This window comes from Talpa europaea (genome assembly GCF_964194135.1).
Source record: "Talpa europaea genome assembly, chromosome: 5".
NCBI classification, from domain to species: domain Eukaryota; kingdom Metazoa; phylum Chordata; class Mammalia; order Eulipotyphla; family Talpidae; genus Talpa; species Talpa europaea.
In genome coordinates, this window is record NC_140071.1 from 42,731,267 (window position 1) to 42,875,445 (window position 144,179).

Consider the following 144,179-nt stretch of genomic DNA (forward strand, 5'->3'; position numbering starts at 1 on the left):
AATATTTGTTGAATGAATGAAAATATAGGTGCAAAGTGAATAAATTTGTGCTTTACATTTGTCGCTTAATCCTAAATAGATTTCCAAGGATTATGAAAACTTAGAGAACATTACTTCTATATTTTTCTGATACATTTTCCTTGAAAACAAAAATTGACTATTTTATTTAATTTCTATATTCACTTAGAAATTTGATGTATTCAGACACTTAGATAAACATTCTCAAGACGTGATAAATGAATGGTAGTGTCTACTATAAATGCTGTAATGTAGATTATATTTACAAACTGTATCCTATAATTTCTTGATCTCTGGGATCAAGTTAAATGGTTATGTAGATTTTATCCACATCTTGCTGGAAAGCAGTTTACAGTTCTGTTCTAATGACAAATATTTACTTTTGTTAAATACGCAAGAATGAAATTCTCAAAGTACTAACATCCAACATGAAACAACCCTGACTTTTATTATACTTTGCAGACTTGTAGAGACATAAATTGTACCTATATTTTTCTAAGCATTCATTTGTGGAATGTTCTAGAAATCTCAATAGCCCCTATACAGTCATATGTCACTTAAGGACTTTTTGGTCAAAGACTGCATAGGTGACATTGGTCCCATAGGCTATACCATATACAGCCTAGGTGTGTAGGAGGCTCTACCAGGTTGTATAGTTACACTCTATGATGTTCACACAATGTATGTGTCCCCATGAAGATGCATGACTGTAATTCTTCTCTGCTAAATCATTTAACCACTAATTGAGATGTCAGACAACTGTGAATAAGATATTTTTGGAACAAAAGAGTGGTGAGAGACAAATGGCTTCACCGTTTGTAGTTTTTGTCCTCAGCTTCTGATATTGCCAGTCAATAAAACTACTCAATGAATGTAACATAATGTTTGTGATAGCACCTGCAGTGGAGGAAGTCAGTCTTAGTTTCAGTTTGGTTATTAAGAACAGTATGTTATTAACATCATCCTACTGACCTTCATTTCAACAGGCTCCCCCTCTACCTAAGGAGTAATAACCAGATGTGTTAATGAGCTCCCGAGTGAGACCCTCTGTTTGTATATCCAAGCTCTACCGCTTAGGTACTAAGCCACTTTGGGCTGTCACTGTAATTTCTGTGCTTCTATTTCTCCAATGGTAAATAGGTAGGGCAATAAAATCAATGTGACTACTAAGAGAGATGATTTGCTCATTCATTTAACAAATATTTATTGAGTGCCTGCTGCATGGCAAGCCCTATTGCAGGTGTTAGGAGCATGGTGATGATCAGGACAGAGGAATCGCTGGGCTCATGAAAGTTATGTTCTTGTGAAAAGAAACAGATGGCAATACATTCAGGAGAGTGCTGGCACCCAATAAATAGTACCTTGCACACATAGTTACTGAACCCTCTTGGGGACCAGGTAGGTTAAAATTAGTGATTCCAAGCAAATATTTTCTTGAACATATATTGTCCCATATTTTCCAAAATACTTACAATGAACGGGTATTTCTTAGATAATAATTATCAACAGCAACAAAAGAACAATGGCATTACTTAATAAATACTAAAAGTGTTTTCATGGTGCCTAGTAAAGAGAGTTATGATTCAGGTCATAATTCAATAAACATTAATTGCCCATGCTGTTTTCAGTCTAGACACATATTTTCCAGAAGTTAGTAGAAAGGTCCATTCATTTTCAATTATTTCAGCATCTCTCATCCTTTGGTCTAGTCTCTATCCTGAACCTCCTCCTCTGTGGGTGGATAGAATCCTTATTTTTATGTTTTCAAACTCCTGTTTAATTAAAAATCATTCCAATATTTTTTCATCTTTATTCAATCAGACTCTCCCAAGCTGACATTTGCCTATTGCTAGTGAGCTTCAAACATTTCTTGGTTTCTGTGTAAACCATTTTTCTTTTTAGTGTGAATGCTTTGTAGTATTTCTGTTTTCCTAAACTCCATATGATAATGTTATAATTATTTTTCTTCTTTCCTCCTTTCAAATCCAAATGCCTGCTTTTAAGTGGCTTGTTTTGGCTCAACATAATTTAGTACAATCTCCAAAGTTCCAACAAGTCTCTTTCCTTCCCTAAACCCTTTTCCAAAACCATCATATTGTCATATGACTCTCATTCTTCTGGAATGACTTGGCTAATTTTCTTCTGTTATTTTTCTGGGTAACTTTTATTTTGCTCATGATACTAATTTTCAGATTCCAAATTACTCTTTATGCCATATAAACCCCTATACAAAATTAAAGCATATATTAATTTGCCTCACTTTTAACAGACTTGAAGTTCAAGTATTGCCACATATTAAACAACGCCAATATGATTATAAGAAAGTCCATATAATACAGATGTTCCCAAATATAGTTTTTAAGAAGTTGATGGGGGTGGCATGATAACATGTATCTAAGGAAGTATGAATTTATTTCCCTATGTGAAATCAAATATCTCCCTGCTTTAGTGCTGTTGCTAATATTTCTGATCAGACCATAAGCTCCACTGAGGACAAGGACTTGTCTGCCTTGTTTATAGCAGCATCCTCAATGTGTAGCACAGAGCCTGGTACATGGCAGTATTCTAAAGCAATATTACCTTGATGAATAAAAAAAGAAATTACACTCTGTTTTAGTATTAAAAACATTATTTCCAAGGCCACATTACTTGACAAAAAAAAATGTTAAAAAGTTTAGCAGACTCCTTTCTGCAGACACTCTTAGATCACTGGTTTGTTTCATAAATTCCACTTGAGTGTCATTCTGACTCCAGGCAGCCTCAGGGCTGTGACTTTAGTCCACATCACACCATTTATACCTGGCTCACGAAGACCATTGCTGATCTCTGTCTTTCCAATCCTCTCTAATGAGGGAATGGCCCATTTCTGAATCCTAAAAAGTTTGGTTAAGCCTTAACTTAACACAACATACAGCAGATTGAAGAAAGGCAAAGAATTATGGCATAGCAACCCTTAAACCTACGCACTTTAGTGGACAATCTCCAGAGTTTGTGGGCCCTTCTGCTAATCTTACTGGAGGGTTCTCTTAATTTTAGCATATCAACTACCATATTGCTGAACCAGCTTCCCTCTTCAGCACAGAAGAGGGAATAATTTGCCAATAATTTGCCAGTCCTTGGAATAAGACCCCAGAGAAAATAAACAGAATATTTCCTAATGTAAACATTTACTCTAAATACACAACATTTGTGAGGGAGAACATCTATATTGAATGCAGAGCACCTCTACATCTTCTTTCATGAATTCATTCCATAGTCAGAGCTTGGTCTTAAAGTTGTATAACCTAAAACCCCCCTGGAATTGTTCTACCAAAAACAATGGAATGAAAAAAAAAAAAAGGAAGAATGGGCTGGAAGCCTTAAAATAAAAAATTCTCTTCTTGTCCCACTTTCCCCAAATATTGTCATAATACTTCAGAAATAATGGGGTTTAGTTTAGAAACTTGTTGTGCACATGTGTACTTGACTCCTATTTGGCCTTTACTCCTCATTATAAAACAAGCATTGAAAATGGAACTTGATTGTTATCTCAAACTAAAAATTATACATTTTATTTTGGAAATTAATGCAAGTGAACATAGCCTTAGGATCAGCCAACTTGTAGAGTGGCTACATTTATGCATGGCTGAGGCAGAAAAATGATTGACGGTTGCAAAAATCATGTCTAGTTTTTAGAAATTATAAAAAAAGAACTAAAGATATAACCTCATAACAGCACAGAATAAGATGCTATGGAAGAAACCCAAAGGAACCAATGTGGGTGACTTGCAGATAGCAATGCAACATACACTCCCTATAATTGATAACTTGGGTCATTTACATAATTTTCCTGAAGATTCATCTTAATCACCATGACAGTGAGGAATCCAGAAGGAAGATAACATAATTGGTGGGTGTGGTGACCAACCACCTAAATGGGGTGACCATGTATCTCTAAACTATATAAAATGTCGTGAAATGATGTAATCTCAATAAAAAAATGCATAAGCTAAAGAGATTTTAACAAAGGGAAAATTCAAACCAACAACTTAAAACCACAGTTTATAGTGTGACACCCAGGGACCAACAACAGCAGAGAGTTCTAACTACTACAACCACAGTTTATAGTGTGACACCCAGGGACCAACAACAGCAGAGAGTTCTACTAACTCAGATGGGAGGGTCAATGTCAGAGTGCAGGAGTGGAACCAAGAGGTGGAGGGATGTGTGTAAAAGTGGGCTTGCTAGAAGCTAATGACTTAGCTGTGAGGATACAGGCAAACTCTGTCAATTCCAGATAGGGGGGAGTCAAGGGAACACACAAACTGACATCACTCTCTTGCTCTGACCTCTGAAGAGTCAGTCTCATGGGGCACAAAGCAGAAGGGTGGGGTCACATCTAGGGGAGCCATCTATGTCCCACTAAGTGAGATAGCATTTCTGGTTTTGACTTCTACCCTGCACACAACTGCTATTAGGGAATTTTGACTTTTGATTCAGAAACTGAACAGGAAGCCAAACTAAAATAACTAAAAGAAAAAAAAACTTAAATTTGATCGTTAATTTATCCAGGATTTCTGAATCAGTTCCTTCATTTTTAAAGCACATAATACTTAGAACAGAATAGGTATTTTCCCCAAAGTTTTTACTACACTTATAAAATGAGATATTATTTTGTAGGTGACAGTTTCTGAAGAATTCTGAACTTGAGAATCTGAGCTCATATTTGCACATTTGAAAGAATACTCTAGTTTAAAATATTATTTTGAAAGTGCAACTGGAGATGTTAATACAATATGAGATATTGAAGACAATTGGGCTAGAGAGAAGACAATGAGTGTAACTAAAGGAGAATCTGGTGACTGATTGAAGATAGGCATTGAATTAGGAACCCAGATTGACTCTTAGGCTCCTATTTATAAAAAGTACAGACGGAAATAGTTCAAAGCTATACCTATAAATGGAATTGGGTAAAGATGGAGAGCAGAACAAAAAGACAGTCAAAATGGGAGGTTTTAGCAACAAAAAAGTTATGTGAAATCAAATATCTCCCTGCTTTAGTGCTGTTGCTAATATTTCTGATCAGACCATAAGCTCCACTGAGGACAAGGACTTGTCTGCCTTGTTTATAGCAGCATCCTCAATGTGTAGCACAGAGCCTGGTACATGGCAAGCACTCAATATATATCATAGAATAAATGGTTTCTTCAGTCTGGCTAACAAGCATGGGAGAAGGTGATCTGACAGGAACTAGAGTTATTCAGAAGACAATTCACTCTCAAAGATTCTGCCACTATCCTCTTTTAGGGTTCACTATTGAATTTGAAGTTCTTTTTTTTTTTTTTGGCTGGTTGTTTCTGGGAATTACAATAAATCTTCTTTGTTTCTACTTCTCAATTTAAAAATTTGTCTTAATTTCTGTATTTCAAACTTTGTTTCAGATCTATCTTTAAGAAATCATTATTGTTGGGCCTCCCTGGTGGCGCAAGGGGTTAAGACACAACCTATGAAGAGCTATTCGCAGCAACTGAAGCACGAGTTCCATCCCCAGCCAGGGAGCTACCCACATGGCGCAGCAGAACTCTCCTGTCTTGCCCGCTGCTCCCCTCAGCAGTATATTTCAGTCAATCTGCCTGTTCTGCTCCCCACTCTGTCTCTGGTGAATCCTCTCACCCCCCACACTTCTGGCCTGTACCTCAGTTCTTGTATAAATAAATAAATAAATAATTTTTTTTAAGTTAAAAAAAAAAAGGAAATCATTATTGTTAATAAAGCTGCTTTATTCAATTTTCCCTGTAGAAAAAAAATTTTCTTGCAAAACCTGAGGGCCATTCAAAGTTTGAAAAGTAATCATCATCAGACTGAGAGAACACAAGCTCGTAAATATGGATAAATACTGTACTAAAAATCTGAAAGTACTCTAAGGACTGTACATCTCCTTAGAGCTACTTACACTGTAAGTACCCCAAGACTCTCCAAGGGGTACATGTGCACACAAATCGAAGCATTTTCCAGAACTTCTTTTATTTGGTCTCTTTCCGAAAAGGTGTCAGTGGTGGAGGCTGCTAGTGCTACATTTGCATCTTTTGCCAGTTAACCTACAGAATGCACCATAATCATTTGGAGGTGATTGTGAAAATCCAGGTTGCTATTCCCACTCCCCAAATTTTTAACCTAGTTGGGCAAGATCTATTACCAGTTTCTAGGTGATGTTAATGCTATTACTTCTGGGAACAAATTTTGAGAGCAAAATACTCTTCTTACTTTACAGAAATAAACACCCCATCGAGCATACCCCTCCACCATCCTCAGGCTTAAAATGGGATGTAACAACTATGAGCAGATAAAAGAATGAATCAAAATGAATGATTTTGATGACAGTGTACAAATGAAATCCTTCTCAAAATTGAGGGAGAGCTTCATTGAGATGCTAGAAGAAAGGTAAGGGAAAGTAATTGATAGATTACTATGCAATTTTTGGCATATAATTCAAAAAGATAAAAAATGAGTAACATTTCATAATAAAACTATCATTTCCACTTATTTATGTGAACAAGTTATTTCAGTGCTTAAATCTATAAAAACTAAGTAAAAATAGAACTGATGCTAAGTCACAATGCATCTATCGAGTTTTAAGTTATATTTATCCAAGGAAATGTAAATTGGGAAAAACACCCCTAGTCATCTCATTGAGGTAGGTGTCTGATAAAATTTTATAATTTGCATAAATTTTTACAATTTGAAAAAGAATTTTTTTGTGTAATATTGTGATCAATTTTATATCAGCAAAATCAGAATGCTAACTAAATACAGAAGATTTCAAACTTTTACACTTCTGTTCACAAGAAAAAATTTCAACATTAAAGTGCAAATTTTGATGGCTTAATCAATAAAAGACCTTCAAACATATAAGTGTAAAATTTTGGATAAAATTCCACAGGGGAAACAGAAATACAAAAATAAATCCAAATTTTTTTTTAAGAAATCTGACTATTAAAAGAGTATGTTTTTTTCAAGTATATTTTTAAATGGATGATAGTAGGTATCAAACCATTTTGCTACTTATAGATTCCACAGAATATATTTAGAGTGATGCTATATGTTTATTTTAGAATGGTAATATTTAAAATGTCAAAAATTATATCCTTTACAATCTAACTTCGTGATGGAATTTCTTTTTTGACAATTTAAAATGTGATGGACATCTAGTTAAACACTGAATTTTAGAATAAACACTATTGGCATCATTTAAGAGTTACTGCCTTAAAGTAGTAAACTTAAGCAGCAATCATTTGACAGACTCAGACAGAAATCTCAATTAAATTCCAATTAAAGCTCAAGCTTTGCTTATTCTGTAAACACTTCAAGTAAAAACCATTCTTGCTCTAGTTTGGCATTTGTTCGTTTTTGTCCAGCTGGGATCCAAACATACAGAAATGAGTAATAATGGGAAAAGATAATACAATCTTGAATGACTCAAACTTTCTATTTTGACTTGTTTTAGAAAAGAATCATTTGGGTGAATTCTGATTTGTTTAGCATATGGAAGTCACAGCACACATACAAAAAGATGTACAAATAGTACAAAACCATCACTGCAAGCCTTTTTTCTTCAAAAACAATTTCACTGAATGTACAAATTAGGAAACAGAAAATAATGCATCAAAAAAATGTTGAGATCATCAATGAGTCTTTAGCCATTTCATCATATCTTCTGCCTATGTCTAAAAAATATTTCTTTTGTGGATTCTTTTCTGGGGGGGGGGTCACTCAGGCATGGGTCATGCACAAAATCAATTCTAAATTTTTTTTTACAACCTATCATGTTATTCTATTCATTTCCTAGCTCCATACTTTTATTTTACATGATAAAATTTCTGGACAAATAACTCAAGGTTAATCCAGTTCCTACTCTTTTTATTGTATTGAAAATTCACTTAAAACACATCAAAGTAATGTATTATACAATCTCTTACCTCTTTTCCATCTCAAATACCCTGGCATGACCCTATGGTATGCCACATTCTTTCTCCTGATATGCAACCTGACCTTTGGGGTAGAAAACCACCTCAGGTAGTTCTGAGTAATAGTCTGAGTAGTATAAGTCTCCTTAAACTACTCATTCTTCCCAGTATTCAGGGCACCGAAACATTGGGCAGGCTCCGTTATTTACAACTAGACCAATGCAAATTTAGTTGATGGACTTAAAACATTTAATATATGCGTAAGTAGTGTAAATTTTTATATACTTCCTTGGCAAATTTCAGGCAATATATTAAAAAGACAAGCTAATCATTTAAATAAAATCTCTTCTGCATCTATTCATGCCTAATTTCTAATAGGTATTTAATTAATTATTTTTTGCATATCTATTTTTGGTTTTTTTCATTTTGTAAATTTATTTTTGTTATTGATGTAACATTGGTTTACAATGTTGAATATGACTTAGAGGATCCCCCCTCCTCCGCACCCCCCCCCCCGCCGGCTTCAGGCACTGTTACTGTGACAGCATATATTTTTGACATTCCAAAAAAGAAACCTCAAAATAATTTTCAACTCACCTTTGTCCTTAGGTATCTTCTATACAATTGCAGAACATGCAATGGGTTTGGTTTGTTCTCCCAAATTATCAATAAAGATTGAAATGAATGGATCATAAAACAATTCCCACGGATATAGTTAGTATAAAAAAATTTATATGGGCAGACTCCTGTCTAGCTCATTACTATACAGTGCCTGAAACATAGTAAGTACTTGGTAGGTAGTGAGTGAGTTAGTGAAAAATAAAGACATGGATGGAATCTGGATAGATGACAACCAACCATTATGATTTACATAGGATCTTCTAGCCAGCAAATTAATCTCCTAACTCTATACAGGTTTGGAATTTAGTATTTTACATTGTCTTTGAAACTATTATGCAGGTAGGTTTTAGAGATTATCTGCATCTACTTCACATTGATGGTATGATTTTGGTCAAATGACTTAGGTTCGCGATATTTGATCTGTCATTCATCGGTAACAGCGCCCTCTCGTGCTTATTGGGAGATGACACACATGAAACACTTGGTCTGCTACAGAAAGCATTCTCTAAATGTCAATTGTCGCTTGGCCTATTGCAAGTTTATTTCATATTTGAGATTAATGCATAAGGATGTAGATGTAAACATTATCAGAATTACTATCCCAATTTTTACAGGCACTAAATAATTCTCTCTCTGCTAAGCACCAAGTCATTTCATCTAAGTCAGCAGCTGTTCTCTGTAATTGAGCCAGAATGTAAAAATGTAAAAATGTGGTGTACATTAAAGGTGTACATTTAAGGTGTAAATAATCAGACCAGTCACAGCTGAGTAAAAGAAGGATTTTAGGTTTCTTTGGTGAAACAAAAGCAGGTATAAAAAGTTACAAAGGTTTTAGATTTTCATTCACAAAAAAAAAAGTCATTCACATTTTACACTATACACGTTATAATATAAATACAAGAATGTATTACTATGTGCATTGTATTGAAACAGGGAAAAAAACTGTTTTGTGATCTAAAGGTGGATGACATTAAATGCAGCAATCAAGGGAACTCTGTTAAAGACATTGTGTATGATTGTAGCTACTTGGTTCCTCCTAATTCGTTCCTTCTAAACCAAAGGATGTTTCGAGAAAAAGAACCATCAGGTGTGCTTCCTTTTCTATTTGCATTTTATTTATTTGCTACTCTTCTCAAGGTTTTTTGATCTGAAACTGGGGAAGGAGTCCTAAGTGACATCTTTCCATTGCAAGTGACATCTTTCCATTGCAAGTTTAAACATTAAATTAAGTGGATAGTGATTCAAGATTATCTTCTACAGTCAGTTTATTCAAATAAAGGGGAGAAAACAGAGTGGGAAGAGAGAAATTTCAACACATATAGTCCACCTAACAGGAAGAAATGTTCACACTATTTCTATATATATGCTCCTTGCTTAGAATGGGCAAACACCATTTGCTGAAAGCTACACACTTTTCCACTTTTTTCATAACAAACACTTTATGCATTCTATCCATCACATTATTTAATCAGGGACAACGTATCTAGATTATATGTTTCCAAATTGTATAAGGGAAGTATAAAGGCTAACACTGGAAAAAAAAAAAAACTAGTATACTATGTCAATTTTTAGGTTTTGGGGGAAAATAACATCCAATAAATTAAATCAGTATGGCTTACTTCATTTATTTATGTTTGCTTCATGGCTGCAGCATTCATACATGAACATTCAAATTTTATAAAAGATTAAAATGGTTATATATACAAAATTTCTTTGAATGTGTGTTGTTTTAACAATCCCCCACCCACCAGAGCCCTAGGTCTATATTCATTTGAAATATGTTGATCTGTAACCTTGCAAGTTAGTGTTAGGAAAGCATTAAAAAGTAGACCTGGTTGAGTTAATAATTAGCACTTTGACCCCTAAAAAATGTGCCTGGTCATAAAAAAGTCCTCCATTCAGGCCTTTCTTGTAAGTGAAGGAAGAAGGAATGCAGCAAAGAAGAGTTCGTTTTGCAGTCCTTAGTTCCATCGGGATTCCATTCATGAAGCTTCACCATTACAGGCAAGCAAACTGCATGGATGGCTGAGGTGGTGCATGACACACAAGATTCTGTTAGTTGTCCAGAAAAGTTGTCCTCAGTCTTGCTGACAGTCAATGGGCAAATGAACCATTTCCAGTCTAAACAAACTACAAAAAGCAGCGGAACCAATGATTAAAGACCTCTGAAGCTCCATAATCATCATTAAATATGCCTGAACTCAGTGTGACTTTTCATTTTATATACAGGATTAAAATCAACATTAAATCATCTTATTTACATTGCCATTGGTGCTGAAATTGAGCTTTTTAAATAGTACAGTAGGCTGGTATACATTATAAAATGGTCTGCACTGGAGGCAAATAGAAAACTAACGAAATTAGCTAGGCTGGAAATGGTTACATTCTGCCCTTATTTTCTTCCATTTGTTTGCTTTCTGTCTGAATGCCAATACTTTCATTTATAATGTTTTGGGAGCACAGCAACCCAAAATGACTGGACGGTGGTCCAAAAATCCAAACCAACTGATAATACTTTTCAAGGTGATAGGAAAGGCACAGGAAGTTAGGACTTTGGCTGAAATGATGAAAACACATGTTCGCCATTTTAGGGATCAGCGCCTCGACTCCTGCCACCTCCGGCTCCAACGATGATCGTGTTTTGATGTATTTATTGAATTGTCCTTTGCTGATGAGGAATTTTTAAAGTATTTCTTAGAATAAGTCCTTTGGTAGGCAGATGCTACATGGAAGAAAAGAAAGAAAGAAAGAAAACACAACAACATTACTTGCTCCATACCCTATACTGCTGATACCGTAGCCATAAAATGAGGGTGTCTAGTAGTTGTTATAGCACGGTTGTCCATTCTTTCTAAGGTACCACTTACGGTTCATGCAGGTAATTTTAGGCATAGCCCATCTTCCATTTCCTAAGCAACGGATAGTTGGAAGGTGGCGTTGAATGAAACCATCTTTGCAGTGATATCTAATCAGGGAGTTGATTTCATAACGAGGTTTCATCTTTCCAAAGGTCTTGGCATTTTCTACAACAGGGGGCTGGCCGCAAGCAACTAAAGAAAAAAATTGAGTTACTTTCAAATAATCTAAGTATTTCAATTACACTAAGAGTCTCTTTTTGTCTTTTTTCCTCTTTATGGTACCCAATCAAGCACCTTCACCAAATCGAATTTTTTCAAGGAGAAAATGAAACATTGGGGCTCTCTGCCAAGTGTAGATAACAGATTATGTCACCTAGAATTGCATTTTATTAAAGAAACATAGGGCTAAGTAATCATAATTCATCTAGCCATCTGGTAGGGTAACTCTTCTGAAAATAATTTCAAGGCAGAAAGTACCTGTCTCATTCCAACACGTGGCCTGTTGGTATTGTCTTATCACATTCCCAGAATATTTATATATTACCCACCTCCACTTGGAACAATAATGGATTTGTAAAAATTAACTATGACTGTAATTCCCTGAGAAAATAGCATCATAGTTGCAAATACGGACAGACACTCAAATACAAATATAATATCATCTACTGTCATTTACGTTTATTAGTTCTTTCCTACTATGGGTATGGTAGAATGACAACCACAAATTGGATACCTGTGCTTCTTTTATTGTAAAATGGAAAGCCTATACCAAGGTTTGAATACTAGCATCTATCAGACAGAATGATACCGAAGTGATATAGAAGGTGAAAAAATGATCAATGGGATAATTTGCTGTACATGAATCTGAGCTATGCTGACAAACTAGAAGTTGTTTTTGTAATTGTGAGGAAAGCAATGCACAGATTTCTTTCAAAACTATTTATATGTGATGACTTAGTATAAAGCTAAAATAATTTACTGAGTGTGGTATTGGCAAGGACAGACAAATAGACAAGAAATAAACCCAGACAAGTATGCTTAATATTTGACAGAGCAACATGGCAGAGCAGTAGGGAAAAGGGAGATTTTTCACTTGGACAATTGGGTGTCTGTATGGAAAAAAGTTTTCTTAGTTTCCTATCTCAGAGAATGCATGGGAAATCAACTCTAGATGGTTTAAATCTATAATTTAAAAGGTAAGACTAGAAAACAACATAGAATATCTTGACGACTTTAGAGATGGTAAGGATTTCTTTTTTCTTTCCTTTTTTTTTTTTTTGTGGGACCCTTGCTGGTGGCTGGGGATCGAACAGGCGCTGCAGAGGCTGCGGGCAGCCTCGCAACCCAGCGCTCAACTGCTGCGCCACCAGGGAAGGCCCGAGATGGTAAGGATTTGTTAAGCCACAAAATAATTTCAACATTAAAGGAAAATGAAACAAAATGAAGAAGCCTATTCATCCAAAAAATGCCATTAGGTAGGAGTGAAAAAGTACAAATTGGGAGAAAATATTGAATTGCCAAGGGATTCATAACCAGAATATAAAAAGAACTCCTACAAATCAATATAAGGAAGCGGCCAATTTTTAAAAAATAAACTAAAGACATGAATAGAAACATCACAAAAAAAGAACTATAAGTGACCTGTAAGTACATGAAAAGATATGAAGGAAAAGGATCCATGAAGATGCAAATTAAATAAGAGAAAACATTTTATACCCACCATACTGGCAAAATTTCAAAGTCCAATAACATCAAATGTTGGAGAAGATGTGGAGTAACAGGATCTCTCACACATTGCTGGTGGGAGTGCAAACTGATACAACCACTTTGGTAAATAATTTGGCATTTTCTAGAAAATGTGATGAGAATTATATCCTATGACTCAGCAACTTCACTCCTGAAAAAATAGCCTATGAAAACTCATAAAAGTCTACCAGGAACATGTTCAAGAATGTTCATAGACACATTGTTTATGACAGTAAAACACTGCCTATAACCCAAAGGTCCACTGATAGGAGAACTGACACATAAAACATTGTGGAGTCATACAACAAAATTGTATACAGCAGCAAAAATTAAGAAATACACTTACATGCATCAACACGGATAGATCTCACAAACATAATGCTGAACAAAAAAAGCAACACATGAAATACAAGCATTATAATCCCACTTACCTAATGTTCAAAAATGTGAAAAACTAAAGCAATCTTTATTTTTATGAATATAAGTATTTATGAAAATACTAAAGAGAATACTGAGTAAATGGATGGAATTGGCAGGAACCTGTTTCCAAATGTGTGTGGATAGTATGCATTGAAAAAAAAAATCCATTGTATATATTGTAATCCTTCTTTACAAGTAATTAATTAAAAGTAGAACTACTTAGGTCTTTGTGTTTACAGATATCTACAATATCTGAAAGGAAAAATGAGTCACTTTTGTAAAAGTCTGCAGACATTTATAAAATTCCTAAGTCCCAGAGTACTGATTAACAAAGGGCAAGTCTAAATAAAAATCAGACAGTAGGGAGATGAGGTACAAGAATTAGCTTGTAACTTTTTTTTTCTTCTTTAATGAGGTAGAGTCAAGGTTTATAACTCTCCTTCCCCACTGGGAAATGGAAACACTACAGAGCAGTGGGTCTCAACCTGGGGTACTTTCCTTCTTTCTCTCCCTTTCCAGGGACATTTGGCAATGTCTAGATATATTTATGGTTGTCAAAAAGCAGAGGAGGAGAATGTGGAATGGAAGAGAATATGGAGTGGAGGAGATTGTGGAATGGAGGAGAATATGGAGTGGAGGAGATTGTGGAATGAGGAGAATGTGGGGTGGAGGAGAATGCTCCTGGCTTTAAATAGACAGAGGAGCCAGGTGATATTAAACACTCTGCACCAGGCAGCTCCCCTACAACCAAGAGCGATCTGGCCCCAATGTCAGTGGTGCTGCTGTTGAGAAAACCTGCTTTAGAAAAAAAAAATAACAGGAAATAAATGATTGTTTGTATCATAAAATGAAAAACACAACTCCAGGGATTATTTGAAGATCTAAGAAGGCAAACATGACATTTGGATAAAGACAAACAGTTCATTAGACTTCTCACACTAGTGCAGGCAAAACAGCAAATACTTGATTTGTTGTTTTCACGAGTTTCATCACAGAAGTGCTGAAATAAGGCACATAGTCAGGAAAGCTGCTGATACAGAAAGGATATTCAGAGTAAACACTACTTCGGATAAGAGAGTGGTCAGGTAAAGTAGTATAGGGTAACAGTGGAGTTTCATCTGAGCTTTGTGTATCTTACTTTTCTCTTTCTTCTAATAGAATTTCTCATTATTGGTGTTTAAGTCTTTCCTGGAATATCTATAGAGTGTGTATTCTAGCTAGGTTATTTTTATGTTCAAAGACAAATAAATCAGATGGATTTTATATTTTGCATTTGTGCTTTGCAGTCTTGCTTGAGGTGGCTACAAGCCTATGTCTAGAGACTAATTCTTCATGCATTAATACTATTATCAATTGCAAGCCGGTTAGAAAATGTTTATGGAACTTTAGGAAGAAGTCTGTATACAGGGTGTCTTAGAATTTCAAACATATTGGTCAATGATAAACACAACATACTTAAAAAGCAGCTTTCTTAATGTTATCTATTTAAAGTCAACTGAGCAATTTTCATTATAGAAAGAGTTTCATTATAAACAGAGTTTTCTGTCCCATGGTTTATAAGCATACAATAAGCTTGTAAGGGGATGATTCACAAACCTCAAATACTTACAGAGGCCAGGTAGTTAAAAATGAGGGAAAAATTCAATGACCACAGTGCCCTGGAGCACAAAGCCCCCACCAAGGAAGGGCATTGGGCTTCAGCTTCAAATCGTGGACGAATCTGAACGTGTGTCAAATGCTACCAGGTATTCTTAGAACACCCAGATTATTTTATTATACATCCCAAGTTTTAAACATTGAGCCATCATTGCAAACAAACTTTTCAACTATCTACTGAAAGAGTGAAATATTCCAGAGCAATAGGAGATAACATATGACATATTTCATTTGTGTCTTAAAGAATGAGCTTAGTTTTCTGAAATTTACTTGATAATTGAAATGCAGATAAAGTGTACGTTAGTTATTAATGGGCTGATCATTACCTGTCCCTTTCTTGCAGGTGTAGGTGAGATGGTAATTGCAGGGAACGTCATTCCACTGGCCATTCTCATGCCAAATGATCACAACACAATCTTCTCCCGCAGAAAAGAAGCTATCTGGCTGGTTAGGTCTCCAGTTCTCATATTGCTGTAAAGATGGAGGAAGATCACAAATGAATTAGAACGGATTCAACAATTTCTGTTGAACCACCAAGCTAACTTGATTTTGGTGGTAAAGAAAAAGGCTTTTATACTCTGACTGGAAAAATAGGTCTCTCGAAGTTTCTCCTGAACGAATATGTATTCTTTCCTGTAGCAATGAGATATATCTGAGGAATTTTTTTCTAGTTATCTAAGATTTCTAAATATATAATCAATGCTCAATTTAAGAAATATAATTGTGCTGTTAGTATTAATTGTATTGGAAGCGGACTAGAGGGAAAAAAAAAAAACAATCTTGTGGCCCATTACGGAGCACATACATTTTTGTATAGCTGTGATATATAGTGCAATTGAATTTTTATTGTTTTTCTATCTTTATCAACATAAAATACCTTTCTTTGAGTTATTTAAGTGACTGTTTTATCAAATTAATTATTTATTTATTTAGAAATATTGTGGAAACATTTGCTCTATTTATTTTCCATTTTTTGTATAACCCAATATACCTATACCCCATCATTTTATATTCAGCTTTTAGGGGTTATTCTTTTTCAAATGTACCCAACTTACAGTTTACTTTTGCTTTATGATCTAATCTTGAATTTATTTTCTATAAATAAAAACATATATATGTATTGATATAAATGATAATTCTTTTAAATAAATAAACAAATAATCCCACAATTTACTCGCACCACCATGGCTATATTTATATCTCTTAAAAATGGGTAACAAATATGTTAGACAGTGTCTGTAATTTTCTTTCTTCTCAAAAAATGTGGCTTTAAAACTTTTAAATGTTGGTAAAAACCTAAGTCTCTGATAAAATAATTTATAAGAACCTAAGTTTGAAAACATCAAGATTATGATACTTTCTACTTTTCCTTCAATTTCTTGCTTAGCTTTTCTTTAAAGTCCTCCTCAATCATGTCACAACTAAGATATCAGAGGAGGTCAATGATATGAAAAAAAGTTTGAAGACTGTCAAAACTACAAAGAACCAAGGGAATCTTAATTAAGATATTATTTTATTCCAAGTCACAGAATGAGGGGTGTTTTTATTTCTATGGCAGAAAACCTAATCCAGATATTAGATGAATTTAAATTAAATTCTAGTAACCTGGGGATGGTTAAAATTTTTCACCACTGGGTACCACTTTTACCCAGTGACCCTAGGGAAGATGCTCAGAGGACCATACTCATCAAAGTCTGCTGACTAACTGGTATCCCTGCAGCCAGCCACTGTCATTTGCTATGACCTGGATTTCTACTTAATTCTCTATCTTCCTTTTCTTTGCTTACTTTCCTCCCCTTATCATCTCTCACCAGGACCCACCAAGTTTTCCCTCACCTCTGCTCCCCTTTAATAGGTAATAGGTAACAGAACAACAAAACAGAGCTATACAAGTCAAACTCAACCTGTTGTTATATAATTGTCTTTAACAGATGAATTAAAGTTGGATAATAATCCTAAGAATAGAAATTCATTTATTTCCTCTATTTGTTTGTTTTCTCCATACACCACACAGGAGTGAGATCATACAGTGTTTGTCTTTCTCCATCTGGCTTATTTCACTCAGCATAATTAGTGATTACCAGAAAGGAAGGGGGGAGGGGGTAAATCAGGACAAAGGGGGCAACTGTAGTAATGGATGAAATGGAAATTTTAGTGGGAAACTTGATGTTGTATATACACATACTGGCTCTCAATGAAGCGATTCCAGGGTTCCTCAAATACTTAATTTGGGTTTTGTAGCTTAATGCTTTCTAACTAATGTCTTGAAGGAGACCAGTAAATGTTCTCAAAGGGGGAAACTTTCCAACATCCCAATAATACATGTAAACTCTCCAATGTTCCCCCTTCTGAGTCCTACCCATGCAGTCATCTTCCTTCCATGCTTTATTTTTTTTTCATAACACGACTTTCTAATATCTTATATAAGTGACAAATATTTTTTCTCCCCAGTAGAACATAGCTCAGTAGGACAGGAATGTGGGGTTATTTTGTTTAATGCTATATCCACAGTGTCGGGAACTATGCTTGGCACACATTGGTATTGTTTTATAAATAATTTGATATTTATAAATTTGATATGAATATTTATAAATATTGTTTGATACCTCTATATATCAAATAATGTTACATATCATATATATTTAATATATTTGATATATTTATAAATATTATTTGATAAAAATATTTCTAAATTTGATATTTAGAAATAATTCAATATTTAGAAATAATGAACAGGGTGTTTTGCATTCTTTCCTGCCCACAACCACCCCTAATCACAGATGTAACTTGTTTCTAGCAAATGGCAGGTGAGAGAGGCAATCATATAGTCAGTGGAATAAATAACCATTCTGATATACCGCTGGCAATACATAACAAGAGTCTCAAAAGTTCCTACCCTTGGACCTCATAACTCTGCTTCTAAAATTATATGCTTAAAAAAATCAGAAAAAGGAAGAAGAGAAACAATCTATAGAGTGGGTATATAGTCAATGAATGATGGCATAGCCAGCAAATGGAATACCATATAACCATTATATTGCTCATCTTTAAAGAACATGTAAGGAAATGGGAAATAACAGAGATAAAAGCAAAAAGGAAAATACTGAAAATACACAATGACCTAAATTTAATATATACTCTTAGATGCAACCATAAATCTCTGTGTGTGTGTGTGTGTGTGTGTGTGTGTAAAAGACCAAAAGGAAATTCAGGAAAATATTGTAAAAGCTATCTCAGTGATATGAGACGACAGATATTTCATTCTAAATTCTTTTTTTTTTTTTTAATAGAGGCATGTTTTATTTATTTATTTATCTGTTTGTTCGTTTGTTTTGTTTATACATGCTCTGGGTACAGACAGAAGCGCAGGAGGGTGAGAGAATTCACCAGAGCCAGAGCGGGGAGCAGAGCAGGCAGAAGGACAGAAGCACACTGCTGAGGAGAGCAGCGGGCGGCAAGAGAGGTCTGCGCGCCATGTGGGTCCCTCCTCTGGTGGCCGGGGAGCAGCCGGGGATCGAACCGGCGCCGCAGAGGCTGCGGGCAGCTTCTCAACCCAGCGCTCAACCGCTGCGCCACCGGGGAGGCCCTCATTCTAAATTCTTAATGCCTTCCAGCTTGCCTAAGTGGGCACAAATTCTTGTTCTAAATAATAGAATGAAGTCTGTAAGAGGATGGATGTAAACAGTTATCAGAAAGGATTTAGTGATTTCTTGTCAAACCCTTTTTTGTTTGCTAGTTGTTTTTTTTTTTTTAATCAAGGTAATGTTGATTTACAACACGGTGTATGATTCAGAGGTACAGGTTCAACACCTCTTGATATGTTACCGATCACACCCATAATCCTCCACATAGTCCATTGTGTCACCATCCCACATTGTCCCTCACTCCCACCCTCCTCCTCTGGTATGAGCTAACTTCTTTCCATCTAACCTCAACAAGCACCACCTCAAATTACCAAAGTCACTTGACAGCTATGTACTTTACAACTGACATTTCCTCCTGATCTGAACAATCGCCATCTCATGTTCACACTGAAAGAGGGGTTGGATTCCACGCCACTGCAGTGATTCTCAAAGGCTTAAAGTGCCCAGACTGAAACCTCTGGTAAAAGATTTAATTGCTTTTTGGTGGGAATTAAATTTGGTTTGCAACAGAAATTTAAAATGTGTGTTCTGTGTTGCTGCTTGGCAGAGTTGTGGCTTAATGGTGCAGGACCGAATTTTAGGTCTGTAGTTTTTACAAGAATGTCTGATACCCACAGGCATGTCACACTATTACCTCATATCTGATAGTTTCATTGTGCAGATTTATTTTGGCTAGAATGCTTTGATTTTGCTCCACTTTATTGCCAGACTGACTTAGCAAAGGAAACCCCAGTTTTCTGAACAACTTTCTTTGTTTCCACTTGAATTCTGTACAGCTTTGCTAATATCACTTGTAGGGAGAAAGCGCACGAAAAATAAATCTTGATTTTAGGTTTAATAATGTACTTTCCCCCTAAAGTTGGATGTTAGGAAGAAAATTCTGGATGAATGCAAAGGAGCCTTTCTAACATTCATCTCATACCTACAGAATTTCATACCTACAAAAATCAGATAATTGGGATGAACAGAGAAAAACTCTTCACTCTTATCTGGATTCTCTTGTACTCATTTGGGATCATAAGCAAGCATCTGGTGTGACCAAGCCTAGATCAACTGTCTTCCAGAATCAGATGTGCAAACTAAGAATTATTCCAAAACGCCAGCATTGTTTGGGGAAAATTCATTTTAACACAGTTGATAAAAAAATAAATGTTAATGGTGCATCTACATCTTTGTGTTTCAGGAACTCCTTTTTCCCATCCCAAACCCCAAACTCTTGTTGTCCCAGCTCCCCAAGTCAAGAATTGGATCACTCCTACCCTTAAAAGGAAAATTCTAAATTACTTCATATGTTCATCCTTTTGGGATAAGAGGAAAAATAACGACATAAAGTACAAATAGTTTATGTAGAGGAAAGCCAAGTCAGATACAAAATCTGCGAGGCTTTACAACAAACTTGTATTTTATTGAGTAATTATTTTACACCTAATATTAAACTGCTTAATACTGTGCATTAAATGATACAAACTTTATTCTAGAGATTATTCAATGACTGCCTCTCTGTATCTGTTTTTAAAAAAGTGTCCCAGGGCGTCCCTGGTGGCACAAGGGGTTAAGACGCAACCTATGAAGCTGTCACAGCTACTGCAGCATGAGTTCGATCCTCGGCCAGGGAGCAACACACACGGAACAGCAGACCACTCCTGTCTCACCGGCTGTTCCCCTCAGCAGTGTATCTGCCTATACTGTTTCCAGTGTATCTGCCTGTACTGCCAATCTGCCTATACTGTTTCCCGCTCTGTCCCTGGTGAATCCTGTCACCCCTCCCCCCCACCTCTGGACTGCACCCCAATCTTGTATGCATAAATAAATAAATCTTTAAAAAAATTTTTTTAAGTGCCCAAAGACAACTATTTCAATTAAATTGGATTTAGTGACTTTTCAGTTATTGTTTTCTCTTTCTTTTTTCCTCAATTGCATTCAAGCAAGTCAGCTGCCAAAAGTATAAAATGATTTTAAAAATCCTGGCATATATCCAAAAGCCGTGTACATGAAAATTGTCTCCACAAACCAGAAAACTCATTTTGAACCAATTCTAATATTGAGAAAGGAAACTCAGAAAAATAAAGCTATTCATCAAAATCTATCAAACTTTATAAATACTAAGATTTTATTTTGTTCTAAATAATCTATATTTCATTGTAAAGAAAGTATCTCTGTGCCATATTAACATAAAAGGGGAAAATTATCCTGCAGTTCTGCTGGAAATCACAGGATTTCCCTGCTGCCAACATTCTTCACCCTCAGAGAGTGACCACAGTTCCACAGATCTGAGAGGAAATTGACTAATTTTCTTATTTGGGATGGCTGAAGTGCTATTCTTTCCTTCCCAGCTCTTTGTAAATCTCCAACTTGATTCAATCAACATACTGGGGGGCAAGTGTGTGAGTTTGGAGTAGGGAGGTGGGGACTCTGCTTTTGAGAGTTATCAGCAATCTCCTTAACTTAGACAAGGTTTATATCCTTTCAAGGTGAGTCTCTGACTATATAATGTCTAGTCCCAATTGCCATGCTGAAAGAGAAGACAAGCTTTCCTCTTTAAAATACACAACACACAGCCATGATAGATGGTTCGAAAATCTCAGCAGATAACTACCATCAGAAATATGAACAAAACAAACTGATAAAAATGCAATGTAACTAACTGATCTTTCCTTAAGCAAAGATGGATTAACTGGCTTTTCCCCTAAGGTAAGAGAAGCATTATTTCACAAACATCAAATATAGAAATAAACCAGAAGTTTTTGTCTTGCTTTTAAAAAAAGAATTTGGTTGGGTTCAGCTTTGAACATTGCCTTCAGTTAAAAGAAGGAAATAAGATTATCCAGCATTATTCAGTTATAACTGTGACAGTCACATCCCAGCTGGTGCTTCAGAGAATATATATGAGCAAATCAATTTATGAGGAAATACGTGAAAGCTGGGTGGTGAAAATGAAAGACTGGAGCAAGGAATGTCCTTGAACCACAGAATGATTACTCATCCCACCAGGCAACATTCAAAAATAATATTTATTTTTTCACATCAAGGTTTTTCCAAATGTCTTTAAGGAGAATGTCAATTCAAAAATCAAAACCTTGAATGAGGTCATGCTTCAGCCTCTCTTAAAGAAAGAATTTCCACAACATTAAAGATTTTTTAAAATCTGTTTATCATCATCTTAAAACTAAGAAATTTTTAAAGAAACCTGTCTTATCAAAACTTGATCAACAACCAGCCCTTCTCTATAATATTTGTGCTATTTCAAATTCTTTTCATTGGCATTTTATGATTTTTTAACCTGGTTAGCCAGAAAAAATAATCAATAGGTACTAACTAGTTTTCTTAGGAGTTAGATACTCTGTTGATACTCTTAGTTTCTTTTCTCGCCACTGAAAAGAAAAAAAGAATTTTCACAGGTACTAGATAAAAGTGAAGTTCATCTTTTTTTGACTCATACATTTTAGTTTTACAGAAAGAGAGAGAGAGAAGCAAATACAGCACTTCTTGGCACTAAGGATGCCCCTATTCACATACCATCTCCTACAATACAGAAGCATCAAAATGGTTAAATGGTCAGCAGAGGAGACCACAATAGATGCCTGGAAATGGGAAACTGAGCTGTCCAATACAGCCTTGGTAGTAGATAGAATAATGCTTACACACTAGCCAACCATTGGGCATAGTTCAAATGTGTGCTTGAGCAAAAAGTACAAATTATTTCATATTCTGGCTCTGCAGGGTCTTTCATGTATAATAGAAGCTGCAATTATTGGATCTGCAGCTGCCAAGCACCTACTCAAGCTAGTTACCTTTCTATCTTCTACCAATCCACATATTTAGATATAATTTCTCATTTAATGGACTCACCTTTTATTCAATTTAATAGGAAATTCACTATAAATTAGATCATCTTAAATGGCCAACTAAAGGCTCTGTTTTGGAACTATTAAAGATTTTGTCAAACACATTTAAACAATTACACACATTCCATTGATAAAAACCGTTTTGACATTTGTCCAGTGAAGCCATTCTATGACATAATATATTATTGTTATTGTTGAGAGAATTTACTAAAGCTTCAAGCTCTAATTGGAAATGTTTTTCCATGAACGGTTCACCGACTACTCTCCACCTACCTCTGCCTCCCCACAAATATTGCTAATTTAATCCTCTGTAAAACATTTTCATAAGAACACCAATAAACTCCTCTGCATTCACATACCATGGGAAGTAGCCAGGAAAACTTTCCACTGGCTTCTATTACTGTGCATAAAGTGAAAGTGAAGCTATAGGGAAACTGGTTTGCCTCAGCTAGGATATTAATAAGCGTATGACTTTTTGAGTCAGCTTCACACATGTGAGGTTGTGAAAAATCATCTTATTTCACATTTACCTTTCAGGTTCACAATGTAATGCATTCTACTAGAATTTTTAAACTTAAAGTTAGAGGAAATTAACTCACAGAGACTATTAATTTTGCGTAGATGTAAGTGGATTTCTGGGAATGTGAAGTTTTAAAATGCAAAACACAATACAGTCACTAGGTGGTGATATCCATCCATCATTACATTACGATTAACTAAGTTAACAAAACGGAATTAAGGATATAAAAAGAAAATCATGATTACTTATTCCATGTGGCAGAAGAAGATTAAAGGATTATCCGTGCTGTGTATTCTAACTTCTATGAGGAAAAATATGAGACACTTGGCTAGAAAGTGGACCTCAGCTAACCTCAGCTAACCAGTCCATTCTGCGCTGGTATAGGTCATTGTAGCTAAAATGAATTTTCTATCTGACTAAAATATTCATCTACAATAGTTTATTATTTTTCTCCATTTGGTCTTTTAAAATTATCAGATTGTTTACATCAATGGTAAAATTGCATGAAAAGCAAAGCCAGTCTCTACCTAAAATCCTTAGAACAGGGCAGATCATAAACACCTATGCACACACATGAACACCTGCAGTGTGATTCACATTTAGTTTGTTTTTAGGCCAATCTTATCTAGATTAACTATAAAAACATGACACCAGTACCAAAAACTAACTTTTCTGTGTGCAAACTCTTTTATCACCTCGGACTGGTAAGTGACACCGCTGTTCTCCACAGCTACAAATAAAATCCTCCAAATGCAATTGATTCCAAGAGTAAGTAAGATAACCACCAAAGCAAACTCCCAATAGAAAATACTTTCCCCAGAAGACAACTTACCCATTGGAAACACACACTTAAAAGAAAACACCTTTTCACCAAACGACGGGCTCGGAATAACCTCTCTGGGTTACCCCCAAGTCTGTCATAAACAGGTCAAGCGATTATCTGAAATGCTATAAGGACCACTTATTACAGAAATCAAAACATTTGGTACCTTTAATATGGCTTTTTGCCCCTAGATGGCCGTGGTACACAATAGGCATTTGTTTGCAGTCTGTGGGGGATACATTTTAACTTTTTTTTTTTTTTTTTAATTGTTCAGGGCAAAGGACCTCCCAGCAAGGTAGAGATATACTCACTTGTGATCCTTGAGCTTGCTTAAAGTTAATCTGGTCTGGGTCCTCATTTATTTATGTTTTAAGCGGGGGTAGAGTTTGCTGTTGTCTTTTAGTTGAACAGGGTCATTCGTTGACCGACTACCGAAAGGAAAAGAGCAGCTTTGTTTTAAAGGAGAAAGAGACGTTTGTTTTGGTGTCACTACCGAGGCTGGCAGCCTGGAGTCTGGATCCTACAAACATGAATATGCTGAAGGGAAGAAAAACTAACTTGGGGTCTCCTGATAGTTGTGAAAGTGGCAATATGCCCATTATTTTCATAGCTGGCAAATCTCCTTGCAGGACAGACAATCTGCCAGCTTTTGCATACAGCACTAATCTTGTGTAATAGCGTGAGCTCACTGCCCTACAAAGCAGTAATTATCAAGGGCATTTTCCGAAGGATGTGAGTTACTCCCACTGTGAGACCACTTGGAGACTGGGCCCCAGGCAGAGCCCCACAGAACCACTTGCATTTAATCCCTACCGTGAATGGTGCCAGTGGGTTCCTTTACCCGAGCTTGTTTGCACAAGTCTGCAGTCAGGAAGCGCTAAGGATCCAAATGCAAAGTGAAACTGCCAAACCCATTCAACATTTTTTTTTTTGGTCTTTCCATGCATTGCCTTAAACTAATTAGCAATTAGTTTTAAATATCTGTATGTTTTAAAGTTTCACAGCACGGTTGGAAAAGCATCTGTGAAAAGGAACTAATGTGTGGGTAAGTTTTCCTTTTTTTTTTTAATCTTATCAATTATCAGTTGATTCTCCAGTGATGGGTAAATGCTGTTTATACAGCTATTTGATCTGTCACTAGTTACCTGCACTCAAGTGAAGCAAGGTAGAGATGAGTATTTGTGCTCTAAAGTTATACCGTGACTCATTATATTTCACATGCAGAATCAGAAGAGCTAGTTCTTGGTTTCAAATCAAACTGAACTGCTACAAAAGTAAAAGTTTTCATTAAGGGCTCAGTGGTCTTTTGCAGGGGGAAAAAAAAAAAAAAACCTGAGAATTCTTCCACTCATGAGTAATGTGTTAAAAGATGAGGAAATAGCATATGTTTTTCTTGGCTTTTGGGCTCACATAATGAAGCCTGTGAGATTTAACCTAATTAAATTAATGTTGATATGCAGTGTGACTTGTTCACAGAGGAGTGGCATTCCACATGGAGCTAAAAGCACACCACAGCAGACACACATCCATCTGCAAATACTTCATAGAAGTTTTCTAAGATTTTCAGGTAGAAAAAGTAGAACCTAAGTTTTTAGGTGGAGGCTTTGTTTTGCATTTTGCTTTCTGCCAAATCACGTACAATGCTTTCAACTGAGCAGAAATCTACAAACTAGTTTGGAAAACACAAGGAATTAGTTAATAATCCTGATTCTCTTTTCAATGTCCAAGACATCTGGGAGAAGGAGGAGGATAGGAACCTTTGTGTTTATAAAGGGTAATAGTGACACATTGCTGCAGAAAAAAAGAATAAGGGTTTATGGCCTGCAATTTATTGTTCCTTTTCTCTACCCCTTTTAAGTGTCTCTTCCTGGGTTAAGAGCTATTTCTTTGTTGTTTCTACCTTTTCAACGCTGCTTTTTCTCACATACTTTGCTTGACAGACTGATGTGTATATTTATGAAAGAAGAAAAGCGGCCTCTGGATTTAAAGTCAAATCCACAACCAATCTGACTCTTCTCATTGAATTAGCTCTAAGGGTGTGTGTGTGGGGGGGGGGTTGGCTAGTGGTGTCCCAAATTCTAGCTGAGCCAGGTTGCCAATGCTGGACCATGCTCAGCAAAATGAAAAATAAAGCTCAACATTCACTTATCTTCTAGAAATATTTTTAAAGTAAGACTTTTTTTTTTTAAGTACACCAGGCTATTATTCTTTTATAATGTGTATCATACTATCAAGGTCAAGATGAGATGATTAGAGCTACAAAATAAGACATTTATGGATATGAGACTTAATAACTTGTTTGAAAACTTTCTGACTAGATTTAGACAAGTGCAGAGGAGACAATGTCTCTCTCTCTTCTCCAAAAAGTAGCCTGGAGTGTGAGAAGAAGGAGGCCATGACCTCTTCCCAGGAAGCTGACAAGCTTAGTAGCCTTGCAAGGGTTGACATAAATTGAGAACAAAGTAAGAGACAAGTGAGGTAAAAATGTGAAAGAGAAGTAGAAATGTTATTTAAAATGTATAAGAAAAAAATTGGTTTTTGTGGGTTGTTTTGCTAAACTCATCAAACTTTCTTAAAAACTCCTCAACACATTAAAAAGAGAACTAGATTTTCAATTCTGTTTAATCCTCAACCTCTAGACAATATTACTGAAGGTAATACTTTCCTTTGAGGTAACTGTGTTTGATCTACAGGAGCATCTGATTCCCAAAGGTGATGAGCAAATGGGGGAAATAAAAAGGGTATTAAAGTCTGCGGAGAATTCCTCTGATGAGAATTTATTCCTGGGGGGTCATAGAGAAGAGACCACCTCTCTGGTAACAGCTTTAAATCTCTCTTGTCCACAGATTGATTTTTTTTTTTAAAGATTGATTAATTTATGCACACAAGAACTGGGGTACAGACTAGAGGTGCAGGAGGATGAGAGGATTCACCAGAGACAGAGGCGAGCACAACAGGCAGACGGAACGAATACACTGCTGAGGGGAGCAGTGGGAGAGACAGGAGAGGTCTGCGCGCCATGTGGGACCCTCACCAGCAGCCGGGGATAGAACCGGTGCTGCAGAGGCTGCAGGCAGGTTCGCATCCCAGCGCTCAACCGCTGCACCACTGGGGAGGCCCTTGAATTTTTTTTAAGTCAATTTTCTTCAAGAAATATATTAATAGGGGCCTTCCCGGTGGCGCAGCGGTTGAGTGCTGGGTTGCGAAGCTGCCCGCAGCCTCTGCAGCGCTGGTTCAATTCCCAGCTGCTCCCCAACCACCGGAGGAGGGTCCCACATGGAGTGCAGACCTCTCCTGCCGCCCGCTGCTCCCTCCAGCAGTGTACTTCAGTCCTTCTGCCTGCTCTGCTACCCACTCTGGCTCTGGTGAATTCTCTCACCCTCCTGCGCTTCTGACTGTACCCAGTGCTTGCATAAGTAAATAAATAAATCTTAAAAAAAAAAGAGTATATTAAAAAAAAGAAATATATTAATAGAATATGTGTTTATTTTAAAAAATAATCCTCCTTCAGTTTTGAATAATTGTTGGTTTCCTAAATCTTCACGGAAATTCTGTCCTGATAAACTCAAACCTATGGGGGAAGGCAGAGGTTGACATTTGCTTTCCATGTTTTTTCCCTTAGTTTATCACTAATGTATTTTTGGCACAGCTATGGACTAAGTTTCATCATTTCTGGTAAAAAGCGCCTGTTTTCTTCTGGGTTAATAACTTATAAGATGCATTATGCACAGCTATATACTTCGGCTTCTGAATAACAATTTTATTCTTTTCACCATATTTGAAAATCCACCTATTACTTCTTTAATATTTTTCATTCTGGAACAACTTTAAATAAAATTTGAATGTAGGGCCTCCCCGGTGGTACAGCAGTTGAGCGCTGGGCTGCGAAGCTGCCCACAGCCTCTACAGTGCCAGTTCAATCCCTGGCAGGCGGCGGGGGTCCCACATGGCACGCAAACCTCTCCTGCCATACCCACTGCTCCCCTCAGCAGTGTACTTTCTCAGTCTGCCTGTTCTGCTCCCCGCTCTGGCTCTGGTGAATTCTCTCACCCTCCCACGCTTCTGACTATACCCAGTGCTTATATAAATAAATAAATAAATCTTTAAAAGAAATAATAAAATAAAATTTGAATGTAGATAAATAAAAGATTCAGCCAAAAGACTCAACTGGTCATTTCAGGATTCAAAAGATAAGAAACAAAGGGAGGTGTTTGAGCAACATGTGGATATTGATTACCATTCCAAAAAATGCTTATTATTTCTCAGTGTTTGTCAACCACTCTGAGAGGTGATGAAAAATTAGAGGGAACATTAATCCCTGCCCCAGAAAGTTCAGTGTCAGGAAATGAGCCCCATTAGGGTCTAAGGTAGGATGAGAGGAGGCCACAGAGGACTGTGGGAACTAAGAGGAAGTCCTCTTAGTCACCTCCAGCTAGGAAGACTTTCTGGAAGTAGACTCTTGGCTAAGCAAAGTATTTGAACAAATGTTAACTAAATAAAATTAAGGCAAGAAGTAAGAATATTCCAAGTGCTAAGGCAAGTATATACAAAGGTCCACAAGTGAGGTATCATGGCACAAAGAGTTAAGACGCAGCACTATGAAGCAACCCGCAGCCACTGCAGCATGAATTCAATTCCTGGGCAGGGAGCTACCCACATGGTGCAGCAGGCCTCTCCTGACTCACCTGCTTCTCCCATAAGCAGTGTATTTCTGTCAATCCACCTGTTCTATTCCCCACTCTGTCTCTGGTGAATCCTCTCACCCCCCACATCTTTGGCCTGTACCCCAGTTCTTGTATGCATAAATAAATAAATCTTAAAAAACAAAAAACACAAGTGAGATATCATGGCTTGTTCCAGAAACTGAAAATTTTGAGATGACATTGTTTGTTTGTTTTAAAGATTTATTTATTTATGCATACAAGAGCGGGTGCAGGCCAGAGATGCAGGGGGCAGAGACAGAGTGGGAAGAGAACAGGAGACTCACTGAAATACACTGCTGAGGGGAGCAACAGATGAGACAAGAGATGTCTACTTCGCCATGTGTGTTGCTCTCTGGCCAGCCGGGGATTGAACTCATGCTGCCCAGGCTGTGGATTGCTTCATAGTGAGGTGCTTTAACCCCTTGTAATACCAGAGAGGCCCACTGAGATGACATTGTTAAGGAAGAGACAAATGAAACTGCTGGACTTGTCAAACAACACTAATTATGAGAACTTTATAATAAAGGCAAAATGAAGTCATTGAAGAATGTTAAGAAGGGAGTAACAAGAGTACAAAGCAAAGGAGAGGAGGGTTGTGGGCACTGAAAAACAGACTGGATGGTTGACACTTCAGACTAGTCATTCATTTAACAATAGGTTAAAGAAAGAACTTAAAAGTCAGCTAATAGTAGAGAAGTTAGATAAGAAATGTTTGTTTAAGTTTGCTAGCTTTAGTGTGTGTTTAACTTGGATTGATTGTTTAACTTAGTGTCTTTGAAGACATTACCTGGTGACAAACAAAATAATTCATTATTGAAGTTATTTGTCAGGACTTCTAATAAAACACGTGGGGCATTTCAGTAGCAGAGATCAATAATCCCATTAAAGAATAACTGTTTAGTAGAAAACCAAGTGACAAAAGGAAATGTGACTAGTTAGAAAATCAAATGACAAAGCAAAAACTGAAATATGTTAAGAGAAAATAACCTTAATACAAATTGCGAGGGTAAGGCTAGAACCTTTTTTATTCATGGGTATACGCTTGTGAAATTTTTTAGGTAAGCACTCCATATAAGTAATATAAATATTTTACAATCTAATAGATATTTATTAATGATATCATTTTAGTAATGATATTATATGTATGTAGATCTATATATTTAGATATGTATAAATATATTTAGACATGGTGATATTGCAGAGTTCAATAACATGAAATGAACCAATCAGAATCTGAAGAACAAGAGCAATTTAGATAACTTGACCAAATAACATCATTTATTTAGCATAAGAACATTAATTGCATTAGTCCAGCTATAAAGCAATTGTCAAATATGATATAATTATAAGGCAAGTTTACTGGAAGCCAAGCTTAATCATTTCAATAAAATAAATTATTGAAATTGAGACCTGATATGAACATGTTTGTTTTACCAAATTGTAAGACTGAATAATGAAAGATAATATATGCTAAATATCAAAGGTTCTTTTTGCTTTAATATTGTCCTACCTCCCAAGAAGGATAATCTCTAATAAATCTTCCCAACACAAAATGGGGTGCAGGGGAAGGGCAAAGTCACTCTAAAACATAAACAAAGTCCTTCAAGTTGCAGGCTGTCAAGTTAACACCACTTCCAAGTGTAAGCAGATATCGTTTTCCCGCATGAAAAGTTTACTGTGAGGAATATTTTCAAAAGCAAGGCACTTGGAGTAAACAGTGAAACAAAGGAGAACTATTTTATTCACAAGCCTGAACACATATGGAACCTGTTAAGGGGATGATGCCTGTAGAAAGAACTACAAAGCCTTTAAGAGACACCTAGGCTGTCTTGGAAAGGAAGGATGGAGGAAAGAGTGGTTAGACAAGCAGGCAAATGGGCCAAAGATCAGTCGGGATTGAGACAGGCTGTTGGGCAGATGGTCTTTTCTGTTCCAAAATGTTCAAAGTTAAAGGCCACTCCTTAGCACACTTTATTTTATACAAAGAGTGAACTAAGAAACCAAGGGTCTGCCAGAGATCTTTTCTGGATTTACTTGTGTCATTTTTTTTTTTTTTTGCTTATTTATGTAATTCACTTGCCACCTCCTCAAGCTAAGGTCCTCACTTGATGCTCTTTTCCTAACACTAAGGTTCAGTTAAAAGTGTGGATTAATTAAGAGTAAGATTCTTTTTCATTGTGCAGTTAGTTATTTCTATCCCTCTGAGGAAGGTCAAGATTTCTTTTTTGGCCAAAGTGCAATGCTCACTTATTTATCTTGTTCAGGATAGTCTAGACTATGAAAATGGTGGGCCTCCCTGGTGGCGCAGGAGTTAAACAGCGCTATCAAGCTATCGCCAGCCACTGCAGCACAAATTTGATCCCCAGCAGGCCAGGGAGCAACCCACATGGCTCAGCAGACCTCTCCTGCCTCCCCCACTGCTCCCCTCAGCAGTGTATTTCAGTCAGTCTGCCTGTTCTGTTCCCCACTCTGTCTCTGGTGAATCCCCTCACCCCACCCCACCCCCACACACCTCTGGCTTTCACCCCAGTTCTTGTATGCATAAATAAATAAATATTTAAAAATAATAGTAATTAGGTTATTTTTTTTTTCATAGTACTTTTCACCCCCATTAAAAATTAATGGACACAAAATAAAAAGCAAAATTGTTGAGATGGCTTCCTTTGCATAGTGGAATAATGACATCTGATGAGTCAAGTTCACCTGAATAGCCCCTGACAGGGAGGATAAATTCCTTAAGATACTTTACAGACCCCTCATAACTACCACAGACAAGCCAATAATCTGTGTTATTAAGCAAGCTCACAGGGAGTATAGGGCCTTATTCTAGCCTCCGTGAGAAACAAAAAGCAGGCAATAGAAACACTCCTTGAAGAGTTGTACTGCTGCTAATGGAAAAACCAGGAGAAAAATCTAGTAACAGAGAAACACTATGAATCAATTCTACAGCAACCAAAGACAGACTGGAAACTGTCTGGGACGTGGTCCTGTCTACAAAAAAATGTCAGACTTTACATAAACCCCGCCCTGGTCAAATGCAGCTATTCCATGCTGGGTCCAGAGCACGCAAGCACCCAGCCAACAGGTATACCTTGAGATAAGCTGTGGTCAGGGTAAGGCACCAGGAAGTACCAACAGAAATAGGCCAACTCCTTAACATTCTAGCTCCTGTAATACAGTCCGGAGCTCACAGGTCTTGTACTTTTCACTGGGCCATTTTTATGGGTAAGTTTGTAGAGGGAAGACTTAATAGGGGCTATCCTAGCAACCCAATTTATCCCAAAGGAAGGAAGTATGCATTGAACAATGGAAAACTCATTAAATGGCTATCTATACTCTATAAAATACAAAATTTTTATAAGAAGTTTTAACTATCTATAATATAAAAAGTACTTTTAATGTTTATGTTCCCTTATAAATTAAATTAATAAAAACAAAAATGTCTTTCTTCAGTTACAATTAATATAAAAGGACTCTCAACACACCAGCACCTTTAATCTAACTGACCAAAATTATTCCCCAGAAATAACTGCACATTTCAGCAAAATGAAAACATATAAAGGCATAAATTGCAGATGCACCATCCAGCCAGGACATGTAGACAAAAAGACTAATCATACAATAGGTGCGATATATATATATATATGCCATAAAGATAATCATTTATGGACAATCCACTTTCCCTAGTATCCTGCATCTTGCCAAAGAAACTACTTTGTACACTCAAATGACAAATGATTATATATAAGGTGTAAGTAAAAAGAAAGGACAAACCAGGCTGTATTTTGAGGTTGCAAAATGAGGTTGCTGTATTTTGAGGTTGCAAAATACCTAAGGGATACTCTTCTTAAAATCATGGAGGTACCAGCTAGAAGAAAGTCTGTAGTTTTGGAGACAGGTCTCAGTTCAAATACTGATTCACCCCTCACTAGTATTGTGACTCTGGACAGGTAGCTTGGCCTAACTGACCTTCCCTTCCTTTACCTGTAAAATATCTAATGGTTCTCTAAAAGATTATTATGGGGAATAAGCAAATGCAAATGCTTAGTATAAAGACTGGCACAGAAAAGGAATTAGCTGTAGGTTGAGAAGAACACAGGAATGTTTCTTGAACACAGCAGAAGTTCCAAAGCCAGAGATTACATTGGCATCCATCTAGGATGAACTTTATATTTTGCCAAATTCATTAAATCTAGATGAGTGGCTGTTAGTTATAAAATTCAAGCACCTTGTAATTCACACTCAAAAAGAGCTTTAAAAAAAGTCCCATTTTTGCCCTTGTTTGTCTAGTTTAGAATTTAATTTACACTTAACATCTAGCCCAGTGGATCCCAAATTTGCACTTTAGAATCACCTAAGATACTTGGACATTTAGCTTTAATGACTCTGGCCTGAAGCCTAGGCACCAGTTGTTTAATTACACCCCTAGGAGACGCTAAAACACTGTCAGTGCCTAGAACCAGGAGAACAGCCAATTTCTAAAGAAATAGATGCATATATTTGCTAGTAGTAGTTCCAGTTTGACCTATCCTGACCAAAAAAAAAAAAGTTTTATCCAACCCACTCAAGTTGTGACCAGTATTCCAAGTCACTCCTTTCTATAGAAAAAGCTGAAAACTAGATAAGTATCAACAGAGTTTGAATGGTAGAAAGGCACAAGACCATAACTCAACAAACTTTTTCAGGTGGATAAAATGATCACTTTTACTTGGATAAAAATGAGCCATGTCTTAAATTTCCAGTGCAATTATATAAGGGAGTATGTTTCAAAGCAATTTTCTCTTATATTTCTTTTTTTCTTTGAAGCAATAAAAAACAAACATCATCATCTGAAAGACAAACCTGAGGTAATTCAATAGATTACGCACTCACTTTTCCATTTGAATGGAAATCTGATATCTTCCTCTTTTAAAGTGAGTCAAAGTTGCAGGAACACTGGTAGCTGGATTAGTTCTCATGGAAGTCTATTCTAACTTCCCTCTATTTCACTGAATGACCCTAACAAGTCACTTTCCTGGTCTCCAGTCTATGTGCCTCTGTAACATGCAGTCAGTACACAGTACCTAGTTCTTAGAATTGGTATCACTTTCCTTAGAAACTTACCAGGGAGCTGCCATCAGTCCAACGGAAGTCATGCTCAAACATCTTGTCATTGAGGCCTATCCACTGGTAATCATGGCCCACACCTAAGGGATGGGAAACAGCAAACATAGTTTTATTACCTTTCCCACTAAAATATAGTGTCAAAGAAAATTATTTTCAGAGTGAATCATACATCCTCTTTCCTGACTGGATTTTTGTTTAGTTGCTCATAAAAATCTTTCAAAGTCTAACTATCTTTGGTTCTTCTGACCAATGTGCTTTAAATTAAAATGCTTATTTGCAAATATTGTGAAATTTTATCAGACATAGACAAAAATTTCCTAGCAGTTCACCTAATTAAGTATTTTTTTCCATCTTCACTCATGATTGAAACTTTCCATTTGTTCTTTGATTATCTATGCTCTTGGCAAAAATTCAGTGGCCCAATAGAATGTGACAGATCTTACCCATGCTAGCCTCACATGCTGCTTCTCAAAGCATTTTAAGCAGTAAACACCTAGACCAAACTGTTCTGCAAAATATCACCCTCAAAATAATTACTATTACTATGAGATGAGTCACTGGCAAGGATACTGAGCAAAAAAAGTTAAATGAATATCCAGATTACAAGTTAATCAACAACTTCTAAAATAAAGCAGATATCATGAGAACCTATCTAATAAAGCATCAAGCAACGTTTCATGAGGAAAAATTTTTTACATAAAAGCTTGCTGTGTTCCCCTTTGGGATATAGTTTGAGTAATTACACCAGTTGAGGATTAAGTTTCATTGCTTTCAGTATCCAGTTATTCACGTCCCTAATAAAAATTCCACTTCCTATGGTTTAAAATAATTAGAAATTTGCAAGAGAATAATTCTGTACAGAGGATAAGCTTAGGGTACTCTTAACAATTAAATTTTAATTACCAGGACAAAAATAATTGAATGCAATTTCTTATTAAACAACACATGTCCATATTTAAAATAAAGATGAAGAAAGTAATCATGAGAACAATTAGATTGAAACATAAGAAGTAGTAACCATTTTGTAATTTGATCCAAGAAAAAAAAGATCAAATAGCAATTTCTTACAATTCAACCTATAGCAAGGTTTCACCTATTACTGCTGGCTTAGGTTCTAGCTGAAAGCTCCCCAAGTTGGGCGGGAACTCACACAGGAGGAATGATTCCAAGTAATGGACAGAAGAGGAATTTATAGCTGGAAAAGTTATTTCTTTGCAGTTAGATAGTGAGAAAATTAAGAAGGTGAGAAGGAATGAAACCTTCAAAAAACCATGTGTATTTGGTACATACGATTCACAAACATTTGTTCTTCATGAGACAGAATGCTGGTGAGATGGGCACCCTGCAGGCGGCATTCCCGTTCAGCTGCGTCCCAAGTACGGCGATGGGCAAAGTATTTGTAGCACTGCCCTTGGAATTTGTGCCAGCCATAGTCACAAGTCTCCGTGTCTGAGAAGAAACAAGAGATTCATTAAATTCATCAACGTTATTCAAATTTGGCTCACCAAATTGGAGTGTTAATAGAGACAATATCAATGCAGTGTCCCTGAAGTAACTGCTTCATAGAATTTGGTCACAATGACCAAGAGATTATGATAAAAAGAGCCCAACTGATTGCTGCAATGTGGGTGGCTATATATCTTTTGGGTTGAAAGGCAGTATCTAACTGTAAATTCCTTGATTAAAGCCAGCTTGAGTAGAAGAGAAAAATGGAAGAGAGGCCAGTCAAACCTCTAAGGTTTCAGTCAATCTCTTGACTTAATGTGGGAAGGCATTCAGGCTAATTCCTCATCATCACAAATTTTCTAAAGAGAATCATTCAAATGATAAGATAAGAATTCTGGCTAATAGGATCATGAATGTTCTGTTTGCACATAGACTTCAAAGGCTCTGGAAGGAGTCCTTTTCAACTTCCTGTGGAGATAGCTGAGTTGCCACAGGCTCTTGTCAGGTAAGATTTAAAAAGAGAGAAAAAATTCTACACTGGTAGACAGCTTCTGGTATACATCTTAGAAAGTGTGCCTTTTTCCCAAAGGAAAAGGAATATAGATAATTCCCAGTGCATGAGGATTTTAACTTTATTCATAATGAAATAACCAAAATTCCTTAATTTAGGATACCTCATTTCAGCAAACCATTTGCATATCTGTACATTTGTGTGAGGATACATATATCATGTACATTGCTCTTTCATAACAAGCACACTATAACTAGTATCCTACTAGGATGAAAATATCTTTCAACTCTATCTAAATTTACTCTGCCATCATATTCAGTTGATTCTTGATCTCCAGTTTATTGTACTTTTACAAGAAAGCAGTCTTGCCCCTAACGCTGTATTATAATTGGTCATTTTCTTTCAGACACACACACACACGGGGTGGGTTTAAACTATAGTATTAAATAATGGCCAATAGAAATAATTTTGACATTCATAAAATTAATCTCCCAAATAGATTGAGCTGATCACATCTAAAATCAGCTATTACACATAAAATCACTATTGAATGTTCTTAGAATTCTTTCCAGCTTAGCAAACAACTATTCCTGATTTTATTCCCTCCCATAATTTTATTTATCAGTGAAGAAAACAAAACTGTACTAGAAGAAATAGTACTTATGTACTGGATAAATGCAAATTTTTTTGAAGATTTATTTATTTATGCAAATAAGAGCTGGGGTACAGGCCAGAGATGGGGGTGGGGTGTGGTGAGAGGATACACCAGAGACAGAGTGGGGAACAGAACAGGTAGACTGACTGAAATGCACTGCTGAAGGGAGCAGCAGGCAAGACAGGAGAGGTCTGCTGCGCCATGTGGGTTTCTCCCTGGCTGGCCAGGGATCGAACTCATGCTGCAGAGGCTGTGGATTGCTTCATAGTGCGGTGCTAAACCCCCTGTGCCACCAGGGAGGCCCTAAATGCAAGTTTTATATCTCTGACATGATGGCTAAGTTGAAAGTCAAATTATCTCTTAACTCTCTCTCTCATCACTCCTTTTTCTATAATTGTGGGACAGCATGCATTCAGAGATTCCATTTTTTCCTGACTTTGGTGATTTAGCCCACAGTCATACAACAGACACAGCTTATCGCTAGAGCAGTCTTTATTTCAGTTTAGTCTATCAGGCTATTGTTTAGTTACAGCGAGATGACTAATTGGTTTTACTAATGTGCACTGGAAGTTTAGAGTTTTATTATCGTGTTGTTTGGAGATCACCAAATCTCAAAGGAAAGGACCCAAGACACAGCTAGATGATTTGGTATAAAACTAACACTCAGCACCCAAGAATGAATCATATTTCAGCTACTTGGATGTTGCAATTTTCTATTGGGAAGTTCACATGGCAAAATTTAGAGGTGAATTAGGGAGTCTGGGGAGGAAAAGAGCTTTATATATGAAGGCATTAGGTTATAGAGGGCGAGAATTGCAAAATTTTTTAACACACCCTCACTGTTAAAATCAGCAATGTGATATTATAACAACACAGCCCTCCTTAACCTTAGAAATTATCATTTACTTTAAGATACTCAGTTTAAAATCCTAGAGGATCTCTAACTTACTGAGTAATACTAGAAAAAATTCTTCCCTATACCTTTTTCTTCTATTATCACAAATGGGGTTTAGTTTGGTTTTCTTTTAAAACAGATTATCATTAAGAATTTTTCTTCTTACACAAAAATCCCAAGTGATCATAAATTTTAGATGTCATGATCACATCGTGCTACAGTGCCTAAGTCAGTTAGTGAGTGCATAGATTCCTAGCAGAATATGGGTCTAAAAACCTGGGGCAGGGTTTCTGTTAAAACCAAACAATGACAGGGCCTCCCTGGTGGCACAAGGGGTTAAGCACCACACTATGAAGCATTCCACAGCCTCTGCAGCATGAGTTCAATCCCTGGCCAGGGACCTATCCACATGGCACAGCAGACCTCTCCTGGCTCGCCCTCTGCTCCCCTCAGCATTGTATTTCGGGCAATCTGCCTGCTCTGTTCCCCACTCTGTCTCTGGTGAACCCTCTCACTCACCCGCATTTCTGGCCTATACCCCAGCTCTTGCATGCATAAATAAATAAATCTCAAAAAAAAAACAATGACAACTTACTATCTGTACAATTTACTATCCTCATTTTCTAAGCCATAGATTCCCAATGACTATTAATACATGTGCAAATAACAGAGTGACTTTAAATTTTAACAAAAAAGCCAAATTTCCATGCAGATTCACTTAATTTTCACTATTCATAAATTCCATAAACATATAATGAAAGATTATGCATCAAACAGCATCTTCTAGGATGTGTTCTGGTAAAAGATAGAAGAAGTCGTCTTTATTTTTCCAATCTTACCTAAAGATAATAACATAGCATTTCATTTATTTAAAGCTAACCTTTGGGATGATATTTTCTTAAAAATCATCTGATGTATGGAAATGTCTTATGTTTTAAAACCATGGTGCCTAGATTACATGACAAAATCCCAGATTTGGTTTTGCTGTTTGTGATGGCAGGCCCAGGCAGCTGTGTGTGTGTGTGTGTGTGTGTGGCTGGGGGGAGGTGGGGGGGGGCGGGGAGAGGGGCAGGAAGGAGGGTACAACTCCTATTCAAGACCAGAAAAGACTGAAAACTATTACTCTTAATCTCACAAAAAAATTCTACTCTTTTTATGCTAGATTAGCAATGTTTTCAACACTACTGACATACAATTGTCAAACTTTAGAAATAGTCTACACTCAGACACTTCTTGCTGGCAAGCTGTCTCAGGGACTGGGGGCAATGTGTGCATATAACTGTTTCTTCAGTGTTCTATGCCCCCATCTAGATGTTTTATCTGTTATCATTCCATCAAAATGTGTCCCTTGCTCCGGAGTTACTGGGAGTTGGGAAGTTAGAGAACAGAAAAGGTCAGCTGAAAAAACAATGACGCAGTCATCACTGAAATTTGGAGAGAAGGCTGTTTAGACAACAATGCTGCTGTTAATGAAGAAAACATTTGTTCTTAGGCAACCTGAAGAGAGGAGAAAAAAATCTTGCAATGTGCTGGCAATAAATCACAGGCGCACAGCTGCAACTGGTAAACAGACTGGGATATCCGTTTCTCGACAAATAATGTGGATGGAAGTTAAAAGTGCTTTAAGATAAAAATAAATGTACATGAAATTTTGATGGCACCAGAAATAAAAGAAAAAATTAAAATGTTTTCTTTTTAATAGTTTTTTGAAGAGAGAGAAAATGTAACTGGCCTTAAAGTCCCTTGCGATGATCTTTCACTAGTGAATCCATCAGTTATACATGTAAATAAAATGCCTATCTTTCAGAGTTATTCTAGAACTGATTTTGAAAAAATCCTGGGTTTTAAAAGGTCACATCGGTCCACTACTAGCTGTATCACTCTGAACCATCACTTTTCCTCTTTGAGTCCCAATTTCTTGACATATAGAAATATAATGCCAACCAATCACATGATGTACCTGTAAGCATTTGGTAAACTATAAAATATTCAACAAATATCTTTTTTTTCTTCCATGCCAAGGTTTGTGCTAAGTCACCGAGGCTGGGGACTTTGTTTTGTTCAGAGTTCTATCTCCAGTGCCCAACTCAGTCCTAGAGGACAGTAGGTACTCAATCAACGGTTGAACAAATGACTTTTGAATTGCATTTTAATGCTTTGCAAAGTTTCAAATGTCTCACCCCCTTGTTTTCTTCAACAAATGATAACTTTCTTACATTTTCCTTTGAGAGGAGGATCTCAATTGGATAATTTTCAGATTAAACTTTAAAAATTCTAAAAAAGACATTTTATATAATAAAGTGAAAAAAGCCATAAAAACTTAGCCATCACCCATCCCTTCACGTAATGGCAATTCAGTACATGCTTCTTTCAGCTTGCCTTAAACTGTGGTGACATCAGGATTAACGCTGCAAAGCAGAATGTACGCCCAGACCAATGTGCCTGAGTGTCTAATACATTTTCAATTTGTCTGGTGGAATGGAAGTTTGGCACTAAGCACTTTTGTCAAAGCCAAACCACTGCAGGACTTTAAGTAGAGGAAATTGATGTTCCAAAGCTTAGTGAGTGTGCTGGGCGTACAATCTGTTTCTGATTGATGGACTAAGCAACGTTACCATTAGCCACCTAAAATACGCTCTCAGGTTGGCCATAAAATGTAAATTACAGGGATCATGAGATTCCAGTCATCATGAACATAAGCCTTTCATTCAGAAAAAGTAGATACTTCTTCAATAGGAAAATTCTCTACTTAGCCGAATCACAGTATCTTTTACATAGTGTTTGCCAAACCAAAGCTCATGTATTCTAACAACTATATTAACGTATTTTCCAGAGACGATTGACTAGGAAAAATAGGCCAATGAATCTCTCAAGTACTTAGAGGGAGTGGAGAAGATAAGGCAACTAACTGAATTCAATATCCCTTGGTGAAAACCACTTATGTGGATTATGGTCTAGGCCTAGGTTGACCCTAGGAAAAATAATTACAACAGTGATCCTTTTGATAACTAGATGTCCTTAAATTCAGCTCAGTGTGTCATATTCAATTCTATCCTATCAGCAAAATAACAATATTCTAGTAAACACTATTGTTCAGATGTTGTGAGCTATGGACACATAAGGAAACCTAATGTATTTAGTTAACCTCTGAATTTCCCTCTGTAGGAAAAGGATGCAATAGGGTCAAACTTATTAAAACCATCCAAATCAGTATGACACAGACTATCTAGAAGTAACATTTGAAATGAAGTTTCAATAACGTTTGTTTCAATAGCTCTTACCTTGCTCACAAAGTGCACCAACATAGCTTGGAAGGCAGAGGCATCTGAAGGTATTAAAACCATCAACACAGGTGGCACCATTTCGACAGGGGTTAGAGTGACATTCATCAAAATCTGAAATAAAATCATCAAAGGTCGCAGAAATACTTTCAAAACAAGTCAAAAATGGGATTCTATTTTAGTGAAGTTCAGTTCCATTTGAATTTTAAATTAAAAAAAATTAAATAATATTTTTTTTTGTATGTCCCCTGCTATATATGGATCATAAGGCAACTAAGAAAAATATTTCTTTTTTTATCTGAAATTCAAATTGAACCGACCTTTCTAATGGTATTTTATTTGAAAGATCTGGCAACCCTAAGAAACTTTCAACAATAATTAGAGGAGGGTCATTTCCTTTTGTGCTTTTAGATGAGTACTGAAACTGATAAGGTCCCCAGCCCTCTCCCAACTGCAACCCTGGCTCAGCTGGGGTTACCTGTCTGTGGAATTCTGAAAACAATTAAATGGACTCACTGCCTCTGAGCCCATCCTTCACACTGATTGTCATGATAAGATTTTTCCTTGGCTTCTAATCATTCCATACATCCCAACTGCCCAGTCAGTGGCCCTGTCTCAGTAGCCTGGGCATCACAGGAGAATGTTAGAAATACATGTTCCCAGGCCCAATCCACGCCCACTGAAACAGATCCTGGAAGGATGCAAACAAATGCCCATATTTTACCAAGCCCTCCAAGCAATTCCAACATATGCAAAAATCTCAGAATCACTCCATTAGAGTATAAAGTAAAACTGCTCAGTACACTGGACTTAGGACCTTCTCAGGCCTACACCCATAGTATTCTCTCCTAATGTTTCTCTCCCATAAATCCAGAAGTAGGCATACCTGAAGCCCTGCAGTCACTCAGATGCATTTGTGCAATTGTGGTCTCTGTGCTTTTGTTTTGTCTAAATCTCCCATTCATACCATAATTTTAGGTTTTCAGGTCTACCACAATCTATCAAAATCCTCCCCAACTTTAAGATCTATATCAAATGCAAACTTTTTACAGATTTCCATGATCCCCTCTGATGAAAATTATGAAACACCTATCTTTATTTCCCAGATCCAACTTAAATTAGCCTATTATTTTTAAACTTCATTTAGCATTATAATTCACTTACAAATGGCTGCTTCTGAAGCTCTTTTATCGATTTAAGTAATGCAAAATTTTCCTCAATATACATCCTGAAATCTACCTTCTTTCAGCCAAGAAGATCTTACCAAGTTCACATTGATCACCACTGTATCCTGGCACACAGGTACATACATAGGAAGTCTCAGTTGGATAACAGGTGCCTCCATTAAGGCATGGATTCGTTTTGCAACGATCAGGTCCTACCATGTTCAGGGGAAAAAAAAAAAGTAATTAGGCTCATTGCTAAGTTTCAACACATTTTAGCATAAAATGCCACTTATTGCTACCATAATGCAAGCTTTACCATAGCAATTTAGAAAAACTACACATAAATTTTAACATTAATTTTGCTTTCTGGAGTGCTTCTTGGCATTATAACTAATTGTTATAATTCATTTCTTGGATTCATTTTTTTAAATGATTTTTTTGGTACAGTATCTGGCAACTAGTATATTCTAATGCAGATTTAGTTGGCATGATAATGGCAATTGATTTTAGTCAAAAATGATTACACATATGTGCACAGTGAATGGAAAATGTATTCTTTTAAACGAGGTTAGTTCATGTGAAATGGCTGGATACACAGAACATGCATTCTTTTTAGCAGATTGGCTTGTTACCATCATTTGAATTATTATTGCCTTTTACCACTTAATGCTCAGAAACTGTGTTTCTTCGAAAGTGTGCACTGAAGTCTCTTCTGCTACATTAATATGCTTTTTCCAAAAACACGTTCCAAATGTACTCCTTTAAACTATACTTGAAGAAAAGCAACACATGGATTAAATGCTACTGTATAAAAACAAATACAAACACCTATTCTAAAATGAAAACCCAATTTTTTATTACAGTTTTCTCATTAAAGCACAAATAGAATTGACACTCCAAGGAGATAAACAGAAAGGCAAGAAACACAGATTTATGAGAAGAAATAGTTTAAGTATTTTCTAAATGCACATACTTTAACATTTGAAGCACATATTTTACTCCATACTATTACTTGCATAATTGTATTTACATTAACAACATATCTATTATTTGAAAACTTTTTCAGAATTACAAAAGTTTTAAAATGTTCAAGAATCCAACAAGAGTTGAAATTTCACAAAATAATTGAATAAATAGGTTAGATATGAAACAAAAATCTTATCTTCAAAAATCTTAAGTCCCCAACCCTGAAATAATTACACACGAAAAAAAAAAAAGTAAGTTTACTTATGAAGTATGAACTAAAGGAATATTAAGATAAGCAAGGAACTGTTCTGGAAGATAATTGAGCCTATCACACACAGGAAAGTCAAACTCAAACTTTCTGAGTGTTAAGTAAATTCTGGACCACTAGAAAGATTTGACAGATACACATTTGCATGTGTTGGGTTCAACTGCATGAAGTTAATTCAGATGTTTGTATCTACTTCTTAAAAATTAGCCCAATTTTCCTAAGACTCTCATAGAGCTCTAAAAATATTTAGAATCTCCTTAGTAGTTTAGCTTTCTGTCTTTGAAAGTACTGCTTATATCACAAGACTACAGTTAACACATCCACATGCTGCCTTCAGAGCAAAATTGAAATGACCATATCTAAGCATGCTCAGTAAACTATGTGTCACACAAACGGGAAAGTATTACTAGAATTCCCACCACAGACACTAGGCACCACGCAGAGAGGGTATGATAAGTGCTTGGCAAGAACATGGTCTTTCTGTGAACTTAAAGTAGTTTAGATTAGGAGAAAAAGTTTTGTTTTTACGATTTTATTCTACTCTAAATCAGCTCGTTTTAATCTCTGAAAGTTGAATCTGTAAGAGAGAGACCAGGATATCCAATATGAGCTCCTGCTTACCAAATTAACCTAAAATGACAATTTATTTTGCAATGAAGTCGCAAGTTTTAATCTTGGTAAACTTGGTGGAGTGGCAACTGGTACACATTTCGCCTTCATTTGTCAAACCTAATTCTCCTGTATGTATATGATTATTACAATGATTTCCAGACCTTGCTTTTTACCATTCTTAAGTATATTTCAATTACAAAATAATAAATACTGGCCAGATAAATATAGAGTGAAAACAAACAAAAATCCATCAACCACCTTTGATCGATTTTATTCATAAAATACACTGCCTATATAACAATAGTTTAAACTGTTTATAATATTTGCTCTTAATAACTACTTTCTTTTCACAAGATGCTGCTGCTAAGATCAGAAGAAATAATTCTAAGTATAGCCATGCCATAAAACATATTTATGAAGATAAAACATATTTTCAACTAACATGGCTTTTTGAGTACTACTTTTTTTTCCTAGGAGGCAGCTAGGTGGTGATGAGCACTTGTGGATTCCACTCACATTACATTTAAATAATGTTCCTGGAAAACATCATTAAAGTGGACTTTTCAACATACCAGGCTAGATTAAACAAAAAGTGAATTCTACAAAGTAAGTATTCCAAGATTTCTGGTTTACATATCATTAAATATCAATGGTTAATTTTTACAATACGTTAATAGGAAACCAACAAGGGTCAGTAAAAAGATCATCTCCACTTTGTAGTGGAGATGACCAAGGTTCAGATCTCACTTTTGCCACAATATTGTGTCTCTCTGCAACCTCGGGCAAGTTACGGAAGCTCTCTGAATCCTCCAGCCTATCCTTTTAAACAGGGATAATATGTGTTTTATAACCCATTTGTGAAAATCTTATTAAATAGCCTATGTGAAGCATCATCGAATTCCTGCTTTCCGATCATTCAGTAAAGACATAGAAGTCCCTTCGCAACAGGCAGAGCATGAATATATACTGAATGAAACCAACTATAGCTAGGCACTGTTAAATAAAAATGCAGACTATCTCGAGAAAGGAAATTATATGAAAGTGTGAAATGATAACTGATATTGCGCAAACCATGTGAAATATTTATTAGAGCTATTAACTATTCTCGACTATTAAAGGCTTAACATATTTTTATATTGCCACCTTAATAGCACCTATCAATGAGAAATCAGATTTTTGTGTATTTTTAAAACGGAGATGCGTAAATACGAGACAGAGCAACGCTACAGTTGTGAGTGAAACCAAATTGAGTTTTTGCACCATTAATACTTTAATTTTTTGTATGTGGCAACTGTGTGTTGCTTCTAAAACCTAGAAAAATACAAAAAATATCTGTAAAGCCCATAAAAATAAACTGTACTTACTTTCTTTGTATCTCATTTTGGACTGTACTTACTTTCTTTGTATCTCAATACTGTGGCCTGTCCTGCCGTTATGTGAACAACATAAAAATCTCCATTGATTTAACATCACAATAAAAGGCACATACTTATATATGTTAGGACCAAGGGACTGTTTCCAAGTTGGGAAACAGATTTATCAATGTTGTGACCTTACCTGGTAAATAAACTGCTGTGCCTTCCACTGACTCTTCATTAATGCCAACCAGGAAACCGGTATCATTAGAAGTTTCCAGAAAGGAAAATGATGGTGTAAGCTCAGTATTTAACTCCACAGTATTTACTGTTGCCTGGTTATTGGAATCAAGAATTCTCACTGATACTTGCTGTTCTGGTGTTGCTACTGTGGAATCCTCCTCTCTACTCAAAACTCGGGTTTCAGGGTTTATGTCTAGAGAAGAAAGAATGGTGGGCTCCTCAGAAGTCTGTGGCCTGGGCTGAGGCACCACACTGGCCTCAACCTGGTAAACTGCAGAAGCAGATGTAGAAGGTGGCCACAGAGTAGCACCTTCTAACTTAATTTCCCTTGTAGCTGTGACAACACCTCCAGCCTTGGGTGTTCCATTACTGGGAAACACCTTGATTGTGTCCCCAGAAAGTTCAATACTGGTTTTGTTTTGGGGATCTGGGGCGATCTCAGTTCCCTCTTCAGCAATTAGTTCTGTGGGAGAAGCTTCCATTTGTTGGAATAACTTTGGTTTACTTTGATCTGAAGGTTCCAATTCTGTGTCAGGAGATGAGGATGGAGGTTCAGTTACAGGAAAGTACTTTTTACTTGAAGGGTTGAAAGTTGCTTCAATATTTGCAGGTTTTCCTGGGAACATGTGAGAAGTGCTGGCATCTGTAACTGGCAGAGCACTTGGCTGCGGACCCTCTGTATGTTCAGAGGCTTTGCTGCCTAAATGGACAGTGAACGGAGAAGATGGTGTCTGGGAGGGTAACTTTGCAAAACTGGAAACTGCTGATGTTGCCTCAGTGTAATCTGGGGGATTGGATCCTTCCAGTACATTAGGTGCCTCTGTTAAACTCTGAGTCATAAAATGGATAGGACTGATACTTACATAAGGTGTGGGATCTATCAGTGCCTCCTCAGCTCCTGAAGAGAATTCTGGCTGAAAGGAAGGACCGACAGATTTCTTTTCTTTATACTCATCTTGAGTCTTTTCTGAATGACCCAATGTTGATATTACTTCACTCTGGTCTGCAATTGCTTGCCCATCAGAAAAAGTGCTTGATTCAAAGATGTCTTCCATAACATTTTCTACAACTTTTGGTTCATGAATCTCGGGATTAACTGTGGCAGACTTATTAGGAACAGGCAGGGATGTTACTGTGGGAAGCAACATATCTAATTCCGTTTCTGTGCTAAGGATAGGGATCCCAGTTGTGAAAACAGAGGCCATGTGATCAAACTGGTTTCTGTCTTCAGAAGTCAGCAACTCGTGACGTGTTGCCTGAGTGTAAGTAGCCAGAAGAATATCACCAGAGCCTTCAAAGTTTTCCTCAATTAAAGAAAGATTAACAACTGCCTCATATTTCTCTTGAACTTGAGGGCTTTCTTCATTACTGTCATGTGGCCCTGACGGCAGCTCTGAATCTATGTCCGTCTGCATTCCAAGTATGTCCTCATACACAGGCTTAGTGTGATCAATATCTATGATAGTGTTTTTATCTGATGTCAGCTCAGGTAGAATTTCAAGGATTGTACTCTCTGTGATTGTCAATATTAAATCCTTGTCCTCTTTGTCCAGATCTATAATAATATTTTCAGTGGCTTTTCTTCTGTCAGGATTTAAAGTGGACTCCTCGAATCCCACGAGATGCTCTTGGAAACCACCTGCAGTGTCTTCTGTGGGCCTCTCATATGACATTGTATTTGACAGTGAGCCAGTTGGATCCGGGGAGCTTTCATTCTGTTCTGAATGAAGAGGCGGCATTGACACCGTCGGGAATCCGTCAACAGTAACAGCTTTGGCACTTGGAAGCTCAGGAAGTTTTTCCAAGGATCTATCAGAAACAAATGTGGTGCTTCCTTGTCTGGTTGCCTGAGTTGTTCCAATAGTGTGGACTAAATCAACCATATCCAATTCCCCAGATCCTTCCCCAGAATGTTCATAAAATAAGTGAGATGATTTTGGTGCTGATGTAACAGATCCTTTGGCCATCTCCAGACTGTATGTTCTGTCCAGGAAATCAGTGGAAAAGGTTGCTGTTTCTTTAGCTTCTGCCGTTAAAGAATTCTCATTGGAGACTTGTTCAGTCATAGGTTGTAGCCTACCAGATTGAATTTCTCCAGCCCAACTGTGGGTCTGACTTTGAGGCTGTTCAGTGTCTGTGGAGAAAGTAAAAGGTGCCGTTGTGGGTCCTTCTGCTCTGATGTCGCTTAAAATTTCAAGTAAAGTTGTATTGGCCACTGTCACGCTGTTTTTGGAGATGCTGTCTGTTTTGGAAATAAGTGGGCTTACTTCATTCTGTACATTTTTCGTTCCCTCATAGTCTTCATTTATATCACTGGCAATGCTTGTTTCAAAACTTTCCACTGGAGAAGTCTGGGGATCTAAAGTGTGAATGATTTTTTCCATTTCAGTAAAGCTCTCTGATTCAGCAGTAGGCAGAATTTCCCCTGATCCCAGTCCAGAGAATAAAAGATCAGTATCTGACTCTTTAATTATTGGTTTTGTAACTTTGGAGGATTTTATACTTCCTTCCTCTTTGATTGGTAAATCTGTAACTATAATTTCAGCTGGTATAGATTTAGTCACTGAGGTAGTAGCTAAGAAAAGATTAGCTTCAGGGAGTGTAGTGTATGGTTCCAAACCCTTTGGATCCAGATTTGGAGTAGAAATGTCAGCTAAAGAAGTGCCTTCCGCCTCCACTTCCTCATCATTAATGTCAATTTTCTTCATTGTTAGTGTAGAATAATCTGTGGTTCGAAGTCCAGTGTCAGTGAATGTTTGTGAATCAAAATTTGCTTGTTCCATAGTTTGGGGAAAGTCCAATGAAACTGTGCTAAAGACCTTCGCTTCTTCCTTATCTGCTGCAGCTTCAGTACCTTCAGCTTCCACTGTTGGTAAAATTGTTGATCTTTTATCAGCATCATTGATAGTACCCATTTCTTCCCATTGCTGGCCAGCAAATGGAGACTGTGTACCAGACATATTTCCCACAGCACTGGGAAACACTTGGTCAACAGAGCTGCCTCCTGAGGCCAATTGCTCACCTGAACCCTCAGCTGAGGCTGTGAACTCTTCCCAGGGAAATGCTGACACACTGGCCGTGGGATTACCAGGTCTTTCCAAGTTAGGTATGTGACTGATGGTATCTGAGGTGGGTATTGCAGATGGTGATGTCTGGGGATCCTTAAATGCTGCATCCCCAGAGCCCTCTGGCATTGCTATTTCTTCTTTTGCTATGGGATGAGAGACTGTTGAGTATTCTCTTAAGTCACCACTGAAATCTTCCTCCAAAGGAAAATCTGTAGTGAAATCCTTTACATCTGCCCCATGATGAGGCTCTCCTGAAACCCCTGAAGTCAGGTTGTCCTTGGATGTTTGGCTTATAATTTCAGCAACTTCTCCATCCATTACAGTGCTCAAAAGTCCTGTTGACTCAAAAGGGAATACGGTCTCCATCTGAGGAGACAAAGTGCCAGCTGCTTCCTTTCTGGTTTGAATTTTCGGCTCTAATTTTAACGAAAATGAAGAAACAGTTGTGGTTTCTGGGTCAGCAGCTGCTTCTCCAGAGCCCTGCTCCATAAAGGGGCTACCTGGGACAGTGGCCAGCCCTTGGTGAACCCCAGTTTGAACATTAGAGCTGGGTACAGTGCTCTGTGTCCCCAGATTATCTAAAATATTTGATTCTGTCAAGACAGGAGTAGAGTTTGTCACTTCCTTTTCCACCGGTGTCGGTGTTGCCAAGGATATAAAATTTTTCCTGGCAATAGATGCTAAATCACTAGGTGTAGCTTCATTTGAGCTTTCTAATTCAGAAGGTAATATTAATTGATCTGATCGCTGTGTAGGTGGAAGTACCTCAACTGTAGAAGCCATAACTGTAGTTTCATCCTCCTCGTCTTTCTTTACCTTTCCCTCAAGAGATGGGCTGAAAACCCACTCAGAAGTGTCTGTTTCCCTTTCAAATTTGGTAGGCACTACTGTAGGAGGTTGTTCAGAAGCTGAATAAATGGTAGCTGCAGGAACATCAAAAAGGTTTTCTGTGATCATTATATTGCCAGAACCAAAAGTAATGAGTGTATCTGTAGTATTTCTCTGTGACAAATCAGTTACCATGGTGGACATTTTAGCTTTATCATCTGCTGAATCCCCCGAGCCTTCTGGAATTGAAATTGAAGGACTTCCTGAATGCTCTACAGTTTGCCTAGGTGTTACTTCCACCCAGCCTTCTATGGTGGACAGTGGATCACCAGACTGTGGATTCCTGGTTAAGATAACTGATACTTCCTCTGAAACATTTGCCGACACAGAACTTGGGACTAAACTTGGAGTAATTGTGACAGACATGCTTTTTTCTGCCTTTTTACCAAGTGTTATTTCTGTAGCCCTTGAAAAGAACATTCTCTGAGATTCTTGATTAATGGAAGCATCTCCTGAATACTCTTCAGGAAACAGAGGTACAGACTTGGTATGTTCAGGCACCTGATTATCAAGTTCAAGACCTCCCTCTGTGACTGATTCTGGTCTTTCTGATGCTTCTCTCTCACGGAATGGAACTGTGGGGAAAGGATCAGGTTCACCACTTGAAAAATGTTCTGGAATTTCAGGGTGAATCTCAGGCATCCACGTGATTTCAAGTGATTCAGTTGTTTCTTTAGATTCACTAGGTTGTGAGTCAGTAGACAATCCAGTTTCAGTTATTACAAATTGATGAGTCTCACTTTCACTGCTATCTGAAAAGTTTTGAGAAGGTGCAACACTTTCAAACTGGCCACGCCTAGCTTCTGCCATTTCTGGGTCCTTGGGCACAGCAGCGACGAGATGCTTGCCATTTATGTACTGTACTGATGGGGTTGTCGTTACGTCAGTAGCATTTTCACATTCGTCACTTTCATCTACATCATCTTCACTGTGATATATATCTATTTCAATGAACTGAGGCAAAATTAGATCGTGTTCTGCATCAGTTTCTTCACTACAAGGTTCCTCTTCTTTAGATTCTGAATCTATTGGATGACCAAGCATACTCAAATCATTCATTCGACCTGAAAAAAACAAAGAGTTTTCACAATACTTAAATGGAAGATTTGGCAGTGTACAAAATCGATAGCAAGGTTGGCTGATCACACGCACACACAAAAAAGAGTCAAATATTTTCACAGTAAGTACAATCACCTTCTATGCATGGTTCTCAGTCTTCAAATTTGCTGTTTTATATTAACAACAGGAAAAAATAAACCCAAGTTAAGGTTAAAGGAAATAGGTCATGAGACATCAACATATTTAACAAACAATATCCTTAAAATGAAACAGGGAAACAAATATATACATTGTTATGACGAAATGTGGGGATTCATCTTTGTGTGAACTGAAAAAAAATTAAAAATTCAGACCATTTCACCAGATCATACAGAAAAAGTAACTGATTATTGTCCTTTACGTATGAGGATGCTTTAACACACTATTCAATAATGCAATGAGACGAGATTCCTTTTGAACTTTTGTCACAATCTGTTTAAGAGAAAGCTGTTTCTAGAAAAATAAAAAGAGAGGTTTCTTTCCAACTCTTTCACACTTTATTCCAACCCCTCCCCATCGCAACAGTGAGATAAGACAGTCATATATACTACAGCTGCATCCCAGACGCAAGAGCAGGAAGTCCTGGAGGAGGGGGTTCTGTGCAGGGATAGTTTACTCAAAGTACCAGAAAGAAGATTCCTCCTTTAACCCCCTTATCCTTTATGAGACATGATCTTTAACCCCTTATCCTTTATGAGACATGATCTGAATCATGTCAATTAAAGTTCTTTTTCTTAACAGTTTCTCCAAAGGCCATTCAGGATCCTATCTAAACATTTGAAGTATCATATTTTAAATAGCACATATTCGCAGAACATTCCCTAGGTTGTAAGTTGCCAAAGGATACCAACCACTATACCCAACTGACATTTATACCTCCAGCAAAGCTCCTTGTCTGGGCAGAGAACTTCACTCTCATCACAGTGAAATTCAGACACCCTGCCAGAAGGTCCTGCTAGGACTGCATGGCAGAGCACAAAGGTGCCCATGGGTGTGCTGACCCATGAAGAAGACAGAGAAGCAGAGAGGATGAACTGTTTTGTGCTCTCACCCCTAGGAATCTGTTGCAAAATTAGTTTTCAGTCTTGCCCCCATCCATGCCATACCTGCTTATGCTGAACCTGAGAAGTTGTAGGAACAATAATTATGACGGAGCCATCCTGTCCTTGAAAGATTGTTGCTGTTGTAAGAAGTAACTCCCTCCCATGTATGAAAGGATCCCATCTAACATTTACTGGTAAGTCATAAAAGAAAAAACTCTTGTGTTTGCTTATATTCTTTATGTGTTAACATAAATACGGAAGTATATGAACTATCAAAAAAATGCTATAGGAGCTCTTCCTGATTTTAACCACAGTTTAAAAAAGCAAACCAAAGGCCACAAGACTTTCACATAACTAAAAAAGGCCTATTCCACATTTACATTTATCCTTTTTATTCTTACAAAAGCAAAAGGGAAAACTCTTCTGTTTCCTATCACATCTTCAATGCACTGTTTCCATAAAATACTATTTGCATATTGCATAGGATTGGGCCTCTCTCTCTCTCTCGTCTGACTTTCACACATTACAGTTCATTTCTTACATATCCATCCTGTTACACTCCCTTCATGATATCTTTCAACTATAAATAAAGGTTTGTGGATATTCAAATAAATGAAAGATTTTTATCATAAAGAGAAGTGTGATCAATGGTATCTCTGGTATAATAAATTGCTAAACTTAAATACTAAATACCTAACCTTTTTCCAAAATAACATAATTAAAAACTAAGCTCATTCACTAAAGCTGTTACTATGAATTTACAGTCACTAATGGTGTATATGTTTTAAAAGACATCGCAATAAAATCTTTGAATAACAACACCTGTTTGTGTGGCTTACATTTAAATATCTTTTGCTATGATAAAAGACTGTGAGAACTATATATAATATACGCAATTGTGTATAGGCTTAATATAGGTTTGAGTGAGGGGTTTGTTAATTGCCTGAGGCTTTGAAGTTAATTTATTCTGCCCACAGAGTCTCTAAACCAATCTGCAATTCACTGTCACAGTTTGGCTAGTTTTCCATACATTTAAAATTTCATTGGGGTTATGTGGCATAAGCTCTCTCTAATATGGACAAGTGAATCTTTTCTAGCTACCCATACTCCTATCACTATAATCTAACCTCTCACCCATGTTTCTATTTGCTCATTTTGGTTCAGTCAGTCTCTGAAATTTTTCTTCATCTCCCTCTCCCCATTCACAATACTGGAGAATTGCAAGAGCTATAATTATTGAAAACCAGAAAAGTTTCTTTGCAGGGTGTGTTGGGGACACCTGTGCTCTAGTGAAAACAGGTATCTCATTCCAAAATCATGATCTGTTCTATTTTGTACTAACTGAACTACCTAATAGAGTAATCCATGTTTCTAGCTCTTACATGAACATGTCCTTATAAAAGACTGCTCTATTTTAGAATATTAGTCTAAGGATAATATAACTTTTGTTTGGATTTTTAAGAGTTAAACCACAGAATTCTACAAGGTGTATGCATAATCTTTTCTATGTTTATATGAATCTGTTTTAATAGCTTGACTTGAGTATACTAGTACCATGGTTAATAGATGTTTTAATGGTATTTTACACAAGCTTTATTGCCAGCTGACCTCAAATTATTCACCACATATTTTTAAGTACTTCATGGCAGAGTTTGTAGACACAGCACAAGTCTTCCAGTCATAAGGGAAGCAGACACAAAACATAGTTGCTAAGATGCATAAGCAGCTGGCTTAAGTTCATGTTCTCTTTAGGGAATTTTACAACTTAAGTTTAAGAGCTTTTAATTAAATATAAGTATATACCAATATACTCAGTGGGGATATATTAAGATCACATTTCTTTATTAAAATAGATTTCATTTTAATGTGCAACAAAAAATATCTTGTTTATTTTAAAACTATAATAGACAGCCATATACTTGAGAAATACTTACAGAATTTAAATAAAGTTTGTAGTGCTTTCAATGCTTATTTTTGACACATACTTATAGATCCATTAAATAGGCAGAAACAAATGTTTCAATTTCACTTACTTTTAATATGTTCCTAAATAAAATAAAATGCTACCTGACACCTTCCAAAGCAAGAAAAACACCTAATATGATCTTCAACCAGATATTCTCAGGTGTCCTAAATCCCCTAACAGCTTCAACATTTGCAACCATAAACATGGTACAACTCAGGATGTTAAAAGATTGACAGTAGTAATCATGATAGAAACACCCTTCTCAAATCTTGTCAGATTTTTTTTTAAATTATTATTTATTTTATATATTTTTACATCATTTTTCATTTTTGCACAATGTATGCATTTTCATCTTGGTTATAGATTGTCAGATGTTTTTGCATTCTTCATCACCTTAATAATCGAAAATGGTTTAATATTTATATCAATACTCATTCCCCGTAAAGATGAGAAAGATTAAACTAAAGCCTGGGAGATCAATACTGAATTCCACGATCCTCACCCCACATTTGCACTGCTGACTGAAGTTCCTCTGTTTCACTACCCAAGCATGCTCTCACACTGACGGACACCTCTTGCTGAGCAAGGAGCTCAATTCTTCACAATACATGAATTTTATGCTCAGAAAAGGCAATATATGAGTATAAACATTATAAGCGTTTCTGATGGCCTCACTTTTAAGAGACAAACATGTTATGGTGATGATAAATGGGGATAATCTCTCTTCTCAACTTGAAATAATCCTCTCATAATGCTGTTCCTTCAAGTGGAAAGAATATGTTTAGATTCAGTCATCTGCTCTAAGTACACTGAAGGAATATGGGCTCTTCTTCATTATAGAAAAGGCCCCAGGGACTGCAAAACTCCCAATTCTTAAAGAGTAATGGCTTCCCTGGAGAGCATAGTCAAGTAATTTGGGCACCTCATAGCATCACTGAACAATAAGATAAGCTATAGGAGAGAGAAGTAAGCCAGATTGCTTTTATTTTTAAATGTTTCCTTAAAAGTAGAACAAGCAAGGGCCTCCTCTGGTGGCGCAGCGGTTGAGCGCTGGGTTGCGAGGCTAGCCACAGCCTCCACAGCACCGGTTTGTTCCCCGGCTGCCGGCCAGGGTCCCACAAAAAAAAAAAAAAGGTAGAACAAGTAAGCAAAGCCAATCATAGGACAATACTTTCATTACCCTTTGTTTCATTTTCTCTAACACTGTCAAAGCCATAAACAGACAGACAGAGAGGCAGATAAACAGATAGAAATCAGATATCCTAAATCCTGAAAATGCTTTGGTCACAATCAAAAATATAAACTTCAATAAATAATAAATTTCACTAAAGTAAAATAAATATCTCCCATGTATAGGTATATATATACCTATTCAGAACCCCCAAACTATAGCTACTTAGCTGAACTTTACCAAATACCACTTTATTTTTAATTATGACTCTCTTTTCTTCCAAAATCAGGAATAACTAGTTTCTGGTCAGCTCCCCCTGATCTCTTCAATGTCTTCAAGTGGCACACATATATCATTGCCTTCACTTCTCTGCCTATAACATTCTCTGCAGCTCCGCACTGAGACCCACCAACTCATGTTTTTATCTCTATATCCTCCTCTTCCCCCACTCAGATGTGTAGTCAAGAAGCACCCTCCAGAGCCTCCCTGCTCGCGCAGGGGTTAAGACACAACCTACCAAGCTATCCGCAGCCTCTGCAGCAAGAGTTCGATCCCCGGCCAAGGAGGTACCCACATGGCGCAGCAGACCTCTCCTGTTTCACCCACTGCTCCCCTCAGTAGTGTATTTCAGTCAATCTGCCTGTTCCATTCCCCTCTCTGTCTCTGGTGAATCCTCTCACCTCTACCTCTGGCCTATACCCTAGTTCTTGTATGCATAAATAAATAAATATATTTTTTTAAAAAAGGACCTTCCAGCCCTCAACTTGGATTATTTCATTATTTTCCTTCAAACTTTATTCATATTGGAAATACAGTGCCCCCAAATATCTTTCTAGAATTCCTCAATTCAAATTGATTGTATCTTTCATTTGTATGTCATAATATATGTCATATTGTTTCATATTTATAAATTCCCTAGATGTTTTATATTTTGGTCTCCCTCACTAAATTCTGTGTTCCTGAATTAAAATGAAGAGATCCTTTAAACATATAATGCTTTTTATATACTCTGGTCTCTTAGCCCATATTTGGGGAATTTCACTAGAAAATACCTATGCTGTTACTTATCATCAAAAATGAAAAACCTTACATTCTGCTAGATTGATACCTCCCTTAAAAGATTGGCATTTTGAAATGAATAAATTGTTCTTTGGCTGTTATAACAGGTCAAATTCCCAGATATACTTAAAGAACCAGGTAACTCAAACAATAAATATGTCTATGGTTACAAATACCAGGTAATTTGGATGGGCAGACACAGTCTGAATATTTTTATTATCATTCATTTTCTTTCCAAATCCAGAAGTCCATCTAGGCTAATATCAGGGTAGCAACACTCACTATTTTTCTCAAGTGCAAATATATAATGAACAAATTAACTTTGGCAGTACAGCCAAAAGAATCCCTAAGTCATAGGTACACATATTCCTTTTTAATTTTCATTTCGATAGAGAAAAGGTTGACATGGGCACACAAAGTAAGTTATGTAATTCTGGGTAACTCAAAATCTATTCTCTACCCTTCACTATTACAAAGATTCCTAGAAGTTTAAAAACCTACACTTCAATGATATTTAATTATTTTCTTCCAAGTTTCATTTAATACTTGTGTGACAAAATCTACATTCCCAAATGTGATCAAAGACCACCACTTCACTGAGTGGGAGACTGAGTCATGTACATTCCTTTCTCCAAACTAGTAAAGTACAGCTTAAACTGAAAATGCTTAAAGCAGATCTTTCCCCAGGAATGTCTATATTGCAGGCCGCTGTCTGAGAGACAGAAATCCTTTTGCTTACCAGTATTGTTCACCTCTCACTGTGCATGCAGCAAAATCACACGGGGTGCATTTTTAAAATAGATATTTAGTAATAAAAGATAAATCAAGGAAGCAAATCTAAGAACAACAACAAAAAAATATGCAAATGTCTGAAGTCCCACCACTAAAAGGTCATATTCAAGTTTTGTGGGGGATGAGCTAGTGGGTATTTTTTTATCTGGAAGCTCCAGGTAATTCTGATATAAAGCTAGGGTTGAGAAGATGTGTGGGAATATTTATGCACTAGGCTATTTCCTGGTGGTTTTCAACCCCCCACATGGTGTGGCAGTATGATTGGTGTTTGGTTAGTGCTGCTTCAAACCCTCCAGGGGTTTCTCAGTGAGGGATGAGTGAGTACCCAGAGTCCTGGGAGGCCAGTTCTGGGATTTTGCTTGCTAAATATGCTTTCTATATTAACATTTCATATTACCCCAATCTTTTCCGTTTACTAAAGGGAGCAATTAGCCTTTAATATATACTTTCCTGCTTACTAATTATTTCGAGTTGCCTCCCAAATAAGTTATACACTACATTATTTTCTTTTCCACAATCTAAGAGTAGCTTGATTGAATGTCTTTACTTCAATAACCTCCAAAATATTTCCTGGGGGTGAGTGTGAAGAGATGGGCAGAGAAGGTTTTATCTGTAAATAACAAAATGGATCCCCTAGAGAGCAGAGCATGGGTAAGATTGCAAAATAGCAAAAAAAAAAAAAAAAAAAAAAAAAAAAAGTGATAAATATACTTTATCCACTTACACTCTCCAGAAATATATAGAAGTATATTTGTTTTTTACTTTCTCTGTTTAGAACAACCAAAGCCTTTTGAAATCTACTATGTACAGCATATGGCCAAAGCAACTAAATCACCCAGTGAGAATCCAGGACAATGTGTGCCACAAAGTCAAATGACAAAGTCACTAGAAGCCAGTTAAGGTCATGAACACTGATTATATATGTGTGCAAGCAAGCCCGGGTATAGACATAAGTACTGATATATGATTATACTCTCTCCCTCCAGAGAATCTTTCTTTCCAGTTTGAAGTCTCCTATTTCAAACTTTAAACTATTTATGGAGACACACATTATACGTTACCCTAATAAAGCAAGCAAATACTTAGAGGGTTTCCTGTAATTTATTTTTCAGCAAAGAATCAAGTCACTCTTTTTAAGAAAAATTATAACACTTTTGCCAATAAATTGCTGCTTCCTTCCTGATTCATACTCAAAAAGTCTAAATGCTGAGACTATCATACCAAGGAATAACTGTTTTTAATGCAATAAAATAGATTCCCAGTACTCTACGTGATGCATTAGAATGAAAGAAACTATGAAAGAAACCTTTAAATTTTCTATTTTCTCAAATATGTTGTAAAAAATTAAAAGTACTTCAATACAGATGAAAAAATGCACCCAATTTTTCACCAAAACACATCACCATTCCCACTGCACCAAGTAGGGCTCAGTTTTTTGAATTGCTCTCAATGAAGCCACTAAATAACTGGGTTTTTTGGTTATTTTTATTTTTGCTTTTTGCATATGACAAACTGGCATCACTGATATATAATATGAATTTTGTAAAGTGTCAAAACTAGGCAATGCCATCTTAAATACATTAAAATTTTCAACTTTACCTTATTAAAATAAAATATTGGAAACCATTTCTTTTTCCTTTTACCCCTACTGCTCCTTTCTGGATACATGTCTCTTCCCTTGGCTATGCCCCCAAAAAAGTTCTGAACACTGTCTGGGCCTATGAATACATTTTTTTTATTCATTGCAGAAATGAATAATCTAAGAGCCATTTAGAGAGAAGAATGTAATCTCTGTGTGGAGATGGGGGTGGGGGGGCTCCTTGACAACAACAAAAAGACAGCAGGGAATGCCTGTGCATTTATTAATATGCAAGAAGAGGCTGGACCCAGTACCTGGAAAAGTTTATGAAGAATTTACAAAAAGATATTTTTCTTTGGAAAAATCCTACTAAATTGGCAGCTACCAAATCATAAGCCAAATTTTCATACATGAAAAAGAGCAGAAAGCTAGTGAATCCTATGCTTCAGCACTATAGAATCAACACTGTATTTAAATTTTAAATAAGGGCTACAGCTGCTCCTGATTTGCACCAAAAATGTTTTCCCCCTACACAAACACAACAATGTAAAAAATACATATAAATAAATATTTTTTAAAAAGATTTAATAAGCTCTTACAGTTAAGCAGATGCTGTAATATAGCTATATTTGACTTCCATGGGTGTAAAGCATCTTGAATTTTAAGATAATTCAATTTTACCTTAGTATAAAACAATCTAAATTTTCCTCCATTTAGAAGTTGGGAAAGAAATAATTCCTAAAACTGAGAGGGGGGTTAGTTTGCACTAACTGGATGCCATATACCAAGCATTGTGCTTGGTGCTTTCCAGTCACTTAAGGAATATATTTAACTGACATAGCAAGTATCATTATATATTATTACTTTTAGAACAACAAAGGCCTATAGTGACTGAGCAAGTTACTCAAGACCAAACAGATGACAAATAAGAGTCCCGGATAGTGAGCCCAGGTCTGTTTCCAAAGGCTCTTTCCTCTAGTGAACAACTGCCTCTTCAATGAGTCATATGCAGCAAAATGACTAGCCATCTGTGTTCATTTAGAGTATCAGAGTATGCTTCAAAAATCAAGTTGTAGTATAGTGGTACTTAGTGTGATGATTATTTGACTTTTTGAATCATATTATATAATATATATAAATAATATATATTATATATTATATAATTATTATATATAAATAATAATATTTATTTAATAATATAAATAATAATATTATATGTAAATATTATATATAATATATATAAAATAATATATATTATATAATATATACACATACACACATTACATGTCTCCATGTTTCTGTATTTGTGTATTATATGTATATGTGTCTATACATATATCTACATTAATGGATATATGCTCCTTGTTGTATAATCCCTATGATTTGGAGAAAGAATAAGGGTAAAAATTTTGGAAATATTCTTTCTATGCAATAACAATCATTTCTTAATTTTCCCTGTCAAAACCTTCCAACAGGAAAATTAAGAAATTCCTGAGCCCACCTTGCAGATAAGAAGAGATTAACTCTAGGGCCTCCCTGGTAGAGCAGCAGGTTCAGTGCAGCGCTATAAAGCTGTCCGCAGCCTCTGCAGTGTGGGTTCAATTCCCAGCAGGCCAGGGAGCAACACACATCATGCAGCAGACCTCTCCTGATTCGCCCGCTGCTCCCCTCAGCAGTGTATTTCAGTCAGTCTGCCTGTTCAGCTCCCCACTCTGTCTCTGGTGGATCCTCTCTACCCCCTGCATTTCTGGCCTGTACCCCAGCTCTTGTATAAAAATAAATAAATCTTAAAAAAAAAGAAGAGATTAACTCTAGATTCCCCTATTATAGCATCTGCTTCCAGAATACTGATTCAAATTTCACTTGAACTAAGATGCCATGAACTTTTAAATGAACTTTTGGATATGTGGGCACTCTTTAAAAAGTAGTTCTATGCTATTTAACTTTACATGTGTGTAACTCTAAGCCATGCTACTTCATGGGAGTCTATCTTGAAAAGTCAAATGTACTGAACCTACAGAAAATGCTACCTTTATCGAAAAGTGTGAATAGATAAGGAATAGAACGAGAACTCTCCCTCCTGAGGCAGCTGACTAAGTATTTCTGGTTTCCATCAACCTATATGGGTTTCTAGGTGGATCCTAAGAAGTTACCAGTTTCTGGAGGAAGCTGTGCCCTCTCTGTAATCCCAACCACATTTAATAAACAGTGCATTACACTTGGTGTTCCACGGCACCACTGGGGAGACTCAGAGGCAAAACAACAGCCAAGTAACTGACTTCCAGCAATTTATTTTTTTGATCTACTATTCAAAAAGGAATCTCTCCTTTTCATGGAATATTCCCTAATTTCCCTTCCTTCATTGATTCCTTCCTTTTGCTGACCACATATGTCATTTACAATACCACATTACTTAGTGTGTAATTTATCTGTTTTTGTGCTGTAATTATATTTGATTGTGTTAATATTGGTTCTCTAGTATGCATTTAAAGTCCTTGGGAGCAGGGCCAACCCTTCATGTTTATTTTATGTCCCTTTTAGAAGCTGTAAAAGGACGAGACCTACTACATACTCATCTGAAGATAAACCTTGATATACTCTACTCACCTAGAAGACAGTATGTGCCTTTCTCTTGAGAACACCACCAATAATAACTAAGTGGCATTTGTCTTTGGATAATACCCTATCTCGGTAATAGTTTTAATAATGGTTGCAAATGCCATTTTCAGAAACAGGCATTGGTCAATAATAGGAATGCCATAAAGTTCCCTCTAACTATGGAACATTTGTTTTATCATTAAACCTCAACCTGTGAAAAAACAAATTTAATTTCTTAAATTTTTTCTCAAGGGTAATGAGTTAATAAAACATCCGCAGGACTCTAACAATAGAGTTTCTATACGTGCATATGCATATCTGTATGGGCATGGTATATGTTGTATGTACAAAATATTTCACTTAGAAGGACTATTTGAAAAGGTAATCTTTAGTCTATAGCACAGTGTTAGCATCATTAATAATCTAGAAACATTAAGGTCAATCTTTTCCTCACACTATAAAAAAGGAAGAAAGGTAAACAGTTTCTGCCCTTTTTTTTTTAATTGACTAGTAGGAGAGGAACTCAATCCTACTCTAGATTTTGAGCAGTCAAGAAGGGATGGGGAAATGTATCCTAATTCCCTGTAAAAAACTACTCACTTCCAGGCCTCCCTGGTGGTGCAAGGGTTTAAGACACAACCTATGAAGTTATCCGCAGCCACTGCAGCACGAGTTCGATCCCCAGCCAGGGAGCTACCCACATGGCGCAGCAGACCTCTCCTGACTCGCCCACTGCTGCCCTCAGCAGTGTATTCAGTCAGTCCTCCTGTTCTGTTCCCCACTCTGTCTCTGGTGAATCCTCTGACCCCCCATACCTCTGGACTGTACCCCAGTTCTTGTATGCATAAATAAAAAAGTCTTTAAAAAAAAAAACTTCCCTGGCAAGTTGTGCACCCGAAGTCCAGCAAAGAGAAACACTCAGGCTTGCAGGCACCAGCCCCTCCACAACCAGGGATGTGCTCCAAAGCCTGCAGGAAAGAAACAGCCAGAACCAGGGCTACCTTGCCACAGCAGGTATCTGAATAACAAGCATTGTGCCCAGAGTGAGCAGCAAACTAAACCTAAATTATCCATTCTTAAAAAAACAATAGGTGCCAATGAGAAGTCAGTGCTTCCACAGTCTATGTTCTTTCAGGACTTGATGGATAGGGCAGCCCCTGAGCCAATAGGATGTCATTATTGCTGTAAGTTCATCAGGGGAAACCATCACCTCACTGCAGAAATGCTCCAGGGAGTGCCAAGAATTTTAGACCCAGTGCCAACAAAATTAGAACACGTGTGTCTCAATTTGCCAATTGGCAATACTTTCCTTCATTGTCTCACAAATTATCTTTGAGGTTTAAACCTGATGATATATATAAAAAGTGTCTGAAAGATCAAACTCAAAAGTGTGAGCTTGATGATGATTTAGCTCTGCACATATATATAATTCTCTAAAGTGTAATGCATGTTATCTTGATTACACATTAGCATCAATACGATTAAAACTAGATTAGCTTGATTTGCTTCATTCAACATCCCACAGTTATGGAAAGGAAAATGTTAATAACATGAATTATCAATATGAGATAAAGGTATTGATATTCAGACCAATTTTAAAAATATTTATGCCCCCAAAATGTACTCATTCAGGAATGAGTAACTGTCTCTGATTCTTTTTCTAGGAGACAAATGCTACTTTAGAAACTTCCACAGGGAGTAAGGGGTAAGTGCCACAAAAGTGGGGCTCCTGATCTCCTCTTTCAAACATTAACCAGAACAAATACTCTCTTATCTGCTCAAAATATGGAAACCTTGAAAAAAGTTTATTTGAAGAAAGGGGTCTGATTCTACAATAAATAATCTTAAAGTATGTTTATATAAATAATTCTATAAAGATGGGAATATGTGATTTTTAAAACTATGTGACTATGTTAATAAACATTAGTTTTTAAAAATTGTGACAGTGCCCCCATTTGAATAATAAATATTGTTATTTGCCCAAATCCAACAACCTTTACTCTTTTCCCTGTCTTTAACACAATCATATTCAGAGAACAAACCTTTCACGCTTTCTTGCAATATACAGACAAAAGTGCAGAAGGGATCATTTATATTGGAGTTATTTCTGAATGAAGTAAACAATAAGGTACCACAATTCTCAATAAGGAGACCAAGCAAAATGAATGCTAAATTAGAGGCCAAAATTAGTTTTTTCAGACTGCTGTTAAAATTCATTATCTTTCTCAAAAATCTACCATAATCTTTAATATTACATTAATCATTTTATCAATATCTTAATATTAATATTAAGATAGGGTTTAATATAGGCTTTATATCTGCCTTTTACTTAGAACACCTGTCAAAATAAGTAACATCAAGCCAGACTGCCAAAAGCATGTAGTTTATATGAACTTGTTTAAAAAAAGATGAATAGGGGCCTCCCTGGTGGCACAAGCGGTTGAGTCTCATTACTATGGGGCTATCAGCAACCACTTCAGCACGAGTTCGATCCCTGGCCAGGGAGCTGACCTACTTGGCACAACAGACCTCTCCTGTCTCACCCGCTGCTCCCCTCAGCAATGTGTTTCAGTAGATCTGCCTGTTCTGCTCCCCACTCTCTCTGGTGAATCCTCACCACCCCCAACCACACCTCTGGCCTATACCCCAGCTCTTGTATGCATAAATAAATAAAATAAATCTTCAAAATAATAATAAATAAATTAATAAGCCACCTATTTAAGATTATAATTCAGAGCATTTGCATAGTCATATTTGCGTTTAATATCTGTATTTTGAAATTTTAATTTGATTTAAAAATCCCAATATATACCTTTTAAAACATTCACAATTCTGTCACACTCATTTGTGACATTTCAGATGATTTAGAGTAGTGTATTAAAATAAAAAGTCCAGAATTAAAGAAACTCTTCCTACACCTTTAAACCCAGTAGACTTCATACACATCTACAAAGAAAACCTTTCAATAAATTTTCAAAATGCAGGTGTGCAAATTACTCCTGAAATAGACAGGAGTCATGTTTTCAGTATCCCCTGACCCACTGTTAAGCACACCCTATAGCATTTTTCAGCTCATAAACGTTTTATGAGCTGAAAAGTTCCTTCAGATTTTTTTAAACTACTAACTACAGTTGCCCTCCAGCAATAGCACCCTAAGTTGTTATTAAGACCCATTTGAGCAAATCTAACATAAACATGTCCTGAGTAGCATGTTTTGTTTCACAGTAGTAAAAAAAAAAAAAAAAAATCAAGATTTACATGACTTGCTGAGTGCTGCCAGAAAAAAAGAAGAATGCTTTGGTTGATTGTAGCATGGGTGGTATTTTTGCTTACTTAAATGTGTAGAGATAGATTCTATGTCTGTAAATAGATTTATACAAGTTCATACATGTACTAAGGATTTTCCAGTCTGGAAAAATGTTCCTTGATACTTAAAAATGTTGGTTTTCCAAGCACATGTGTATTTTTTCCTTATTAATGCGAGCACCTGCTTTAGAACTCATTAATTTAACATCTGCTTTAGAGTTTTCCATTGCCAAAGTTTTAAATGCCTGAAAAATTCAGTTTCTTTTAAAACACATAAAATTAGCATTACTAAACAGCTGGATCTGAGTAAACCTCTCATTGTCTTATCAAGATGATAACCAGTGCTTTATACTGGTTATATAAAGCATATGTAAAGCACAGAATAAGATGATGATCAGAGAAAGAAACGAAAGGAAAACTGGAGAGAGGTTGATATGGATGATATGGAGGTAACTAGATAGAGATACACGCTCCATGTCTCCCCCCACCACCATCACCCCTCATCCCTCATCACACTGCCACACACCCATAAATACACACTGGAGTCCTGTCCTCATGGAGACATCAAGTATGCTGTTTCCACAGAGTTCTCTGACCTATTGTTCTTAATGCTGAACAAAAACTAGTTAGAAGTTGAGTCATGGTCCCAAGTTTTAAAAGCGGAAGGAAAAGAAGGTAACACCTAGTCATATCTCCCAGACCCAGTTGAATTAAACTGACAACTCAAATGTTAACGTGCACCTTGGTCTCTAGATTAGGTTACTCAGATGCTCCCTTCCAAGTAATCATTTATAAATTTATGATTTTCATTTCTGATGCCTGCCACATCTTTCATGAAGATCAAGTTTCACTATTTCCATTTTGTAATTTGATCACCCTGAACTTGACACACAGTTTCCCATTTAGAAGAGGGTTTTTTTTTTTTAAATGCAGAACATTTTTTACTGTTTTCTATATTACTCAGTTCAATTTAGTATTCACATTAACAAAAGAATCTAAATTGGGAAAAACTTCTGCACAGTCATTCAAGTAATTTTTAAATTCTCAAGCTACGTATTATTGGTAGTAATTTCTTTTCACTTCTTTTTATTTTTCTTTTCTTTCTCATAGTAATATCTTCTTGGCCCTGTGGAAACTCTAGTAACTGCAATGCTCCTTCCCACTACTTGGCAACTGCCTTCATTCTCCAACTCCAGTTTCAAGAGGTGGAAAGAAATGTAAGTGAGAGGAAACATGTTATGGTTTCCAAGAAACAGCATCATTAGTGAGAAAATAATGCTCTAATCCTGGCTTCTTACGATAATATTGAAAGTGAAGATTAACTTCAATACTTGAAATATATTCTTTTTCTACCATTCACTGTAGAATCCACAGAAACTGTGGAGTTTCCACCTATAGCACTACAGTCCACTGACTTGACAAAAGACCTGCCTGATTGTTTCCAAGAGGTGCACCCCTGAACGCTGTAATTAGGACACCATCACTCTTAAAAAAAAAAATGACAGCCTGGGGGAGCTATCCCACCAGGTAGAGATAATCTGCTTAAAAAACACTCTTCTAGCTTGACTTTCAGAGCCAGAACAAGGAAAAATGCACATTTCTTCATTGACTTCTCATATTAAAACTAAAATATAACAACTTAGCTAAAATCAACAATCCTAACGTCTAAATTTAACAGAGACAAACAAATCTGACTTGATTTTTCCAACTACCCAGGTCCGATATTACTAACTCATTTTACCAAATTTTAAAAAAAAAAAATGGTGTGGTCCCACGTTTAAGAAGAAATGTTATAGTAATGTTTGGTACTGAGGATTATTAAAAAAACAGCTTTTAAGAATTTTGCCAGGGAAATACATAACATATTTGAGCAGAATACACAACATTGCAAATATTCCTAGAGATAAAAGAATTAAATTATGAAATAAATAGCATCACAACCTTGTTTTCAGGAACAAAGATAATGCTGACATTTCCACCTAAAATTATACTGCATAGCATTTCCTGAAACTGAGTTAGACTGTATTTGTTCTAAATATTCAAAGCTTCATCAAAATACACAAGGACAAAAACTTAAAAAAAAATCTCGAACGTGCATTCAGATAACAAACTATATAGACCTCTTACCCACCCACAAGTGGTATATAAACCTATTAAAAACCTGCAAGAGAAAAACCAAAGCAAACTTTTAGATGTCTTTCTATTAGCCCTAAGTATATGCAATTCGGTTTTAGCTATCCACAGTGTAAGTACTGAAGGTTAATAGTTAAAGACCAATGGAATGTTAACACAGTCTAGTACTAAACTTGAGTAGTAATGCATGGAAAGACACTGAAATTAAAACACTTTCTCGGCATGTTCAGAAGTGATGTAACAGTGATGATTTGGTTATATTAGATGACAAAGCAGGGCTTCTTATGACTTTTAAAATAACATTGTATCTAATATTCTTCCAAATTGTTTAACAAATTCTTCCAATTCTTGTACAAATATATGAAGCTAAAGCATAGAATTTTTCACACTCCAGTTATCTTCTAATGGCAGCATTTGATATGTTGATTTTTTTTCCAAAAGTAATTTTCAAGATAAAATGCTGATTGCCTTGACTGGTATGTCTAGAAAGCAAAGACTTACCTGTCTTATTTTCTCTGACCTCAATAATATACACATTAATATCAGGACGGAACTTTGTCCCCGTCGGGGGTTCTGTAGTAGAAAGTGTCTGAGGACTGAAGGCCTCTTTGTCTTCTATAATGGGTGGTCTTGTTGACTGTGTAACAGGAGTACTTGATGTTGTGAAATACTCTCTATCAATGTCAGTTTCTGTTTCCTTGGCTACAATATCATCAAGGGTAGTGGGAGGAACAGGGGATGTTGATTCTCCAATGATTACCATGTCACTGGTTGTTTCTTCCCCCGGTTCCCTGTCAATGAGAGGAGGTTTTTCAGTGGGTACTGAAGATGGCTTGAGTGCCGAAGTTGTGTGAAGTCTTTCTACAGAACTGAAGGCAGCAGTGACATCACTTGGAATGGTGGCTTTAATTGTTGACAATTCTGTGGTTTGGGGCTTTTCAAATAATCCTGAACCGAAATCAATATAATCTAGGGATGTTTTCTCTCTTTTGTCGGAAGTGGTTTCCTCAATAAGCTGGGTAATGCTGGTGCTCAAACGTGATGGAATAGTGCCTTCTGTGTCACGTTCTTGTTCAGGCTCTGGACTTAAAGAGACCACTGGCCCCATACCTGATGTGAGTGTCACCCCTTCATCTATTTCCTCTTTGTGCTCAGTGACAGCACCAGGTGGATAAGATACACTGTGCTCAATTTTTCCAATCGGAGTTGTTTCCAAACCTGGGATTCTCTTAGAACTTGTCACCAATATGTCTTCAGAGATTGTATATGCTGACCCATCACCCTCTTGTTCATCCAAAGGTGACCTTGATTCCTCAGTTGTGCTAACTGTAGAACTGAGAGCAGGAACTGGTTTCTCCGGAGTCTGTTCTTTCTGAGAGAATTCTTCTTGAGTTGTCTCTTGTTTAATCTCTATTGTTGCTCTTATAGTTTCAGGAGTAATAGTTGCTTCAAGTTGAGTCTGGTCAATGACACCTATGTCTTGAGAGGGCTCACCTAGAACTTCACCTTCCGATGGAACAGAAGGTACCAACACTCCCCATTCTGTCTTGGGAATGACAGTGATAGAAATGGTATGAGGCTCCTGAGTACTACTGTAATTAATAAATGCCAATCCTTCCACATCTGAAGTGTGTGCAAACTGGGAAAGAGTTGGTAAGGGCTTAGAGACATCCACACCTTCTTCATCCCAAGCGCTCCCTTCTATGGTTGCAGAAACAACTCTGCCCTCTGTGCTTGTAACAGGTGAAACTCTTTCTTCACTTGTAGTCTCTCTCACAGTTGACTTCTCTGCAACACCAACTGATGTAGTTGGCTGAAATCTAACTGTGAACTTCCGAAGGTCTGTTGTTTCTTCCTCAGTAAATTCCTCCAGTGGTTTTTGTGCACTATCTGGGATAAGAGTAAATTCATCTCTTCCATCTTCAGTAAAACTTGGGATTTCTTCATCTTTTCCACTAACTCCCATAGTTGTGTGTGCGGCAGGGGGCAGTTTCGGAGAAACTGTACGTTCTGTGGGCCCTAAGAGCTTTGATGTCATATTATCTTCGTCCCATGACCATTTTGATACGGTGACCACCTCCACATCTAAAGTACTGTGGGTCAAGTGCACAGTTGTTATACCTTCCCCAGACTTCGTAATATCTTCATAGCCTTCTGTTTCTGATCCAGCTGGAGCTGTAAAGTCTTCCACCGCCACTCTTGTTTCTGTTTCTGTTCTTTCTTTTTCTTCTGTCATTTCTATTTCTGGAGAGGGATAAATAACTGTGGATAACCCCTCAACTAATTTTTTATCAACAGAAAAAGGCAACAATTCTACTTCTGTATGTAGCTGTGTTGGGAAAGGTGTGACGGACACATACTGGTCAGAGATATTTTCAGTTATCCTACCATTCGTTTGTGTATCTTCCCAGCTCTCCATGGATGACGCTTCACTGTCAGGCAGTGTCACCGGAGAAACAGCAGTGGATACCGAGACTGAGTCTGCATGTTCTAGCGGAGTGGAGGCGATGTCCTCTGATGTCTTTGACACTGTAATGACTTCTGGAATTTGGCTAAATGTCAGGGTGCTTTGACTAGATCTATCTGTAAATGTTCTATTATCGCCCTCATCTTCTCCCAGAGTGAAACTATAATGATTTGTGGTCACTGATTCAGGAATACTGCTTACTGTTTTCTTTTCAGTTTTGGATTCCAGGACCATAGTTGTAGAAACAAATGGTGTTTCAGTTGCAGAGAACGCCATAGATGTTGTTACCAAGGGACCCACTTCTATCTGTTCAATTTGTGTAACTGATTCTCGTGTTTGTACATCTTCTATGACACCATCCCATGACTCAGTATCATGATGGGAGATGACAGCTGTTACTTGGGATACTTCTTCCTCAATTTTAGATAAGTCTGGCTTTTCAAGTGGTTCTGAAGTAAAAGGTGAGTAGTAGCTCATATCTAAAGGCTCCTTGGTCCTCCCAGCAGGTGTAGGTGACTCAGTGGCTACTCTATGTGTGAGAGATTGAGTTTGAACTGTGGCTTTCTGTTCAACATTGACTATATTTCCCACAGGCGGGAACTCTGTTGTAATGAGAGGTAACTCAGTGACTAAAGGGATGATTGGTGTAGTTCTGTCAGGTACCAGTTCCTTGGATAAACTGGGTGATGCAGTTTCTGCGAGGATATTCAGTTCGATGGTTGTAGCCTCTGATATATTCTGTTTAGCTAGAAAAATAATTTCAAAGAGTTGATTAGACAAGTCACTAATAAAATTGTTGTACGTCCAGTGTCTGTTAAATGCTGCTGTGTATTTTTTGGTGAGCCAAAGGTGTTTTGTGATGGAAGGGATTCTAAAAAGGATACTTAAATTAATCCAAAGACAGACCATTGAACATTTAATAGACACAAATTGATCACTTGTTTTGAATTGTAAGGGTTATAACTGCTTTTACCCATAGGTATGAATGACTGTCCTAGTGACTGTTAAGAAGATGAACATCATATAGCTTTAAGAAATGAAGTTCAAACAATATGAGTACAAAGTTAGAAAATAGTAGCTAGGTTTTATTTATCAGAAACTATAGCAACAATTTGAAGACTAGTAGAAGAACTTAGTGCAACTTTTCTGGAAGCTCCTGTACCCAACCTCTAGCTTTTTCCTTATTCCTTTGTGTCTCAGGGGAGAGGGAGTGCCTCAGATTGCAGAAAAACAAAAAGCCACATCAAATATAACTGAGTTACATATAAACTGTCACATTGTCCATAATGTGGAGGCTTTAATAAAAACAGGATATTAAACTTTTAATACTGCTCTTCTCTTCATTCCAGGTGTTGGACATTTGTCTTGGTCTCCCTTTCAACTCTGAAACCTTCTTTCCAATAAATTATAAAATGTTTCTGGCAGAGGCTGCTGTGCATTTGTTTTACTTCTACATTTTGCTCTATGTTCTACACACTATGTATGCAGCTTTTAAGAATGTGGGCTCCAAACTTACTTTAGCAGAAATCACAAAGGTAGAACAGGAAGTTAAGTACCTACATGATATATTTTAGATGTGTAATTCCAAACACTGCAAACAATCCTGAAAGATGGACTCAGGCAATAAAAAGTAACATGTTATCATAAAATGCTACATTATAATGCCTCCAGATTTACAGGAAAGATCTGGCTTGTTCAAAGAAATTTAAATTGTTTGAAAAAGAGACAGCATAGCAGACAAGAGATCTTCTCAACATAGGGAACATGCAGCAATCTAGCACACAAAGATTTTGCTTTTTAAAAAATTGTATTTTCAAAAATTAGAAACTTATTGCCTCTTAACTCAGAAGGAAGTGTTCCAAGAAAAACAGTGATCATTGTTTTGCTATATCCGGTATGATTTAATGCTAGTTGCAAGGGCAATGTCCCATCTCCCTGATAAAACCTGCGATCTATAGTATGTATCTCTTGTGTCTAAGTCCAAATAATCCTGAAAATAGGAGTCTTTGGAAAACAAAATTAGATACTTTTGAGTTCCATTTACTCCATCAAAACTTAATACTTCAGGCAGTGAATTGTTCTGCCTGATATAATGGTAAATGTAATGGTAAATGCATGTCATTTTCTACATTCGTACAATTCACTGAAGTACAACACAGAGTGAACTCTAGTGTGAACTACAGACTGAGTGACTATGATATGTGATGTGAGTTCTTCAATTGTAACAATATCACTGCCCTGGTCGGGGGAGGGTGACAATGGGGAAGCCTCTTCAGAAGTGGGGGCATGGTAGAAAAAAATTTAAGAAAAAAACTCAATGATAAAATAATGTGATTTTGTTCTAAATCAGATTAGTGGTTTCATAGGCGCCTTAATTTTTGTCTGGTATGAATTGTTAATTAGCTGTGGTCAACCCCGGACTACAATTTAAAGCCCAGAGTCATCCATCTTATAATGAGGACTTGGTGGTCATTTATGTCGTGGTGTATTTAAATATTCTTTCAAATCTGACACTATTTATCCTTTTATATTAAAACAAAACTAAATTTAAAAAAGAATTGGACTCTTAAAACATGATGGATAGCCTTTTCTTCCTTTTTAAAAGAAAATCATTTCCCCATTCATTTTCTGTAAAGTTTTGGTCTATTTTGATTGACATGAACAAGTTAAGGAACCAAAGTGTGGCTGGCTATTTTTTCTTTTAATTCAATTCTCTACCCTCTAAAATTCCACAACTGTTACCTCATTTAACTGCCAAGTATATTTTTCTTATAACTGAATTCTTTGGGGGAAATCGTAGAATGTACATACAGAGAAAGTTCCCATGGAAACATAATATAAACAGAATGCCATATATTAAAGAAAATTTAATCATATTTTTATTAATCAAAACAAGGAAGCTAAGTTTGCTTTTTCCCCATTAGTATGTCCATGGCTGACAAAATCAATTTAAAAGGAGGTGACACTGTATTAGGGCCAAACAGAGGGCCTGTGAATTGAGTCTTCTTATGTTCCAACTCACGGGCTGAGCTAGCAACTTTCTACAAAATTATGAAAGTATCTTTACATTGTTCTAAAAATGAAGGACTTCAATTTTAAAAACTAAATAACTATATGTCATTGTCAATGACTCCTGCCCTATTTTTTGAGTCTCCCTCTAGTTCCATTGCATAAGAAAGTGATAGCAAGATATCACAGACAATCTCCTTTACAAAGTCAGGATTTATACAACTTGGCTTTTAAAGACAAAAGTTGACAATAATTTTAGAGCCTTGTTCAAAAAATCTGTTTATAATTAAGTTAATTAATCTTACTATTTGAAATGAAAAACCTCAAACTTCCTTTTGGGGTTGGGAGGCATTTTTGTCAACTTAACAACTTAGTTCCACGATAATTCAGTAGATCTAATCATCTGTGACATTTGTTTCAACCATATCAAAAAAATTAAATGACTTTTTCAAACACAAGTACATCTACAAAGAGTTAAGAAGAAATATGACTATATTAATGATAACTATTATATAGGTGAAAACACAGCTCTAGATTATTCTACAAGTGTCCTTCCAGAGGGAACATAGAGAAGTTTTTGTTCTGGAAAACTACCAGTGTCCCTTCAACTTCATTATTAAGGAAGTCAACAAGAATCAGCACGCTTCTTTTCCCAAAAAAGCTCCCTCCCAATGTTTGCAGCTGCCTGCCACACAGATGTTTTATATCACTGTACTTATGTATTTTATATCCTGTTGACTATCTTGTCTGTGCTTCTGTTGTGAGACATGAGGCAGATTTTCCTAATAAAATAGAAAAGTCCTATTAGCAGCATGATAGTTGATTTAACTCATACCCATGCTGCTTATATTACGGAGAAATGACTAATTTCAAAATATTTCTTCTATATAAACTTTTTATATGTCAATGACTATGGACATGGGAATTCAAAAAATGGAGTGGATATTCAATAAGTTGATTGCGGGTTCAAAGTTGGGGAAAGAGTAAAGATTAAAACAATGGGATTCAAATTCAAGCTCAAAAACATTTTGCTAACAGTTTCAATAAACAGAAAATAACTTTAAAAAACCAATTAGGAAAGATAAATTTTGGTGCCAGTGGTTAAATTATGACCTAGGGCACAAAAAGATAATAAACAAACTGTCGGGTAGACTGGCAAGACAATTTTAAAAGTGAACAAATATGTCAGAAAGCTGGCATACGAGCTGGTGGGTCCTTATTTTGCTTTCTCTGGAACACTATTTCTAGTTCCAAGTTTAATCAAACAGAAGGATATAAAAAATAATGAGGGTTTAAAAGAAGATTACTCTGATGAGTAGAGATTTAGAAACTGGAATTTCTTCTTTCTCACTTTATTTTTGAGATAATATTTGGATTCCCCCATCAGGTATTGCCACTGTAGGGCACTTACCACCAAATCACCCATAGTCCAGCAAGAAATTGAAATTTCAAAACAAGGACATTGTTTTGGTGAGGAGATGCTGAAGGACAACTGAGCAATTGGGTTCAATAAGAGAAATGACTGTTATTTAGATTTTGATCTTCAACTTAAAAAAAAAGGCAGCTTAAACTCTAATGTAATGGATTTGTATAATTAGAAGCTCTCTGGGAACGAAAATAGGATTTGGAGAGGGCTTTTTAGAAAATATGCGCTTTCTCTTGGACCTCAATAATAATAAAAGAGGGGTCATCATGATTCTTGAGTGGCTTTAATTCATTTCAATATGGGATGTATGGATGAGCTTCCAAAGCCCAGTACAACTCTCTTTCACAGAAGTTGTTTAACTATGAGGTCAAAATAGAAATAACAGTTTACAATTGAGTTTAATTAACAAGGGAGAAACTTTGTTTTACAAAAACATTAATTTACTTGTTTTTCCAACCTATTTGATAGGAATAGATTCCAATTCCATTCATCACCAGTCATTAATGATTTTGTAGGGGAAAGGAAATGAGAGTAAAGGTGATATGTGGTATTGTTAATTCACCATGAAGTGGCTTTAAAAACATTTTCTGCATTTGGTGAAATAAATTCCTCTAATTGGGCCTCCCTGGTGATATAAGGGGTTAAGTCTCAGCACTATCCAGCTATCCAGCTATCCACAGCCACTGCAGCATGAGTTCAATCTCCAGCCAGGGAGCTACCCACATGGTGCAGCAGACCTCACCTGACTCGCCCGCTGCTCCCCTCAGCAGTGTATTTCAGTCGATCTGCCTGTTCTGTTCCCCACTCTGTCTCTGGTGAATCCTATCATGCCCTGTACCTCTGGCCTACACCCCAGTTCTTGTATGCATAAATAAATAAAATAAAAATAAATCTTTTAAAAAGTAAAAATAAATTCCTCTAATTAACCAACCTGCTGTACATTGTGATATCACTTTTAAAACTGTTCACATGGGGGGAAAAAAAACCCAAATTTGAGTTTGTTATATTTGTAAGATATAATATTCCAAGCTATAGAGGTTCAATGAAATAGGGGGAAAAAATGTACCTAAATTTTTAGACTCTTTCAGATTTTATGTACATTTTTTCTAGATGATTTTTCTGTTTGAATCTAGCTGCCTTATTTTTTCATATGTTTATGTAAATTTCTTATTTATATAAATAATTTAAAATACATTAGGAAGAAATTTTTGTGGCTACAGATGGGCTTTAAATATCACCCTCAAGGAGAAAAAAAACTAATTTGTGTAAAACTTATCAAGTGCCAGTTTTATAAAGCACAAGAAAATATTATCAAGCAAATAAGGCAAACTAAAAAATACCAGGATTTCCCTAATTTAACCTCTGTAACCCCTCCTTGCCACCACACACTAAAATCTGATTTTGTTCCTTAGTCATATCAGTCAGAAAACCTAAAACTGATTTTAGAGTTTGAACTTCTTGAAACCAGTTTTATGAGAATGTGACTTTAAAGAATTTATCTTTTTATGTGCAGGGATAATGTTTTTGCTATTTTTGCTGTTATTTGTTGTCCTGAAACCTATTAAGGCAGACTTTTGCTACAGGGCATAGGGACAAAAACTAGTATTTTTATTGGTTTTTTATGGCCAACTTGTATCAAACTAATACACAGCATGTGACTTTAACACTCAGAAAGCTGAGCCCGAGAGGAGATGCCCGGCAGTTTGCTTAGCTACGAGATGGCAGAACTTGACGCCACAACTTCCAGTTGCACTAACAACTATTTGCTGACTCTCCAGACAATCCCAGCTCTGTGTCCTTTTGGCTAATGAAGAATGCTTGTGTATTACCCTTTTGAAGCTAATTATATACTAAGTTAGTGTATGTTCTACTTACTTTAGTTACATATTTCTATAACTAGAAATACTAGAAATAGTAAAAAAATTCACTATCTTGAACATATTTCAAGATCATCAAATAGTCTAGGAGATCTTTGTTTAGCTGGCACAATACTGAACTTACAATGAATATCACAATGAGACTCCAGATTTATTTGCTTGTTAAGCATTCTATAAGCATGAGGCTGTATCACGTTACTAGGTTTGCTAAATAACTCAAGAACATCTGAAAAATTAAAATAACTATATCATAAAGATTCAGAAGTGTTACTTAAGACCAATTTTTAAGTAACAAACCTAGCTGAAGAAAACCTATGCACATTATACTGTGTTAAGAAATACATTGTATTTCAATGTGATCTTAGAGAATTAGCCCTAAGAAAGCACATATTTTCATTATTTGAAATAAGTGGAAATTTAGTAATTTTTAGCTGTAAATTAAACTTTATGATTCTCCAAGTCAGCTCCAAGTACTCACCTGCAACTCTTGAAATTGAAGTTCTCCACCATTTCAAAGAAAATAATACCAAATGAAGATGAAATAAACAGAATGCAGGAATTTAACTCAGTCACAGCAGCCCTGGTATTATGGCAACACCAATCTAATTACTTTGAAGGACTGCAGTCAATATAATATAGCTACTTGGAACTATGTTCTGTGGTTCTAGGTGCAGCGGGCCTAAAACTTTAACCTGACATTTCCTTACCTCTTCCGAAAAAACCATTTGCCAAACTCCCTGTAATTTGAACCATCTCCCTGTTATTCTGTTAACTTGCTTTTAAAAGTTACTGAACTTTTTCCATTCCGTGCACACACTGCAAGACACAGAATCCATTCCAACAGCTAGTTGAACATCAATGCATGCCTTCGAAGTACTTTTTTTTTAATCTGCAATTTTTAAAAAGGAATCAAACACTTACTTTTAAAGCAGTAGGCATCAAATCTGCTATCAGGGGGAGGGAAGCCTGTCTGGTTCTCAAAACGATACAGGGTTCTCACCCCAAGTAAACCACCTCCACACTGGGCCCTGGCCACAGTCACAGGGTGGCGAACGCTGGCGTCTGACAGCCACCCGTAGTTACACTGGTCATAGCCATTCCTCCAGGCCGCGTGCAGCTCGCCCACCGTCGCCAGCCGGCCATCCTGGTTTTCACATGCCTCTTCAGCCTCCTCAAAGGTGAATTTGTTGGGAGCAGTGATGTGGACTACATCACCTGGAATAAGAGGAAAAACACCCTGTTTTATTACTCCACCTTTCCTGTTCATGGCTGGAGGGAGGAGGCAAGTAATAGTTTTTCACATGATGAGGTAGCAGCTTCTGGTTCTTTGAAGCTGAAAATGTAGTGGTTACTAATTTTATTACTATTAGAAAAAACACACACCAGGAAAGTTCCATTTTCTATACATCTATATGCTTAGTCACAGACGCAGCCTTTTGATCATAGTTATAATACGTTCTTTAAAATGTAGACTCACTTTTCCAAGTGATTGTTTAGATGACTGTCCAGGCAATGGACATACTTAGTAACATTCATTCATTCAACATTCATTCATGTTGGAACAGGAAGGTTGTATTGAATTATCCCGAAGGTTATTTTGCTTTGCTTAACCTAAAATTAAATAGTAATTCTCTGATCCTCTCTCTCAGATATCATTACCTTTAAAATGGATTAACTGCCATCAAGCAAACAAACAAACAAACAAACAAAGGAAACCTCTGGCCTTGGGGAAAAGAAAGGGTGGAAGCAGAATAGAATATTGTTCCCTGCCTTCCTGTCTATGACACAGGGTGGCCACAACAGCTAAGCAGATCAGGGCTGCAGAAGGTCAGGGCTGAAAGTGGATGGGGCCTGTACCAGCTCCCGCTCCACCAGCCAAAGGGACACTTTCCCCTGAGAAGGGACACCATTTTTTTATTGGCTCTGCCCAGGATGAAGACCTTTTGCAACCTCTCTGCCCAAAGGGGGCATTTTTCTTTCTAATACAAAGACACCAGATGTGCTAATGGGGAATCTTAAGAGTTTCAAAAGAATTTTATATTTGCTTATTCACTAACATAGAAAAGCTGGACAATTACTCTATTCATCAACAGACCCAAGTAGTAGAAAGTATATTCATTATCATTTAATGTTCACAATGAAGCACTCTAGAAATGACAGTGTTTAAGTGGGATTTTACTTGGGTAACTAAATAATAATCTGCTGAAATCAATTCAATTCAAATTAAATGATAGTTTCCCATGTAAGCATAAGTGGCTAAAAGAGGCAGAATTAGAGAATGCCTAAGCAAACATACCAGGCAGGAGGAGGACTATAAAATGAGATAGAGAGAAAGCTGAAATATTGACAGCACACAATTGGAGAGGCTATCCTGTTTCCTTGTTTCTGCAGCTGCTCTTTGATTCTGTGACATATAAGACAACTGGGGCTCAAGTGCTTTCTTGGTTCAGATCTTCACCTGAATTCACTCCAGATATAAGAAGCCACTGTTTAAATGAAATAGAGCCATTACTCTCTCGATGTGTGATGGCTTTAGAAATCAGTCATGGGAAAAATGGCTAAATCACACGTATCAACTTTTCTCACTATAAATCTAAAATTGCTATTGACAAAACTAGGCCAAATCTCAAGAGCTATTAGAAGAAGAGACAGGAAAATGAGTTTTAAACTGACTGATAAAAGTGAGGTTGAGGTGTGAATAGGTAGGTTTTTGTCCTTAATTATTCATGCTGGCAAAGGACTGCCAATCCAATATACATTGTAAGAGCAGATATTTCCCTCCAACTCCTGTAACTTTCCTTCCTTGGCAATTTTTAAAACATAAGCATCGCAGTACCAGCTGCTTAGTACTTTGCATTTAATAAACAGTGTTAAATAAGTTCTTAAAAACAAGAGACTCTTTTCCTTCTTTTTTTTCCCCAAGCAGCACATAAACTAAAGCTCACTCTGTGGCAGACCTTGGGGCAGCTGCTCTCCACAGCAGGCCATCACCTCACCTATGCAGTTGGCCCAGAACTACCCGCAAAGGGCAGACAAGAGACTGTTGCCCTGACTAGCCTAACTCACCTCACTATTAAAGTTGAACCAGGCCTGAAGGGAATGCAAGTGTGAAACAGGGCAGCAAGCCAATATTTCTCCCTCCAAGGTGAAACCACAGGTTTGTTATTACAGCTGGAATATCCTTTTTGTTGCCTTCCTTTCCTGCTTTGTGAGGCAAAACTTGAGGCAAAACTACTGTTCCTCTTCAGTAACAAGAGTGATCAGTCAACCAGAACAGGATAAAGAAATATGATTGTTTAAGCAAAACTTCACTTCTCCAAATTGCAAAGCTAGACTAAATGTTGAGGGAAATCAACTTCTCCAAATATGGCAGGACCAAAGGCCTAAAAAAGAAAATTAATGAGAAAATTTCATGGTTTACTGGCTTCCCTGTTGTAAACAGCAAATGTGTTTGGGGTATTACAGAAAAGAAAGCTTTCAGAAAGTGCTGGCAGGTTAAAGAGGATTTCCTTATTATTATTAAATAAGTAAAGATAAAAAATGATTCTTATGGAAACGTTAAATCTGACATATCAAAAAATCAATTATTTAATTCATTTCTTTAGAGGGCACAACTTTCATCTAACTACTCAATAAGCATGAAATAATTAATGATTTTACTTTTCTGGTTAAATTTTGTTATAACCAAGGTCACCAATTTTCCTTTCCTTTTGCATATATGATTTATTCTATTATTGAAAAAAAATTTTAAACATACCTAATGAGACATTACCATTAGATTTCATGTAACTCAAGTGCAAAAGGGGAGATTTAGTTGGGTTTACTTTAAGATGAGAATTGAAGAAAAAATTCATAAACAATGTGTGATCTGTCTTATATGGCATAACTGATGTTTATCAAGGGAAATGGAAACAACTTAAATGCCTCTTGATAGAGGATTGGATCTTGAAGATGTGGCATATCCACACAATGGAATATTACCCAGGTATAAGGAGAGAAAAAATGTTGCCTTTTACAGCAAAAGGGAAGAAGGTCAAGGGAATTACATGTAGTAAAACAAGTCAGTTATTGGACATTTACACAGTGGATGATTTAACAACGCAAAACACCTATAAAGACTAGAGGACACTAACAAATGACATTTCTCAGGTTAATAGGGAGGGGATAGGGGGAAAGAAGGTGTAAGGGATGGTGATGAGGAGAAAGAACTAAAATTCAAAAAGAATGAAAATAAACAGAAGTCACCTAACAGGTTTCAATTCTGCAAGACTTCTCAAAGTATAATATTAGTATTATTATTTATTGGGAGACCCCACAAGGGAGTTATGATTTATTTGCTAAACCAATTGACCAGAGAATCCTTTCCATCCTAGAACACAAATGAATGAATCTGTTTCATGGGACAGTTGGCAAAATGCTACTTTAGAGACATGTATGTTTCTATCAAGAAGAGGAATCTCAATTGATCCATAACAAATACAACTTGGCATTAATTTTCTGGTAGCCTGTGTGTCACCCCACTAACCACATAGAATCAAAGCAGGAGCCAAAAGTCTAACAAGGACACAAAGCAAAGGGCATATGAAGTCCATTGTCCCCCATGACAGAGGCAAAAGATTCCAAGTGAGCCAAGGGCGCTAGAACTGAGTAGAAGTACCTGATGAGATGTCTACGGTGGTATTAAGCCAAACACAGGAGCTCATTTCCTAAAAAGAAGTGCATTGTGCAAGAATAAACCAACTACAGCAGATAAAAGCAGCAGATTTTCTCCTTAATAATAAGCAGCAGGAGCAAGTTGTTCTGTCCTATATGACACAGAAAATGCAAATTCTAGGTTAAACAATGGCCACTTTTACGCTGAGAAAAGCAGTCAAGAGGTAAAGATTTTCTATTGATCTATTCTATTGATCTACTGATATATAGAAAGATTTTCTATATTGATCTATTTCAGTTTTTAAGGGCATAGTGATGAATTATTTACAGGTCAAATTATTTATTCTGAACTATAGCATTAGTCACTAATGACTGTAATGTAATTAGACAGAAATTAAGTCTTGGTCAGTAATATAACTCTAGGGTTGGTCCAAAAATGTATGGTCATAAAAGAATGCATCAAGAGATAAAATCTATAGTCTAGAGGCAAAGCCAAAGAACCAAAGGACCAAGAGAAAGAGAAAGTAAACATGGAGACTCAAACATCTAACTCCATACCTTTGCTTAGCTTCTCTCTCTCAACCACACTTAGTTGGTCATATTATGTGCCACTGAGTGTATCTTAAAGGCAACTTTTGGCCTCTATGTCAGTAATACAAGTTCCTTCCAGTTTTTATCACAGTACTAACATCAGAACCAGAACAAGAAAGCAGAGTAGGGGAAAAGAACAAAAATGCCCATTTTATTTGCATAGATCAAGGCTGTGTTCTAGTTCTACCCTGACTATTTGTGGCTGAATATCTATAGATTTACTGGATACTTGTCCTCCTAGAAGGCAAGCATCACTTTTTTAAGCTTACAATGATTCCACTGTTACATTTCAAAGGCAACCTCCTCAAAGCAGTTACTTCCACAGGACACTTATTATTCATGTGACTACAGGAAGATTTGGATTATGTTTCCAAATGTTATCTAGCTATGAGAGAATATTTCATTTTTCTCTAATTAAGGAGAGCAAATGAATTGTCAGAAATGAAATAGGCAAAATCTTATTTATACAAAATGATGCATTTGTTAAGATTAAAATTAAAATTAATTATGCAAGTAAGATTTCATGGAAGTGTAAACACATGCATTCATATTAATATACAAACAAAATATACAGAAGAGAAGCATCCATACATAAGATGCTTTGAATATTCATATGGAAAACATACACACAATATCTTTGAATTTTTTCTATTATTTTAACTTTCCAGGGATGTTCTAAAAGAAATTGAAAGTCATTGCTGGTGATACTAATATCAGGTGACACACCACAAACATCTAATCATGGGAATTAAGAAAAATAATCCTTGGACAACTAATTGCATGAGACTCCCAGAAAATTAAACCTTGCATGTTTATTTTTCGCACTTCCGATTGCTAACTGGAACAGATACTTCTTGGAAGACTCAAAAATGACACATTCTGAAATGACAGGCAGTGATGAAAACATTAAAAATGACCCAACAGTGTTCAAAACTCGCCCTTATGCCTAGGAATCATTCAGAAAAATATTCACGAGCCGAGGTCAAGAGCAAACTCTCTCTTTCCTATTGATAATTTGTTGCCACCACTGAGGTGAAAAGAGGAATACTTACCAGCAGATCACAGGTGATTATTTAACTCTTTCCTCAACTGCAGCTGATGGACAACTCTCTATAGTAGCGAAAGGTGACAATCTCATCAATTCTCCAGTTGGGTATATTTGCTGGGTGGTTTGAATGAATGTTTATGTTTCTTTTAATTATTTATGTTCATAATCATTCTGCCTTAAACTGTCCAACCTGAAAATCAGTTCTTGTAAGCTACTCATGGTTTCCTCTGTTCATTTGTGAACATAAGTCCCCATGTTTTTCACTGTAAGGAAGTTCAAGATTTAGAAATAGTTTGACATTTTCTTATAATTGGGGTCAAATGATATAGAAGTAAAAATATATGCAAAAGTAGATACGATGTGTAAGTTGGAAGTAGTCATATAAAATGTGTTTCCAAATGCCCTCACAATAAAACCACTAGTAATGTAGGTGATAAAAATAATTCAACATAATTATTATTAGCTTTAAAGTTTTGACTTTTCAGATTTCTCAGAAGAGGTTTCACTTCTCCCTCTTCCCCACCCCTCTTTTTCTTTCTCTCTCCTTTCTCTCTCCTGTGTACACAAGATTAAAACAAAGAACAAAGGCCAATTCTCATAATCTTCTGGGTCATGACATTATTCAGCTATATATGTTTGATTAGTAGTTAAAATATGCTACCTCATAATATTTTAAAGGCCAATATTTGTAGATAATTAGAAAGCATGTCAATTCCCTTAGATTTGATCCTTTACCCTGCACAGAGACAAACCTTCTGATGACATTGACCAGAAAACCTCAAGGGCTGCCAAGTTATCTTCATTTCATTTCAGAATCAGAACTAGTGTTAGTGGAGCAATGTTTCTAATGTGGAAGCCTGATGAGACTGGAACCAGGTCAACACCTTTCAAATTTCTCACTTGTCTTAGGCTAAAGTAGAGGCATAATGTGGCCTAAATAACAGACCTTAGGTTTTGAAAAATTTAACCTGTAATTAATTATTAGAGAATTCTCCTCTAACTCTGTGATAGTCAACTAACATTCTTTAAGTTACACAATGCCCATGGGAAAAGGAAGTCACATAATCAACAATGTTCTACCATACAAGATTTCATGTATGTCAATTTGAAGAGTTTAAAGACACAAGAAGGCTCGCTAAAATTTAAACAGATTTTTTTATGGTTTCAGGATGTCAGATCTCATTCTTTCCTATTGACAGAGCAGTGAGATTTTAATTAGAATGAGAAAGCATTCTAAAAAATTTCTGGGTGTCTGAATCTTCAAAATACGCAAGAGATTGAATGTGTTATTTGGTTTGACAGGCACAGTATGACTGCGGGTCCTCACAGGAGGACCAGCCTAGTTTTGTTTTGTCTTTTATTTGCATAGCCAAGAGGTAAGTGGCCACTGTATTTCCAAAGAAGCTCTTTTGATTCAGAACTCTGGAGGCCTGGATATTAAAAACCTTAAAGCAAATAATTGTCACATGTTTCAAAGGGTTTATATCAAGACATTTCTATTTATTATAAGTAAAATTATGATGTGAAGTGATGATATATAGACAATCCTAAGGATTCTGTTTACAATCTGCTTATTCGTTATCGGAACTAACTAGCAAAGTTTTAGGATACAGGATACAAGGTTAATGTCTAAAAAATCAATTGCATTTCTACTCTAATTGGAACAAAGGAGATGACTGGCAAAGGATAAAAGTGAACTTTCAGTAGTGAACTTAATGTAGCATATTTATTTTCAATGATACATGCATGAAACTTTTATAATGTTATAAGCAATATTACTTTAAAAATAGAGAATTATATAAAGAAAATCTCATTTATATTTGCATCAAAAAATAACATATAGTCTAAATTTTACAAAAGTTTTATAAAATTTATAATCAGAAAGCTATAAAACATTGTAGAAAGAAATTTTTAAAAAAACTTCTAAAAATAACAGCAAAGCCTTCCACATTCATGGGTCAGAAGATTTAATACTGTTAAGATGGCAATACACTTCAAATTGACCTAGAGACTCAGTGCACTTTCTATCATAATTCCTCCTACCCACTTTGTAGACATTGGCAGTGATCATCAACTCGTATGGGAACTCAAGTGACACAGAAGAGCTAAAATAATTTGAAAAAGAATACAGAGGTCTTAACCTTTCCAATTCCAAAATTTGATGAAAAACATTAGAAAACAAGATAATGTGGTACTGACATAAGCAGGGACATACAGATCAATGGAAAAGAGAGTCCAGAAGTAAACCCACATGTCTATGATCAATTGATTTCAACAAGGTATCAAAACCATAACATGGGGAAAAAGAATCTTTTCAACAAATGCTGCTAGCACAATGGAATTTCCACATGCAAAAGAATGAACTGGGATGTTTTCATTATATGATAAATAGAAATTAACTCAAAACAGATCAAAACCAAAGTAAAACTTAAAACTAATAAAACTCTTAGAGAAACTCTATGAATGTGAGCAACAAGGGAACATCATCACTAATATCTCACATTATAATTAACATGTAAGAATTTACAGTGGAGAGAAGCCTTAGGTCTGTAGAAATATGGGAAAGATCAGTAAATTCCAGGACTTAGTTGACACATCAGAATTCATACCTGGGGGAAACCCTATGACAGCATCTTATGTGGGGACACCTGCACTTTCTCTTCTCGCCTTAATATAAGAATACACAGTACAGAGAGGCTCTGTTGATATTAAGAATGTAAGAAAGAGTGTAGTTGATATTCTGTCCTTATTGATCATTTTTAAAATTGAGGTTTAAAGAAACTTTATGCTTAAATAAGTACCTTTCTTATTCCACAAGCTCTCATATGCATGTGTGAAGTAACATAGGATTTGAATTTAAGATTATGCGGTATGACCTGTATTCTGTCTCTTCAAAACTCATGGTAAAGACCAAGCCTGTAACACCATGGAATGTGTCCATATTTGAAGATTAGTGATTTAAGGAGAGGATTTGGAGATAAAGGGTTTTAAGGAGATCTTTAGCATGGAACTCTCATTCAATACTAGTGGTGACCTAATTAGTAGTTAAAAGACATGGGGGTATAGGCACACATAGGAAGAAAAAAAAACATGTAAAAACACCATAAGATGATGATCTGTAAGCCAAGGAAAGAGCCCACTAATTCTTCAAGAAAACCAACCCTTTTGGTCATCGATTTTGGATGTCTGACCCTCAGAAATATGAGCAAATAAATGTCTGTGGTTTAGGCCACCAAAAAAAAAAAAAACAAAAGCAAAACAAAACAAACCCTGTAAAACTCTTAGAAGAAAACACACAAGTAAGTCTTCCTGACTAGAGATTTGGCAATGTTTTCTTAGCTAGGTCACCAAAAACACAAACAAGCAAAGCAGAAGTAGATAAATTATGCTTCAACAAAATTTAAAAAAATTTGCTTCAACAAGTTCGGTCAGGACAGGATAAGCCAACTGACAGAATAGGAGAACATATTTGCAAATAATATATTTAAAAAGGCACTTGAATCTAAAGTATATTACCTTATAACTCAGTAACAAAAAAAAACAAATGACTCAATTAAAAGTGTGCAGTTTCTGAATAGATGTTGGCAGAAGGCCAAAGAACACAAGAAAAGTTGCTCAACACCATTAGTCATCAGGAAAACACAAATCAAAACCATAATGAGATATCACTGCATATGCATTAGGATGGCTATAATGAAAATGTCAGATAAAAACAAGAGTTGGCAAAAATGCAAAGGATTGGGACTTAAACATATTGCAGGTGAGAATTTGAAATGGAAAAGTTCAGGAGCAACTTAAAAAGTGGAAAATAGTCACCGTTTAATCCAGCAATTCAAATTATTGTAAACCAACCAGTAATGCAATCTTTACTCAAATAAGAATATAAGAATTAGATCATTTTTCATGTGAGAAATCAGAGATTTGGGGATGCTGAGAGAGCATTTTGCATATTCAGGTTCATAATGCTGCCTGTTTCTCCGCTGGGGTTCTTTGGGGGTTCTGAGAGTTTACTGAAGTGGAACAAGAAGGAGGGTATATCCACCCACTTAAGCTCTCTGTGCCTCAGTTACCTTATGTGTGAAAATGAGGGTTTTCAGAAAATACCTGATAAGGTTTTCATGAGGATTGGTCACATAATAATGCAACCATAAAATAAAGGGTGCCTATCCCTACCCCAGCCCTCAAGCTAGCTCACAGCCAACCTATTAAAGTCACTGTATTAAATAGGGGTGTCATTTTCCAGAGGTGCTGCCAGTGGTGCCTTCTTCAGTGACTCAGACCACTCAAATACTTAAAAAAAACAATTCCGAGTTCAGGCTCAAACCCACTACCTAAGTATGTTAATGATATTATATGAGAAGCCAAAAGCTTCTTATATAATGATCAAAGATTCTGTGAGTTCTACAGAGACTAAAAATGTTCCGCATCCTCGAGCACCCTTAGGAGGGTCTATGATCCAGAATCAGTATTTTAATCACATGGTGCACCACAGTCTGCAGGAAGCTTTTGCAGCTGATTTGGGACTTTTTAATGGAATAAGCCCAGTAAAGACACACATTACTAATTCTTTAATAATCCCCACAAGTGAAATATTTTGTACAATTACCTACTGTAATTCTATTAACTTAAATGTCAATCTGAGACTCTCCAGGAAGGAGAGACCTGATTTTGGTGTGAAGTTTCCCAAAAGCTAGAGCTAAGCCTTGCTCAAAGATCTGCTTAATGATTTTCAGATCTTTACCTAAATTTTTAAATTTTCATATGTAAAGGAGCTCAGGAGACAACAAAAAGAAAGGTTAATTTGATTCTAGTTCAGATACGAAATGACATAGAGGCATTAGACCAATCACAGAGATGACATAGTTATGCAGGAATTTGACGCAAGGAAGCACTTGGAAAAACCTTATAATTTGTGAATAAGTACAAAGAAACCAATCCCAGAGAAGGCCACTGGGTAGAACAGCAAAAAAAGGAAAGTTACTGTGAGATTCTGGGAAGGAGAAAGGAATTATTTGTAACAGGCACCACAGAAAAAGTGAGAGGAGAAACTCAAAGAAGAATAGTAGGCTCACCCTGATAGATTAAAGGCAAAAAACCAAATCCTCAGAAAACTTGATGAGCAAGCAAAGCATTTTTTCCTCTACATATTATAGAAATGGAAGGGTGATAAAGCAATCTGTGGGAGGGACAAAATTTAAAGAAATACTGCATTACCCCTAAGTTTTTCTGGAGTAACTATTATGTGTCTATTATTAAATCAGTCCTTCATTGCAATAGGGAGAGCTATCAAAGATGTTTATGGCCTTATCGCGATGACTTTACAGAAGTTTTGCAGAAACAAAACTAGTAGATAACATCTGATATTTGATAACAATGAAGCAACCAAAGAACAAACTAACACCAAATATGTAGAATTAACTCTGCACAAAGTGGAGTTCAGAGTCAGAAAAACTCAAGATAAGCAGGATGAGCAGGGTTAGGAAACCGCAGGATGGGCTCTTGGAAGCAATGAGGTGTCAGGCACAGGGAAGAGCAGATGTTGGAAAGATGAAGGGTGCGGGTTCTCTGAGAAGACAAAAAGAAACTGCAGACAGGAGCGAGCATGGGGACTATGGAGGCTGGAGCAGGTCACTGCAGACAGTTTTGAGGTGCTTTGAAGCAGAGTGCGCTTGAGGAGAAAGGCAAGAGAAAGCCGACGCACAATGTCATGTTGGGTAACAACATGGTCATGGTTAGATTTTAAGTGTTCTAATGGTTATAAAACAGGCTCCTTGAAGATTTGTTAAAGGCATGGAACTCCTTGTGAGAATTAAAACCAGACAGGAGACACAAAAATGACTCACTAAGCTAGAAATCTGGGTATGGGATTCAGAAGAATGTTCATGGCTAGACATACAAAACTAGAAATTATCACTTTCATCTTTCTTTTTTTTGTTGTCGTTCTTTCGGTATATTTTGCCTTGGTCATTTATTTTGTCTTACAATTTGCATAGCAGAAAACAAAAATAAATGAGGTGAACTGATAGGAAATTGGAACAATGAAAAATTGGGAAGCAAGTAGAATAGTGAGGAGGGCTGAGAAGTGTGTTCTGCAAGAGACAAGTGTGAAACAAGGGAGCAGACTGGACACCTATAGTTTGAGGTTTAATTCATGAATAACTCATATGTCCAATTCAATTTATGGAGCACTAATTATGTGCCCAAAACCTTGGGGGATAGACACACCTCTTCTTTCCCAGAGCCCACATCAAATAGGAGAGAGAGGGGAAAGCAAAAATTTGCGGAAGTCTGATCATCACAATTGTATATTCAAGATTCAAAGATAGTAAAGGTGAGAAAGATCAATGAGGACTTGGGAAGGAGTTTTGAGAAAAACGAGAGAACCCATTGTATACACCCCCTCAAGGGCTAGGAGGCTGTGTGAAAAGTCAGAGAATTGGAATGGCAGGGTGGTCAGTTATTCCAGGTGAAGAAAAAGCCAAAGGTAGTGACATAAAATACAGACCATCAAAGAACAGGATGAGGTCCCCAAGGTTGTCCAGGTAAAAGGGACAAGAAACTCTTGCTCAATTGTCTGCCACTTCTGGAGATAAGACTGCAAGCATTGCCTCATTTGCAAGGAAACAAAGATGGTCAGCCATCAAAGAAAATAGTCTGACCTCACCTGCAACACTCTCATTTATCTGCAGAGAGAATTAAACCCCTATGACTAGAGACTATTTTCTTAGATGAACCTGCCACTGAAATAAATTGTCTATTCAGTTCACTTAGATTTGATTCCTTTAAAAGTTTGAATTTTTAAACTAAAATATTTACATTGTATTCTATTTTTTCTGTCACTCTCTTATTTAGGATTTTTTTTCTTTGCTATAGATTTATTTGGATACATATACTTCCTGCCAAACTGCCAGTTTTTAGCACAGAAATATATTGCCCAAAAGCACTTGCAGATATAGTTAAATCCTTCAGAGGTAAAGTGAACACATGTATGTGTCCATGGCCTTCTATGGGGAGTCAGAGGCCAGATAATTCCTGAACATTGTGTTCAAAAAGGTAATGTAGTCAGAGGATAAAATTATTTCAAACAATTTGGGAAGGATAATATGGAAATTCTTATTTTGCCACAGTGTTATTTTTAATTATTTGCTAACGTTCAGGCATTAAGTTCCACTCATATTCAAAATGCCACCCTTCTTTGTAAAGTGACCATTATAGCTGTTATAATCACCACCTTAGAAAAGATTCAGATGACCCTGCCAGCTGGCTGGATCTAGAACAATTATTTGAATTTTATATAGAAACACATATGTCACAATAAATAAAACATTATAAAACAAGAAATGAAAAAAATATATAGGTTAACCTAGTGTCAACTAAATAGCTTTAATGATAAATAACTAAATTAAAACAGAAAATTAATTGTCTCCTTAGCTAGGTTTCATCTTCTACCTATTTCATTTTCTTCAGACCATGTGGATAATATGGCTTTGATCTAAAGTAATTGCAACTTAGTTCATAATTCCTATGAATGTGCTTTGTTATACATATTACATTAATACCTTTAAATTTTCACTGCTCTTTCTCTCTCTCTCTCATACACACACACACACACACACACACACACAGAGCTTCCCCATAGGTAATTATTATACCTATGAATATAGCAATGAACATCTATTATGAGGAATTTCAGCTTACCTCCAAAATATCTTTTTATCAATGTGACACTTGAAAAACCAGATGTAATTTTATATAGCCAACTTTCCACAAGAATTTTTATAAATTCATAGTTTAGCCAACGGTTTTTACTTCAAAGGGAGGCCATATACTCCCAAAATGCGGGAGAGACATCTTACAAGAATGGTCTTGTGATCTTCCTTTTATATCAACTCTATAAAAGGTCTCTTTAACCCCTTGGCATCCAATTTCAAGCCCAGAGAGAAAAAATCAGTGTGTTAAGATTTGCTAATTCTTCCCAGGGACAACAAACAAGGAGGAAAAAGTTTTTTTTGTTTTTTGTTTTGTTTTTTTTTTAATGTCATTGTAAACATAGTAAATATGCTCCAGACTTGCAAAGTTTCTTCTATGAGACAAATAAAGGATTTGTTACTCTATGGACAGAAATGTCAGCCAGTGTTACAGAATATTTATATAGCTTTTTTATCTTTCTCTTTTTAGGTGCTAAAACAAAAAATTTCATATTCTACTGCTTTGATATAAATATCTCAACTAAAATTACACTTTACAAGTTTTTAGTCATCAAATAGGTGGAACATTCATCCCAAATAACTATATAAAACACAGTTGGAGGGCCTGCCTGGTGGCGCAAGGGTTTAAGCTCAGCACTATGAAGCTATTGCCAGGCACTGCAGCACCAGTTTGACCCCCAGCCAGAGCTAACTCACATGGCACAGCAGACCTCTCCTGTCTCTCCAGCTGCTCCCCTCAGCTGTGTATTTCAGTAGATCTGCCTGTTTTGCTCCCCACCCTGTCTCTGATGAATCCTCTCACTTCCCACACCTCTGGCCTTATCCTTACCCCAGTTCTTGTATGCATAGCTAAATAATTAAAAAAAAAAAAAAACCACACCTTGGTTTATACTGGGCCAGATACTGGGTTGACAAAGTTGCCGCAGAAGGGATAATGGCATTAATGGAGAAGAGACCTCCTAAAAGACTGGTGTCTCCTTCCTCATGGTGGGCGATGCCCAGAGCTACTCTTCTAACAGGTCAATTCTCCAAACACCAATTTGATGCTCTAAGCTTCTGGGGGAGAGAGGAGGCCCTCCCAAGGGAATAGTTGACTAGGGATCCCTGTCAGGACTTTCACCCCAAGACATATCAAAAGTGGGTCTAACAGTATTAATAGAGGGCGTGGAGTTTCTGGAACTTCTACAGAATTAAAACATCCTCTGGGCTTGAAAGAATTCTTTTAAAGTTAGAAATATGTAGCCTTAGAAAGTAAGGTTTTGGTAGTTTCATCACAATCGGACAAGAACAGACACACAGAGGGGTTGCTATACTCTCCTGTGACACTGTGGGTACATACGGCTGGCTTTCCTTCAGTGAGGCTGCCTTGTAATGCTTCTTCAGATTAGAATTTGAATTTGTACCCGAAAGTCACCATTTCCATTAAATTTGGTAAAGATATTTTAGGTAATTAGATCTTTTATATATTTTTTCAAAAACTGTCTGGTTCAGTTCCAAGGTTACCACCATTCCAGAAATGTTTATTGATATCACTAAGAGATAGTATTCTAAATTAAAACAACAATGTTAAACAAGTTCCATCTTAGTGAATTTGGATACAGGTTTCTATCTCACTAAAATAGTCAAATTTATTTCCTAGAATGAGATCAACCTACCAACCATTTCCTCTTCTGTAAAACAAAAAACCAATTAAATTTAAAGGATGGAATTTAGAGCTATCTATATCTATCTTTCTATATATCTCAAATATAAACCATAGCTTGGAAATTATATGTTCTCCTTTTGTCCATTTATAAAAATTGAAATTGTTAATATTAGTTTCAATTTGGGTTTGGAAAATACATTTACCAGTCTGATATGATAATTATGATAAGAATGTGAAGATGCTAGAGAATGACACTGAAGCAGCCTTTCTATAAGGCTGGACTTCCTATTCAAATTTAATCTGAGCATAAGGAAAATATAAACTGCTTACTTTCTAGCTTTCAATCTCAGAGGGTGTGTATTCAAGACATAGAATCACAGAATTTTAATGTTAGAAAAGGACCATGGAATTACCTTGTCTGATCTCCTCACTTTACATGTCAGAAAATTGAGGCCATTCTTTATATGCACATGCTGCCAAAACTAAAATTATAACTCAACTCACTACTTCTGTGAACACATTTAGGTTTTGAAGATGCCTGTTAGTACAAATGAAACCCCTTTTCAAAAGACTCAAAAATTTCTATTCCATGTGTCTTATAATAAATCTGAATTGTGTATCACTTAAGTAATGTCACCACTACTGAACTCAAACTTTTCTTTAAGAACCTATAACTTGAGTGAGAAATGATTATGCCATATGTTTTTTAAATACCTAAAGGACTTTGACAACTATTGCTATATTTAACATACAAATATTGGTTAGGAGAATAATTGCTCAGAATATTAGTGTGTCAAAGTAAACACAAGAAGTAAAACATGAAAATCCTCCTGTGCTAGTTTCCATTATTTAGTTGTACTTTGTGGTGTTTATCAGCACTTAGATTCATAGTGGTTTGTTATCATAGGATATTTACCTGACTTCTCACAAGAATAGGTACCACCCTTACAGCTTTCTATTCTGAAGGCTCTAAAAGCGTATTGGGTACGAGCCAATAGCAGCATAACTGAAAGGAAACCTACCATTAACTAAAGACATTTCCAACCTGCATAACCACTTACACACTCCTCCTTCTCTTTCCACTTTAATTTAAGCTTATTTCACCACTGAATCATATGGTCATTTAAACTAAATGTTGCTGCTTGGAATCCACACAAGCATGAACACTTGCTCTCTCCCAGCATGCCCTCAGTCTTTCCCAAAAGTTCTTAGTCCCAGTAAAGCTACAGCTACAGTCTAAACATCTGAACATATAAACATCTGAACAGTCTGAACATCTTACCATCCAGATGGTCCACATAGCAGTACACGTCATAAGTTTCATGAGGAGAACGGTAGCCATAGGTCCTGACTCCTTGCTTCCCCATCATATCTCCATAACAGCCTACTCTGGGAGCCCGGATAGGGTATCTGGGGAAACAAAGGACTAGTAAGAAACACTTTCTTTTCATTCAGCAATTGACAAAGTAAGCCTGTGGTCCCTACAACTCTCACCTAACGCTCCGATCGGATAGCCAGCCTGCATCACACTGCTCAAATCCATCTTCGTAGGCAGCAAAGAGCTGTTCTGGGGTTGCTATGACTGCCCCAACATCCATACAAGCCTTCTGCGCAGTCTCAAAGGTCAGCGTGTACCTGCTGGTGGATGCCCGGTAGTGAAACACAACCCCTGTGAAGACAGCAGTACAGTTACAAGGACGTTTAAGTTCCCACCTCACTATGCAATATTTGTCATTGGAGCAATATATTCAATTAATTGCTAACATGGTAATAACATCATCCAAACATTTTCATCTTCTGTAGCATTGTGAAAAATCATGGTGATTTGAGGAGCCCCAGAAATGTCATTCACTCAGATGCCCCATGCTGCTCCATGATGGAGTTTCTTAGCCAGGAATTTTCTACAAACAATCTAAGAAAAAGACAGAAGCTTCTAATTCCCAGGTGGTGGATAGCTGTCCGGATGAAAGGCAGCTTTCAGGCTACATAGGAACCAAAGGAAATACAAATTGTTAAGGGAGCCAAAAAATTGACTTCTATTACTTCATGATTTGACCGAGGGCCAACTCAATAGAAGTCCATGGAACATTTCTTAATTCCACTTCCTCCAAATGTAAAACACTGAACTATTTACTTTCAGAGACCACATCCTAAGATCGAAAAGACAATGTACAATGTACGTGTGAGAAAGCTGTACCAATCTCTAAGTTACTCTCTCATCATGTACAAGTCCTTAATCATATACTGAACCTCAATTTCCTCCCCCACAAGTGAACCTAATATTGCTTATGTTAGTCATTTGCTTAATGTGAATGTCAAATTAGTTAAAGGATTTAAAATATTGGGTAGGTTACTCTGTACTATCCAGATGTTATTTTTAAGTATTCATGATTTCACCAGCATAACTTAGGGTCTCTGCTGTGGAAGATATATTGATTGACTTTTATACCGAAGAAGGCCTGAAAAACAGTTCTCCAGATTCCCCTGAGTATAAGCCAGGTATCCCAATATTTGCCTCTAATTCCACTTAGTTGTATTTTAGGAATTGCCCAAACTAGTGGTTCCTGAGCTGTGCTCCACGGCACAAGGAATTGTCAAAGGGGTGGATAAGAAGCAGATGAAGGATTGGGTCTTCTTCCACATCAACAAGGGCATCTCTATTTTTAAGTGAAGTAAATATGGTGACTCATTTCTACAAGACTGAAATGTGAGTGAAGCTGATGTGCCTGAGCCAACACTGAAAATAGAAAATAGCACAATGGGTTACTAAGGAGGAAATTCATAGAGTCATATAATTAAGGCCACTTTTCTTGTTAAATAGAATGAATTGTGATTTCTAAGACACCTTTCACTATCATTTTATTCCTAGTAATTTGCTGGGTTGACAACAGTCTATTGCTCAGTCTCACTTCTAAATAAAAGTCTGTCTTCCACAAACTCACTCATAGATTGTCTCTCTCTTCCAAGACAGTTATATCCCACAATGTCACTACAGGGCAACTGACTAGCATGTCATAGATAAGTAGTTCTGACTAGCATCAACACAAAATGACCTGCGATCTCACCAAGTAGATGTACTGACAACTTACATTCACTTTTCCATTTCTGACACTGCAAAGAAAATTTCATCAAATGCCTTTCAGAAAAATTTTATCCTTATAGTACTATACTAAAATGATCAGAAAGTAAATATAGTGCTATCTGGTATAAGAGGTAGCTCATAAAGGCTTAAGCAAGAATTTGAATGACTTTAAATTAATGTTATGCTGACCAAAGATCCAAACAGACTTCTTGGTAATTAAAAAATTTTCATGAGCACTGAAGATTGGCAGTCAGGAGACACAAAGGAGCCTCCATGACCAAGATATCAAACAACATAAATCTGTATAAATATCTGCAATCATTGCAATAATTTGAAGATGTCATGTGGCTAAGGAGACTAAGTGGAAGGTTTTCACTGTTTCAGGGGAGCAAAGGGAAAATACATTGCTAATTTCTCAGTGATGAAAACTGTAAGAATTTGTTAAACTTTTTTTAGGATTTAAAATAGATATATTCTATAAGTGTATATATATCCTGTGTATTTAGCACCATATATGTAAGGAGAGATATAGAAGGACAGTAGGAGAGAAATATCAACAGGATAAAAAGATCTCAGTTTAATTAAAATAAATGATAAAAGGGTTATAGAAGAGCCAAGAGCCCAAGATATTTAGTGGATGCTTGGACAACATAAAAATAGATTTATATAAGGAAGCAATAGAATCTGAATATAAAAGGATGTTCAGGAAGTTAATTTGTAGCATCTGAAATGCAAAGAATTTCCTTTTGGCTAGACAAGAAAGAGTTTTAATAAAGCCCTTTGTATATATATATGAAAGGTAAATATTTTATAGGGAAATGGAGGGTTGTAAGAAACTCTGTTTCATCATGCCTGGTTATTAGAATTTTGCTTAATAACTTGCCAAAATATCATGCTTCCGAGAGCTATGTCATTAAGTGTGTGCCCAATTAAAGCAATTTTTTGTTGCTTTGTCTCTTAACTTAAATTCAAATGACATGGAAACCACCACTGAAAAGAGGATAAAGCTACAGTGTTTCATTGCAAAACCTAATGGAAAACAATTAATGTATCAAGCTTTAAAAATTTTTCTTGAATTCTTACTTTGAACCAATTCAAATATTTACTGAGTCCTGGCTGTTTTAAGGCACTGTGATATATATTATGGTATTTATTAAGTACCAATAAGTACCTATTTCTTCAATGAAAGTTAAAATAGAATTTACATTTCTTAAAAAAAACCTCAAAGATTTATTAATTGTTCTAGAAGAATGAAAAAAGTGAAGAAAAGGATTTGTGCACATGCGTGTATGTTTATGTGTGTATTCATTCACATGCGAAAATTAAAACAAAAAGCAGATCATACGACAGTCTTGAAAAGCAACCGATAGGTCTCAATAATTTATAGTGATTCCCTAACTGTTAACCATGTCTTGAGTTATTCGCTATATCCGCTATACTCTACTGCATCACCTCAATGAAAACTGCTACATAAAATGGCCCCTTCTTTAACCCCAAACTGTGTTTCATTTTTGGTGAACGAACATGGACTGTAGGGTTGATGGATGTTTTTTCCACCTTTCCAAACCCTGAATAATCATTTCTTTTGAGCACTGTTTTACAGCACTTCTGAATTAGGTATCATGTTATACCACTTTCTTACAGATTCTGAAAACCTTACCTTCCACAGCCAATGATACTGTGTCTTGTGTGTCTTCAATCCCATACATGACGTCACAGCGGTAGAGACCTGCGTCACTCGCACGCACTTTGACCATAGTGAGTGAGGCGTCCCCCACAGCCTCAGGGTGTGTAGGCACTGACACTCTCCCTTTGAAACCTTGCCCGATCTTGATATTCCCATCTTGGGCCACAAGAACAGTAGTCTCCTTTAAATCTTTTCCATTTTTATCCACTTCCATCTTAGACCACTTGATTCGGAGAGATTCACTGGTGGTGTTATAACCAGGTGGTAAGGTAGGCATGGTTGAAAAATGACAAGGTAGGTTCACTTTTCCAGAGAGGAAACCCTTAACAGGTGGACTTTTTTCCACTTTAACTAGAGGAAAGAGAAAATACCAAATTAGCAGTGCTGTAAAACCCAAACTGAGTGTACTAAGTATCTGAACGAATAAGAAACCCTTACACAAGTTTAGTAACATCTTCAAATATGTCAAATAATTAACTTTATCTATATACAGAGAATAGTATACCATTTCAAAAATGTCTCATAACAGGCATGGATTAATCATGCTAATTTTTATGTACTAGAGTATGGCATTCATTTTAAGAATTTATAACAGTGTTTAACATAAATGAAATAAGGCAAGTATAGGGAAGCAAGCAATAAAAGACAAAAGGAGAAAGGCAGACTAGAATCAACAACGCAGATTTGGCAAACCCTCAGACACCAATGGTGGGCAGGTAAATTGGTGCAGCCACTATGAAAAATAATAGGGACATTCCTCAAAATTGAAAATAGAACTACCATATGACCTAGCAATTCTGCTTCTGGGCATTTACCCAAAGAAAACAAAAACATTAATTCAAAAAGATATATGTACACCTATGTTCGTTGAAGTATTATTCAAAAGAGCTATATGTGGAATAACCTATACCTACTTGTAGATGAATGGATAAAGCAGATGTGATATGCATACACACTGGAATACTACTGGGCTATTTAAAAAAATGATGAAATCTTGTCATTTGTGAAAACATGGATGTATCTTGAAGGTATTATGCTAAGTGAAATAAGTCCTATGGAGAAAGACATCCAGCTTATTATTTAATTCATCTATGGAAGATAAAGAATCAAAAGCAAATGATCAAGCAAAACAAAAACAAACCCTTAGATTCTGACAACAGAATGGTAGTTACCAAAGGGGACGGGGAACGAGAGGGTGTGTGAGACAGTGGAGTGTAATTGAATTGTGGTGAATGGAAACTGTACCGTCAGTGACATGTAGGAGAGATATACACATCGGCATGTGAAGCTGTACATCTGAAACTTTTTTTTTTTAAGATTTATGCATGTATACAAGAACCGGGGTACAGGCCAGAGGTGCAGAGTGTGAGAGGATTCACCAGAGAGAGAGTGGGGAACAGAATAGGCAGATCCACTGAAATACACTGCTGAGGGAAGCAGCGGGCGACACAGGAAAGGTCTGCTGAGCCATGAGGGTTAGCTCCCTGGCTGGAGTGGGGATAGAACTCATGCTGCAGAGGCTGGTGCTAGCTTGATAGCACTGTCTTTAACCCCTGCACCACCAGGGAGGACCCTACATCTGAAACTTATACAGTGTTGTAAACCAGCATTACTTCAATACAAATTAAGTAGACAGACAAACAAGGCGGATAGATACTGTGACAGGCCGGATGCAGCCTAAATGCATACATTAACAGAATAGTGAAGAAATGTATGGCACAGCCATAAAGTGGTTTATTGTGTAGCCTTTAAAAATGCAATTTATTGGGCCTCCCTGGTGGCACAAGGGGTTAAGATGCAACCTATGAAGCAATCTACAGCACGAGTTCAATCCCCGGCCAGGGATGAACCCACATGGTGCAGCAGACCTCTCCTGCCTCTCCTGCTGCTTCCCTCAGCAGTGTATTTCAGTCGATCTGCCTGTCCTGTTCCCCTCTCTGTTTCTGGTGAGTCCTCTCACCCCCCACACATCTGGCCTATACCTCAGTTCCACACCTCTCGCCTGTACCCCAGTTCTTTTATGCATAAATAAATAAATCTTTTTTTTATAAATGTAATTTATTAAGGGTCTCTGGCATAAATACAAATGATCTTAGTTGTGTGAAGAAAAAATTGACAGAAGGAAATATGGTAAAAGGCTGGAATCATCTCTGAATAGTGAAGTGAAGGACTTTTTAAATGTTTCAGCATATTGTTTCTTTATCTTTTAAATTCTAAACATCACTTTGATAATTAGAAGTTGTGAAGTAGAAAAACATTCTTTAAAAAATAGAAGGGCATATGTTCCCACCTCAGTGTTAAATGGCAGGTCAGACAGCAGAGAAAGCGGGTGGGTAGGTGGTCTCAGAGAGGGTGGGAGCACAAGGGTGGTCTGGTGCTGCCAGGAGGAATATTTTATCATTGACATTGTTTAGAATGGCTGGTGTCTAGTGCTTATAAAAACTGACTTCTTATTGAGAAAAAAATGCACGTTTGAAAAATTGGAACAATGTTAGCAAGCAGTTGAAAGGTGAAATTTATGTCTAAAGATCTGAAAACAAAAATGTTAAGATAATGGCTACATTATATAGGAGGAAATGAAAATAAAATTCAAGGAGGAAGTAAAAGGAGAGAAAGTATTTCAGAAGATTGGATCACTGAGCAAGGAAACACTACCTTTTCCTTATATCTGGGTGGGGAGGGTTAAAAGAAGTTGATTTCTGTTCACCTAACTCTCCTAAAATATTAATCTGCAGAATGCCATTCTGCTTAAGCCCTTAGTTTTAATAATAAATATATTGACTACAATTTAACACTACCACATAAAAAAAAAAAAACTTTCACTCTTAAAGGACTCTGTATCCCTGCCCCACATCTCCCATCTTCCAGTCTCTACTAATTGGCTATTCAATGTGTTGTAAATAACAATAGAACATATTATCAATTCTCAAACAATTCCTACTTTGTGAAAATATGATAAACCAGGTAAGAATAGCCTCTACATGAGAAGAAATAATGAGTCTTAATGAATAAAATGATATGTATCCAACACAGATAGTGTGTTAGCCACACATTAACAGATAGGTATTGTTAACACACATTTCAATATGAATATTCATCTAAATATTCAGAAATGATACAGCTGTCAGTGTAACCCTGTAGATTCCATTGGGCATAATTTGTTTTGAAAATTACAATAAGAACTTATGAAACTTCTACATATTTTTTAAGGAAAAAAAAATACCCTCTATTGCTAAAGATTGGAATTCAATTTCAAAAACACTGACATGTACAATATTTCACAGGATACAAATAAATCTAATAACCAACACAGTACAGTGCTTATGATAGAAATAACTAATCTACTTCAAATTTATAATTCCCATTGCTGTCATGTGTTTATCATTACTAATCTATAGAGTTATCCAAAATAGGATTTAAGGCACTTAACAAAATTAAATGAAAATAAAATGAAGTGTGCTATTAGCTGCACTAAACTAATCTTTAAAATGCTAAGATTATTAGTAACTCAAAAATAAGTAGCAAAATGGAATGGAATGCTTGCCTTAAAAAATAAATTCTCTTACTGAAGGTTCACCTTCGGAGTGAGTTTGCTCCAACCTCTTACTAAGGATTCCCACTGACAGAAAGTGGCCGTCAGTTCACCAACTGGATGGTGATAGACTTGGGCCAGAGCCCATATTCCTTAACACCTAAGCAAAGAATCTTTCAGCCTTGGTATTTATTGAATTGGTCTCCTGTGCCTATATTAAATCACATAAGAAGTCTCAGTTTTAGTTCCTTTTTGAGTCTAGACTCCTAATTCTACCCCACCCTATTTCCTTAATTTGCTTTTCTTAACTGTTAGTAATTTTGTGAACTTTAAAATAAATGTACACTATGGAGGGTATCCCTGGAAAGCAATCTTCACCTATTTCATAGTCCTCTAATTTGGACCCCACTAGGGAGATGATAACAACACAAAATCACCTTACACATTTCTCCCACCAACAGGGGACCTGGGAATCCTGTGTTCTAAAATCCTCCCAATTTTTACTCATCATATGATCTAAGAAATTTTATTTTCCTTCCTGAAGATGTCTTTAGATGATTAACTAGGCCACAAATAAAACACTGTTTTTTCAAATGGAGAGTAAACAGATTTACTATCAGCCTCAATTATGATATAAATTATGTGACTGTTTATCTTCTCCTTAAAATGAGCTGAAGATACACGACTCTCAAGTCCTTAATATTTATTACAAAATTATATATGTATTAATAGTTCTTTTCACAATTTTAGAAGTGTAGGGACAGATTTGAGATTCAGTCCAATCTATCTGATTGGGAGGTTCCTGAAACATAGGGCATTGTTCAGGAATTGTGTTGTAATAAAAATATGTATTGGAACAAAATGATGTCAAAAGGCAATATTCCCAAGGGTTATTTATTGTTCTGGATGTTTAAAGATATTAAGAAAATTAAAAGCTTCAGTTAGGGATAAATAAATAGTCATGCAGAATTCAGTCTTCACAAGATTAACAAAAAGCTGTGTGGTCAAGTCTTTTGTGTATGAAATCTTGAGTCTTAATGCATTGGGGTCACAAGAACTAAGTTCACTAAATATAAATATTTTAAGAAAGTAATTTAGTAGTTCAGAAGATGTTTATAGACTACACATGTTAAAAAGAAAAAAAAAAAGCTACCTGAAAGAATTTGTCTGAAACTCTGACAATGCAAGTAATAAAAATAAATGTCAGCAAAATGTTCATTGTTGCCATTAGATGGTTTATGGTCTAAGTGAGTTGCAATCAGGGAACAATCTCTAAATGTGAACAATCAATTTCACTCCATTCTCAGTCAGTTAATTCTGCAGTGCAAGGATGATATAAATTCTATCTATACAATTTGACCAAATACATATATTCAGAGACCTTGACCAAATACATGATAGATAGAGAATACTGGAATTTCTCAAGAAGGAAGTACTACTCTCGTTTTATTTACTCATGACTGTACATGGCTCCATTTATTAATATTAGAGGAATATCCAAGTCACTAGGTCAATGCTAGATAATCAATATAATAGACATTGTTAAAGCAAAGAGCTCCCCATGCATTACAGTAAAGGAAAAAGCAATAGGCAACATTTTCACTAATGTTATTGACCGCGGAGTACCTAGGAATAAAGAGAGAAAAACTTAAGAGGAAAGTACTGGTACTGAACTCAGCAACCAGTTACCCCACTGGGAACTCAGTAAATCTGTTTTATCTGCATATTATATTTTTAAATTTTGTCTCATATGACAAAAAATTCTTCTGAAATGACCCCCAACTTGTTACATATCTTGTAGTTACATATCTAGCAGTGATGACCAAACTACAAAGAACTTGATTCTTGGTGTACAAAGTGGTTGAGACCAGGGACTATGGAGCACCTCCTAGCTATGTCACTACATTGTGCCTGATCTTCTATATCAACTATCCCTCCAAACCTTTGGGTAGTTTCATTTCCTCCTCTGCCAAGTGGGGAGAATAAAAGCATCTGTTTTATCGGAGAGGACAGATGAGAGGAAAGGTGAGATTAAATAAACTATGTAAAATACTTAAAGCAAAACCAACCACAAACAATTACTCAATGTTTTTAGCTATTATTACTGTTCTAAAATCCTCTCTGGGAGATCTAACAGAAGTATTTTAGTTTTTCCTCCCTTTCTGTGTCTTTTTTTTCAGGGGAAAGTCTAAATTTTGTTTGAATGAAGGGGTAGCTGCCCTTTCGCTCAAGTTTCTCCACTACTTTCTCTGTAATTCCCCTCCTGTTCCTGCCCACACAAACCAACTTTTTGGTTTTCTGTATCTTTCTTTTTATGTCTCTTTTCAGTGCATGCTGATGTCCTTTCCTGTCTGTGACCTTCACCTTTACTTGCTGAAAATGCTGGAAAAAATCACTCATAGGAAGTTAACAGACTCTGATGGCATTCATAAATGAGTTTACTTGCTCAGTCACTAATTTACGAAATACATGAAATTTCGTTTAATGCTCTCAGTGCATGAGGCCCTCTGCTAGGAAATGAAGGCAACTTCTTGCAGCCTACAGTCTGCTTGGGGAGAAGAAAAAGGAATAACTTGCCACGGCAGTGTTATGGGCTATCATAGCTGTAACAGCACGCATACATGGAGAGGGAGCTGTTAAATGGGCCAGAAAGGAGAATGGAGACAAGGAAGGTGAGCAGCTCAGAAGTCAGCTCATCCTTGATTCCTCTCTTGCCCTCTCCACATCATATCCAACCCTTTATTTAATCTAAATCCTCCATCTCCACATACCCCGAGGACGATTCTCTGGTCCCACTGCCACCATCTCTCTCTGTATCGTCTCCTTCCCTCTCTAACTATGGCGACCTTTCTATTGCTCAACACACTTCATTTCCTCGGAACTCAGGGCCAGACATTGGCTGGCCAGCTTCCTTTCATCACTCATATCTCAGTTTAAATGAGACTTTCTCAAAGAGGCCTCCCATCTCCCCTAGACCAGAGCATTCTCCACGATCTCACTCTGCTTTATTTTCAAGAATTTGAAAGTATCTGGACTGTCTGTTGCCTGTCTCATGTAACTAGGAGATTCATTTTCAGGAAATCCATAGTCCACAAATCTGGAATTATAATAACCTCATTGTTATAAAGCCAAAAAATAAATAAACAAAAATAAACAGTACAGGACACTTACCCATTTGAGAGAGAAAGAGAGAGAGAGATGGGGGAAGAGATAGGAGGAAAGGAAAAAGGGGAAGTAAAAGGGGTGGACAAGGCAGAGGCGAGGACACAAAAACTTGGCTACCAGCCTTCTCTTAATCTTCTTGACCCTTCAAACTCTAGTCTCCAGAAGTTTTGTCTTTCTTTTTTTTTTTTATATGAAAGTCTTTGAGTAGTATAGAAGGTGGAATTTTAAAGTACGCCATATAAAAGCCTTTTTGCACAGTCTGAAAAGAATCTTGGAAGTTACTGAAAACCCCCTTGGCTCCTTCAGCATCCCTTTCATTATTTTGCTTTAATTTGTTTATTTACTATGATAATTTTCAGCCCAATATTTTAATTAGGAATGTTTAGCACCAAATAGATCAAAAATTAATTCTTTATTCTAGTGATTCTAACCCTAGTACTTACATGTTTATTTCAATTATCACCAAGGAAATTATTTCCACACTCACCATTTTGCAGCGCATGGGTTGCTATTAAGGTAGAACACATCCACAAGATGCTCTTTATATTTATCAACATCTTGTCCTAGAAATGAATAAAAGTACAAAGTAAATAATAAGCATTCAAGTTTGTGGCAGGTCATAAACCACACACTATTTATGCATTGTATGTAATGAGAGTGTAAGACGCAGCACTTCTTGGATCATAAAAACAGGAGGGAACATGCAATAGGAGTTGTCCCAACACTTTAATTATTCATTTGAATTTCACCCAATCTGGTAGTTACCAAAATAATTCCAGAACTCAATTTGGGACATATAACAATGTGGATTTGTGGGGCAACCACAATTGAATAGGCTGTAGGAAGAACAATAAAGACCACAGCCTAAATAACTACTGGCTAAGAGCTGGCACAAATTGGGGAAGGTGACCACAAAGTCTATTTAGAAACAGGAAACTGGTCATGAATGGAGCAAAAGAAGATGGGGAACAACATCGAAAGAAATTGAAAGAAATCTGCTTCAAATGAGAGGTGGGGAAGAATTTGTTGGTGGCTCATACACAAGCTCAAAGCAGAGAATAAGCACCTCGGCAGACTTTTTAAAGAAAAGACTTCAGTTTAGTTTCTAAAAAACTGAATAAACAAAATAAATGTATTAGAGGGAACTGAGAAAAAGAGTTTGCTATGAATTTTAAAGCAGTTCCAATGGTTTTAAGGTCTGAAGGATAGAGAATGAAAAAGAAAAAAGAAATACCTGCATGAGTCAAGAAACCTTGCCTAATACAGCCAAAAGAGTTTTGCTGTTAATATATTGTGTGACCTTGCAGAAAACATATAACCTGACTCTCAGAATGGTCCCTTACAGATGGAATTTCTCTAAAGTTATAATCATAAAAAGGATGAGTACCAGTGTTGGGGACCCTCTAGAAATCAAAAAGCTGACCTCAAAAAAAAAAAAACCCAAAGAAACAAAAATCCTGCAGAACATTATTTGAGCTCCACAGATGGTCCCTTTTCAGCTACATTTCGTACCATTCTGTAACAGCCATTGTTGGTTGGCTAGCCAGTAGACATTCCTCTTTCTTCTTTCTGAAAAAACTTTGATTCGTTCTAGCATATTCCTTCCTTTACAAAGTCACAGGCTTTATAGGAGCAACAGTATTAAACCCTAGCCCAGGAGATGATCCTGACCCCAGGGGATGATCATCCCCAGGGGATGATCCTGATTTTCTTCAGTGAGTTACACCTGTCCCATTCCTTTTAACAATGATTAGTTTGGGAATAAGTACAGCCATTATGGCCAAAAAAGATGTGAGGGGAACTCTGAAAGGAGTAGGGGAGTATTCCTGGGAAGGATATATTTATCTAAGAAGAGATGCAAAGAGGTGGTTACTTTCCTTCACTGGGCTTTGTTATGATAGGATATTTCTCCTGAAAGTGTTGTAGTACCTTCATCCACCAGGTATAAGAAGTCTCCAGGGAGAAAGCTGACAAAGATTTAGGAGAGATGGGGCTTATATTCTCAATCATTAGACTTACACCTTTCAACTTTTTTTTTATATGAGATAATAAATTCCCTTATTATTTTAACCCGATAAAATCAGGGCTTTCTGTTTCTTATCACTGAAAACATATTAAGTGATACATATGTGAGTTGGTGTCCTAAATGACTTCCTAGAATCTTGCTTAGAAAATATATAAATACTGTACTATTTAGGAAAAAGTGGATTGAAGAGTAAATGGTATAAAAACAATCCAAGTCCAATTTCGTAATTTATGACAGTCATTCCTTTTGTCTTGATGTTCTCTATTTGGATTCTTTTTTTTGTATATCTTGAAATAAATATTAGAAGGGTTCTAAAACAAGTTATAAAATTATACACAATTCTCAATTAGTGTTTTTTAATTATAATATAGAGCTCTCATTTTCCACATACATGTCACTTGACATTTATTAAAAGCATAGAGATAATACTAAATTAATCTTATTAACCTGATAATAGTAAATTAACCTTGATAATTAATTTAATTATTTTTCATAGAATTATGGGATATGCTAACACATGTTATTAAACACTAACTGGAAAATTAAGTCTCTAAATTTCTGGGCTACTACAGATACCACAGCAAGCAGGAAGGATACACTCATACTTCAATGTCATTACAATATTTCAGAGAAAAATAAAGATATCAGTTTCATATATTTTATAGTTTAAAGTTCCCAAACAAAATAAAATTTTAGGTTGTATCATAAAGTGGTAATAAAGAAAATGTGTTCATTAATATTAATTGATTCAAGTAAGAAACCTTTTTGTAATTATCCTTAAAACAACAGTTTTTTTTATCAGCCTTCAAGGAAAAAATGTTCTCAATTTTTTCCATGAAACGTCTATAGGCAGAATATTAAAAATATGAGCTTTAGCTGTCAAATAGTCCAGAATTCAAGCTCTACATACTCTACTTACATGCTGTGATTCTGGGTAAGGTACTAACTTTCTCACTTTCACTTTCTGTCACTATATAATAGTGAAAAATTAGTACTTAATTGCTAGAGTGATGGTGACAACTGATAAAATTATATTTAACTCACTGATATATGGTACATTCAATACTCAATATTATATTAAAAATACTGATATAATCTTTCTGTAGGTGTTCTCTTCCTGGTTTCAGATCACTAATAGCAAAAAAAAAAAAAAGAATATGAAGCTCTTAAATTTGAAAATGATAACATAGATTACCATTATAGTAGCAGTGTATAAATTAATGCTTATCTTATAATATATTGCCCTATAATCTATTGCTATGTGATTTGATTCATTATGTATAAACATGTTTTCTCTCCTTTGTAGAACTGTAGGCTTCTGGAAATCAGAGCTAGTATCGTATTCAACTTACTAATTCCCACAATATTTCCTGTGAGAAGTGTCAGGGGGCACCATCATTCAAGGAACATTCATACACCAAAGGTGTGACCAATGCCTGTACTTGCTACTCATAAAAATGCTTAGAAGCAAGGGCATCCCTGGCAGCCTAGGGGTTAAGTCTCAGCGTGACCACCACTGCAGCCTGAGTTCGATCCAGCCAGGGAGGTGACACATATGGCACAGCAGACCTCTCCCGTCTCACCTCCTGCTCCCCTTAGCAGTGTATTTCAGCAGATCTGCCTGTTCTGCTCCCCACTCTGGTGAATCCTCTCACCACCCACACCTCTCTCCTACACCCCAAGTCTTGTATGCATAAATAAATAAAAATAAATCTTTTTTTTAAGATTTATTTATTTATTTATACAAGTACTGGGTACAGTCAGAAGCGCAGGAGGGTGAGAGAATTCACCAGAGCCAGAGCAGGGAGAACAGGCAGATTGATGAAGCACACTGCTGAGGGGAGCAGCGGGCGCGGCAGGAGAGGTCTGCGTGCCATGTGGGACCCTCGCCCGGTGGCCGGGGATCCAACCGGTGCTGCAGAGGCTGCGGGCAGCTTAACAGCCCGGCGCTCAACCGCTGCGCTACTAAGGGAGGCCCTAAAAATAAATCTTTTTTAAAATGCTTAGAAGCAATGTGCCAACAATCTCTTATGAATATGGGCAAGCCGACAAATTAACACCTCAAATACACATAAATTATTTCAGCAAAATATTTACCATAACTCAATAATATCTGATGGTTACTATCTAGAGTTTCAGATCTCATATCACAACCAGAACAAAAGGTGTGATCTTAAGCCATGAGTGGTTGTTCTGAAACCTAATTTCCTATCCAAAACAGATACTCAGTCTAACTCTTTGTGCCATACTTCATCCTTATAAAAGTGTCTTTCTAGGGGCCTCCCTGGTGGCGCAAGGGATTAAGACACAACTTACGAAGTTGTCCGCGGACTCTGCAGCACGAGTTCGATACCCAGCCAGGGAGCAATACATATGGCGCAGCAGACCTCTCCAGACTCACCTGTTGCTCCCCTCAGCAGTGTATTTCAGTCAGTCTGCCTGTTGTGCTTCCCACTCTCTCCGGTGACTCCTCTCACCCCCCAGACCTCTGGCCTGTACCCCAGCTCTTGTATGCATAAATAAATAAATCTTTTTTTAAAAAAGTGTCTTTTTTTATTGAGGGAAGTATGGAAATGTCTTCATCTATATTACAAGTATACTCATCACTTATCAAGACTGTCCGTAAGAACGTTAAGGAAAGAAAGTTAATGCATTGAAAATACAAAGACAAGATCAGTAAATTTTTAAATATATTTGCATAAATATCTTCGAAAACACTGCCAGCATTTAAAAATTGTAGTATTCCTCAGGAAGGGAGGAGGGGGAGGAAAGCAGGGGAGAGTAGAGAGGAAGGAGGGAATGCGGGCACTTCCACTTCAATAGTGAGAAAACTATGGTGACTGAGCCCCTGAGCAGAGAAATCCCGTATTGTAAAAAATAAACAAGGATGTTTCAAAACAAAAATAAAAATTATAACATAAACAAGTAAATAAATAAATTGAAGTGTTCAACCTAGGACCCAAGTCTCTGACTTCCTTTGAAAAACCAGATGCAGCAACTCTAGGTCTATATGGTAGTTGGCCAATCAACAGTGAGCCAACAACAGCCTCTACTCTCGGCTCTATATTCAAGGTTATCACTGGCCCACGTGGCCTTTTGTTCATTCCCACTCCATGCCTGCTCCTTGTAGGCACTTGAATTCACAACCCTTGATTTATATTTTTAAAAATTTAATTATTTATGCTTACAAGAGCTGGGGTGCAGACCAAAGATGTGGGGGTGAGAAGATTCACCAGAGACAGAGATGGGAGCAGAACAGGCAGATCTACTGAAATACACTGCTGAGGGGGGCAGCGGGTGAGTCAGGAGAGGTCTGCTGCGCCTTGTGGGTCACTTCCCTGGCCGGGGATCCAACTCCTGCTGCAGTGGCTGTGGATAACTTCATAGTGCTGCGTCTTAACTCCTTGCACCACCAGGGAGGCCCTGAAACCCTTGATTTATTTATTTTTTAATATATATATTTTTTATATTTTATTTTATACAATTCTTATAACATTTTTTATTTTTGCACAATGTATTTTCATTGTATGAAACCCTTAATTTCAACTGTAGTCATTTTTTTTTTTTTTTTATAGAGGCATGTTTTTATTTATTTATTATATTTGTTTGTTTGGTTTATACATGCACTGGGTATAGTCAGAAGCGCGGGAGGGTGAGAGAATTCACCAGAGCCAGAGTGGGGAGCAGAGCAGGCAGAAGGACCGAAGTACACTGCTGAGGGGAGCAGCGGGTGGCAGGAGAGGTCTGCGCACCATGTGGGATCCTCCTCCGCTGGCCGGGGAGCAGCCGGGGATCGAACCGGCGCCGCTGAGGCCGCAGGCAGCTTCGCAACCCAGCGCTCAACCGCTGCACCACCGGGGAGGCCCTCAACTGTAGTCATTTAATTAGTAAATGTCGCAGTGCTTTTACTGACCTAAGTTGCCTCTGAACTATATTTCCATTATTTCTTTCTCTGTGTTCTTGGGTATTTATTCCATTTCTCTAACATTTTTAAGGTTATGTCCATGTCCTTAGTTGTCAAATCAAGCGCCTTCTATGTTCAATCTCACCAAATAAGTAACTTTATAATAATTCTGTCTTTACTACCACTCCAGTCCTTGTCTCTATTCTTCTGCTTTTCCAACTCTGTTTTGTAAGCATACCCTGTTAATGATAACAAGTCTGTCTGCAGAGAACAATCTGGAAGATAGGAGAAGCAGTATCTATAGTTAGCCTTCTCTTCCTGTGAAGTTAATGAGAAGAGAAGAAAGTCATTGAACAATCAAGGCACAGCTGACTGAGGCTGTTTAATTGTCTGAGAGACACAATAGACAAGGTCAACAGGACCCCTATACAGGAGAAATGTCTCCAGTGAGGATAAGGGTCATGTCAAGGATTGCCTTAGAGAAAAGGAGAATCGAGCTTCTAATAAATACATATTTAATATTTCCCTCGAAATGGGGGAAACCTGAACAAAGAGAGCTTAAGGACACAGAGAGATTTTGTCTTCCAGTCTTCAAGTTAGTTACCGTAGACAACTGATTGTCTAAGATGCCTCAGCGATAAAATGGATACAATAGGTATTACCTATCATATTACTCCCGGGTGCTTCCTCACAGGAGAAATTGTTACAATGCAGAAAGAAATCTCATGGCTTAAACATGAAATCTCATGAATTTTCTTCCCATGAAATCTCATGAATTTACTTCCCAGGTGTAATGGCACCCTATGAATTATTCAGTAGTATGCCACTGGATTCCTGAACTTAGACTCTGCTAAACTGCGTCATGTCATTAGCCCTTAGTACTGCTTGGTTCTCTGCCTGGCAACTTTCTTCCTCATTACTCAGTCTAAAACATACTGCACTTCCTTTTCTCATGCCTTGTTTTCATCATATCACCACTTTATATATGTGTTTGGAAATTGCCTTACTCCACCATAATATAAGCTCTAGGAGAGAAGTCTTAGATGATCTGTTCATGATAGTATTCAATGCCCAGGGCACTTAGTTAATATTTGTTGAATGAATTAATGGAGCCATTAATTATGTAACGCTATGCATATAATATATACTATTCAGTACATTACTTTCTTCACTTAAAATACAAAAATTGTGTTGGAGAACACAATTTTTCTTGACAAATACAGTTTTGCTGTATGATTTTAACTATTGTATAGTTTTTGTGAAATGAATGTAGTGTCTTTTATTTCACCAATTCCTATAATGAGCCTTTAAGGGCGCTTTAAAATTTTTGCTAGGTGGCCTCCCTGGTGGCACAAGGGGTAAGAGGCAATCTATGAAGTTATCCACAGCCACTGGAGCATGAGTTCCATCCCTGGCCAGGGAGCTATCCACATGGCGCAGCAGATCTCTCCTGTCTTGCCTGCTGCTTCCCTCAGCAGTATATTTCAGTAGATCTATCTGTTCTGCTCCCCACTCTGTCTCTGGTGAATCCTCTCACCACCCTCCCCCACCTCTGGCCTGCACCCCAGCTCATGCATGCATGCATGCATAAATAAATAAATCTTTAAAAAATAAATAAATAAAATAAAATTTTTGCTATTAGAAACAATACTGTCAAGACATTCATGTGCCTATGTCTCAGGTGACATTTGTATCACTATGTATTTGACAATTTAGAAGAAAAATTGCTGGGTCAAATGATATAAGCATTTAAAAAACTTGACAGCTATCACCAAATTCTTTTCTAAAGAAGAAGAACATATTTATACTCCACAATAGCATATGTGTGACTCAGTTTCCCCGCAATCTGGTAGTCAGAAATTTTCTTCAAACATTTGTATCCTTACTGCTCTAATTAATGAAACATGGTGGAGCATACCATTGTTGTTTTAATTGCCATTCTTTAATTTTAAGTAAGGCTGAACAACTTTTATAGGATTAAAAAAAATTCTTTTTGCAACATCTGTCCTTTTTTTATAGACTGTGGTTTTTTATTTACTTGTAAAAATTCTTGGTATATCCAAAGAATTTTTGTCTCATCTATTGCAGATAGTTTCCAAATGTCTTATTTGTTTTTGTGTAAATAAGTTAATTACTATTTAGTCATACTTCCCAATATTTTCTAGTATGGCTTCTGGGTTTTATCCTTTGCTTAAAGCAGGTTTCTCTGCTCCTAAGTTATTATTTTAAAAACCCCATGATCCTCTAGTGATTTTAGCTGTTTTACATATCTGGTGCATATTAAGATAATTTTTAATAAAAAATGAGATATATTTTAACTTGTATTTTGAATGAATCAAACAGTTGTTATCAAACTATTTATTGAATAACCCTTCTTTTTCCACTGAATTTCCATGTCCATTGGAATTTACTTCTGAACTCTCTTTTGTTCAATGAAACTAAACAAATCTTAAAACAATATGCCTATCTCCAATTCATTTTACAGGTATAGTGAGAAATGTATGATTTCGATAACACCATTATTACTAAAATATTAAATTAAACCAGCAAGCTCCATAACATTATATTAAACATTATTTCCAATATAAAAATATTAAATATACTAATACCAATTGTTTGTATAGTCAAAGCCCTTCTATAGGTATTCACTCATTTCATATTTATGACTAATAGACTTTGACGCCAAAGGTCTAGAAATTTTGTCTTAACCTGATTTTCTCAGTTGATAAGTACATCTCAAGCTTTCTCATTCCAAATCTAATGTTCATTCACTATATCACAGATAAAATCAATCCATTTAACAAAAGATTATAATTTACTGCATATTTCATATGTGTTTAATAAGTCTTATAATCTCATTTCTATAGACATAAACACCTCCTAAAATTCTTAGAAGAATGAAGTAAGAAGTATATAAATGCACAAATAAGGTCATTTTAAACAAAGATCTTCATTTATACCCTTGTAGAGATGAGAGATTTGTTCAAAGAATTGTCAGGAAACATCACTGGCAAAGCCATTAAACAAAGATGCTTAGGTTGACCAGTGAAATACAACCACTCCTGGCATGTTTCACGATAAAAAGTAGGCAGTATAAAAATATAAATAAAAGCCCTGGAAAAACATATATGATATAAAGGTATATGTGTAATTTACCGAGTCTAGGCTACCAGAGGAAACTGCAAAAAATTCACTTATCAAAGTGGAGCTTTGCCAGGTTATTTATCTTGACTTCTCTCATTCTGATTCAAAATCCAAGAGGGTTGGCCTTGTGTGTTCTAGTTAAGTATGAACCTATGTAACAATCATCAACTTTTCTCAGACCAGGGCAAATAATCTAACTATGAGTGGTTTGTGCGTCCTAATTGGTTTCTCTAGGTGGGTGGTGAAATAATAGCCCACGACAGTGGTTGATCCTTTTATTGAAAGGAACCATGAGTTTTGGAAAGTTCTGCCATTCACAGGGCAAGATAACACTTGAGATACAGAATCTAGTGATGTTTGTTAATAAATGAAGTCAACAAAAATACTTCAACCTCAAAGGAAAAGAGGGCTTAAATATGATTGCAGGGTGCTCAATTAGTGACCACTCATTAACTACAAAGTACATAAACATAATAGCAAGAGAAAGAAGTGAACAATGACCCTACCTTTGACATTAATCTTCTTCAACCTCAAGTTAGCTTTTTATGACCTTTCCAAATAAACTTTGCACGTGTACAGGTATGGCTGTCTTAAAACATCAAATACCTACATTTTGTAAGCACTAAGCAAAAAGAGCAAGAAGTGTAAACTTATATAAATCTAGGGGGATTCTTTCAAAACATTTTTTTAAAGCATGATCTACATTTTTAAGAATTAGTTTTCATTTTTTCTATCTACTAAGAAAAACAGAACAAAACTTAGAATTCTTACATAAATCCTAAGTGATTGTCCTGAATCTCATCTCTCTTCCCACCACCCACAAAAAGATTTAGGGTTGTGGACTTCCTGCTGGAGGAAGTAATTGCTCAATCACTTAAGAATCCATTGGAACACTTTTCAGCCTGAGTCTGGACAGGCATATACAATTGTAAAATATCCCTTTCCTCACTTAAGAGTTCAGAGCTAGATGTCAGTCTGTGAGACCTTCTGCTTGGTCTGTTCTTTCCAAGTTACATACTGTGAACAGATTTTATCTCAGAAAACTAGTCGTTGCTTCCATTGGTGCCTTCCTATTTTTATCTTAAATAAATAACATCCTATTTTAGTCCTTTGAATGTGTATATTCACCATGAGTTTGGCACAACTGCCACCCAGTACTTAAAAATAGAAGATTTTGGGGTCAAAATGAAAGGGAAAGTGGACCAATTACCAGAAATTGAGACAAGAGATGTCAAGCTAAAGCAAAGAAGTAGTAGAGTTTAACATGCAACTGTGTTAGTGTCTAGTCAACGCCACGTTCCACCAGGTCATTTGTTCTGTCGCTTCATACTACATACATGCTGAGCTCCCACTACGGGCCAGGTTGTGCTAAGGCTACAGATGCACAGGGACCAGAGTCACCACTTCTCCTTAATCCATGCAAGTTCACTGAATTCCATCAGTCCTGTCAAATGGCAATCATTTCCCTTTCTAGATGAATGAGCCCTGTCTTTATAACAGTCTAGGGTATGGTTTATCCTGTAATTCACTAAAAAAAAAACATGGTCTTTAGACTAACTTGACTATATTCCAACATTCTCATATTTTCTGCTAAAAAAAGTTTGGAGTGAATCTTTACTTCTCCCTTTTTTAAAAAAAAAAGATTTATTTATTTATGCGTATAAGAACTGGGGTACAGGCCAGAGATGCGGGGGGTGAGAGGATCCACCAGAGACAGAGCAGGAAACAGAACAGGCAGACTGACTGAAATACACTGCTGAGGGGAGCAGCGGGTAAGACAGGTGAGGTCTGCCTTGCCATGTGCGGTTCTCCCTGGCTGGCCGGGGATCAAACTCATGCTGCAGCGACTGTGGATTGTTTCACAGTGTGGTGCTCAATCTCTTGCGCCACCAGGAAGGCCCTTTGCTTTTCCCTTTCTCAAGACAAAAACCTTATATTACTCTTAGGAGTGCAAACTGGTCCAACCACTATGGAGAGCTGTGTGGAGATTTCTTGACCTACTAAACATAGAGCTTCCATATATATGATCCAGCAATTCCACTCCTACATATTTACCCAAAGGACACAGAAACATCAATTCCAAAGAGCACCTGCACCCCTATGTTTATAGCAGCACTGTTTACAATAGCTAAGCTTTGGAAACAATCCAAATGCCCAAAAATAGATGACTGGATTAAGAAGATGTGGTGCATATACACCATGGAATATTACTCAGCATTCAAAAAAGATAAACACATGCAATTTGCAGCAACATGGATGGAGCAACAACCGGATGGTCTCACTCATAGCAGGAATCTAGAAAACTTAAATAAGGGACCAGGAAAAAGAATAACTATAAGAAAGAAAATATCAAAATTGACAAACAACTATGAACCAGAGACACTGTTTGGGGGGTGGGGGGCGGAGAAAGGAGGGATTGGGGTCAAACTAAGGGGGTTGCAATTGTATGGGGAATATAAAAATAAATAAACAAAAAAAAACCCTTATCACTCTTATCACTCTCAAGAAGCAAGGCGGGGGGGAATCTCAAACAGCCTTTTAATAGGCGCATTTGACACCATCGGATAGAAGTCTGGTGGACTCCAGCTGCAGCAGATCTCTGAACCACGAAGTCAGGCTGCCGCCTCACTCTCGCCACTAAAAGGCCACGTCCAACCCACGCCCCCAGCCCCTCCCAGCCGGCGCTGGTTCTAAGTAGGGAGCAAACCTCCGCCCCCATTGGCCTCTGGGCGGGGCCGCAGGCGGCTCCCAGCCGGCCGCCCCGCTGAGCTGACTGGGGAGGGGGGGTGGTTTAGTCAGTGCATAGTCTCCGAGCCCAAGCAGTCAGTCACACCCGGCTCAGACCCGGACCTGACGCCGCAGCCCACGTGGCGGCAGCTGGAGAACCCCCGCGCTGCGGGGAACCCCCTCCGCGGTTCCTCCCGCCAAGCTGAGCAAGTAGAAGACGACCCGCCGGCCCCCTACCAAGTCCAGGTCCTCCCCCACCCTCCCGCATCGCCACGCCGTTTCAGTCGCGTTGGTTAAGGGATCTCAACAAATTCTTAGAGACACAAAATTCAGTCAAAAAACTGGAAACAAAGCGTTGCGGTACTCCTCCAGCCTTTTGGGTGCATCTGCCCCATCTAAGTTCTTTTCATTCACCCTTTCCCCTTCCCTTATCTTCTTTTTCTCCCGGTGCCTGCCATCTCCCAAATTTTCACCTTGAACGTTAAGTTGAGTAATTTAAATTTTGGATTCGGTACCCTTCTGTTGCATTGTCCTGGAACGGGCCCCTAGCATTGGACTCAAGTGCTTATTGGGTCTTAGTAAAACGTGCAAAAGAAAAACAGTATTATCTTTCCTAACAAATTTATCCAAGATTGAGCACTAACACCCCCCAGCCCCAGCAACCCCGTCCCTCCCCAACACACACACCTGGATACACCCCTAGCCAGGTGTGCTAGTCCACCAAGCTACAGAGAAGACCTGGAGCGCGCGCACATCCCAGTCGGCTCAAGAGGAGGCTTTTCGTGTCTGCACTTGGCACGGACAATGCCTCCTTCCTTCTTCCTGGTTTCTCCACACGCCTCGATGGACGTCGCGGACTCTTCAGTAGAAAACTATCGACCAAATGGAAAGCGAGGGTCCTGCGTCCTTTTATAGAGGTTGTGAAAGCGCCTCGCATGGTTTAGGGGGCTCATTTCTCTCCACTCCTGCAGGATTTCTCCATCAGAGGGCGCCCACACCCATCACAAAGCTCCCTATTCCTAGACATCTGGGTTCTGCAAGCCCGAAGCACGCAACCCCGGGGCCGAGCGCAAGAAGCGCACCGCCTCCCTCGCTCCTCCCGCTTCGCCTGCCAGGGCTGACTGGGGAGGCAGGGATTTCACACTAGCCATTCATTTGTCAGCCGTGGGGGAGGGGACGAATAAGCGCAAGAGACACAGCAGAGTCTGGGAGAGAGGCAGGGAGGCCGAGAAGATGGAGACAGAAAGAGAGAGACAAAGATGAGAAGGGGACGCAGATGGCACGACAGTCTTTCCGCCCCTGGGCGCGCGCCGGGCTGGACAGCTCTCCAGGCGCGGCGTGGACTTGCTCTCTCGCGATCATCTCCCCGGGACATGCGGGACGTGCCGGGGCTCAAGTGGATCCAGAGCAAATAGTTGTGGCTGTGACACTCTTTTATTTTTTTCTCTTTCTCTACGCTGCCTAACACACTGACCCCTCCACGCCCGGTGACACAGAAAGCTAGTCCAGACAACCCCCCATTTTCCAAGCCCCAGGGACGCCTCCCAGCGGCGCCCACGCCGCCCAGCGCTCCGGGACGCTCCAGCGGTGGGCGTCCCTGGGGACTCCGGGCGCACACTCCGCGCCGCTGGAGCCGCCAGTAAAGTTGCTCAACTAGGACTGCGAGATGGGAGGGGGTGGGGAGAGGGAAGAAAAAAGAGGACTGCTGTAACCGGTCGTGTGGGCTGGTCCTGGAGGCCCCAGATTCGGGTCGCTGCACCACCTTTGTCTGGAGAGTGCTCTGAACGCGGCTTTGCTCCCTGAGACCAGAGCGTAAGCCTCCGCTTCGCTCTTCTGGGTGAGATAATATTCTTGCACATCCCTGCTGGTTCAGGACCAGCTTTTCCCGCCCAGGCGCCTCCCAGACCTCCGCCGCACTCCAGCAACCCCACCCCCATCCCTCGCTCCTTCCCGGCTGGCCCCGGCGCATCGCTCACAGGACAAAAGAACCCAGGGGCGCCGAGAGTGAGCCTTGACAGCCCCTAAGTCACCAAAAAGAAGCAGCCTGGGCACCCTGCATCTTCTCCCGGGCGCACCTCCTTCCAGATTGCCTGCGGGTTGCGGGGGTCAAGTCGACCCCGGTCCCAGGCTGCTGGAGCGCCAGGTCACCTTGTCAGGGGTTGCCCGGGAGCAGCTTTCCAGGAACGCCAGACACTGACCACACACCAGGGGCAGAGAACCAGGTGGCCTGCACAAGGCGGCCTCGGGGACTTGTCTGGGAGCGACTCTCCAGAGTCCCCATTCAAACTTTTGCCTGGAGCAGGTTAACAAAAAAGACCAAGGTGCCAGGGGTCCCTCCCTCCTCTCTAGCTCTAGAAGCTCTGACTTTTCTAGAGGTTCCCTACAATTCCCTCCACTCCCTCCCCCCCAATTCCGTTAGTCCTTCTACCCTCACCCCACCCCAGCTTTCTTTTGTCTGCAGCTTTTTCAGCACCATGGTCCCTCGGTACTACTCCCTCCAAACGTCCTTCTGAAAGTTACCTGATTTTTTTCAGTGCATATATTTTCTTAACTTCGCCTTACATCTACTTCTATTTGTCTTAATTAAAGCCTTCTATCTATTGCAATGCACTCCTTTTTATACGTACGCTCGCTTTTTTTTTTCTTTAAGTTTTTTTTTTTTTTAAAGGGGGAACAAAAGAAACGTGATTACCTTGAAAGGCGGCTTATTGCAGTTTGAGGGCAAGAATTCACCGCAGGGTTGCGCGAAGGGGCTCGGCGTTGCCGGGGCGGGTCGCGTAGGAAGCTCGGTGACCTGGGGGAGAGTGCGGAGGTTGCGGGACAGTGCTGGGGGGTGCGGGAGGATGCGGGGCTAGTCGCAGATCCCGGTCCCAGCGCCTGTCTACAGCACCTAGTAGTCGTAGCTGTTGCTCCCGCCCGCCTGGAGTTCTTCCCCAAAAAGGCTTGGGGCAGCTCGCCTGCAAGTTCAAATGCGGGTTGTGACACCCATTCTCATTCTATCACTGTACCGTCAGCTCGAGGAGGAGACTTAGCGAAGAGGACGGCTCGTTCAGGGGCTCTGGAGCGCTCCGCAGAGTCTGCCACTCCTTAGGATCCCAGCCTGGAAAATCAGGCAGAGGGGCGGAAGAGCTCCCAGCGCCTGCTGTAGGGACCGCCTGCCTCCCTCCCCAGGCACTCCCACCTCTCGGCGTTTTTTCTTCCTGACAAGAATTACCAATCGGCTTGGGAACAGCAGCGATTCAGCGACTCCCTAAGTATCATCGCGTAGAGCGCACGGAAACCCCTGCCCTCCCATCCAGTCCCCACCCCCTGTTCCCCGCCCCCAGCGTAGCCAGTTCTGGGTTAGGGGAAGGAGCCCCCGGGCTCTTGGAGGGCAGGCCAGCACTAGACAATTGAGTACCATCGGTTCTTCTTGAGAGCAAAGAAAACTCTGTAAAGTCAGCAAAGAACTTGATTTCTGCATGTTTACGCGACCACAGAGCCTGCCCGTCCCATCTGAGGGAAGTGTCAGGCCCACCGCTTCTGCCAACCTGGGAGACTGAAGAAAGGAAAGCCTCCTAAATCCTAGAGGGAAGGTGTAGGAATTCCCCCATTGCCTTCTCTGGGAACTGCCCGATGGGGAGCCCAACCTCATTGGGCAATCTACAAAGACCCTGGTAATAAAGGGCTGGACAGGAAATTCCCCAAGCAAATCCCTTGTCGGATTCAAACAGATCCTTGTCCTCTACCACAAACCTACGTATGTCTAGAGTCTGCTTTTTTTTTTTTTTCCTTCTTTCATCGCTCAATCTTTCAAATTGTCCATCACTGTAGAATAGGCAATCATTTTTCTGAATAACAGAATCGACTGTAATAATCATCTTCCCTGTGGTAAAGAAGTGGGGCCATAATCTTTCTAGATTTTTTTTCAGTCAGGCTCATCCACTATGTAAACAAAATCAACACATGGAAGTGCACCCCCCTCCCATTGTGTTACAAAAGATTTCCAACAGGACCTTAAAGAGCAAAGGGTCAACCAGTTGACACAAAGGATTTCTGCTCCTTAAAAGAGAGACTTTGTATCTTCCTTTCCTTTGAAGTCAAGTATGAGTTTATACCATGGGAACAAAATAAGTCCAAGGTGCACAAAAGTTTGACACTGGGGGGTGGTGGAATGGATAGCAAACTTTTCTTTCTGCACAAATATGGAATTATCCTCATAATTCTTCTCCCCGAAGTTTCCACTTAGAAAATTATACCAAACACAATACATTGAAACAGTGATGACTAAAGGAAAAAGTCCGTTTTCACTCTGAATTTGATTTGGTTGACTTAAAAATATAGAGTAGCCTAAACTCCCGTGCATGCACATTTATTTTGTAAGTTTCTTTGCAAGATGTGTGCATTCTGCGTGATCACAGATTTTAAGTGATGAAAGGTAAAAAAAGGTCAGGAAAATTTCAATTCTCAATATGTGCATTTATCATTTCTTTTTTTATTATCAGCTCACTACAGTGAATGACATAACAATTACAAGAGTTGGAAATCAATTTGTTTTCACAATGATTTATTTATTGCTAGTAGTTATTATGCTACCATTCCTTACATTGAAATTTTATTCCATTAAGTATTTAGAATAACAGAGTCATGAACAGAATCAGACTTCAACCTTCACATTTAACAGATAAGCAAACTATTCAGAAAGTGATTTTCCTAATGTCACACAATTAATAGCTAAGCTGTTACTGTTACAGGGCAGGGAGAGGGGCAGCCCAAACCCCCGCAAACCTGCCTACTCTAAATAGGTTCTGCCATCCGCCGCATCAACACAAAACATGAGACTTTCATGGGAAGGAACTTTAACACAACTAGGAAACAATACAGGAAAGGCAAAGAATCTAGTTTCTAAATCAAGCACCCAAAGTTACCCATCCCCTCCTGGGTAAAACTCCATCCAAATGGGAATGGCCCAGAGCAAGGCCCCAAAGCCTGCCACAACTCTAAAGCATCCTCCAGTGGGGACCCACAGAAAAGCATCAGAAACAACCAGACAAGTCTGGAGACAAGACAAAACCAAAATCAAGACAAAAACCGCCATTGTCACCTCCGCATGGGTCTCACCCACATCTGTGTCACCCAGTCCACGACCAAAAGACAAGCGCAGTTTCTTCATGTGTCTCTAGGCTCCATGTGCCTCCTCCAGGTCTCCTTCTGGCCCCATCTTGCTTCCTTCCTTCCTCAGTCTCCTCTTCAGCTTCTTCTCTTCCTGCTCAGCTCCACCCTTCCTTAGGTGGGGCAGGGAACCTCCCCCTTTCCTGGGGACCACCCTGTTACATTACCAGGACACAAGTCTTGACTTCTGGTTCAGTGGCCTTTTCAGATCTCATTTTGGTAACTTTTTTTTTTTAAAGATTTATTTATTTATTTATTTATTTATTTATTTATTTATTTATTTATTTATACAAGCAGTGGGTACAGTCAGAAGTGCAAGAGGGTGAGAGAATTCACCAGAGCCAAAGTGGGGAGCCATGTGGGACCCTCGCCGGCGGGCGGGGATTGAACCGGCACTGCAGAGGCTGTGGGCAGCTTCGCAGCCCTGCACGCTCAACTGCTGCGCCACTGTGGAGGCCCTCCTTTTGGTAACTTTCTAACCAAGAAACTCTTTACTAGGAGAGATAAATGAAATAAAGAATCTTTATTCAAATGTATATTCCAGAGATTAGGGTAGATCTTTCTCTTAAACACTTCAATAGATGCATTATTACCTTCATTCTTAAGTGAGTAAACCTAATTGAATTCCAAAAAGTTTAAGTGTCTTGCCCAAGGCCACTTGGCCACTTTGTAAGTGGTAGATCTGCCAATCTTTAAAGCTTATTATCTCTCCATTCCCCTGCTCTTCTTTCATGGTACAGTTAAGTAAAACATTTCTACAAAGGAGACCTAAAGCAGAAACAAGTAACTAATAGCAGATTAATATACATTTTCAAGTAAATGTTAATGGTTAGCATTCACTATAAAAATGCCATCTGCACAAGATGGAACATGATGAAAACTAGGGGTCAATACCCCTTATTTGTGAGATGTTTTCCTTTACCTTGCCAAATGTGTTTTTCTAGTCTTCCAGCATGAATAGTTCTGTATAATGTTCATATACTTTACAATCTTGACTGAGTACTTCTATAGGGCTAGGGCAATTTCTCAGACAGACTTAACTAGTCAGAACCCAGACAAAGCTGAGAAGTTTTATACTGCATGCCTTTTCTGCTTAGGCTGGTAACATTATTATTTAGAAAGTTAAACACATCTTCAGACTGTCAAATTGCTTAAGTGAACTGACATTCTTGAATATCTTCCTTCTTTTTCTAAGACAGATTCCCCCTCTAGCTATCTTTTTTTATATATTTTTTTTTCTTTTTTTAAGATTTATTTATTTATTTATACAAGCACTGGGTACAGTCAGAAGCATGAGAGGGTGAGAGAATTCACCAGAGCCAGAGCGGGGAGCAGAGCAGGCAGAAGGACCGAAGTACACTGCTGAGGGGAGCAGCGGGCGGCAGGAGAGGTCTGCTTGCCATGTGGGACCCTCCTCCTGTGGCCGGGGAGCAACCGGGGATCGAACCGGCACTGCAGAGGCTGCGGTCAGCTTCGCAACCCAGCGCTCAACCGCTGCGCCACCGGGGAGGCCCCCCTCTAGCTATCTTTAATAGAGAAGGAATAAAAAGGAAAGCGTACCAGGTACATTTAGGATGAAGCTTATGGCTATGTCATTTCTATAAAACTGTCCATGAGATCTCTCTCACTCTCTTCTTCTTCTTCTATCTCTATCTCCATCATGCTTGATAAAACTACCAGAAATTTTTTAATGTGAAAATATCTTTTTGTAGCTTTTATAACTAAAACTATATTTGCCCATTACATTCAAGCTTGAATCAAGCAATAATTAAAATATAATTCTTTACATTCCCCTTTAAATCATGTCCTTGGACTGGGGACGTTACATATGCAAACTCCAAGGTCCCAGGTATAGATAAAGAAATATCTTCATTCCTAGTGCTAGTGTCAACAAGAAATTAGAAGCCAGAAAGTATGTGCCTTGCTTCCTAGCCTTGATCTTGTCTTTAGGAACTTGGCTGAGCTCAGGGGCAGTCAGCCAATGACTTGGAGAAGGAAGGTGTAGATGACAGTTGGGTCTCAAGGGAATTTCATTATCTTCATCTAACCCTCCTTCTTCATCCTTTAGGATCATGTTGCAGTCCTCTCCTTTTTTATTGATCAAGTGAAGTGCTCTTAGACATGGTATTATCTGTTGCTGTACTAGAGATGACAACGTTCCAGTCCTACCCACGTTCACAAAAGTTCACATTTCAAGTCTTGATCTGGCTGAGTCTAGGCACCACAAAGTAAATATTCTCTCTGGATGGTGAAAGAATGGAACAGATTAAAAATGCATCTTTAATGAATTCCAAAGACCCTATAAAGAGGAAACCACCTCTCTAAGATTGCTTCATTGATATAAATACATTTTTAACTCTGTAGATTAGAAATAGACATTCTATTCAATGCTTTAAATCCTCTTTAGTTTACTAGGATATGCAGAAATATTATGAGGTCTCTTGCCCTCCTTAAAAATAAAAGGACCCCTGCAAAAGACAAACTAATGGTGACAATCTTGTTGCAATTTTAAAGCATGAGGCATATAAATTATGCAGAGACGTTAACCATAGGCAAAGATCTTAGGAAGTCATGAGGCAATTTAATTTCCTTCCCAATCAGATGCTTAGCCTTTGCTCCCCAACCCCAAATGCAAATATCACAGTAAAATGTTTCTTTCAATAAAAGTTATTTTTTCTCTTCTTTTCTTTTTCTTTTTTCTTTTGGAAATTCCTGTTTGTGGTCAGGCAGATTTCTCTAGAACTTAACTGCAAGACCATCTACCTCATGACGGAGCTATGCAAGTCAAAGCCAAGTTCCAACACAGACGGAGTGATGGGAAAGGCTGGGCTGCCGAGAGGAGATGACTTCATTAGGGAGAAGAGAGGCAAGCTGAGTCGGTGCACCAGGCAGCCAAATGGCTCAGCACATCTGCACTCGCCCCTGGGAGACTGCCTAAAGCAGACTATTTAAAATGCCATCATTTTTATAAAGAAAAAGTATCAGGACATAAATAAAGCAATCCAACTAATTTGACTCAAAGATTTATCAGTCTCACTGCCCACCTTAGTCACTTTCTCAAAATTTTTTCATTCCATTCTTACAGCCTGAGAAATATAGGTCATTTTTTTTTTTTTAATGAAGCATTTGTCTGACTGAACCAAGATAAACTGAAGAGTCTGATGTGTGAACACAAGGAAGCATAGAGATCTTAGGAGTCTATGCAGCAGGGCAGAGAACAATGCAGAGATTTTCTTTTCTTTTTTCTTTTAAAGATTCATTAATTTATTTATACAAGCACTGGGTACAGTCAGAAGTGCCGGAGGGTGAGAGAATTCACCAGAGACAGAACAGGGAACGGAACAGGCAGACCGACGAAATACACTGCTGAGGGGAGCAGTGGGCTAGACAGGAGAGGTCTGCGCACCATGTGGGACCCTTTCTGGCAGCCGAGGATCGAACCAGTGCTGCAGAGTCTGTGGGCAGCTTCACAGCCCAGTGCTCAACCGCTGCGCCACCAGGGGAGGCCCAATGCAGAGATTTTCTTAAGAGAGAAAACTTTTGCAGTTGCTGTTTGTTTTCAGGACTAACAGACTCAGGTTATTTCACGAGAGTACAATGAATCCAAGAAAAGAAGCTTCGAAGGCGACAGAAAGGATGGGACAAATAGCAACACAGCATCATTATGGTCTTTGGCGAAAAAAGTGGGAAGCAAGACAAGAAACCAAGGATTTTCTACATTGTGAGAAGAATCTCTGGACAAATCCAACAGAAGTATGAGTAAACAGTACAATATTAACAGGCAGGCACCCATTTTTATCCTCTTATTTAAAAAAAAAAATGCAGCACTAGTTGAATGTCAGGGATTTAGATTCCTGTCACAAAATATGAGCAATCACATTTTAATCCAGTGATTCAAAAGAGATCAAATATTTGCTGTAATGGACAAAAAGAAGAGAGGGATAGCCATAAGACCCAGCAGTAATTCTTAAAGATTGTTCTCAGTTTTATTTCTCTGTTCAATTCAACAAACATTTATTTAAGATCTATGTGTACTGTTTTAGATATTAGCCATTCAGGTATTGTTCAAAAGATAAGAATGGCGTCCTATCCTCAAGTTTATAATCTCTACAGAAAATATTCATTTATTAACAAAGTCAGGGTCATGACCTATCTACATAAGTGCCAGTTAACTTTGACGAAGACAAGTATTTTGTCATTTGTTTGCAGTGATTGGTCCCATCAGCCATCTTTTAAAAACTTGCTGTTGACCACAGACTGGATTCAGAGAGAATGATAACTCAACTAATCTGTCTCTTTTACTAGAAAATCTCTTCCATGCACTTTTCTACTGACATTGAATCATGAGCATTAATCTTGCTGTACATGAAGAAAGTGTGCTTATTGGTTGGTAAAATGACATACATTTAGGGTTCATTGTAGCTTTCTGAAAGTCTTTTAGAGTTGATAAATATAACATTCTTGTTATTTAAAAAATGTTGATTTGTGGGGTCTTGCTGGTGGTGCAAGGGGTTAAGCACTGCACTATGAAGCAATCCACAGCCCCTGCAGCACAAGTTCAATCCCCAGCCGGCCAGGGAGCTACCCACATGATGAGGCAGACCTCTCTTGTCTTGCCTGCTGCTCCCCGCAGCAGTGTATTTCAGTCAATCCGCCTGTTCTGTTCCCCACTCTGTCTCTGGTGAATCCTCTCACCCCCCACACCTCTGGCCTCTACCCCAGTTCTTATATTCATAAATAAATAAATATTTTTTAAAAATGTTGATTTATGGAAGGAAAGCATTAAATGTTATCCTAACAAGAAAGATAGGTCAGGAAAATTGATAACCCCAAGGACACTGTTCTCTGACTGCTGGGCATGAATAGCACATGTAGGCATTAGAAAACAGAGACAAGAACCATGTATTAAATATTAATCTTTTTCATCACAAAACTGAAATAAATATAGTGTTAATCTTACAGACTGCCCTCACAAATCCATTTGGAATGTGCAATGGTCCTTCCATCTCTCATTTCCACAACTCCTTTGGGGACTTTCTCGTGATAGCTATCAGTGACCCCCCCACATCATGTCACACAAAGTCCACTTTTCCCCAGCTTTATTGAGATAGAGTCAACATATAATATTGGGTCAGTAAGTTATACAATATAATGACTGGATATATATCACAATATATTTATACATAATATTTAAACAATATGTATATACATATACACAGAGAGAACAATATGTTTATCTGAACAAGGTCAACACATCCTTTACCTCACTTAATTATCACTTTGCCATCATTGTTGTTATGATGAGAACACTAAAGCTTTACTCTCAGAGTTACTTTCAGGTACATGATAAAGTATTGTTAACTTAAGGGACCATGCTATCTATATATTAGATCCCTGAAACTTACTTATCTTATTACCAGCCAAAAGTATGTACCCTTTGACCAAACATCTCTTCTTTTCTCAAACCCTGGCAACCACCATTCCACTCTCAACGCAATAAAAAACGTTATGTATGGCATACCTCAGTTGGCATGGCCCGTTTTCCCTGCTGCTGTGCTCCCCTAGTCCAACAGGTCACCCACGGGACACCATCAAGACTGTTTTAATCCAGCTACTTTCTACTCATTCACTTAGCCCACAAAAACAAAGAAGAACAAAAACAAGTATTATCATTGTCAGATTAAATAGAGAGAGCAGGGTTACCTGTACCCTCTCCTTATAGTCACTTATTCCCAAATACCTTTGCCCCATCCACATAAGTACAAGGGTGATCAACACATCAAGTCCTGAATAGATATGCTGAACTTCACTCCTTTCAGATATCCCAATTTCTGTGAACTATTCTCTTGGAGCCCTCCCCTCCTTAACATCTCCTTTGAGGAGAATAGGAAAAAATAGATAGCACTATTCAACCCAAGTAGAGAAATACAGTCCAGGTGCAAGGCAATAGGAGAGATGTTGGTGAAGAGATATTTGGTCAGGTTGTCCAAAAATATATCTTACTGGTGAAAATATTCCCTTAAAGAAAAAAAATTAGGAAATTATTTCCTCCAGTCTCCTCTCTCACAGCCCTTGGTTTTCTGTGTCCTTAGATATTTGGATGAGTGTGTGTACACGTCATACCATAGACATTATGTCTCATTTGAATAGATAAGACAGTGACAAGGCAATCACATAACAAATTCCAGGATTTCTTCTGATTCATAATATATTTGGCAGCTTCATGAATGTAAAAGAGATGTTCTGTGGTTGAGTAGTGAGGGAAGCAAGAGAAACTTTGCCAAGTCTCTGGAAGTTCAGAAGAGAAAATCCAGGTGTTTGAAAGTTGGTAATAATCCAAGAGTAATGTCAGGCAAGGTGATTAGGTTCCTGGCCTGTCAGGCAGTTCCTGATCTGGTTTCAAGTTAAGGAATTTAATAAGCTTTATTTAAGGTCTTAGAACTTGAATGACAAGAGAATGCAAGAAGAAGGCATAATGGAAAAAACATTAGAAAATAAAGACACAAATCTCAGCGCTACCACTTAAAAAGTTTGTAAGTCAATTGACTAACTTGAATTTTTCCTTACAGGGAAAACAGGGACAATAACTATACAGCAGTGTTAGCACCAGAGTTATTTTGAGATAACAAAATAAAGCACCTGCTAAAGTGGCTAAGGCCACTATATAGGGCTGTGCAATGTTTACTATACAAATGTCCAGGCAAGCTAATGAGCAGGGATTTAAGTAATACCTAAGATCTGCTAATTAAGTCATTCATTCAGCACAGGGATACAAGAAAGGCGGGGGCAGGAGAAAAGTTTCTACTTCTAACTCAAACCTACCAAAATTTTTACCGAAGGACTCTATTTTTCCACAACTCGCACCTCTTTTTTAATTTTCACAATGCCTGTAATGCTCTAATTGCCATTCATCCAAAAAAAAAAAAAAATGAAGAGGGGACACAGTGGCTGCATCCTGGGGGGTGGTTTAGTTATTCTTCCTATAGCAAGTAATTCTCCATAGACGTACAAGAGCAGGCTCTAATAGAATACATTGGTCCAAGTTAAGGACTTTCTGCAGTCAGGTCAGTGTTTCTTATTTCACTGAAAAAAAAAAACAAATTGTTTGCTTTTTATATCTCTGACACCAATATCACAGGCAATAGAGGAAAATAAATAAATAGGACTTCATGACAATTAAAACATTTTGTGCCTCAAAGGAATACAATCAGAAATATGAAAAGACAACCCACAAAATAGTAAACAATTTTTGCAAATCATATATAGATATGATATATGGATGTACAAGTAAGAGATATATGAAGAACTTTTACAATGTAATGATGAAGACAAGTAACCATATTTTTAAGAAATGAGCAGTGTCTAAATGAACATTTCTCCAAAAATGATCTGCAAATAACCAATAAATACATGAAAAGGTGCACAATAGCAGTCACAATCAGGAAAGGCAATTAAAATCACAATGAGGTAACTACTGTATACCCCCAAGATAGCTAAAGACAAAAGTGAACAAACAAATGTTGATGAGAATTAAGAATCTTAGTACCCCATTGGGAGGAATGTTTGATAGTGTCTCTGTGTTGGAAAACAGTCTGACAGATTCCTTAAAAGGTTAAACATAAAGTTACCTATTTGTTCCAGCAATTCCACTTGTAGGAATATACCCAAAAGAAATGAAAACACTTGTACCCATAAAAACGTGCACACAAATGTTCACAGTCGTATTATTCACAATAGCCAATAGGTGTGGGTTACAGGATAGGTGCCCTGAGTAACTTTAGGAATGGATGGTTTGAATAGTTTTGGTGAACTCTAGACTATAAGAGTGGTCTTTACTTGTCAATACTTGGGCCTGGAAAGATTTAGGTTAGGATTTAGCTCGTATGTAAGTTTCAAAAAGGAGATGATTAGGGACATGGGTTCTGGGTTGGTTGGTTTCTATAAAAATGGTGTGTTCGTAAGGGAGTTATTTGCTCTCTGTAAGAATCAGACATTCCTGGGCTGAACAGTTTCCAAGATCAAGACTCCAAATATCAAACATTAAGAATACTACAAATAAGGATATATAGTCAATTAATATAGACAATTAATTGTCTTCCCTATCTAGCACCCCTTCTTTCATAGCATGCTTAGCTCATCACTCCTGGAAAAAGGACACCACTTCCTGATTCTCTTGCAATGACTGAGGACCACATAAATTCTGGACTACGTGATAAGAGGAAATGATATGAGCAATTTCTAGGATACATTTTTTAAAGATTCATTTATTTATGCATCCAAGAGCTGGGGTGCAAGCCAGAGGCACAAGGCATGAAGGATTCACCAGAGACAGAGTGGGAAGCAGAACAGGCCAACTGACTGAAATACACTGCTGAGGGGACCAGCAGGCAAGACAGAAAGGTCTGCTGCACCATGTGGGTCACTTCCCTGACTGGGAATCAAACTTGTGCTGCAGTGGCTATGGATAGCTTCATAGTGCTGAGACTTAACCCCTTGGGCCACAAGGGAGGCAAGATGGCCCCTTTTCCCTCCATCTTTCCTCATGTTACCTAAAGTGTGATTTGGCAGCTAGTCTCCTTGGATCTTGTATGTAAGACATTTGCCTGTGGGAAGGGCCAGGAAGCAAAGGAGAAGAAGCCTGGGTCCCTAAGACTATGAATCTGCCATGCCAGTCTTGATCTCCTTGCATTCAATCAATCAGATCATTTCATGAGAGAGAAATAATCTTACAGCTGCTCAATCGCTCTAATTTTGAGCTTTTGTTAAAAAGACTGAACCTATATCCTAAATGAGACATTTGAGCTGCAATGTGCAATTGTGTTGGCGTCTTTCATGCTGCAGGGCACAAACTCTGCACCATACATGGCAGCCTTAATGTAATGCCAATGAGGGCAGAATTCTCAAGGAGCTTAGATCACACCCTTAGTAATTTCTAACTCCAAAGTCTTACCAGGATTAAAGAACCTAAGAAGGGTAACATACCAGTTTCACAATCAGATGAAATACAGTAACACCAATAATGTAAGGAAAAGATAAATATGTGTTAAATACTAGGATCAGTATTTGCTTACTTAGAAATGAAAGTCCTAAATTTTGACATAAGCAGAATTGGAGACGATTCTCCTACTGAATGTTGTCCAATATATTCAGAGGAACAGTGTATCTCCTTAAATCCAATAGCTGAAGTGACAGACTGAGCACAGGGCAGTTTGAGGGTCTGTAGTGTAGGTCTGTCATTTGCATGCATTAAGATGGAAATTGGGCAACTCTATTTTACTTACATGTGCCAGTGAAGTGATTGCATTTCCTAAGATCCCTTTGTACTCATAATTACTTGATTTGTGAACCAAATGTGTGGTTTGAGAATGAAATAGGTGCATGGTAACTCCATTTGGGAGGTCCAATTTTGACATCAATGACTAGAGACGTTTTTTTATGAAAGATTAGCTATAGGCTTCAGATTTAATTTATTTAAAAGATTTGATTTAGGGGATTCATTTATTTGAAAGGTCCAATTTGCTTTTCTGTACTTAAACTGCACTGTAATTGGGAGATGATTGAAATAATCAATTTGTAATGAGTAAACAAACACAAGCTATCATTTTATCAGTAAGATATATCATATCAACCCTGTAGCCCAGGAAATATAGTGTCAAACTTTTGTACTTAAATACATTTTAACAATGCTCTGTAATCATCATCTTTTTGTTCTAAAGCATGTTTTCACAATACTAGCAATTGAGAAACTGCAAAATTTTACCTCCTAAAAATTCATTTTCTGAAAAGACCCTGAGGATGCTTAGTTTAATTCAGGAAAGTCTCCTCCTTCCTTGAAAAGTCTTATTTCCCTCTATACAAGTTTGTGTCATAGGGAATGAAATAGTCTTAAAAGCAAAATATTCTCTTTTTTTGAAAGATCTATTTATTTATGCATACAAGAAGTGGGGCACAAGTCAGATGCATGGGGGAGTGAGAGGATTCACCAGAGACAGAGTGGGGAACAGAACAGGTGGATTGACTGAAGTACACTGCTTAGGGGAGCAGCAGGCGAGTCAGGAGAGGTCTGCTGTGCCATGTGGGTTGCTCCCTGGCCAGCCAAGGATTGAACTCGTGCTGTAGTGGCTGCGGACAGCTTCATAGGTTACGTCTTAACCACTTGCACCACCAGGGAGGCCCCAAAATATCCTTTATTGATCTAGTTTTTCTCTTCATAACTAGTGCTGCATTACCATCAGCAAAACATTGCCATGTCTACTACATCACAAATTGTAATTAGTAGAAGTGCTTTCAACCACTCTCATATTGCTTGAAAATTAGCTTTGCATGTGCAGACAGAGGTGGAGTCCAATTGTTCCTGAGAGCTGGAAGAGAAGTAGGAGGGCCCTACTTGAGCCAGGAGCCCAGCCCGTAGGTATGCTGGGCTTACTTGGTTGCTTGTGACTGGCATGGGCAGTACTGTTTGCCATCTTGAAATAAAGATTTTGCAAAAATTTTAACCTAAAATGCTAGGTAAAATTACATTCAAAATGCTTGCAGCCAGCAGTAGTTTTTCTGTTGTGTAGGGAAACCACCACGGGCTTTAAAAAGCATGTTCTTGCTGGTTAAAGTAAATGCTCAAGGCTGGCATGGTTTTCTAGCTTCTATTTTGGTGACATATGTAATCATACTATGTCCCTGTTATGGAAACTAAAATAGTACAAAAAGTTACTACAATCTTAGGGGAGTTCTAAATCTTTCTTATTCATTCTCCAAATATGATTAATAATAATAAAAGAATACTGCAACAGCAATAAAATAATATGCAACAATAAAACTAATAGTAACAATAGCCACCAATTGTTTAGTACCTAATATATCAAAGCACAATTTTCATGATAATCTTCAAAAGTTGTTACTGGGGCCTCCCTGGTGGCACAAGGGGTTGAATGGTAGCACTGTGAAGCTCTCTGCAGCCACTGCAGCATGAGTTCCATCCGCTGCTGGCCAGGGAGCTAACTCACATGGTGTAGCAGACCTCTCCTGTCTTGCTCTGCTGCTCCCCTCAACAGCATATTTCAGGGCTTCCCTGGCGGCACAAGGGGTTAAGACACACCTATGAAGCTATCCGCAGCCTCTGCAGCATGAGTTCAATCCCAGGCCAGCCAGGGAGCTACCCACATGGCACAGCAGACCTCTCCTGACTCACCTGCTGCTCCCCTCAGCAGTGTATTTCAGTCAATCTGCCTGTTCTGTTCCCCACTCCGTCTCTGGTGAATCCTCTCACCGCCCCCCACCCCACACCTCTGGTCTGTACCCCAGTTCTTGTATGCGTAAATAAGTAAATCTTTAAAAAAAAAACAAAAAACAACTGTACTTCAGTCCATCTGTTCGGCTCCCCACTCTGTCTCTGGTGAATTCTCTCACGGCACGCCCCCCGCCCCCACCCCCACCCCATTCCTCTGGCCTGTACCCCAGCTCTTGTATGCATACATAAATAAGTCTAAAAAAAAAGTGCTGCTATACAGAACACTGGCTCAGAGAGGAAGGACACTACTTCAAGCAGCCACATGACTCAGTCCCATTGCCACTTCCCTGTGCAACGTGCATATGTCTCTGCAGTCCTATAGTTTTGGGGGAGGTAAAATGGAGGGGTTAGAAACAAAGAGAACAAAAGTGAGCTTATAGCAGGAAAGCTCATCTCTGCCTCAGGAAAGCATGAGAGTGGATTTATTGTGATACATTCTGTTCTTATTCTCAGACTTGAGATGCCACCTGGTTCAAAACATAATTTACTCTAGGAAAAGTCTGCAACTGAATTTCCAAAGAATAAGTAACTTCTCAGAGAGTTGTTACTATTTTCTAGGGTACCTTTTATTTTGTTTTCTTCTTTACTAAACTGGAGCTGAATTGAACAGGGACTGCCCCTCCCACAGCTCCTTAAAAATGGGGAGGGGGGATGGGCCTCCCTGGCGGCGCAGCGGTTGAGCGCTGGGTTGCAAAGCTGCCCGCAGCCTCTGCAGCGCCAGTTCGATCCCCGGCTGCTCCCCGGCCACCGGAGGAGGGTCCCATATGGGGCGCAGACCTCTCCTGCAGCCCGCTGCTCCCCTCAGCAGTGTACTTCGGTCCTTCTGCCTGCTCTGCTCCCTGCTCTGGCTCTGGTGAATTCTCTCACCCTCCTGCTTCTGACTGTACCCAGTGCTTGTATAAATAAATAAATCTTTTTTTTAAAAAATGGGGAGGGGGAAGTGTGTGGCAAAACTATTTATCACTTTAAGTGGCCTCAGGCTTAGTTAAGTGTTCTGTAAATCCTTACCATCCGGGACATTCTGATAAAGTCTGTTCTGGGACATACTATTTTGGTTTTGATAATCTGTCTTCTACCTCATTCAGTTTTACGCAAGAACACAGAAAAATCAATTGGTGTTTTGTTCCATTGCTCTTACTCAATCAAATGCTTCTTTTTACCTTTCCCCCCTCTATCATGCTTCAAAGTAACATAACATGATAGCATCAGCCTTGGGTTAATACCCTCACAGATAGAAATGTTCTTGAAATAAGCTCAGTAGGACTTTTTGTAATAACTTTACCCATGTTCTCAGACCCTATCAGTCCCTAATGTAGTCATAATAAACATGATCTGAAGCTTCAAAATCTTCAGGAAATTCTAGCACTGAAAAAAAAAATCCTGTCTTGGAAATTTCTCCAGAGTTAATGCAATGTTTACAAAATGGGTCAATAGTCTATAAAAGTAAAACCAGAAATTGTTGAAGAAGATAACTAAGAAACCTCTGTTTATATAGTACTTTGAATTATAGACAAGTTTTTCCAACAAAAGGGAGAGAGTGATTTCATAATAATCAGACTCTTTAAGGGTGAAATGAACAGTAAAAGCTTTGGCATTTCAAGTGCTGCATTTTCTTAAAGAGAAAGTAGGATTTAGAAAATGCAGTTTTATGAATTTTTTATAAAAGAGCAGGGTTTGTAAAAAATGTTTAATAAACATCAGGGGTTCTTTTCTACTAAATAGCTTTTAGGTGGTCTTGTAACATTTCACTTAGCCAAAAAAAGTTTAGTCCAGATCCAAATTATTTTCATTTTACTGATAGGCCACTTAGCGATACCATGCACTTAGCAATCCTAGGTCACACAGTATGACCCGAAGTATATGTTGCTGATAATCCCCTCAAGTTCATCTATTTTTGTTGCTTACTGGCCACAAAGCATAATGGATTTCATGTTTAATTATTTCTGGAATTGTAATAGCCTAATGAACTCCTAAGAAATACTTTTTATGTTCCAGAAGGTTCCAGCTCAAATACTGATTATTTTTCTTAAAACAAAATTGGCTTAGGAGTTAATTTCCCTGGACTTCTAACTTTGAAGATACCAGCTTGTTTATGGTATCCTTCTTGCCTTCACGATTCTTGTTTCTGTCACCTGAAAACCTTTTTCTCTGCTTCTAGCAGATTTTCTGGAAAAATCTGACCACATTTTAACACCTGGATTAAGCTTCTAGAACTCCATGAGTTTTTCCTCAAGTGATCCCACAAACTCACCCTCTGGCTGACTCTCAGAAGACATAGCTACTTCAAAGTGTATGCATTTCCATTAGTATAGTTATCTGAGTGGGCTACAATTTATGGATTACATGAGACTTTAAAGGCAAGAACCGTGTGTGTGTGTGTGTGTGTGTGTGTGTGTGTGTGTGTGTGTGTTTGGCACTTCTATCCCAAATTTCTAGAGTGGTGCTTGACACATAGTTCTTTTTTTTTTTTTTAAAGATTTATTTATTTATTTATACAAGCACTGGGTACAGTCAGAAGCACGGGAGGAAGAGAATTCACCAGAACCAGAGCGGGGAGCAGAGCAGGCAGAAGGACCGAAGTACACTGCTGAGGGGAGCAGCGGGCGGCAGGAGAGGTCTGCTTGCCATGCGGGACCCTCCTCTGGTGGCCGGGGAGCAGCCGGAGATTGAACCAGAGCTGCAGAAGCTGCTGGCAGCTTCGCAACCCAGTGCTCAACCGCTGTACCACTGGGGAGGCCCCACATAGTTCTTTTTTTTAAAAAAAGATTTATTTATTTATGCATACATGAACTGGGGTACAGGCCAGAGGTGTGGGGAATGGTGGGATGACAGAGACAGAGTGGGGAATAGAACAGGCATATTGACGGAAATACATTGCTGAGGGGAGCAGCGGGTGAGACAAGAGAGGTCTGCTGCACCAGGTGGGATGGCTCATGGGGATTGAACTCATGCTTCAGTAGCTGTGGATAGCTTCACAGTGCTGTGCTTAACCCCTTGCATCACCAGGGAAGCCCCCATAAGCATTTTATTTCTGGGTTCTCAATTCTACTCATAATAAAACCATTGTCTGATAATTATTTTCTAAAATCAAAAAATAAGAACAACTCATGATAGATATTCTATAAATTGATAAACTATTTATTAATGGCATACCTGAATAATTTTAAATGGCTTTGTCTGTTAACACACACATATACAAAAACCACACTTAAGGTTTTATCTTGTTGAACCTAGTATTTCCCAAACTTAATTCTTGATGGTAAGTTCCCTGAGGGCATGGACAATACGTCCTTAGCACCTATCAAAGTAGCTGGCACATACAGTTATCAATAATAATCAGTTTAATAAATGAAATTTGGGAAAGCAACAACTTAACCTCTTTGGTGCTTCACATAGGACATGTTCATAAAAATTTATTTCTAAGGTGAGATTTATTTTCATACCTGAAACAACCCAATATTATGAATATCCTTTCTAGTCATCAAAGTTTAGCATAACTATCACTCCTTCTAAGACTCTCCATGTTCTGGTTCTCATAAATCTTCTTCTCTGAAATGTTATAGCACTTTAATCGCTACCACATAATTTAAAACTGAATTATATACTACTTATAGATTCACTACAGCATGTTAGATTTATGACTAGTAGACTTTCTTGTGCTCTACAAATTATAGCAGAGTACGTAAATAAACTTTCCGTTATTAGTAATAATTGTGCTGATTAATGACTGCATTGCCCTTTATAGTGATAAAGGGTGTTTAAATTATTATTTGATTTGATTTCACAAAAACATAATGGTGCAATGGTTATTGATGCAATTATCCCCATTTTATAGATAGAAAAACCAAGAATCAAAGATAATTAATGCTTCAATGAATAGATATTCATCAGATTATGAGCTAAACACCAGCATCCAAAGCCCATTTACTTGCTTCCTGTTCTATTTTATGACTTGTTCATGGTAAACTTTGTTCTAACCTTCAGAACCCATCCTGTTCTCCAGTCTCTGTCCTGCACAACTTCTATCCCAGCAGCTAACTTCTAGGCAAGTGCTGGTTTAGGAAGCTGAAGAAAGTGACAGAAAGAAAGAGGAAGCAGAAATAAGTCTGAAGGAAACAGAGAAAGGGGAAGATGCTAAGAAATTGAGACCCAGACTGGCAGACTCTAGGCCTATCTGGATAGCAGATGTGTTTTGTTTGGCCAACACAAAGTGCTTTTTTAAAAAGTGAATTCATTGCCAACTTCTAAAATGGCAAGTGTTCTCATCTATATTTCTGACTTCTCTTGAAATTTGTGAGAAGAATGGCAACAGTAGGTTCGAGTTTCTGCAAAGCGTCGATTGACTACAGCTGAGTCTCCCTTAAAAGAGTACCTTCCCTTCGCCTACCCCACCCCCCATTCTCTTATTTACTTCTGGCAGCTTCACTCTTCCAGTTTCTTTGGGAGTTTGAGACTGTTACTTCTGGTCATACTTATTCCTAATCTCCAAATAAAATGGTCAGTCCGCCTGTTCTGTTCCCCACTGTCTCTGGTGAATCCTCTCATCCCCCACACCTCTGGCTAGTGCCCCAGTTCTTGTATGCATAAATAAATAAATCTTAAAAAAAGAAAAAAAGAAGATGGGCTTTATTTTATGGCTGTCTTTAACTCTCTATAGATATCTTCAACTTTAATGGTACTTTAATGCATATCCTTTAAGGCAACTTTAATGCATATCCTAGTCAGGTTACCTGAAATTAAACTCTTTCTAGCCAAATAAGATTATTCATTGAACACATACTTGTTGAACACCTGCCCTGTGCCTGGCATTGTTTAGGAATCAACCTCTTTATTTCAGAGTTACAACTTAGATTTTCCCGTAAGATGACTAACAATTATCAACAATTAATATTTAATAAAGATGGTTTTAATTAAGATAGTCAGAATCACACTTTACCATGATTTAGTCATCAAGCATAACTTTAAGAATTCCAAAATGATGAGGCAGCAATACAGTAGGTCAAAGTGCTCAAAGGATTGGTTTGAATATTTTAGGGATTTATGACCTTGCTTTCTCAACTGTGTTAAATGTAAGAAAGATAATACAGTACAATTTTAAAACTAAGTTTGCCTCAAGAAGCCAACCAGACACTTGATTCTTCGTGTTACCCAGAATTATCCAGAATTTTAAATAAAGAAAAGGGTGAGAGCAAAGTAGGTGAGCTCTTAAAATGGATACAGTTCTCTAAATCTTATTATCTCCAGACATTGCTTCAAAGATGCTATCACACGCCCCATAAAAAGCTCTACTGAATTTAATTAATGCTACATGGCTCTACCTTTATTTTCTGATCGGCTACAGCCCAGGTAAGGCAAGAATTACAGTAAATTGAGACCATCAAAAGATTTGATGTGATTGATCATCTTTTGCCTGTCATAACAAATTATTACAAACTTAGAGGCATAAAATAGTAGAAATGTATTATCTCACAATTATGAAGTTGAAGTCTGAAGTCAAGGTGGCAGCAGGATTGCTCTCCCTCTAAAAGCTGTGAGGAAAATGATACTGGCCTTTCCCAGCTTCTTGTGGTCTCAGGATTTTCTTGGTTCTTCATTGTGTCGTTCATATATCTACTTCTGGCTTCACGTGAATTTTTCCGCTGTGTGAAAGTCTTTTCTCCTGAATTTTTTTTAATAAGGATACTTGTCATAAGATTTAGGGTTCAGGAGCCTCCCTGATGGCGCAAGAGGTTAAGATGCAGCACTAGGAAGTTATCCGCAGCCACTAGAGCATGAGTTCCATCCCTAGTTAGTGAGCTAACCCACCTGGCACAGCAGACCTCTCCTTTTGAGCCTGCTGCTCCGCTCAGCAGTGTATTTCAGTCGTCTGTCTGTTTGGCTCCCCACTCTGTCTCTAGTGAATCTGCTCACCCCCCACACCTCTGGCCTGTACCCCAGTTCTTGTATGCATAAATAAATAAATCTTAAAAAAAGAAGGATTTAGGGTCCACCTAGGAATCCAGGATAACCTCACATTAATATCCTTATTTTAATTTCATATAAAAAGATCCTTTTTTCTAAAAAAGCCATATTCACAGGTCCTGTGGGTTAAGAACAGGAATTATTTTGTTCTCTGGTTGAGTACTGATACAGCTCTTAGAAACATTGATAGTATAGATGTATTAATTGGCACTCAATTCAATGTGAACTCATGAGCAATTCTTTAAAGGGTTTAGCATCAAATTCTTGGACAACACAAGTATTAAATCCCCCATTATTATTACTAGCATCATCATTACAAAATTAGACATGGTCTATAATGTACCTGCTTATCTTGTTTTTCATAAAATTAAAATATTAATTTTTCATTCAAATAATATTGTAAGCTCTTAGAATTCAGGAACTATGCTTTCCCCCCTCCCAATTTTTACTTAATGCTTAAGATTTTCTAATGCATATAGACAGATGCAGTATATTGTTTAGTACATTCATTTTGAAATTAGTCTTTGTTTATAGTCTTGTACAGATTTTTTTTAAAGAGTATAAACATATTAGAGAAACATGAACAACTTTTGTATGAGAATGTATTTTTCTTTGGAGGTTAGGTGTAAATATGACCAAGACTAGCTCTGGATTTATAATTTCTTCTTTTATGTTTTACCCACTGAATCCTTTCTATTTAGCTGTTGAATTGCCCAACATGCCTGCTTCTAGAAAGTTCAGGTAATAAGAACCAGCCTGTTCAAGTTCAGAGTTACAAGCATATGGCTATGAAATCTTGACAGACTCCTTTGAGTGATCTAGTTAGGACTGAGGAGCTACCTAATTTCCCCTGGGAAGTATGTCTATAGAACCTAGGAAGATTATAGTAATAACTGAGAACAGTTTTGAAAGATGTTCTTGGAAGAAAGGAAGAAAAGAGGGAAAGAACTTTAGTTTGCATTAATATTAAGATCTATAGAAAAGTTACTTTTAGGGTCAAAGAACTTCCAAAGATTTTCCAGACATAATAAGAGAGATCAGAGAACGAGAAATTAAAGGTGGGAGAGAAGTGAATAAAATTTGCACTGAGTGGTTGTAAGAAACAGAAATTAAAATATAAGAATGTCATGAGCTGGCTGGAGGCATTTTGTAGTAGAGAAAAACCTATGAAAAAGGAAAAAATGTGTTTGTGGAGAAGGCTGAGAAATATAGAGCCTCAGTGCTGTAATTACATTTGAATAGCTGCCAATCTGGGGCTTCTGGAAGGAATGATTAGCATTGGTTAAGTGAATAAGTTTCTATTGCTAAAATAATAAAGTAGCTCAGAGGCAGCAGGATCTGGACTAAAGGTTTGTATCAATCCTCGTGATATTTAATTAATTAACCAAGAGCACTTTCTCCTACGCTTCTTTGCACCTCATCAACAGAACTCACAGATTTTTTTTTTTTCCCTAGGTGGAGAAGGCAGCCCTAGTATAAGCATATTCTTCAGTTCAGTTTAAGTAGAGGGCACTTAGATTTCCTTAAACTCAGTGAAAACTTTATCCAGGCGAAGATTCCACTTCACATCGAAAGAACTGCTAATCCAAATCCATAGATTAGCTTCTAAATGGTTTTCCTTTTAAACAAGGGAAATTGTGAAACTCTGAGTCTTGGATGAGGAGCTGCTTGGGTGACTTGTGAACTCTGCCATCCCTTTCCTTGTCTGTCTAGCCCCGGCGTCTCTGAATGCTCAAGGATTGTTTTCAAAGCAAATTGATAAGACTAAAAAGACCCAGTCTGAGGTTGCCTGACCTTATCTTTTATCCTAAAAATGTCTACTACACTGGAAATGTGAAACACAAATAGGTAAAAAATTAAATCAAACATGGTCAAAATAAATACACTTTCTCCTACCAAAATGATTATTATTGTGAGTTTTAGAAAGCAAAAGCAATTACAAGACTGAAATGTGTGTCAGGTGGAAGAAGGAGAAATTACTGGTAGGAGCCATCAGCCTCCGAGAACAAAGCTCCCTCTTGTTCTGCAGGGGAGGGCACCGCCTGGAAGCATGTCCACTAGGTGGCGAGTCATCTCTTATATTAGCCTTGGGATTGAAGAACTGATTTGCTAAGCACTGTGCTAAGCACTGTGATGATGAGCATGTGGGTGGGAAACATGGATCATTTGCTTTCAAAATTGCTTTTCTCTGAAAAATCAGAGTTTTGAACAGTAGCAAGAACAATCCAGATATTCCTTCTAGGGTATAAATTGAGGCCCACCATTCTGGAAGATATCACAATCAAGTTTCAGCATTGGAGAATTTTGAGACAGCAAGTCATCTTGGAGATCATCCTGAGGGACATTCTTGTTCTGCAGATGAAGACAGTGAAAACCAAGGACATTAAGTCCCTTGCCTTATATTATAGAATCAGATTGTGACAGAACCGGAAGTAGACTCCATGTCATTTCAGTCACACTGGTCCAGGTGAAACACACTTTTCAATAAATGTGTTTATATGCATCTTAAGTTCTGAACACAAAGCCGGGAATGCAAAAATACTACCTGTATTGAGCTAACCCTTATACTATAGTTGAAGAGACAAATAACCCAGCAGGAAATAACAACACAGAGAATACTTCAAATAATTACCGTGGCCTTGTCTGTCTGGTGCTCAGAGCAGAATGTGTCTTGTGAAAAGACAAGGGCAGGCCTTGAGAAAATGAGACAAGTCTGAGTGTTTGGAAGAAGAGGTGAGTTTAGAGGCACGCCAGGCCCATGGAGGGAGGAAAAAGAAAGGCATCGTGAATCAGTGGTTTGGTTAAGAAACAGAACAAATGTGTCAGAGGTAAACAGTGAGACTCTACAGTAACCAGGCTCACTCCAGGACCGTGGTTGGAGTCCGACTGGCAGAAAGTCAAAGCGCAGGCAAGTGGGTAGAGACCAGGAGTCTACAGAAGTCAGTCACAATTGCGGAGAAAGCTGGAGTGGCAGGCTAAGTGATGAGAAAAACACCTTGACAGGGAAGTTGGGCAGCAGTTGTTCAGATAATAGAGTAAGGATACAAGAATCCTGCGTGCAAGTCAATTTTGTCCTTGTCAGGAAGTTTCTAGTATGTTTTCTGCCAGGATAGGAAATAGTTCCAAAGCATGAGAAGCCCAGAATCTGCTGTCAGAGACACAATTCATTATTTCTGTTTCTCTTGATAAAGCTAGAAAGGGATTGTGTTAACCACATGACCAGTGCACACAGTTACCCTGTGACCCTTATTGAAAGTTTAACAAAATCGGGCCTCCTTTGTGGCACAGAGGTTAAAGTCCCAGCGCTATCAAGCTATTGGAAGCCACTGAAGCATGAGTTCGATTCCCATGAGCTAACCCACATGGCACAGCAGACCTCTCCTACCTTGCCCGCTGTTCCCCTCAGCAGTGTAGTTCAGTGGATCCGCCTGTTCTGTTCCCGCTCTGTCTCTGGTGAATCCTCTCACCCTCCCACATATCTGGCCTGTATGCCAGTTCTTGTATGCATAAATAAATAATTTTTTTAAAGATTTGTTTATTTATGCATACAAGAGCTGGGATGTAGGCCAGAGGTGTGGGGGGTGGTGGTGGTGGTGGTGGTGGTGGTGAGAGGATTCCCCAGAGACAGAGTGGGGAGTAGAACAGGCAGATCCACGAACTACACTGCTGAGGGGACTAGCGGGTGAGACAGGAGAGGTCTGCTGCACCATGTGGGTCAGCTCCCTGGCCTGGATTGAACTCATGTCACAGTGGTTGGCAATAGCTTCATAATGCTGAGACTTTAACTCCTGTGCCTCCAGGGTGGCCCCTATGTAATCATTTTTTTATAGCAGCACAGTGAAGGTAAAATATTTTGATGCATATTGACACTATCTTTTTAAAGATTTAAATTCCATATATCTTTTTGCTTTTTCTAACTTCCTGAGATCCAGGTGAGAGATGTTGATCCAGTTTACTGCATCATGTTAGTTAAGAGAAAATGGGACAAATCTGCTCGTTTGGAAGATGAGAGCTCGCTCTCTCTCTCCCTGCATTTCCTTCTTTCCTAGCATTCTGTCCCATTAATTTTCATTTCCTTGGCCTTGCCAGACTCTGATCTTTACCTGCTGCACTCAGTGAGCCAGTGTGCTCTTCACCTTGCTCACTCTACTATGCTGTGACCTGTAAACCACCTCCAGACAGTAAGTTGTTCTCTTTGTTTCCCTTTTCTGGCATTGTGATTCCTGCTGGATGATGTATTAAAATTATCGTTTTACATATTTTGTCCTGTGTTCTCACTGCTTAAGATGAAAGAATTTATCTGGTCACTGTTACTCCATTGTAGCCAGAAGCAGAAGCCTATTATTGTCTTCTGGGAAGTGAAACCACACCATATGCACGGACAAATGCCAAGTGCAGGATGACCATTGTTTCCTTCTTCCACTGTGTTTGGCTGGAATCTGGAGGTTGTTCCTAATCAGTCACTCAGAGTCACGCCCTTACTTCCTATGCTCACACTGCCCCAAGGCCCATTCCCTATGCCCCCAGTCCAACACCTCACAGCAGCCACGTGTTCTCAGATGACTGACATGAAGGTTATATCCTCCTTGTAAGTGCTTCAGAACCACAGGACCAAAAAGTAGACAAAATTTCCTGAGAATGTCAATGAAGTCCACCCTGGTGATGAGAGAGCAGACACTGGTGGTGTGCAGCACGCAGACGATGGAGTGTGAATCTGTTATTGCTGGACCATGAAAACTCTCTACTGACAAAATGATCCCATTTGTCTGACTTCTTTGGGATTCGTTACCTAAAAAAACAGGTAAAATCCATTTAAAATAGTGGAGGAAGAAGAGGGATCAGAGCGAGGGAGGGAGGGAGGAGCACAGGGACCTGAGGTGATGGTGCACGGGTGTATTGGTGAAGAAACTCTATGGGGGGCCTACCCGGTGGCGCAGTGGTTGAGCGCTGGGTTGCGAAGCTGCCCGCGGCCTCTGCGGAGCCGGTTCGATCCCCGGCTGCTCCCCGGCCACCAGAGGAGGGTCCCGCATGGCTCGCAGACCTCTCCTGCCGCCCGCTGCTCCCCTCAGCGGTGTACTTCGGTCCTTCTGCCTGCTCTGCTCCCCGCTCTGGCTCTGGTGAATTCTCTCACCCTCCCGCACTTCTGACTATACCCAGTGCATGTATAAACAAAAACAAACAAACAAACAAATAATAATAAATAAAAAAAACATGCCTCTATAAAAAAAAAGAAAACTCTATGGGGACTACACCTGAAGGGGTAGGGGAAAGCAAATATTGTTTAAAAATGAAAAATGATGTTAAAATTAATATAAAAAATAAAACTAACAAAAAACATAAGTAAAATGGTGATTACAGGGCTTCCCTGGTGGCACATGGGTTAAAGTCTCAGGGCTGTCAAACTACCGTCGGGAACTGTAGCCTGAGTCCCATCCCCGGCCAAGGAGGGTCACCCACATGGTGTAGCAGACCTCTGCTGTCTCGCCCGCTGCTCCCCTCAGCAGTGTATTTCAGTCAGTCTGCCTATTGTGTTCCCCAGAATGTCTCTGGGGTATCCTCTCACCCCCCACACCTTTGGCCTACACCCCGGTTCTAGTTCTTGTACTCATAAATCATTAAAATAAATCTTTAAATATAAAAAAATAAAATGGGTGATTATGTGAAAAATTGTACAATAGAGGAGATTGAAATCTGCCATTATAGTATATGTCTTTGACAAGGACATTGTGGAAGATAGAAACAGTGAGAACAAAGTCTCAGGATAGCTTCCCCAAGGCAAATGGGGGTGACATCCCATGGTAAATAATGCAGTGTCCCCTATGTCATCTTACACTGTCTGTAAGTTTATGGAAGCATCAGCCCTGCTTTCTTTCTTTCTTTTTCCTTTTTAAAGATTTATTCACCTATGCATACAAGAACTGGGGCACAGGCCAGAGGTGTGGGGGGTGAGAGGATTCACCAGAGACAGAGTGAGGAACAGAACAGGCAGACTGACTGAAATACACTGCTGAGGGGAGCAGCGGGCGAGTCAGGAGAGGTCTGCTGCGCCATGTGGGAAGCTCCCTGGCCGGGGATCAAACTCGTGCTGCAGCAGCTGCAGATAGCTTCATGGGTTGCGTCTTAACCCCTTGCACCACTAGGGAGGCCCCTGCCCTTCTTTCTTCCTACATTTACACCATTCCTTTAAATAAAATATTTTGGCACCCCCCAAAATGAAAAAATTCAAACTTACAATGAAAGAAAAGCTAAATAAATTAGTGCCAGAGATTAACAATGTTTTACGCAGTAGGTGTTTATTATCAGAGAAAGAATTTGACCTATGTATCCTGATTCTCAACCTGAGTAGTTATTTTTTTGATAGGTGAAATACAAATTATTTCATACATTTAATGACTGTAAAATAATTTAAGAGGTCTGTTTCAAGGACTAGGTTTTTTGCTTTGGTATTCTAAGTGATAAGATTATAAGCTATTTTGGATTGTTTCAGTCTTCTGTTAAATGCAAATTTTTTATCAATAATATTTTATTTGTGTTTGTTTCATTCTTCCATGCTCTCATTAAAATGATGTCTAACCTACTAAATGCATTCACACAATGATAATCTTGCTTTCTAAGAACTATTAGATAGGCATGATGCCTTTGATCCTAATAATAGTTCATTCTTAGAAACAGGAAGAGAACCTTTGCCAAGATTAAACAAGCCCAAACACCAAAGGTTCAAGGTCAGTTTGAAACAGAAACCACAACGTTTGATTGGATCTAAACTTGGCAGGGTAAGACTCAGATGAATTGTTCCTAGTATTATATAAAGGAGATATATATATACACAGTCTAACAAAGGGAGACAGGAAGACCAGTTTAAACTAGCAGAACATTCAGGAAAGGATTACAAACTCAGGTCTGTTGTAGTGAACGTGGCTCTGGGCGCTTGAGTCACGAGGCTGTCTCCTCACACACCTGGAGTAAGAGAACAGGACAAATGAATTTAGAGAAGTCAACTCTTCAGAATGCCTCCACATATGTGTTCCTCCTCAAAGGGAAAGCCCAATGCTGAGAAAAGCGAGCTGAAAAGATAAGGTTCAAACACAAAATAATTAACACCAGAATTCTTTTCTCCTCCAGACTATTCATCAATTTTTTTTTTACCACTTGGCATGAGGTGATGTATTATAGGAATTGCCTTGTGTTGTTCAAGGTTAAGAAATTCCATGCTCTATAAGCAGGAGAAACAGAAAAGCAGGTGGTATAATTCAGTTCCAGACTAAAGGCCAAGGAATCAGGGGGAGCTAATGACACTAAGTTCCATGATTTAAATGCCCAAGGACCAGGAGTTTTGATGTCCTAAGAGCACGTGGAATATTCCAGCTCAAGAAGAAAGAATGCTTTGCTCCACCTTTTTTGCACTATTTAGGTCCTGTATGGATTGGATGATGCTTGATCACTTTGAGGAAAGTGGATATTTTACTCAATCTACTACTTCAATGCTAATCTGTCCCAGAAACATCATTCTTAGAGATAAGCCCAGAAATACTGCTTTACCAGCTATTTGGGTATTCCTTAGCTCATATAAATCGACACAGAAAATTAATTACAGAGCATCTCTGAGGATGAGTGAAAAGAGAGTCATTGACTTAGATGAAAAATAAAGTGACTACAGAAATATATCATCCTTGCTTCATTCACATTTTTTAATATACAAAATTTGAGTTTATAAACCTATTTCAAGAAAAGAAAAAAAAAACCTTCCCCTTGGGGAATTCAAACAAATAATAAGTATAGCACATTTCAGGAATTCTTTCTAAGAAAAATTATAAACACTCATTACTCATGATTACAAGGGAGAGTTTGTGGTTATCCCAATAAATAATGCAGGTTTGGAGACCCCAAAATTCTAAAAGCACATTATTGTTGTTACAGAAGAAATTTGATCCCAACAGACTGTTTCAGTTCATATTTGTTTCATTGCCTATACCAGTGAATTGTGTAGAAAATCTGTATTGCTTATGCCACCCCACCATTCAACACACACTTACACCCCACCTATGGTAAGCTGTGCTATAGGAGTGCTGCAGTAGGATGGTGAATGAAA

General features: G+C 37.8%; 1 protein-coding gene across 1 annotated transcript; it reads right to left on the reverse strand.

Annotated features, from left to right (window-relative positions):
• Positions 1–11,176: 11,176 nt before the first annotated feature.
• On the reverse strand, positions 11,177–102,450 carry VCAN (versican; the record flags this gene model as incomplete). The annotated part of the gene is made up of 13 exons (XM_084232926.1): positions 11,177–11,304; positions 11,450–11,632; positions 15,589–15,733; positions 33,901–33,983; positions 35,194–35,352; positions 40,692–40,805; positions 41,956–42,069; positions 45,261–50,321; positions 75,703–75,996; positions 91,710–91,837; positions 91,922–92,096; positions 95,170–95,547; positions 102,381–102,450. 13 exons carry the CDS (start codon positions 102,448–102,450, stop codon positions 11,177–11,179), a joined length of 7,032 nt encoding a protein of 2,343 aa, XP_084089052.1.
• Positions 102,451–144,179: the final 41,729 nt, after the last annotated feature.